Source organism: Scyliorhinus canicula, chromosome 26 (genome assembly GCF_902713615.1).
Source record: "Scyliorhinus canicula chromosome 26, sScyCan1.1, whole genome shotgun sequence".
Taxonomy (NCBI): domain Eukaryota; kingdom Metazoa; phylum Chordata; class Chondrichthyes; order Carcharhiniformes; family Scyliorhinidae; genus Scyliorhinus; species Scyliorhinus canicula.
Window position 1 is genome coordinate 9315508 of NC_052171.1, and position 143373 is coordinate 9458880.

General features: G+C 52.2%; 4 protein-coding genes across 5 annotated transcripts; 1 reads left to right on the forward strand and 3 right to left on the reverse strand.

Annotated features, from left to right (window-relative positions):
- Positions 1 to 1243: 1243 nt before the first annotated feature.
- Positions 1244 to 10315, reverse strand: LOC119957501 (low molecular weight neuronal intermediate filament-like). Its single transcript, XM_038785613.1, has 4 exons — positions 9516 to 10315; positions 4734 to 5051; positions 2774 to 2898; positions 1244 to 1945 (listed from the first exon to the last, which is right to left on the reverse strand). Exons 1-4 carry the CDS (start codon positions 10206 to 10208, stop codon positions 1714 to 1716), a joined length of 1368 nt encoding a protein of 455 aa, XP_038641541.1. The 5' UTR covers positions 10209 to 10315; the 3' UTR covers positions 1244 to 1713.
- A 10582-nt stretch (positions 10316 to 20897) lies between these two features.
- Positions 20898 to 64197, reverse strand: LOC119957347 (serine/threonine-protein kinase 10-like). 2 transcript variants are annotated; one of them, XM_038785260.1, is made up of 20 exons: positions 63946 to 64197; positions 51561 to 51725; positions 50467 to 50515; positions 49843 to 49992; positions 46603 to 46675; positions 44521 to 44715; positions 42989 to 43070; positions 42712 to 42822; positions 39749 to 41722; positions 37881 to 38108; positions 37743 to 37769; positions 36118 to 36248; positions 33412 to 33535; positions 31456 to 31632; positions 29825 to 29954; positions 28181 to 28305; positions 25158 to 25343; positions 24242 to 24367; positions 23645 to 23758; positions 20898 to 22323 (listed from the first exon to the last, which is right to left on the reverse strand). In XM_038785260.1, exons 1-20 carry the CDS (start codon positions 64096 to 64098, stop codon positions 22189 to 22191), a joined length of 4455 nt encoding a protein of 1484 aa, XP_038641188.1. In that variant the 5' UTR covers positions 64099 to 64197; the 3' UTR covers positions 20898 to 22188. The 2 variants fall into 2 exon arrangements, with proteins under 2 accessions (XP_038641188.1, XP_038641189.1); XM_038785261.1 differs by lacking the exon at positions 63946 to 64197 and adding an exon at positions 54193 to 54376.
- Positions 64198 to 73008: 8811 nt separating this feature from the next.
- On the reverse strand, positions 73009 to 78833 carry fam136a (family with sequence similarity 136 member A). Its single transcript, XM_038785262.1, has 4 exons — positions 78615 to 78833; positions 76546 to 76686; positions 75611 to 75824; positions 73009 to 73616 (listed from the first exon to the last, which is right to left on the reverse strand). Exons 1-3 carry the CDS (start codon positions 78699 to 78701, stop codon positions 75618 to 75620), a joined length of 435 nt encoding a protein of 144 aa, XP_038641190.1. The 5' UTR covers positions 78702 to 78833; the 3' UTR covers positions 73009 to 73616; positions 75611 to 75617.
- A 56208-nt stretch (positions 78834 to 135041) lies between these two features.
- Positions 135042 to 142858, forward strand: LOC119957443 (prolactin-releasing peptide receptor-like). The gene is made up of 3 exons (XM_038785515.1): positions 135042 to 135107; positions 135998 to 136805; positions 141810 to 142858. Exons 2-3 carry the CDS (start codon positions 136381 to 136383, stop codon positions 142441 to 142443), a joined length of 1059 nt encoding a protein of 352 aa, XP_038641443.1. The 5' UTR covers positions 135042 to 135107; positions 135998 to 136380; the 3' UTR covers positions 142444 to 142858.
- Positions 142859 to 143373: the final 515 nt, after the last annotated feature.

Genomic DNA, 143373 nt, shown 5'->3' on the forward strand with positions numbered 1-143373 from the left:
CGTCGATGAGGGGGGGGGGGGGGTCGCATGGTCAGGGGAAGGATTGAGCTCTCTCTCACTACCGAGCTCCAACAGTCTCCCTCAACTCAGTGTACCAGTGGGGCAGCACGGTAGCACAGTGGTTAGCACAGTTGCTTCACAGATCCAGGGTCCCAGGTTCGATTCCCGGCTTGGGTCACTGTCTGTGCGGAGTCTGCACGTCCTCCCAGTGTCTGCGTGGGTTTCCTCCGGGTGCTCCGGTTTCCTCTCACAGTCCAAAGATGTGCAGGTTCGGTGGGGTTGGCCATGAACAATTGCCCCTTAGTGTCCAAAAAAGGTTAGGTGGGGTTACGGGGATAGGGTGGAGGTGTGGGCTGTAGGGTGCTCTTTCCAAGGGCCGGTGCAGACTCAATGGGCCTAATGGCCTCCTTCTGCACTGTAAATTCTATGATTCACACAGCAGCCATATCTGTGCCTTCCCTGAAGAACGGAGCCATCAGAATGCCAAGGTTGGAGCAGCCTTGAGTGATAACCCACTGCCCGTGAGGAGGTGAATATAGCAGATCTGTTTCCCCTCTGTCTCAGTCTGATTTGAATCTATGCGGCAACAGATAACAACCTATAAATTGCTTTGAGACGCCTTCGACATTGAAGGCATCTTACAATTGTGTTTGTACTAACCACAACCTTCAATGGGTCAATTAAGAGACCCATTCAGAGTCCCTCAAATGTCGGACAGCCTCTAGTTGCCTTTCCGTAATCGGCATTCCTCATAACGTCACCTTGCAAATACTGCCTGTGAGAAAATGAGAGCAAGAATTCTGTGGCAATTGCAAATAACTCTCAGTGTAAATTGTTACTCTGTGATGGGCCAAAATTAGAACACATCAGATTATTTTGTCACTGTCTGCGCGGAGTCTGCACGTTCTCTCCATGTGTGCGTGGGTTTCCTCCGGGTGCTCCGGTTTCCCCCCACAATCCAAAGATGTGCAGGTTAGGAGGATTGGCCGTGATCAATTGCCTTTAGTGTCCAAAATTGCCCTTAGTGTTGGGTGGGGTTACTGGGTTATGGGGGTAGGGTGCTCTTTCCAGGAGCCGGTGCAGACTCGATGGGCTGAATGGCCTCCTTCTGCACTGTAAATTCTATAACTCTATAACCATAATCTTTTAATAATAACTTCAATCCTGGCCCCGGGTCACTGTCCGTGTGGAGTTTGCACATTCTCCCCGTGTCTGCGAGGGTCTCGCCCCCACAACCCAAAGATGTGCAGGGGAGGCGGATTGGCCGTGCTAAATTCCCCCTTAATTGGGACAAAAAGAATTGGGTACTCCAAATTTATAAAAAAATAAAAAACTGACCATAAATTGCTGATTGTGTTGGACGTGTCATATCTGGGGTTTGATTCTCTGATTTCTTGCCGCGCGCTGTTCGCCAATGGTGGGATTCTATCTTCCCGCCACTTGTCAACGGGATTTTCTATTGGCGCTATCCCGCTGGGAAACCGGCAGGCGGGAATGCGCTGCCAACGGGAATAGAGGATCCCAACAGCTGAAGAATTCGGGCCCTGGTATTTCTAGGAGTTGTAATAATCCTGACTGACTCCTGGAAGCTGTGTAATGACCGTAAAATATCCTACAGTCTAGCTCTTAAGTTTTACTCTGTTTCTCAGTCCCTTGGTGGTGAGGGGGTTTGGAAATGGGAAGGAACAGCGGGGCAGATGATTTAAAAATGGATTAATTCTTCCTCTGCACTCTTTCTGGCTTCTCTCCCGAAGATATCCCGTTCCTTCTCGAGGCTGCTGTTTTCTCCGTGGCGTCCCCTCCTGTGCCTTTCTTGACGCCGGTAGCGGAGAAGGTCTTGGCCCCGGACACGATGGTCGAGGAGTAGGAATAGGCGGAGCTGAGGAATGCAGGGATATCGCGACCCCCAGTGCTCAGCCGAGTCTCCTCCCCCTCCAGTAGTTTCCTTTGATGGAAAATATCACATTTAGCATCCAAACCCGTACATTCGATACAAATGCTCTCTAATCTCTGTGCGTTTTCTGACTCTATTTCGTGACAAAATCTACTTTCGTATAAAACAAACACGCCAAATAAGAGCTGAGGTAGGCCACTCGGCCCCTCGAGCTGCTCTGCTATTCAATAAGATCACGGCTGATTTGTTTGCGTTGATTATTTAAAAAAAAATTTAGAGTACCCAATTCATTTTTTTCCAATTGAGGGGCAGTTTAGCGTGGCCAATTCACCCACCCTGCACATCTTTGGGTTGTGGTGGGGGGGGGGGGGGGGGGGGGCGAAACCCACGCAGACACGGGGAGAATGTGCAAACTCCGCACGGACAGTGACCCGGGGCCGGGATCGAACCCGGGTCCTCGGCGCCGTGAGGCAGCAGTGCTAACCCACTGCGCCACCGTGCCGCCCCCTTTTGTATTGATAATTGCTTGATATTAAACTTTATGCTTCGGAAGTTAACTGCCTTGGTCAATAAGCTTGTCGAGGGTGGCACGGCGGCGCAGTGGTTAGCACTGCTGCCTCACGGCGGCGAGGACCCGGGTTCGATCCCGGCCCCGGGTCACTGTCCGTGCGGAGTCTGCACAGTCTCCCCCGTGTCTGCGTGGGTCTCACCCCCCCCCCCCCCCCCCCCCCCACCACCACCACCCAAATATCTGCAGCGTATTTAGATTGGCCACCCCAAATTGCCCCTTAATTGGAAAAAATGGAATTGGCTACTTTCAATTTTCAATACGTTTAATAATCTCATCGAGATATCATTATTTGTAAAGCAGAGGTTAACCTGTAGGCAGCGATTTCGATGTCCAGGGCCATCTTGACATTCAGCAAGTCCTGGTACTCCCTCAGGTGGTGAGACATCTCATTCTTCGTTGATCCCAAGGTGTTTTCCAGCTGGCCGATGGTCTCCTGTGGAAGTTAAAGGTGGCACAGTCAAGGGCGGCTGCTTTGGACTTCCAATTGCCCACCTGATGATGCCCACCTGAATGCCAGCGCATCAGAGAGGGGAGAACCCCGGGCGCAGGTGGCGTCTTAGTTTTAGCGAAGAAATGGGTGAGGAGGGCCCTGAATTCATCGCGTCAATTCCCCGCGGCTGGGAATGTGTCTGAGGCAACGGACGATTATTGGGCCTTCCCTGACAAGCCGATTATGGAGGTACACCAGCGTGAAGGGACCCCCCGACTCGTTTGCCCTCTGTGCCAGCTGTGGAAGGCACTGTCATTCCCGAATGGGCCCCTGCACCCAGATCAGGCCACGCTCAATACAGAGCGCAGTCCATCGTCTCCTCACACAGACAGATGCCAATAATAGGGATGAGTGTTGGCCAGGAACATCGTGCTTCGTGTAGCTAGATGGGATTGTAGGGATAGGGCGGGAGGGTGTAGGGCGAGGTAGGGGGCTCTTTGGAGGGTTGACGCAGATTCGATAGGCCGAATGGCCTCCTGCACTGTAGAGATTCCCTGAACTATGAAGCCTCTTGGCTTGCCAACACGTGGATTACATTTCCCTTTCTGAATTCCGGTGGGATTGATTGCGAAATCCCTGTTTCGCTCATGAGGTGCAATTGGATTCCCCGAACAGGAAGAATCATCACTCGCATGGTCCCGTATTACCCCACAAACGTAGCGGCGGATTGACCTAGACGTTATCTTGATGGAATGGCGATCATTATCATTTGTAAGGATAGACTCAGGCTTTGTTGCCATGGCGACCGAGATCAAATAGCGGGACCAGGCTCACTCCATGCGCCCAGGGAACGTCACCTTGAGCGAGATCGAGGATTGTCAGAGTTTGCGTTGCCTCAGCTCAGCGAGGGGGGGGAGGCCGGGAAACCGGCTCCCATCCGCACGTGACACGAAAGGGGGCCTGAATTTCCTGTCCGTTGTGCGCCTGCAAAACGTGCCTCCCGGAACGCGATTCCTTTAACTGGCCGGCCAGCGTGAATGGGAAGGGTCCAGCATACGCGGGGAGAGGGCGGGGGTCGGGAAAAGGGGACGGCGTGGACCGGCGTTCCTGAGGGGGAGAGGCGGAACACACAGACCCCCCCCCCGCCCCCCGCGGAGTTGTCCCGGGGACCTGCAAAGCTGTTAAAAAGATACGCGGCGATGGGAAAAGCAACGCAAAGGTTGTCCAGGCGGCACCTTCAAAGGCAAACCTCAGTCCACAGACACCTTCTTAAATCTTTTATTTCAGCCCGGACGGTTCATCACCGCACGAGATCGAGGTTGAAGCTAAAATGTCAAGGCCGGATGGCCAATCGGGAAGGTTTAATTCCAGCCGAGACCTTTTATACCCCGTCCCAGCGATCGCGCCACCTGGACCTGGGCATTTCTTGAACTGAAAACACCGACAACCTGTGGCCAAATGGTGCTGCCCCGGTGCCACGTGGGACACGCAAGAGGCGGCAGCCCTGGGAGCAGAGAATGGGGGAAGGAGCTGTGGGCCGGGAGGGGGTTGGACAGAGATGGGAGGCAATTAAAGTAGGAATGCCAGAATTGTGAAAGGAAGGGCTGTTGATAAGAGTGGATGGGGTGATAGGAGAGCGGGGACCAAACGATCAAGGATAAAGCAATAAAAACTGGAAAATAGGGCTACTGGTCTGAATTGGTCGTGTCTACCTTAAACCGACAGGCCAGTTCGGACCAGTACACCTACTGGCCTTGTGTAACCAGTTCAGTCCAGTACTCTCACTTCCCAGTTTCCTTGTTTACCGTTTTCCCGATTGGATTTCCAAACGCGATTACCTGCAGGTTGTTGACCTCCCCCTGATGCCTGTCCTCCGTCTCCTGCAGTTGCTTCATCAGGGCTGCATTGGTGCCCTTGAAGGCCTCGATTTCGACGTCCCGCGCCTGCAATTGGCGGCGGTAGTCCACCATCTCCTCTCTGGCCGCCCGGGCCGCCCCGCTGCCGCCTGTCGCACTCCCGGCGAAGGCGGCAAACCTGGACTCATACCACTCGCCTGCCCTCTGCTGGTTCTGCGATGCGATGGCCTCGTACTGCGACCTGATCTCCTTGAGAGCCGAGGACAGGTCCGGCTTGCTCGCGTCTACCTCCACGGTCACCTTGGCCACGTCAGTGCGAGGAAAAGTAATGAATTGCATTCTTTGGTAAATAACTTTTGTAAAATACATTCTCCCCCCTCCACCAAACCCCATGAAGTACTTTTAGAAGTGTCGCCCCTGTTTTAATGTGGGAAATGCATCAGCCACTTTGCGCTGACATGTCAGAGTACCTTTAAGAAATCGGTGTTTATAAAATAGCTGTAGTGGGTGTACCTTTAAGTAATGGGTGTTTATCAGTGAGGTCAGAGTGTGGGTGGAGCTGGGCTGTCTGTCAGCTTTTTACTTTCGTTTTGGGCTGTTTGCTACAGGGCGGGCGTTGTTAGTTTTGTTTTGAGAGCTGGATAGCTGCAGTCACAGCCAGAAGGTGTATTAGTCTCTCTCTCTCTGCAATCTAAAGACTGTCTCCAGATCCTTTGGTGATTTAACAATAATACCTGTTTCTGTAGCGAAGTTAAACCTGATGTCTTTCTGTAAAATGGTTTCTTTTTTTTTAATGGATGTTGCAAGGAAAGATTAAGAGTTACTTAGAGAGTACTGTATTCTTTGGGGGATTTATTGGTGTTGATAGTTGTTAAGATGTTTACTGTGGGCTTATAAAGTGCGAACTGGTTTCATAAATAAACATTGTTTTAATTTAAAAGTACTGTAGGGGCGCAATTCTCCCCCCCCCCCCACACGCCGGGTGGGAGAATCTCGGGGGCGCCGGGCGAGTCCCGCCACGCCGCACCGGCACCCGCACGCGGTTCTCCCACCCCCCCAAAACGGCGCGCCGGGATTTACGGCAGGCCGCTCGGAAAATCGCCGCTTGCTGTTTGTAACGGGCGAGCGGCGATTCTCCGTCTCGGATGGGCCGAGCGGCCCAGCCCAATACGACGGGTTCACGCCGCCGCCAACCACACCTGGTCGCTGCCGGCGTGAACAGCGCGCGAACGCTGCGTGTGGGGCCTGTGGGGGGGGGGAGGATCGAGCACCGGGGGGGGCGCTCAAAAGGGATCTGGCCTGCGATCGATGCCCACCGATCGGCGGGCCGGCCTCTCTGAAGGATGCACTCCTTTCCTCCGCCGCCCCGCAAGATCAATCCTCCATTTCTTGCGGGGCGGCCGCGGGGAGGACGGCAACTGCGCATGCGCGGGTGACGTCATTTACGCGGCGCCATTTGGGGTTCTCTAAACCCTGGCCCATAACAGTGCCTACAAGCTCCAAAAACACCAATGTGGTAAAGACTGGATAACGTGAATTATGTCGATGTCGGGGTGAATGTTGGCCAAGACACAGAGGAGAATTCATTTGTTCTTCTACACAATAGTGCCACAAGATCTTTTACATCTGCATGAATAGTCAGCAGGGGCCTTGCGTCCTGTGCATCAGCAACACCTCAGTGTTGCAAGTGTGATGAATCTTGGGAATTGTTCGCTATTATGTTTTATATTTGGTTGTCATCATCTTATTAAACACCCTGGGTTCAAATACATGCAGGCAGTATGTCTGCTAAAGCTCCGGGTGCTCCCCACAGTCCAAAGATGTGCTTGTTGAGAGGATTGGCCGCGATAAATTGCCCCTTAGTGCCCGAAGACGTACGGGTTGGGAAATGGGGATGGGGGTGGACGGGGCTGTGAACATGTATAGAGTGCTCGTTCACGGGGTCGGTGCAGACTCGATGGGCCAAATGGCCTCCTTCTGTCCTGCAGGGAATCTATGATTTTGTAGCCCAGAGATCTTTCTCTGAAATACTTAATAACAGGCCGAGCACATAAATCAGGCAAAGTGTTCAAGTAAACCCATTTGTGGATAATTACCAGGCATTTTAATATTCATCTCCCTAAATACTGTAATGGTATTGGAATCAGTGAAAGGTGTGCCCCTAGCTAGTTAATGGCAAAGCTGTTATTCCTCATATTCAGCACGATTTGGCGGAGCAGGATGATTTTGGATTGGTAAAAAATATCGAGAAGGAAATGCGAATAATTGCAGATTTGGCCGAAGATAGACACACCAGCTGAACAAAGGCACATTGTTTGCTGACACTGCTCGACTGCCTTCATCAATCAGGGAGCTGGGTCAGAACCAGGGGATGGCAGAGCTACTGCATCGACCCTCGCTCAGTGCACAGAGCTCAGGGGGAACGGAGCAGCGATACATATCCCATCGCTTGGTGAATTAAATAAACACAAACTCCCATTTTACAGCTGGGGATCAGGTTAATGCTTGGCCAGTTGAGAGAGAGAGACACACACATACACAGGCAAACACGCATACACACACACATACACATACACAGGCAAACACGCATACACACACACACACATACACAGGGAAACACGCATACACACACATACACAGGGAAACACGCACACACACACAGACATATAAACACACACATATACATATACACAGGCAAACACGAACATACACATATATACACACACACATGCGCACATATACACAGGCACACACGCATACACACAGGCACACGCATACACACTGAAGCACATACGCATACACACACAGGCAAACACACATACACACATACATACACAGGCACACATGCATATACATATACACACGCAAACACACACACACATATACATAGACAAACACGCACACACACACATATACATAGACAAACACACACACACACACACAGGCACACATGCATACACATATACATATACATACACATATACACACACATGCACACATATACATAGACAAACACACACACACACAGGCAAACATGCATACATACACACACATATATATATATATATACAGGCACACATGCATACACACTCATATACACAGGCAAACACATATACACACACATATACCACGCACATGCACACCATACACACACACACACACACAGAAATACCCATACACAATATGCATACTGTATATGTGCACACTCTACCTATAAGCACATTATGTACATATACATATATATATAAAATGTACACATATTTAATAGAATTTATAATATGTACATAATATTCAATGTAATTTATAACTATATGTACATTATATATATGTATGTGTATATATATATAATCGTAGAAACCCTACAGTGCAGAAGGAGGCTATTGGACTGTCTGAAAGAGCCCCCTACCTAGGCCTACACCCCCCCACCCCCCAAAACACAGTAATCCCACCCAACCCGCACATCTTTGGACTGTGGGAGGAAGCCGGAGCACCCGGAGGAAACCCACGCACACACGGGGAGAACGTGCAGACTCCGCACAGGCAGCGTTGACTCCTATATTTCTGCTATTTGATATAAATATGCACATATTTTAAATTATATTATGCGTTATATATATTTGTACAGGATACGCACATGTACATTTGATATATATATGTACACATTGTATGTGCACAGATGTTCTGTATATATACATTACATACTTGCACTATATATGCACATTTATATGCACACATATCTTTTTGAATCATTCCTGGGATGTGCTCCACCTACCCTGCACATCTTTGGGTTGTGGGGGTGAGACCCACGCAGACACGGGGGAGAATGTGTAAACTCCACACGGACAGTGACCCGAGGTCGGGATTCGAGCCCGGGTCCTCAACGCCGTGAGGCAGCAGTGCTAACCACCGTGCCACACACCACCCAGGGCACAGTGAGCCCTATTTTCCCTGTGTGGTAGTTACCACTGATGTATTATACTGTATATATGGGTTTTATGGTAAGGCCCCTGTACTACAGGTACGGGGGTAGATCTCTGCCTGTTGGCTCCGCCCAGTAGGCGGAGTATAAATATGTGTGCTCGCCGTACAGCAGCCATTTCATCAGCTGCTGTAGGAGGCCACAGATCTCTGTGTAATAAAGCCTCGACTACATTCTACTCGTCTCGTCGGAATTGATAGTGCATCATCCTGTCGGCCAGACTGGGTAAGGATCACCTAGTTTGCATCGCTACATTAGTGGACCAGAAACCATAGATTATCATAGAGTTTACAGTGCAGAAGGAGGCCATTTGGCCCATCGAGTCTGCACCAGTTCTTGGAAAGAGCACCCTACCCAAGGTCAACACCTCCACCCTGTCCCCATAACCCAGTAACCCCACCCAACACTAAGGGCAATTTTGGACACTAAGGGCAATTTATCATGTCCAATCCACCTAACCTGCACATCTTTGGACTGTGGGAGGAAACCGGAGCACCCGGAGGAAACCCACGCAAACACGGGGAGATCGTGCAGACTCTGCACAGACAGTGACCCAAGCTGGAATCGAACCTGGGACCCTGGAGCTGTGAAGCAATTGTGCTATCCACAATGCTACCGTGCTGCCCCATACGGGTCTTATGACAATGGATTAATGGCCATCTCATCTTTTAACTTGATTGAGTTGAAATTTCACCGGATCTACCGGGGCGGGATTCGAAGCCGGGGGTGCCCAGAGCGTTACCCCCGGTTACCAGTCCAGTGATAATATATCACACGCGGTTTACCTGGGATGCTTGCAGAGCTGCCTCCAGTTCAGCCAACTCCGCCTGGTGAATCTTCTTCAGGAAGGTGATCTCGTCCAGCAGGGACTCGACCCGCCTCTCCTGCTGCAGCCTGGCCAGGTAGGCCCGGTCCGCCTGCTGCCTGTAGGTAAGCAGGTCGCTGTGGGCCTGCCGGCGCAGGGCCTCCTCTCGCTCCTGGGCCTGCCGCAGCTGGCTCAGGCAGTGTTGCAGCTGCTGGCAGTCCAGCTGCAGCCGCCGCTGGTCGTGGCCCAGGCCCTCCAGGCGCGCCCGGAGGTCGCGGATCTCCTGCTCGCGCAGCTGGCCCAGGCGGCAGGGCTCGGCCTGCTGGCGGCGCAGGAGCCTCACCTCGGCCTCCAGCGCCCGCTTCTGCTCCTCCTGCTGCCTCACCTTGTCGATGTAGCCCGCCAGGCGGTCGTTGAGTCCCTGCAGCTGCTCCTTCTCCGCGGTCCGGATGATCTTGAACTCGTTGTTGACGGCGCTGCACTGGGAGAGCTCGAAGCTGTCCCGGGAGGCGGAGGAGGAAGGGCAGCAGCCTCCCCTCACGGAGGAGGGTGGGGGGGCTCCTCTGGCAGCAGGGACCCTGCCCCCAGAGCCCCAGCGAGCCCCCCTGGCCTGTGGGGCATCCCCCAAGACCCTACGGAAAGAACTGTGATAATATTCAGCTGCAGAGCTCATTGTGACTGCGTCTTACTGCAATCGGTGCTGCTCTTCTGGCTGGTTTTATACTGCGATTGATGCTGTGACTGCGACTAGCTGCTGCCGACGTTGCTGCTGCTGCTGTTCTGCGGAGAACTGACAGCAAAGCCCCCCCCCCCACCCCTCCTCCCCCTTCTTCCTGATCCCACACCCCCAGGCCCCAAGTAGCCAATCTACAGACTTGAATCTGCAGCCTCCCCCCCCGCCCCTTGACAACCTTACAGATGTCAGACGGCAGCCTCGAGCCCCCTCCGCCATTTAACACGCCACGCATCCCCCCCCTCTCTACCCTTGACCCTTTTTTGAGAGCCTTGTTATTATTCTATCAATTTTCCTCTGAAGTATACTCAGCGACTTGGCCGCCGCAGCCTTCCATGGCAGGGACGGCGATCCCCACAGTATGGAGGGAGGCCATTCGGCCCTTCGAGTCTGCAACCCCCCCTCCCTCCGAAAGAGCCCCCCCCCCGCACTTTATCCCCGTAACCCCAACCCGACCCGCGCATCTTTTGGACTGTGGGAGGAAACCGGAGCACCCGGAGGAAACCCACGCAGACACGGGGGAGAACGTGCAGACTCCGCACACAGACAGTGACCCCGAGGCCAGAATCGAACCCGGGGCGCCGTGAGGCAGCAACGTTGACCACTGTGACGCCGTCACTCGCAGGGCAAGTTGGAGCCCTTCCTCGTACAATTCCACCGCTCTCTCCCACAGCTCCATCCCCTCGGCCCCTGAGACGTGCCGCAATATCCTTGAAATGTTCAATAAATGAGAATGCGCAATAAATATCCTCCGGGAGAACCCAAGTGTATTTATAAGGGAGTGCGTCCAGTGAAATAGAATGCTATTTCTAATAATCTCCTGCCTTAATTATCAAAGCAGTGGCCTGGTTGATAATCAGTGTAGAAAGGCTCTGGGAAATGAGGAGGAGTGGTAATGAATGACTGGGCGTTGAAGGGTTACCAAGACAGCAGCCTCCTAATGCGGCAAACTTGGCAGTTTAAACCCAAGAGGGGGTCCCTTCATTTCATTACAGCGAGCTGAAGCGTCAGTAACTATCAGTGGGCGTGTAATTGCGAACGTTATCGGAACAAAGCCCGGCTGGCGTTCTTCAATCTGGCTGCCCGTGTCTTTGGTGAGAAGCCGAGAATTGGAACTGGAAACACTGAGATAGATCAGAAGCTGATTTAAATACACACACACACGCCAGCCACCCCTGGCATTGCCCTGCTAGCTGGCGTTCCGGGATTGTGCCGTCTGGCCTTGTACGTGGCCTTCTATGACTCACTTTAAAAATAAATAAATTTAGAGTACCCAATTTTTTTCCAATTAAGGGGCAATTTAGCGTGGCCAATCCACCCAACCTGCACATCTTTGGGTCGTGGGGGTGAAACCCAAGCAAACACAGGGAGAATGTGCAAACTCCACACGGACAGTGACCTCAAGCCGGGATCGAACCCGGGACCTCGGCGCCGTGAGGCGGCAGTGCTAACCACTGCGCCACCGTGCCGCCCCCTGATCTATGATGCACTTGAGGTGTGACAAACTTGCGCCAACAGCCAAACCTGTTCTAGAAATATCGTTTGCTTTTAAGTGCGAGATTTCTATAAAAAGAAGGCACTGTTTCGTTCATAATAACTTATTGTCGCTCTAAATGAAGGGTATTTGATTAGAAACTGCAGAGATTATTTCGGGAGGTTGAGGAGTACAGGACGATGTGGGAAATGAAGGGTTAATATGATTCCCATGCGTTAGAAAGTGGGTTGCATTCATGGAATCTGGTTCCTTTGCTGTATTTTTCCGTAACTCTGAGCTTCCACGTCTTGCCTCTTTTTCCAGACGTGTTATGTTCAGGATGAAGTTACTGTAGCCGATAAACCCACATTTTTGTACTGCCCCACTGGATTCTTCGTCTATGCTATCAGGTCAGAGGCTGGGAATCCTGCGGAGAGTAACTCACCTCCTGACACTCCCCGAAAGCCTGTCCACCATCTACAAGGCACAAGTCAGGAGTGTGAGGGAATACTCTCCACTTGCCTGGATGAGTGCAGCTCCCAACAACACTCAAGAAGCTCCACACCATCCAGGACAAAGCAGCCCCGCTTGATCGGCACCCCATCCACAAATATTCACTCCCTCCCCCACCGACGCACAGTGGCAGCCGTGTGTACCATCTACAAGATGCACTGCAGCAACTCACCAAGGCTCCTTAGGCAGCACCTTCCAAACCCACGACCTCTACCATCTAGATAGAGAAATACAGCACAGAACAGGCCCTTCGGCCCACGATGTTGCGCCAAACTTTTGTCCTAGGTTAATCATAGAATTTTGGACAATTTTTCATGGCCAATCCACCCAACCTGCACATTTTTGGACTGTGGGAGGAAACCGGAGTACCCGGAGGAAACCCACGCAGTCACGGGGAGGATGTGCAGACTCCACACAGACAGTGACCCAAGTCGAAATCGAACTTGGGACCCTGGAGCTGTGAAGCAATTGTGCTATCCACAATGCTACCGTGCTGCCCTTAAGAAGTTAACCTACACTCCATTATTCTACCCTAATCCAAGTACCTATCCAATAGCCGCTTGAAGGTCCCTAACTTTTCCGACTCAACTACTACCACAGGCAGTGCATTCCATGCCCCCACTACTCTCTGGGTAAAGAACCTACCTCTGACATCCCTTCTATATCTTCCACCATTTATCTTAAATTTATGTCCCCTTGTAATGGTGTGTTCCACCCGGGGAAAAAGTCTCTGACTGTCTACTCTATCTATTCCCCTGAACATCTTATAAACCTCTATCAAGTCGCCCCTCATCCTTCTCCGTTCTAATGAGAAAAGGCCTAGCACCCTCAACCTTTCCTCGTATGACCTACTCTCCATTCCAGGCAACATCCTGGTAAATCTCCTTTGCACCTTTTCCAAAGCTTCCACATCCGTCCTAAAATGAGGTGACCAGAACTGCACACAGTACTCCAAATGTGGCCTGACCAAGGTTTTGTACAGCTGCATAATCACCTCACGGCTCTTAAATTCAATCCCTCTGCTAATGAACGCTAGCACACCATAGGCCTTCTTCACAGCTCTATCCACTTGAGTGGCAACTTTCAAAGAACTATGAACATAGACCCCAAGATCTCTCTGCTCCTCCACATTGCCAAGAACCCTACCATTAACCCTGTATTCCGCATTCAGATTTGTCCTTCCAAAATGGACAACCTCACACTTGTCAGGGTTAAACTCCATCTGCCATTTCTCAGCCCAGCTCTGCATTCTATCTATGTCTCTTTGAAGCCGATAACAGCCCTCCTCACTATCCACAACTCCACCAATCTTCGTATCATCTGCAAATTTACTGACCCACCCTTCAACTCCCTCATCCAAGTCGTTAATGAAAATCACAAACAGCAGAGGACCCAGAACTGATCCCTGCGGTACGCCACTGATAACTGGGCTCCAGGCTGAATATTTGCCATCCACCACCACTCTCTGTCTTCTATCGGTTAGCCAGTTTGTTATCCAACTGGCCAAATTTCCCACTATCCCATGCCTCCTTACTTTCTGCATAAGCCTACCATGGGGAACCTTATCAAATGCCTTACTAAAATCCATGTAAACTACATCCACTGCTTTACCTTCATCCACATGCTTGGTCACCTCCTCAAAGAATTCAATAAGACTTGTAAGGCAAGACCTACCCCTCACAAATCCGTGCTGACTATCCCTAATCAAGCAATGCCTTTCCAGATGCTCAGAAATCCTATCCCATACCACCTAGAAGGACAAGGGCAGCAGATACCTGGGAACCCCACCACCTGGAGGTTCCCCTCCAAGTCACTCACCGCCCCGACTTGGAAATATATCGGCCGTTCCTTCACTGTCGCCGTCATTAACGTATGAAAATATGTGAGAAAGAGAGTGACTGTGTTACCGAGCCCAGAGCAGGACAGTAACCTTTCATCAAAATTGGCGAGCTACGATTTGGGAGCGTGTCGTTCCCGACATCTCCGTCATTCCAACCCAAGGCTGTTTTAAAAAAAAGAAAAATCCCCTCTATTCCCTGATCTACCGTAGATTTCTGCCCGATCTCTCGGCTTCCACATCGGAGAACTGGGAGAAGCCAAGTCTGCTTTCCCACAATGATTAATGAGACATGTTCATTCAGCGTGAACCACAAGACCAGCAATTAATAAACCATCCCACCCCCACCCCCCCATTCTTTTAGCAACCAACATTCTTGAAAAAATAGATGTGCTTTGAAATTGATTAGGTATAATGAGGCGGCTAAAGGGTTTGTTTTTAATTCGGAGTATTTCTTTTACAATTAATGGCTACCCTGCTCATCTTTTGGGTTGTGTGGGGGGTGAGACCCACGCAGACACGGGGAGAATGTGCAAACTCCACACGGACAGTGTCCCAGGGCCGGGATCGAACCCGGGTCCTCGGCGCCGTGAGGCAGCAGTGCTAACCCACTGCGCCACCGTGCCGCCCAGAGGCGGCTGAAGGTTAAGGAACGTGGAGTCGGCAACACAGCCCGGGAATGACGAGCAGGTGGATGCAGGCGATCCCACCGTTATGAAGGAGGGAGAAGTGCAAGCAAGAGTGTGCCGCTTGTCAATTAGCAGGCAATGCTGCCACCTTGTGGCCATTCGCATTTTAGCATGCTTTCACACCTCACCCAAGGGGCAATCAGCACTGGGATTGGGGGACATTGGTAGGCGCGCCCCAGTCCCTGGAGTGAGAACCGAACCCACGACCTCGCGATTCGGAGGCAAGCATCCTGCATTGACAGACCAGAGAGGGAGAGAGAGAGACTCAATATCATCGATCACTGAGAGAGTGGGGAAGATATCTCCAAATGTGTCAAGGGGGAAAGAGTTACTCCCGGGTCTTTCAATTATCGCCACCCCTGGATTCGGGGTCACCTCCACACCCCATCACCTCGGACATCGCGGGATTTACGAACCCTCCCGCGCACTACTGCCCACACCTATCCTCCACCCCTGCAACGAACCTGCTCAACATTGCCACCGTCAAGTGGGCCCGGTGCACCACATTAAACCGGATGAGGCCGAGGACGCATCCGCCCTCCGCAAGGCCTCGGCCCACGTCCCGGCCCCCCTCACATCTCCTCCTCCCTTTCACGCTTAACATCCTCCCCCAGGGCGCCCTCCCTCCCCGCCAATTCTTTCCCAATGCCTGACGGCCTCCCCATCCCTATTTCGTCCTCCGACGGAAGCTGTCCCCCTGTAAACAAGGCCCTGAAGTTCTAAATCCCCGCCTGCTGCCACCCCGGGAGCCTCGCGCCCAGCCACGACTGGTTGTCGCATGCCCACGACGACACATCCTCGAACCCAAAATGCTGCCCATGCGGCCCCCGCACCCCTAACGCCGGCACCACCACCACCGGGCTGATGGGAGTTCCTGGCTGGCGAGAACGTCAAATGCGCCAACAGCAAAGCTTGTTCCCCATACACGACGCCGCCTCCACCCGCCCTCAGACCGACCCCTCCCCCACCATTTCCTCACCAGCGCAGTAATTTGCCGCCCAATAATAATTGATCAAATTCGCCAACGCCAGCACCCCCCTCTTGCCCCCATTCCTAAAGTCCCCCTTCCCCGCACATGCAAACTCCGAGTTCGTCCACATTAACTTTCCTGGAAAAAGACTTGGGGACAAACTGTGATGAACGGTATTAATAACTGCCGTAAACGGTAACTGACCTTTAATACCTTGCCCCTTTAAGAGGCTTGGAACCCTGGGGGGGACTCCGCCTCTGGCTACGCCCCCAGGAAACGGTATATAGGATAAGGCTCCATGTGGCGAGCACACTTCTCTCGGATGCTGTTCATTTGGGGCAGCACGGTAGCATGGTGGTTAGCATCAATGCTTCACAGCTCCAGGGTCCCAGGTTCGATTCCCGGCTGGGTCACTGTCTGTGTGGAGTCTGCACGTCCTCCCCGTGTGCGCGTGGGTTTCCTCCGGGTGCTCCGGTTTCCTCCCACAGTCCAAAGATGTGCGGGTTAGGTGGATTGGCCATGCTAAAATTGCCTGTAGTGTAAGGTTAATGGGGGGATTGTTGGGTTACGGGTATACGGGTTACGTGGGTTTAAGTGGGGTGATCATTGTTCGGCACAACATCGAGGGCCGAAGGGCCTGTTCTGTGCTGTACTGTTCTATGTTCTAGTTCTCTGTAGATTAAAGCCTTTTGATTACCGACCTCGCTCTCGCGTCGTAAATTGAGGGTGCCTCACAAACATAGGGAGGTTCTGAGACACGAACAGAAACCTGGGCAGCACCGTCATCTTCACTGTCTGCACCCGCCAGCCCCAGAGGCAACCCGCCTCTTAAACCCCACCTTCACCCCGCTGACAATCGGGCAGAGTTCAGTCCGTGCCCATCTCTGCCCCACCTGGATACTAAGGTGCCCGAAGCTCGCCCCCACCACCCTGAACGTTAACTCCCCTAACCTCCTTCTGCATACAGCGAAACTCTGTATTCAACACCGCTCCCCCCTAACCCACCCAATCCCTCTCCAATCGTTCTACGCCCTAAGCGTTGTGGTAAACCACAGTATTGCATTGTACATGCCTGGGCTTGTCCAGGCTGGCTTCGCCTGTGGCTCCTCCCCTCGGGCTCATGTACAAAGGTGGCTGGTCTCCGCCTCCAACCCAGTTCGGGACCAGAGGCAGGGGGCTTGCTGTTTAGTGTATTAAAGCCTCAGTTACATTCATCACTCGTCGTGTGCCTCCTCTGCATCCATCACCGCCACTATCTCTGCCTCCTCCTCCTCCGAGGGCATCATAATCGTGTTAATTGACCTCCGCACATTCGCCGACAGCTGCCTCCCGTTCACAAAACCCGTCTGATCCTCTCCGGTCACCCCCCTGGCACACGGTCCTCAATCCGCGATGCCAGCACCTTTGCCAAAGCTAGGCTTCGACATTCAGTAACGATATTGGCGGTACGACCCACACTGCTCCAGCCCTTATCCTTAATAATCAGGGAGATAGAAGCCTGCGAAAGGGAGATTCCCCCCTTTCTCTCACCTCATTATACTCCCTCACCAGCAATGGCCCCAGCTCCGCCCCCAAACCTCCCACAAAACTCTACTGGGATCCCGTCTGGCCCCAGGGGCCTACTCTTCCTGCACCACCCCCATGCCATCTACTACCTCCCACAGCCCAATCCAGGCCCTAAACCCCCCCCCCCCTTGGGACCTCCAACCCATTCGGGAACCGCTCCATCCCTTGTTTCCCCCCCCCCCCCCCCCCCCCGGGGCTCCGACTCATACAGCTTCCTATAAAAGGCCTCAAACACCCCATTCACCCCCCTCGGAGTCCACCACCACGTTACCCTCTTGTCTCTCACTCTACCAATCTCCCTCGCCGCTGCCTGCTTCCACAACTGATTGGCCAGCACCCTACTCGCCTTCTCCCCGTGCTCATAAACCTCCCCTCTGACCCACCGCCTTCCCCGTTAACTCAAACTCCACCTGGAGCCTCTGTCTCTCCTTCAGCAACTCCTCCTCCTGCGCCATCGAGTACCTCAAGATCCCGTTGTCCGGCATCGCCCTCTCCTCTCGCTCCACCCGCTCCCTGTGCACCTGAATCGAAATAAATTCCCCCCCCCCCCCCACCTAACTACAGCCCGGAGTGCCTCCCACAGCATGGCGACCGTGACCTCCCCCATATCGTTCACCTCCACGTAGGCCCGAATGGCAGCCCTCACCCGCTCACTTCTCCCCTCATCCACCAACAGCCCCAACTGCGGCCGTTGGGCCTCCCCCGTAAATCCACCCAGTGCGGCGCGTGGTCAGAAAGCCCGATCACCGAATACCCCCCAGTCTGCCATCCCCCCGTCAACAGACTCGGCTGTTGCTGGTAGAGATGAAAATGAATATAACGTGTCTGTCCTCCACTTGTACTGATCCAAAGTGTTGCATAATTGCATAACCCTGACATCAGGTCAATGTGCCTGTTACAATGCCACTTGTGTCCCGTTGACGCTAGGCATCCAGCTCCTTTGTAGCTGGGCGAATGTCTCTCATATCACTGTTGAGTCTAGGGCATTCCGCATTGCTATGAGGCCCGGATGGGCGTTCCAAAGTTGGATGAAATGGGCTACTGGGGGTTCCCTGCTCAACCAATACACTGATTGTGATGCTAGCCGGTACACGGAGCAAGGATACTACTTTTTCTTTAATGGTACAACGACCAATGTTTTGTCACCCCCATTTCCCCGCCAAATTGCTATCGGGACTCTAGTCCCCACCACAGTCCCCTGCCCCACTGAGTGGATACTGCACCGCGCGTCGGTCAGTCTCAGCCGAATTCTGCGAAGGTTGGAAGAAACCTCAGGTTCCAGCCCCCAACCGGGGCCACTCAGCCGGATGGGGAATTCTGAGCGCCTTGACACTGGGGGGTATGGGGGGTTCCTTGGCGGTCAACGATAGGAAGTATTTTATTTGCGGCCTTACCATCCTGGGAAACGAGACCTTAGGGGCCCTCGGGGCAATAACCAGGGAATTATCTCAACTGCGGTTGTTTGCCATGCAGAACCGGTATGCTCTTGACTATCTTCTGGCCCGTGAAGGTGGGGTATGCGCCATAGTGCAGGGTAAGTGTATCATGGGAGTTCAAGATTTAACCGCTAACATCACTACATTTATGGATCGCATAAGGGACCACCTGGACGGTATGCGGGACCCTGGCTCTTGGGGTAGCTGGGGATTCGGAGGTTGGAAGGCGGCTGCATCTTTGTGGGCCTGGCCGTCCTTAAATGCGTGATAGGTAAAATGCAGAATGCGGTGGAACAGATAGCCGCCGCCAGAGTCTTGACTGTTAGGATCCACGAGCATGCAGCGGCCGATGAGGTGTTGCAGTAGGATTTAGAAGTGCAGCAACAAGTTTTCTTAGTTGAGGGGCCATAACTACAGCTAGGAATGATGGGTTATCATGAAATGATAAAAGGAGGGAATGAGGAAGTGAACAAACGCAGGAGGTGGACCGCAGGACCCTGAGCGTACTGTGTTCACAGACAGAACAAAGGAAGAGCAGAGCATGGCTCGCGGGGGATGGGAACCTCGTGGTGAGCATGGTGAAAAGGATGCTGGGGTTACAATGCAAAGTGACCAATTAGGAGATAGGGCCAGGTCAGGAGGTGTATAGAATGACCAATGGGAAGCTTATATGTGAATCTTACTGTGATTTTGAATATATCAGCAGAAGTTTCTTTGTATACTTTCTCTTTACTCCTGGTGGCTACAGAAGACAATATGTGTGTCCTGTAGCTCTATGGATTGATGCAGCCTTGCAAGTTAGTTATTATTAAATGATATGATTCCTGCAAATCCATCTCAGATTTTATTGAATCTAGACTGACAGCAAATTAACCAGGAATCTACATGTCCAGGTCCGGAACCTTCCCTAACACCCGCCTCATTAAAGCCACATCATCCCAATTCAGGGCATAAACACTGAGCAGAACATTTAGCATCCCCTCCAATTTCCCGCTGGCCACCACATATCTACCCCGTGGATCGACCACAATGCTGCCCATCTCGAATGCCCCCTCCCCCACTTTCGTCTCCTCTTCAGCACCCTATGCGCCGATCCGCCTCGAGGGGCTGATCAAAGGCCCCTCCCCCATCAACTACTCCAGCACCCTCGCCACATCGTCGCCAGCCTCCGCTCCCTCGATGCCCTCGAGGTCCCCAGGTCCTGTCTCCTGGAGCCACTCTCCAGGTCCTCTGATTTCTCTCTCAGCCTCTTCCGGCTGTTGTCCAAAACCATCTCCAACGAGGCCGCCTGCTGCCCCCCCCCCCAGCCTGCTCCACCTTCTGAATCGTCAGGCCTCCAGCCTCTGCCCCACTCCATCGCAGCTCTGAGTGGCACCACCAGCTCAGCCAGGTCTCCCGAGGCCTCCTTCCTGCGCTGCTGTGTTGCTGCTTAAATACTGCGCCAGCTGCTCCGTCCACCGCTGGGCGGGCAACGCTACCCCCTTGCCCTCCGCCATCTTAACCTCTGACGCACCTCGAAAACTGTCTTGCTCCAGCTGCTCCCTCTTTCCCGTGGCACTTCCCGTCCTCTAATCCGTACACCAGTATCTCCTTCCCTGGGGCCTCACACACCTTTTGCCCCCAACAATCCCCCCAAACGGGTGGGCAAGGGCCAACAAAACCCACCTTGAGCGGGAGACGCAAAATGTGCCACCACTCGCTCCACGGCCGACACCGGAAGTCCCAAGGGGAAAGAATTATTGACCAACATAGCTGCAGTGAAAAGTACTGTAGTTTATTGAGGCCCAGTGTATGAAACTGCTTTAAGCCCAAAAGTACAGACAAAAAAAGTGAAGTGCGTTTTATTTTCATTTGTGGACACTAATTTTGAACAAAAGTGCTTCATCAGGAAGTCGATCGGAATCCACGGAACCCCACAGGGCAGAAGGAGGCCATTCGGCCCATCGAGTCTGCACCGACCCTCTGAAAGAGCTCCCTACCCAGACCCACTCCCCCCCCCCCCCCCCCCATTCCTGGAGCACCACCTAATGTTTTGGACACTAAGGGCAATTTAGCGCGGCCAATCCACCTAACCTGCACATCTTTGGACTGTGGGAGGAAACCGGAGCACCCGGAGGAAACCCACGCACACACACGGGGGAGAGAACGTGCAGACTCCGCACAGACAGTGACCCAGCGGGGGAATCGAACCCGGGACCCTGGCGCTGTGAGGAAGCAGTGCTAACCACTGTGCTACTGTGCCGCCCCATTGTTTGAGGAATGGTTGCTGTGCGGTGTTAGGCAGCGTGAGAATATGTCTTTGCACGAGGCTGAATTCTCACGTCCCAAGGGTTGCTGGGATTATTTTCCTCGTCACAACTTCTCGTCTGGGCGTCTTGGGGGGTTGCGAACACGCGCCTCAACTTTCAAACTCGCCAATTCCTTAAAACCTCCCCTTCCCCAGATGCCGTCTTTTGCAAGTTAAAACGGGAACGTTAACTCTGGCTCTTGAATTCCTAAAATTGATTGTGGGAAATGCTTGGAGGTGACACAGGGCGCTCAGGTTAGTCTGGTATCTTTGTCAGGGGGTTAGCAATGATAAATGCCCCCTCATTTTACCGCCGGCCCCGACTCATTGGTCCAGCTGGAGGTAAAGTTCCGGCCATTTGAGGGAGCGGTCAATCTTCCCTCGGCAGGCTGTTCAACTCTGGGTGGCATCGCGCTTTCCAGCGGGGTCAGGAGTACGGGTTCTGGTCGTGCTGCCCACCCCCGCCCCACCCCACCCGAGCTCCCTGCACTGATGCCACAGCGTTGCACGGGGGGAAGGGGTTGGGGAGAGAGATCCCGCTAAGGGTTCGACCCTTCCATCTTCCCCTGCCTCCTCCCCTTCCCCACCTAAAACAGCAGAGGGCCCTGCGATCAGGAGTTACAGCGATGAGTCGGTGTCTCACTGCGACACAACATAGCATTTTTAAAGAAAACATATTCTTCCTGGGAGACCAGCATTTGTTGCCCATCCCTAATTGCCCTCTAGGGGGCAGCTAAGAGTCAACCACCTGTGCTGCGGGGTCTGGAGTCACGTGTAGGCCCAGACCGGGTAAGGACGGCAGATTTCCTTCCCTCAAGGACATCAGTGAACCAGATGGGTTTTTACGACAATGGGTGATTTGCTTTAATGGTCATCATTACTGGGATTAGCGACAGTTCCCGATTTTGTTAAACTGAATTTAAATTGAACCCATGTTCCCAGAGCCTGGATTAGTAGGCCGCTGACGTTACCACTACGCCAACATCTCCCCTCAATGAATTCCACTCCCCCCCCCCATCTCACTTAGCCTCTGAACCTTGTTTAAATTCGCCGTCCGATGTTGGTTCTGGGCTCGAACGGGGGGGCTGCTCTCAGCAGGAATGTGTGTCTTCGGGTGGAGGGAGGTTGCTGGAGACCGGACGACCTGCCTACGATGGGAAGCTCGGCAGGGGGAAGAAGCGGGAGATTCTGTGCAGCGAGGACTTGGAGGTGTCCGGCTCGCTGCTCCGTCGGTACGGGACGTCCGGCTGCAGCCGCTTGCGAGAGAGTTCCTCCTCCAGGATCTGCGGAAACACAGGGAGCGGAACACGCCAGGAATCGGTCAGCACCTCCAAGAATCAACATCGGCCACGATCGGATCATGGCTGACAACACAAATATTGGATTTTACTCCCGTGAGCTCCCCGGTGGAACAGGAAGAGGGCGAGGGGAGATTTGGCCACGAGGTGGGAGGGGGGCTCCGGACGGAGTCGCGGGGGAGAGGCGGTCCCCAAAGGTGGAAAGATCAAAGACCAGAGAGGACACCGATCGAAGGTGATTGGCTACCAGAAGCTATCGAAGAATTTACAGTGCCATTCGGCCCATCACCGGCCCCTGGAAAGGGCACCCTGAGAGAAGCCCGACAGAAGAAACGGGGGGGGGGGGGGGGTGAGGAGAATGCTTTCACCCAGCGAGTGGTCAGGATTTGGAATGCGCTGCCTGAGAGAACAGCGGAGGAAGAGCCAAACGAGGCTTTTCAAAACGTATGGCTGTGATGGGCTGAATGGCTTTCTGTGCTGTAACCAGTCTTTGGGGGTTGCTGGAGGGTGAGTTCGCTCAGGGGGCAAATGAGGGCGGGAACTTTAGAGTTTAAACGCTGCTGGACGAGGAGCCAATGTAAATCAGCGATGGGCGGACGGGGCAGCGATGGGCGGACGGGCAGCGATGGGCGGACGGGCAGCGACCGGGCAGCGATGGGCGACGGGCAGCGATGGGCGGACGGGCAGGCGATGGGCGGACGGGCAAAGCGATGGGCGGACTGGGCAGCGATGGGCGGACGGCAGCGATGGGCGGCGGGGGCAGCGATGGGAGGACGGGCAGCGATGGGCGGACCAGCGATGGGGACGGGCAGATGGGCACGCAGCGATGGGCGGACGGGCAGCGATGGGCGGACGGGCAGTGATGGGCGGACGGGCAGTGATGGGGGACGGGCAGTGATGGGCACGCAGCGATGGGCGGACGGGCAGCGATGACGGCGTGGCGACGGGCAGCGATGGGCACGGGCAGCGATGGGCGCACGGGCAGCGATGGGCGGACGGGCAGTGATGGGCGGACGGGCAGCGATGGGCGGACGGGCAGACGGGCAGCGATGGGCGGACGGGCAGCGATGGGCGGACGGGCAGCGATGGGCGGACGGGCAGCGATGGGCGGACGGGCAGTGATGGGCGGACGGGCAGCGATGGGGGGCGGACGGGCAGACGGGCAGCGATGGGCGGACGGGCAGCGATGGGCGGACGGGATTCGGCGCGGGTTGCGATCCAGGCAGCAGAGTTGGGGATGAGCTGGGGGTTTACAGAGGGAGGATGGTGCGAGCCCCAAATCTCGGGGCCTCTGCGTGACACTCACCCGCTGCCGGGACACCAGTCGGCTGTTCCATTCTTCCAGCTCCATCGTGTGCTCCTCGTCGAGCGTCCTCAATTTCTCCTTCTCGCCAGTCACCAGCAGGTTCAACTTCTCGGTCTGGGAAAAGGGACAAAGGAACGTCACTCGCCTCGGCTGTCGGCCTGGTTCCCCCTCGGCGGCTCAACGCCACGCACGGTCTCCGAGGAGTGGGGGGGGGGGGGATTAGGGAGAACCGTCCATTCGCGATCCCCCTCCCTGGCTCACCTGGCGGCCCCCACTCCGCTGGGGTTTTCCAAATTCCCGTCAGCTCCCGAATCCCCGGGGAGGTTCAAACAAGAGCGGTGTGGGAACGGCAATCCTGCGGGAAAATCCCAGGCGGCCGAATGTTTTTGCTGGGACGGAGAGAGTTGCTGGCCAGGCCGGTGCCCATCACCCAGACCGGGGGGTGCCTCACCTTCTTTAACCGCTCTGCCGCTGTTACGGGATTAGGGCTGGGGACTGGGCCTAGGTAGGGTGCTACTTCAGAGGGCGACGGGCCGAATGGCCTCCCACTGCACTGTAGGCTTTCTACGGCTTCCCCGGCAAAGGACGAGGGATTACCTGGAGCTGTTGCAGTTCCGCCATGTTGCTGTCACACTGCCTCTGCAACTCCTTGAGCTGAGCGTCGTGTTTCTGCTGCTGCCGTTGCCTCGCCTCCTTCTGCCGAGTCTCTTCCTGGGCTAAAAACTGGGAAAAGAAAATAGCCCACCGGCATTACTCAGCGGGAGGAAGGGCGAGTTTACATTCAGTACGTGGAACTGAACAGGTTCGCCGTTCCGGCCTTCCGTTTCCCCGCTGGCCGACACTTCACAGGAACGTCAGGACCAGGAGCACGGGGAGGCCATTCTGCCCCTTCAGCCTGCTCCTCCAGTCAATGGCCGACCGGATTCCCCACTTTCCTTCCCGTCCACCCTCGTGGATCAGAAAAATGTCCAACTCGGGTCTTGAATATAATCCGTCACCCACAGCCCCTCCGAGAGAAGGAATTCCTCCTCACCTCCACCTACGACGGGAGGCTCCTCATTATGAAAATGCCTAGATTCTCTCACGAGGGAAAAACATCCATACGCCCTCTGAAACCCCCTCAGAGTCTGAAATATTTCAATAAGATCCCCTCTCATTGGTCTAAACTCCAATAAGTACAGGCCCAACCTCTCCTCATAAGACAGACGCCCTTCGTCCCAGGATCGGGCCTAGCGAGCCTGCTCTGAGCTGCTTCCAATCCCTCCTGAAGTAGGCCAATACTGTACACGGTCCTCCAGACGAATTCTCACCAATTCCCGATGCAGCCCCGACTTTTATACCTCCTCCCAATAAAGGTCAATATTCTATTTGCCTTCCTAATGCCTTGCTCTCCCTGAATGTTTGATTCGGGAATATTCGGGAACCATATCTGAGGCCGTGTTTCGCGCACTGGTTGTCACTCTGTGTTCAGGTTGCAAAGGGGAGGGGAGGCAAACGTTTGATGAGGGCTGACCTGTTTGATCAGCTCCCTCTGCTCCACCGAGGCCAGGGCCTTGATCTTCAGGCTCTGCTTGAAGATGTTGAGGCGGGTCTTGCTGTCGTTGCGCTGCGCCTTGGGCACTCGGGCCCTCTCCTGCGCCTGTTGGCTCCTCACGTCCTCCAGGAGGCAGCCGTGGTGGTGGGTCATTCGCTCCGTCTCCTACAAGAGGGAGGCAACTCGTAACTCCGACGGAATCCGTCAGGGAGGACAAATGGTTATACAGGCCCAGGGCAGCACAGTGGCTCAGTGGTTAGCACTGCTGCCTCACGGCGCCGAGGACCCAGGTCTAATCTCGGCTCTGGATCACTGTCCGTGTGGAGTTTGCACACTCTCCCCGTGTCTGTGTGGGTCTCGTCCCCCACAACCCAAAGATGTGCAGGGTAGGCGGATTGGCTACGCTAAATTGCCCCTTAAGAAAAAGTTTAGCCAGGCGCAGGAGCAGACAGACAGACAAGGAGATCCTCCTTCACCCTCCCCCGCCCCCTGGGCACTGGGTGGCTGTACCAATACGCATCGCCTGTAGAACAACAAATAGCGATCACCATCGGACCTGAACAATGAGACAGTGAGAGTGAGGTGGTGACAGGTTGTGGCGATTGGGTTAGTGGGCAGGAGGTGAATGTTTCCTCCGTAGTACCTGTCCGGTGAGAGAGGATCTCACTCTTACGCTGGGCAGATGGGCAGGAATTCAGATTTGTGTATGTGCAATACCCTGTGGTTCTGGAGACCTGTGCAGGTAGTCAGCAACAGAAACTCCCCAATCCCGACAACCAGACTGTGCACAAACCTTTGCAAGTTTTTAATTTGCTTCTTTTGATACAACGTACACGCTAATTAGGCAACGTTCCCTCTGTCTCTGAGGCACAGGCAGGCAGAAACATATACACAAACATACAAAACAACACAGACATAGATGCACAAAAGAACACACATAAACACCACACCAAAAACACACACACATACACAAACAAAAACAGACACACGCACTCATAAACACGCACACACACAAACATGCAAACATGCACATACACAAATGCACACGCACATGAAAAATACACATGCATACATGCACACATACATACGCAGACATGCACACACAACCGCACACTCACACAAACATACACACACACAAACATACATACGCACACACATACACACAACTGAAATGCACAAACATACACACACACAGAAACACACATACACAGAAAGAGACACGCATACACACAAACTCACACACACTTCACACACAGAAACAGACAACTCACACACACACAAACATACATACACACGCACACTTACACACTCACAAACACACGCACACACATACATACGCATACATAAACACAGGCGCACACATACACAGAACGCCAGACACAAAGATGTCTGACGCAAAGAAAATCAAACATATTGCGGGTGCTGGGAATCAAACAAGGAAAGGCGGAGAAAGGATTTTGGGATTGAAACTTTCCTGCTCTTTCGCCTATCACAGACCTTCCCTCTTGTGCTTCCCCGTTCTCTGCCCCTGTGATTGCTTCAATCCCGCCAAATCCCGTCTCCAAATTCTCCGTCCTTGCTGGCGGGACGGACTCGAATCGGAGACTCCCGGTCTCCACCTCTCTCTCGACACATGCTGCTGAATATTCCCAGCACTTCCTCCTTTTACTCACCCAGAGGCACAGCAGGATACGGAGGTGAATGTAGGAATTTCAGATCTATTGTATTATAGGTACTTGGCACATTAAGGGTTAAAGGCCTGGGTTGGTGTGCGTTTGACTGCTGCAGCCACGTTTTCAAAAGAAATCCGAGTTTGAAAAGGTTGGGAGCCGGGGGTGCAATTAAAGCATCATAAAAAGTTTGGGCTAATGGAAGTTTGTTCGGATTAAGGGGATTCCCTGTGGAGTCGCATAGAGTGCCATTCAGCCCATCGAGTCTGCACCGACCCATTTAAGCCCTCACTTCCACCTTATCCCCCTAACCCAATAACCCCTCCTATCCTTTTTGGTCACTAAGGGCAAATTATCATGGCCAATCCACCTAACCTGCACATCTTTGCACTGTGAGAAACCAGAGCACCCGGAGGAAACCCACGCAGACACGGGGAGAACGTGCAGACTCCGCACAGACAGTGACCCGAGCCGGGAATCGAACCTGGGACCCTGGTGCTGTGACGCCACAGTGCTATCCACTTGTGCCACCGTGCTGCCCATTAGATTTAATGGAGTTAATTACATTTCAGCTCTGTAGGATGATGTCGTTGCTGGGTGGCGCCAAGGCATCAGGCATTTTGCAGAAAGCAGAAAGAAAGTGAGCTGAATGAAGCGGTGTCCTGAAGTGAAGCAGTTTTGAGCTCATTGCAGGTCAGTTAAAAGAGATGAACAGTCTTTAAAGCAGCGCAGACTTGTCTGAGGACAGGGAGTGGAGCAGAAACGAGTTAAGAAGCATCTTCTGAAGACACACAGCCAGAGTTTCTGCATGGGTCTGACAGGAGTCTGATCTTATCTTTACAGCACTGTCAAAAGATTGCTCTTTCTCAAAGAACATCGCTGTGAAGCAAGTGTGCCGTTGGTAGTTAGAGTGAATTGAGAGCGGAGATGGTATTTCTTCTGTTGTTTGAGTGGGAATAAAGATAGCAGTTAAGGGTGTTGTACTGATTAGCACTGTGATAATTGTAAGCTATTTTCTCGCGTGATGTTAAGGATATTTTAATACAGCGTCAGTAATAAGTTAATTTTAATATACCGTATCCCTATTTCTCCGTGAGATCAATCCTGGATCGAGAACTCCTTCCCTCACAGTCTTACAAAATTAAAATAAAACATAATCTGTCCAGTATCATAGCCGCTAATGGGGGTGTGTTCTGGGATTGTAATGATACACACATTCACACATATACACGCAGACGTGGAGAGATAGGAGCGTGTGCAGAGACACAAACAAAAACACGGGCACTGTCTCGGACACACGCACGGTTGAGTGTGGAGTTGACAGGCACTCACCTTCTCGTGTCGCTTCATCAGTAGCTGCCTTTGCAGGGAGCACTGCTCCTTCACCTGCTGCTTGAACAGGTGATATTTCTCCTGTAGGTGCCGCTGCTCCACTTCCCAGACCGCCGATTCACGGTCTAACATAGAGACACAGAGGAGGAGGAGGAGGAGGAGGGGGGGGGAGAGTCATGATACAAGATGAACAGACAATTAAATAAGCGCCCCCGCCAGAGGTCAGCATATCGCGTCGCAGAGCGTCTTCGGACGGGGATCTAACAGCACCCAATTCATTTTTTCCAATTTAGCGTGGCCAATCCACCTACCCTGCACATCTTTGGGCTGTGGGGGCGAAACACACGCAGACACGGGGGAGAATGTGCAAACTCCACACGGACAGTGACCCAGGGCAGGGATCGAACCTGGGACCTCGGCGCCGTGAGGCAGCAGTGCTAACCCACCGCGCCGCCGTACCGCCCGAACCCGCGCCAGCGTTAAGGGAAGGTGGAATCAGGTCCCAGATAAGCAACGTCTGAATTTTAAAATTCTGATTCCCCTTTTCATGGCCCTCCCTGTCTCTGTACCCTCCTCCAGCCGCCCCCCCCCCCCCCCCCACAACCCTCCGCGATCTCTACGCGCCTCCAATTCCTGCATCTTAGGCAGCCCCCTGATTTGAATCCGCCATTGGCGGCAATGCCTTCACCTGCCTGGGGACCCAATGTCTGGAATTTCCTCCGTAAACATCTCCACCCTCTCTCTCTCTCTCTCCGCCCTCTCTCTCTCCACCTCTCTCTCTCCTGCCCTCTCTCTCTCTCCGCCCTCTCTCTCTCTCTCTCCCTCTCTCTCTCTCCAGCCCCTCTCTCTCTCTCTCCACCCTCTCCTCTCTCTCTCTCCGCCCTCTCTCCCTCTCTCCGCCCTCTCTCTCTCTCCTTTCTCTTCCTTTCCTCCTCCCCCGCCCTCTCCATCTCTCCTCCTCCTACTCTCTCTCCGCCCTCTCTATCCGCCCTCTCTCTCTCTCTCCGCCCTCTCTCTCTCTCTCCACCCTCTCTCTCTCTCTCCCGCCCTCTCTCTCTCTCTCTCCGCCCTCTCTCTCCTCTCTCTCTCTCTCCGCCCTCTCTCTCTCTCCGCCCTCTCTCTCTCTCTGCCCTCTCTCTCTCCGCCCTCTCTCTCTCCCCTCCCGCCCTCTCTCCTCCCCCTCTCTCTCTCTCCGCCCTCTCTCTCTCCGCCCTCTCTCTCTCGCTCCGCCCTCTCTCTCTCTCTCTCGCCACCCTCTCTCTCTCTCCGCCCTCTCTCTCTCTCTCTCTCTCCGCCCTCTCTCTCTCTCTCTCCGCCCTCTCTCTCTCTCTCTCTCTGCGCCCTCTCTCTCTCTCTCTCTCTCCGCCCTCTCTCTCTCTCTCTCTCCGCCCTCTCTCTCTCTCCGCCCCCTCATTAAAATGCTCCTTCCACCTCGACCAAGCGTTTCGGCCACCTGATCCTCCCATGTGGCCTGCCATTTTAAGTTTTGCTTTCTAACGCTTTTGCGAGGCACCTTGGAATGTTTTAGTGCATTAAAGGTGCCAATTAGGCAGAATATTGGTTGCGGGATTGCAACAGGAGCATTTGATGATTAATGTGGATTGATACGGGAGCGGGCTACCTTTTCCCATCGTGGGTTCTCACCTCTCTTGAGCTGATTCCCTTTGACCAGCCGCTCCGAATCCACAGACGATAGCTTTGTCTTCCTCTCCTGAACAATCTTCTGCAGCTCCTCGTTCAACTCCTGTTGTTGCCGCTGGATAAAGTCTTGTTCCTCGATAATAAAGAAAGGCCTGGCATTTATATCGTGCCCAGCGCGACCTCAGGATGTCGCCAAAACCCGCTCCACGGTAAATCAGGTCCATTTTGGGTTTTTTTTCCCCCCTTCGGGGGTGCGTTCCCGAGGTTGGGAAGGCAAATGGCCCGTTGGCTTTTATTGCGAAGGGATTTGAGGAAGCTAAGGAAGAATATACTTGTCTTGGAGGTGGTGCAGGGAAGGTTCTCTAAGTTGATCCCTGGGATGAGTGGGGTCATCTCTATGATGAGACGCTCAGGTAGGCACAGTGGCTAGCACTGTGGCTTCACAGCGCCAGGGTCCCAGGTTCGATTCCGGCTTGGGTCACTGTCTGTGCGGACACGTTCTCCCTCGTGCCTGTGCGGGTTTCCTCCGGGTGCTCCGGTTTCCTCCCACAGGTCCCACGAAAGACGTGCTTGTTAGGGTGAATTGGACATTCTGAATTCTCCCTCTGTGTACCCGAACAGGCGCCGGAGTTTGGCGACTAGGGGCTTTTCACAGTAACTTCATTGCAGAGTTAATGTAAGCCTACTTGTGACAGTAATAAAGATTATTATTAAACTGAGTCAATTCTTGCTGAATGAGAGGCGATCTCATTGAAGGGGGTTTGTAAAAGGTGGACATTGAGAGACTGCTTCCCCCTGCTCGAGGAATCTAGGAACACGGGGTCACAGTCTCAAGTTAAGGGGGACACGATCATTTAGGAACCGAGATGAAGAGAAATTTCTTCACTTGGAGGGTGGTGACTCTTCAGACATCTCTACCTGGTTGAATATGTTTAAAGCTGTGGGACAGAAGGTGTTCTGATCCCTCAAGGAATCATGGGAGCTGTCAGGAAAATGGCGTCCAACACCAAGATCAGCCAAATCGATTGCAATATAGCAAAATAGTAACACAAAAATCCCACGGAGCTCAGCATCAGAGGGTTGACAATCCTACTCTCGAAGAACACTAGCTGCAAAAACTGGAGATCTCTACCACCGTCACCAATAGTTGTTCACCTGGTGGTTGGTGCAGGGCAGGCTAAACCGCCCGGAAACAGCCGACACTATTTAACCTCCATTCGGTCGCACAAAATAGGCTCGCCAACTGGAGGCCGGGCCCGATTAAAAACCGAGCCCTCGGCCTGAATCGAACAGGGGCAGGGAAAAGTGATTTGTTTTGAATCACTCGCGCATTCAAAGTATCAGCTTGCATCATTGACTTTGTCTATATAGGTGATTGTGGAACCCAGCTCTTCATTCCCTTGATGAAGGAGCTACGCTCCAATAGCTAGTGATTCCAAACAAACCTGTTGAACTTTAACCTGGTGTTGTAAGACGTCTTACTTCATGGACGGGGAGAGATTCATTTGTAAAATAGTTAATGACGTGGGCGATTTGTTCATGGGAGGTGGGCGTCGCTGGCTTTGCCAGCATTTATTGTCCAGCTCCGAGGGCATTTAACAGTCAGCCACAGTGTCATATAGAGAGGCTCTTACTTGCTTTTTGTCCTTCAACATTTGCCGCTGTTTTGCAAAGACTTTCGCTTGCTGTGCCTTCAGGCGTTTTGCCTCATCGCGTAGTCGGATGGAGTAGTCGTGCTCCAGTCGCTCGATGATCTGCCTGTGGCCGCGTTCCAAGCTCTCGATCTCCTGGTCGTAATATTGCTTCTTGTTCTAGTCGGACGGAAAGGACACAGGCAATGATGCGGAGGCTGCTTGATCGGGGACCGTGCCCTAACAGTCCTCCTCCTGTGCCAACATCTCCTCCTGTCTCGACCCTTGCCAGTGCTGAGTCAGGATGGAGGATGGAGACCCCATGCAGTCTCCAGCCAGTGTGACTGGGTATCAGCACACCCATCCTCGCTGACTCCAGCTCAGAGATCAGCTAAACAGTCACTGAAGCTGCAATTTTCAATTTATTATCCTTCACCTCCCTCTCTATCTTGACAAGATCCTCTGGTAAAGCTTCCTCTGCACTGTCCCCCATCAAACACTCTCAGGACAGGTACAGCACGGGGTTAGATACAGAGTAAAGCTCCCTCTACACTGTCCCCATCAAACACTCCCAGGACAGGTACAGCACGGGGTTAGATACAGAGTAAAGCTCCCTCTACACTGTTCCCATCAAACACTCCCAGGACAGGTACAGCACGGGGTTAGATACAGAGTAAAGCTCCCTCTACACTGTCCCCATCAAACACTCCCAGGACAGGTACAGCATGGGGTTAGATACAGAGTAAAGCTCCCTCTACACTGTCCCCATCAAACACTCCCAGGACAGGTACAGCACGGGGTTAGATACAGAGTAAAGCTCCCTCTACACTGTCCCCATCAAACACTCCCAGGACAGGTACAGCACGGGGTTAGATACAGAGTAACGCTCCCTCTACACTGTCCCCCATCAAACACTCCCAGGACAGGTACAGCACAGGGTTAGATACAGAGTAAAGCTCCATCTACACTGTCCCCATCAAACACTCCCAGGACAGGTACAGCACGGGGTTAGATACAGAATACAGTTCCCTCTACACTGTCCCCATCAAACACTCCCAGGACAGGTACAGCACAGGATTAGATACTGAGTAAAGCTCCTGTGGTAAACCACTGTTACACCTGTATTAGGTGATGTAAGGTAGAACCTGTAATACAGGTTCGCCGGTAGCCCCTGCCTGCTGGCTCCGCCCAGTAGGAGGAGTATAAATATGCGTGTCATCTATTCAGCAGCCATTTGGCCAGCTGCTGTGGGAGGCCACACATGGGGGCAGCAGGGTAGCATGGTGGTTAGCATAAATGATTCACAGCTCCAGGGTCCCAGGTTCAATTCCCGGCTGGGTCACTGTCTGTGTGGAGTCTGCACGTCCTCCCCCTGTGTGCGTGGGTTTCCTCCGGGTGCTCCGGTTTCCTCCCACAGTCCAAAGATGTGCGGGTTAGGTGGATTGGCCATGCTAAATTGCCCGTAGTGTCCTAATAAAAGTAAGGGGGTTGTTGGGTTACGGGTATAGGGTGGATACGTGGGTTTGTGTAGGGTGATCATGGCTCGGCACAACATTGAGGGCCGAAGGGCCTGTTCTGTGCTGTACTGTTCTATGTTCTATCTCACTGCAATAAAGCCACATTTATATCCAACCTTAGTCTTTGTACAATTGATCGTGCAGCAGCTCCCTCTACACTATCTAAATAATCTTGGAAACGTGACCCCAACTCCTGCTGTGTGTCCCGTTGTCCCATTTCAGACATGAATGACCTCTGGGCCAAGTGGAAATGACTTTGGCATTCCGTGTGGGATCAAGGGTGGTTTCCTGACCAGAGGGATCTGGATTTGGATGTGGAACTGCACCATTGTTGCCGATCATCGTCCACACTCACCTTGACCGGGCGTGTTCCCGTATTGCTCCCCCCCCCCCCCCCCCCCCCCCCCCCCCCCGACCCCGAGCCGATTCGCCCCCTGCTCACCATCATTTCTTGCTCAATTTGCCGGATCATTTGCTCCCGCTGCTGCTGCAGCTTCAGGTCGAGCTGAGTCTGCAATCGCTGCTCCTCCCTCTGCCGGAGTCGAAGTTCCCGCAGCTCCTGGCGCCTGTTGGGAATCATTCGGAATCACTCAGGGCTCTCTTGGACGGTTACACGTCACAATACCCGGCCTGCGTTTGGGGAATGGGGGAGAGTGGGGGAACAGTCGCACCTCCAGATCATTAAATCCACGCTCATGGTACAAAGGGGCAGAAATTCCTTGGAGTTCACAACTTCCTCGGGGTACACACCTCCAACAATCTGTCCTGGTCCACTCACGTCGACGCTATCACCAAGAAAGCACAACAGTGCCTATACTTCCTCAGGAAACTAAGGAAATTCGGCATGTCCACATTAACCCTTACCAACTTTTACAGATGCACCATAGAAAGCATCCTATCGGGCTGCATCACAGCCTGGTATGGCAACAGCTCGGCCCAGGACCGCAAGAAACATCAGAGAGTCGTGAATACCACCCAGTCCATCACACGAACCCGCCTCCCATCCATTGACTCCATCTACACCTCCTGCTGCCTGGGGAAAGCGGGCAGCATAATCAAAGACCCCTCCCACCCGGCTTACTCACTCTTCCAACTTCTTCCATCGGGCAGGAGATACAAAAGTCTGAGAACATGCACGAACAGACTCAAAAACAGCTTCTTCCCCGCTGTCACCAGACTCCTAAACGACCCTCTTATGGACTGGCCTGATTAACACTACACCCTGTCTGCTTCATCCGATGCCAATGTTATGTAGTTACATTGTAAACCTTGTGGTGCCCTATTATGTATTTTCATTTATTCCCTTTTCATTTCACGGATTTAATGATCTGTTGAGCTGCTCGCAGAAAAATACTTTTCATTGTACCTCGGTACACGTGACATCCAATAAACAAAATGCAAAAAGGCCATTCAGCCCCTCAAACCCTCTGTCAAATGGATCCCAAACCAGATGGTGAAACTAGACTGTGGCTGGTTTACAGGATCGGATCCTATTTCTCGGCCTCCACACAGCAACACCCAGTGCCCACTTCTGTGACGCAGTACAATGAAGTGGGGGCAAATAATCAAATTAACAAGTTAAATTAAACAGGTAGCTACCTAAAGGGACACTGTAGGATAAGAGAAAATCTGACCAGAAACTTATCTGACCCACATTAAAATGTTTTGGGGCTGATGGAATATTCTCTCATTATACTCTCTTTAGTAACCAGCGGGAAAGAAACACTCGTTAGCCAATGGAGAAAGGCAAATTAAACCAATCAATCGGCCTTCAAAGGACCCAGTAACTAAAATAAGATTTAAAGGAACACTACCGGTCACATGATAGTCTCTCTTTATATGTACTCTCAATACTTTGGTTAACAGTGGCCATCATGTGTGTATCTTAACAATATACTTAAGGTACAATTGATATCCTGTGCCTTTCTATTAGATCTCACCCGACGTGTACCTAATCTCCCTTCCCTCCACATCCCTTTGTCTCCTTAACAAAACAAAATGTATGGTTCGGGTCTTGCAAGCTCCAAATGTGCGGTTGCTTTTTGTTGGCAGAGGTGGGTGGAGTGTTCAGGATTTCCCAGTACTCCTTGCGTCAAGTCTCGCTTCGCTATGAGCTCTAATTTTAAGTTGTTTTCCCCTGAACCCGGTCGGTTATCGTTCCCTGACACCAGGAGCCATCAAGTACTTCACCAAGTAGCCATACCAGCCGAGACAGTGGGCGATGGCGGACGACTAGTTTGTGAGAAGCTGATTTGTCTTCGTACAGGACAGAGCCATAAGACCATAAGACATAGGAGCAGAATTAGGCCATTCGGCCCATCGAGTCTGCTCCGCCATTCAATCATGGCTGATATTTTCTCATCCCCATTCTCCTGCCTTCTCCCCATAACCCCTGACCCCCTTATTGATCAAGAACCTATCTATCTCTGACTTAAAGGCACTCAGTGATTTGGCCTCCACAGCCTTCTGCGGCAAAGAGTTCCACAGATTCACCACCCTCTGGCTGAAAAAAATCTGTTTTAAAGGATCGTCCCTTCAGAGGCTGTTCCCTCGGATTCTAGTTTTTCCTACAAGTGGAAACATCCTCTCCACGCCCACTCTATCCAGGCCTCGCAGTATCCTGTAAGTTTCAATAAGATCCCACCTCATCCGTCTAAACTTCAACGAGTACAGTCTCAGAGTCCTCAACCGTTCCTCATACGACAAGTTCTTCATTCCAGGGATCATTCTTGTGAACCTCCTCTGGACCCTTTCCAAGGCCAGCACATCCTTCCTTAGATACGGGGCCCAAAACTACTCACAATGCTCCAAATGGGGTCTGACCAGAGCCTTATACGGCCTCAGAAGTACATCCCTGATCTTGTATTCTAGCCCTCTCGACATGAATGCTAACATTGCATTTGCCTTCTTAACTACCGACTGAACCTGCACCTTAACCTTAAGAGATTTGTAAACAAGGACTCCCAAGTCCCTTTGTGCTTCCGATTTCCGAAGCATCTTCCCATTTAGAAAATAGTTTGTGCCTCTGAGGGGCTGAATGGCCGCCCCTGGGTGCTGACGGGTGGAAGACGGGTTGGTGTTGGGTGGGGCGGGGAAGGTTACCCATCTAGTCGAGAGGAAAGGGACACAGCGCGGACTATGGCCTCACCTGGCCGAGCGCATGTCTTGGTCCTTCTTATTGTCCTCGCTGACCACTTTGGAGGTTGTGACGCTCACCTCCACTCCATCCACCACAAACTTCCGGGTTTTCTTCAACGTCTTTCTCAGGGTGGGTCTATCCTGGAACACAGGCCAGCATTTTTATAAACCTAATGAGGTGCCAATTTCCCTTCTGTAATCGTGGCAATTTGTTACAGGGGTTCATTCGTGACTTTCCCACTCTGATGGGCGACAGCTCCTCGCCCTACTAAGGGCTACTTTTATAAAGTTATTTTTTCACGTGGCGTGGCGTGGTCGGCCAACATTTATTGCCCTCGAGAAGGTGGTGGTGAGCCGCCTTCTTGCACTCCGAGTGGTGTAGGTACACCCACAGTGCTGTTAGGGAGGGAGTTCCAGGATGTTGCCCCAGCGACAGTGAAGGAACGGCCGATATATTTCCAAGTCGGGGCGGTGAGTGACTTGGAGGGGAACCTCCAGGTGGTGGGGTTCCCAGGTATCTGCTACTCTAGATGGTCGAGGTCACGGGTTTGGAAGGGCTGGTACAATATTGGGATCACAATTTTTATTCATGTATCTTTAATGTAACATACGTCCAGGTTGTCTTTACTGAGGGACAGAGTGGGAGAAGAATGAAATCTGAGTCTGTGGAGAGTTGAGGAGTTTGGATTGATGGGGAGTGGGGGGTGGGGGGGGGGGGGGTGGGGTGGGGGAGTGGAGAGTTTGGAGAGTGGGGAGTGGGGGGGTGGGGAGTGGGGGAGTGGGGGGTGGGGGAGTGGAGAGTGGAGAGTTTGGAGAGTTGGAGAGTGGGGGGTAGGGAGTGGGGAGGTGGGGGAGTGGAGAGTGGGGGGGGTGGAGAGTTTGGAGAGTGGGGAGTGTGGGGGGGGTGGGGAGTGGGGGGGTGGGGAGTTTGGGGAGTGGGGAGGTGGGGGAGTGGAGAGTTTGGAGAGTTGGAGAGTGGGGGTTGGGGAGTGGGGGGTTGGAGAGTGGGGGGGTGGGGAGTGGGGAGTTTGGGGAGTGGGGGGGAGGGGAGTGGGGGGTGGGGAGTGGGGGTGGGGAGTTTGGGGAGTGGGGGGGTGGGGGGAGTGGAGAGTTTGGAGAGTGGGGGGTGGGGAGTTTGGGGAGTGGGGGGTGGGGGAGTGGAGAGTTTGGAGAGTTGGAGAGTGGGGGGGTGGGGAGTGGGGGTGGGGATTGGAGAGTTTGAGAGTGGGGGGGGTGGGGAGTGGGGGGGTGGGGGAGTGGGGGTGGGGATTGGAGAGTTTGAGAGTGGGGGGGGTGGGGAGTGGGGGGGTGGGGAGTGGGGGGTGGGGAGTTTGGGGAGTGGGGAGGTGGGGGAGTGGGAATTTGGGGAGTTTGGCGAGATGGGGAGTAAAGATTCCCTGTTTGAGGTTTCTTTATTGCCGCACTTGAAGACACCGTTGCTGTGGGTGAACAAACCCTCTTTAACTATTAAAACTGATCTGCCAGTCTGATGGAGCACTGGGTCAGTGTCAGCTTCAACCTGACACACGAGACATCAGCAAGGTTGAAGTCACCCATGGCGGGCGCTCTATAAAAACCAGTGCCGTGCGGGAGATTGAAACCTTCAAAGAATTCAGAGGGAAAAGGAATACTCACTTCTTCATCAAAATCTTCAAACTGCCTCTGGAAGGTAGGAGAAACAGACAGGCAATGAGATTGATTCAAAGATAGCCCAAGCAATGAGAATTGCAAGGTGGCAGAAGTAAAGCGAAGAACCTCGTTGAAATGAGTTACCTTTTTATAAAACGCATCGCTGCAAGGGGTCAATCTATTTGACCCAAGTTCTTCCGTACTATATAGTTTGGAAACTCTCCTTTCCCCGGTGTCACTCTCCAGTGGGCGTACAATGAGAGCACGATTTCCAGTAGAAAGATGTTGTGCCTCTCCCTCCAAATTGGGCAGGCCATTTGCTTCCAATCTTTCAGTTTCCATGGAAACGGCAGCTTCGGGAGGCTTAATAAACTGAAAGCAGAGGACTGTTTTTGTTGTTGCATGTTTTCCTCCCTGCAACGCGCTTTAGCTCCCTCGGTCGAACCCACACCCTCACCCCAACCCAACATCCAGCCTTAATGAGGGGAAACTGGTTTCTTAAAACCTTGCTGTGGAAGTCACCACTGTTGTATATATCACATACGAGGTGTAATACGGTAAGGCTCCTGTACTACAGGTACAGGGGTAGATCCCTGCCTGCTGGCTCCGCCCAGTAGGCGGAGTATAAATGTGGGTGCACACCGAGCTGCAGCCATTTCGGTGTGAGGCTACGCATCTCTGTGTAATAAAGCCTCCATTACTCTCTACTCTCGTCTCATCGTAATTGATAGTGCATCACTTGCTCCCATTGAAAACCCCTCCTGCCTCATCGATGGAACAAGCGGAAAGGGGCAGGGTTTATCGTTTGGGCTTTCGTCAAGGCTCAAATGATCAGAGGGATGGGAGGAAGAAAGAAAGAAGGAAAGACAGTAAGGTGGACAGAAAGAAAGACAGAACGGAAGGAAGACAGAAAGAAGGGAAGCGAAGGAAAAAGAGAAAGAAGGAAAGAACGGAAGAAAGAAAGAGAGAAAGAGAGAGAGAAAGAGAGGAAGAAAGAAAGAGGGAGAGAGAAAAAAGAGAGACAGAGAGAAAGAGAGAGGGAAGGGAAGAGAGAGAAAGAAAAAGAGAGCGAGAGAGAGTGAAAGAAAGAGATAAAGAGAGAGAGAGAAAGAAAGAGAAAGAGAGTGAAAGAAAAGAAAGAGATGAAGAGAGAGAGAAAGAAAGAGAGAGAGAGAGAAAGAAAAGAAAGAGAGAAAGAAAGAGAGAAAGAAAGGAAGGAAACAAAGAAAGAAAGAAACAGAGAAAGCGAGAGTGAGAAAGAGAAAGAGAAAGAAAGAAAATGACAGAGAAGGAAAGAGAGAGAAAAAAAAGAGAGAAAGAGAGAAAGAAAGAGAGAAAGAGAGAGAAAGAAAGAAAGAACGAAAGAAAGAACAAAAGAAAGAAAGAAGAAAGAGTAAGAATGAAAGGAAGAAAGAAAAAAAGGAGAGAAAGGAAGTCAAAAAAACAGACAGTAGGACTGAAAGAAAGGGAAAGGAGAACAAAAGGAAAGACAGATGGACTAAAAGAAAGAGAGAAAGTGTAGTGACTTGTGATGTCAGAAACACAGCCGCCAATTTGTGCACAGCAAGATCCCACAGACAGCAAGGTGTTCGCGAGCAGAGAAATCGGTGATGCCGATTGAAGGATGACCATCGGCAGTGCCCCCGAACTGAACCCACCCGCGCTCTTCTTCAAAATGATCCCATGGAATCTTCTACATTCCCTTGCGGGGGCAGATGGGGCTTCGGGGGGAAGTCTCGTCCAAAGGATGGTACCTCTGACAGTGCGGCCCTCCCTCAGTACAGCAGTGGGTGAGTCAGCCTACATTTTCATGCTCAAGCCCTGGGGTGGGTCTTGCACCTCGTGACTCGGAGACATTAGCCAGTGAAAGAGTTAGAAACAGAGATTTGCGCAACGGGTCATGGCTTTGATTCAGTTAGAATGCAGGGAGGGCTAGAACGTGGAAAAGGGAAAGTTTACAGCTGAGGACGGACATGAGAAACACCCGACTCCCGTTACTTTGCAAACCCTACCTCCGTCTGAGGACCTGGACGTTCCTGGTCATGTGCATCTTCAACAGGCGAGGGCTCGTTGTCCTCTGTCTGTCCTGTTAGCCCCTGCTTCTCCTGCTCGCCTAGGTTGACAGGTGCGACCCCTTCCTCCACCTGACTGCTCGCACGCTCTTCTTCCTGTACTCCCTCGGCAGATTCTTCTGAAGGCTTCGGCCCTTCATCGGGACCTTTGACCTCTTGGGCGGAACCACCTGCGCTGAGGGGGCCTGCACCTTTCAGAAGGTGCGGGGTGATTTCTTGGCCGGGCCCTCCCGAGTCGTGCCCCCCCCATTCCCTTCCACCAGCTACGACCAGGTCGATCAGTTCGTTGATGACACAGGTTGCTACGGCAACATCCTCACTCCATCCGGGCCCACCTTCCGTGGCTTCGGTGAGACGGTCAAGTACCTGGTCTGCGCTCGCCCTGCTGGCGGCTTGGGTATCGCCCACGTGTGCGGCAGCTCGTGGCGCCAGGGTCGCCTCACGCCCGGGCGATTCAGGTTCTTTCGTCACGGCAGGGTCCTCATGTCCGCGTGCGACCGTGACCTTCTCGATTGAAGCCTCCATCAGCTCAGGAACATCTATCAAATTGCTTTCTGCCTCTTCGCGCGGAAGAGACTCCATTGAGCCTTCATCGCTGAGCATCCCTTCTGAAGCTCGTGCTCCAGCAATGTTGTCCGGCTGCTCTGACAGGGGGTTGGGCATTTTGCCGTCCTCCCAATCAGATTCCCCTTCCTTTGCCTCTTCCTCTTGACCAGTCGCTGTCTCCGCGCGCACAGGCGACAACAGCTCAGAGTTTCCTCCAGTCCGTCTAATACTCTCAGAACTCTGTGGTGCATCTTCCTGATGTCGGCAATTATCTTCAGTCGACCGAGCGGGGGAAATCGAGCTCTCTCCCTCGGCATCCAGATTGTTGACTTTGAAATCTCGGATAACTTCTGTTTTCCGGGCATCTGTAAAGCTTCCACATTCTAGCTCACAAGTGGTTTGCTCCAACTCCACAGTTTCAGCTTTCCAAGGTCCAAGGGAACAAATGCTGGTCTCTTCCTGTGTCGACTCCATGTTAATATTGTTAAGTATTTCAGCAGTATTTACTGATGCACTGTCCTCTGGAGCGGCCATCTTTATTTCTGCCGTTGCTGGATCCTCCGACATTTCGGTCCAAGGTTTATCCAAGATTCTGGACTCCTCGCTCTCTGTTTTTCCCAATGACGGTGCAGGTATCTCTGTCTCTGCGGGATCCTCTCCTCCGGACGGCGGTGGGCCCATGGATTCGCTCCTCGAGTCCCCGTTCCTCTGTCCTGACGCTGCCTCGGCCTGTTCCCTGTTGTCTTCAACTCCCGAGTCCGACCCCCCTTCCAAAGCGGTTCCCAATTCTTTCTCGTTCACAGGCTCAGGCGCCTCGATGGGTTCGTCACACCGTTGTTCCGCCTCGCTTTGGATGGCACCACCGTTCTCCGCTTGCAATTCTGTCGACCCTTGCGGACCGATCAGGGGCTCGTTGCCTTGATTAACACTGGCCACGAGGTTAGGGGTTTCCAAATGCGCCGCCTCGCCAATTTGCACGGTCTGCTCCTCGTGTTCCTGTCTTTCAGCTGCGCCCATAACCGCGTGCACCTCCTCGTTACCAGCCGAGAACTCCACTAATTCACCACTGCCCTCATCGGGAGTGCTGAAGGCTGAGATGCCGTCGTCCGCTGTCAGCCCCTCGTTTTCCAACATTCCACACGCGCCCATAACCGCGTGCGCCTCCTCGCTATCGGCCGGGAACTCCATCAAATCTCCGGTGCTGGCTCTGTCGTCAACCGTGCAGCTCAGGATTGGGTTAACGGCTCGGCCTTCATGAACAGGCCCATCGGTTACTGACTCTTCCTCCCGTGTGGCCTCGGTGACACCCATCAGCTGTTCCTCCTCCGCGTTGAGTCCACTACTTGAGCACGGCTGGTATGTCGGGGCCTAGCAGGGGGAAGATAACAGCGCATGACTTGGAGTGGAACTGAAATTGCGGAAAAAGTACCGCAAGTCCATCAGAAAATTAAATATAATAATAATCTTTATTGTCACAAGTAGGCTCACATTAACACTGCAGTGAAGTTACCGTGAAAAGCCCCTAGTCGCCACATTCCGGCGCCTGTTTGGGTACACGGAGGGAGAATTCAGAATGTCCAATTCACCTAACAGCACGTCTTTCGGGACTTGTGGGAGGAACCGAGGAAACCCACGCTGCGAGAGCGTGCAGACTCCACACAGTGAGCTGAAACCGGGAATCGAACCTGGAGCTGCGAAGCCACAGTGCTAACCACTGTGCCGCCCGTGCCTGATTGGTGGACACTGCTTATTGGAACCTTATTTCGCCAGGCAGCACGGCTTCTGATTGGCTGGCTTTCGACCTAAGCTTTCTGTTTTCATGAGGAGAGAGTTGAAAAAAGAAACAATTAAATTCACTGCACGAGGCGTGAATCGAAGGGAACTCAGCACTACGATCGTTGGGTGGTGATTCGCGTTGTGATTGCGTTTTGCACCCGGAGGAAACCCACGCAGGCACGGGGAGAAGGTGCAAACTCCACTCAGCCAAGGCCGGAATCGAACCTGGGACCCTACATTGGAGGGAGAACAGTAAAGGCTCAGCTGATTGGCCCCTGGGGTGAAAGTATTCACTGACATTTCAAAGGAAGGGCGGTGACCTCAGTGAACAGGATTCTGAAGGGTGTTTGATGGGGTATAAAGACTGAGAGATTGTTTTCGCTAGTGGATGCGGATGGTCCTTTGTTGGGAATATTTGAGTCTGAGGGGAGTTTTGTGGTCTCTCTGGCAATCCAGTGACAATGGAGTTGAGGCAGGGGATCGGGAACGATCGGATTCAATGGGCTAGCAGGCCCGATGGGCCAAACGGCCTCGCCCTGCTCCTATTTCTTACGCCGTGCTCCCTCTACCAAATGCAGTACCTCCATTTCGTCCTCCTTGCCTTCTTCGATCTCCTCCATCACCTCGGCCTTGGCTTCAGCAATCAGCTCTCTGATTGGCTTGTTGCTGGCCACCGCAGTAACGAATGGGTGCTGAGGGCAAGGAGCAAGTGTTAGTCGGACAAAAAAAAAAACGTCCCGTGCCCGTGATGAGGAAATGAACGGCTTGTGCCGTCTGCCAATCTCAGCAAGCTACACGACCCATGGGCTGTCTTTATCAGAGGGTTCAGCCCAGAGGAAACGGGAATGAAATGTTCACCTGGAGAAGCTGCTTTACGCACCATCGACCGTCCACGTTTTTGTCCAAAGCTTTGCGGAGGAAATCTTTGAAATCTGGTGACCTGCGAATTCAATAGTCGAGGTGCTTGTTATCGGGAAGACTGAAGCATTTGTTTCACATCCTCCCTCCCCGCTCCCAACTCTGTTCCCTCGCTGTCGACTCCGTCTCTCCCCCCGGCCAACAGTCTGGGATTAAGAAAGTCCGTTTGCAACCTTGGCGCCATGTTTGACCCCGAGGTGGCCACCTGACTCATGCTCGCGCCACCACGAAGACCAGCCCACTACCACCTCTGTCCTATCGCTCGACTCCGCCCTGTTTAGACAATCGTAGAATCCCTACAGTCCCATTCGGCCCATCGAGTCTGCAATGACCCTCTGAAAGAGCACCCTGCCTAGGCCCACTTCCCCCACAGCCGCACCTAACCTGCACATCCCCGGACACTGAGGGTCACTTTAGCACGGCCAATCTACCTAACCTGCGCGCCTTTGGACTGGGGGAGGAAACCGGAGCGCCCGGAGGAAACCCACGCAGGCACGGGGAGAACGTGCAGACTCCGCACGGACAGTGACCCAAGCCGGGAATCGAACCCGGGTCCCTGCCGCTGTGAAGCAGCAGTGCTAACCACTGCGCCACCCTGACCTCAGCTTACCTGCTGCTGAAACCCTCGTTCCTGCCTTCGCCGTTCGGGACCTGTCCACTCCGACACACTGCTGACTGGTTCCCCCACATTGTACCCTCTGTAAACGTGAGCTGACCCAAATCTCCATTGCCCCGTGTCTTAACCCGCGCTGAATCCCGCATTCCCCCTCTCACCCCCAGTGCTCACCGACCGGCACCGGCTTCCAGCCGAGCAACGCCTCGATTTTAAAATTCTCACTCTCAAATCCCTGTGATCTCCTCCAACCCTCCTCTGCGCTCCTCCAATCCCAGCCTCCTTACGCCTGCCCGATCTTTATCGCTTCACCATTGGTGGCTGTGCCTTCAGCCGCCTGGAGCCCCAAGCTCTGGAATCTCTCCCCCCCCCCCCCCAATCACTCCACCCTCCCTATCTCACTTTCGCCCTCCAGACGTTCTTTTAAACCCACCTCTTCGACTAAGCTTTTGGTCGCCTGACCTAATATGGCTCGGTGCAATGTTATTGCTCCTGTGGGGCATCACATGTTGGCAGTTAACTGTCAGCCGCCATCAACTGGTGCATTCTCCCTGGCATCTGTAGAACGGTGCTGGAGAAATGTAACTCGTGCTTGCCACTGATTGATTCAGATAAAAAGTGAGGGATTGCCGTCGAAGTGAATCGCTCTCGCCCCTTCCCCGCCAAGTCCAAATTACCCGCCTCACTCGCCAAAAGAATCTTTCGCGTTTTCACAAATGGATAACAGTTAATTAAATAAAATGGCTGCTCGCCCCTTTTCAGCCTGGGAGGAACCAAGAGTCCTGCCTTCCCACAGCCCAGCGCCTCATGGTTACAAAGGAAGGAAGGAAGGAGAGGTCAATTGGAGCTGGTTGAGTACCATCGGGAAGGGTGGGATAGAGTTGGAGGGGGCGCCTTTGTGATCTTCAGCAGGACCCTCATGGGGTTGAGCTCATGGTGAGGAGGCTCCATCTCGGCGAGCTCAATTAGCGTGATTCCAAGGGACCAGACGTCGGCCTTGTGGTCGTAGGGCGCATCCTTTGACGTTTCGCAGCGGACAACCTCCGGGGCCATCCTGCAAGACAGGAAGACAGGTTGAGAGGACAAAGTGCTGCTGACGTTCAGAAAGACCAGCCGGCTCAATCCCATACTTGGCGCAAAGTTCTTCGTTGCTGCCCCTGAATTGTAAACCAGAGCAGGCCACGGCATCGCAAACTAAATAAAACCCACAAATAAACAGAAAATCCCAATCCTGATTTAGGTTTTAGACATATAGATCATAGAATTTACAGTGCAGAAGGAGGCCATTCAGCCCATCGAGTCTGCACCGGCTCTTGGAAAGAGCACCCTACCCAAGGTCAACACCTACACCAGGGGTGGGCAAACTACGGCCCGCAGGCCGCATGCGGCCCGCCAAAGGTATTTCTGCGGCCAACCAAGTCATTAAAAAAAAAAAAAAAAAAATTTTGTTTTAAAAAATTTTTTTTTTCTTTTTTTTAATTTTTTTTTTAAGGTTAATGGGGGGGGGGGGCTGTTGGGTTACTTACTGGTATAGGGTGGATACGTTGACTTGAGTAGGGTGATCATTGCTCGGCACAACGTCAAGGGCCGAAGGGCCTGTTCTGTGCTGTACTGTTCTATGTTCTATATGAGGCGCCCAGAATCATAACCGGGTGAAGGAATTATTTTACTTAATATACTATGCGGCCCTTTGTGAATTGTGAATTTCTGAATGTGGCCCTTGCACGGAAAAGTTTGCCCACCCCTGACCTACACCCTATCCCCATAACCCAGTAACCCCACCCAACACACTAAGGGCAATTTATCATGGCCAATCCACCTACCCCGCACATCTTTGGACTGTGGGAGGAAACCGGAGCACCCGGAGGAAACCCACGCAGACAACGTGCAGACTCCGCACAGACAGTGACCCAGCGGGGAATCGAACCTGGGACCCTGGCGCTGTGAACCCACAGTGCTATCTACTTGTGCTACCGTGCTTCCCAAAGCAAGCCCCATAATTGTGGAATAATAAATATTAGCAGGGCCCCCAGCCTAAAACATTTGCAGGCGAGTCAGTACCTTTGTACTCTTAGCGTTTCTTTATAGACAAAATTTCTTTCACCCACGGAATCAAACCTCCCCATTCTGGGGGAAAAAAACCTATATAAAACTGCCTAATTTTAAAATAGGCCGAGGATTATTCATACAAATTTGAGTTCAACTGAAAAAGAGACACTTTTGTCGAAGCTTTTCGCCGTGCACCCATCAGGACAATCCGCAAGAATTGTGAGGGGAACAACATTCATATTGTGTGAGAAGAGAGTGCTGATTGGTTGGCGAGTGGTCTCTGAGAGGTTGCCAGGGAGAATGCACCGGTTGATGGTGATTGACAGTTAACTGCCAAGCATTGTTTGAAATTTAAAACAGGCAGCTCGACTCTGATTGGCCAAGTCATTGCCCTGACAACCAGTGAGTGGCTGCCATTTATGTTGTTCAGCTGAAACAGACGCAATGTGCTTATGTGCTCTTTCTGTCTGCAAAGAACATTGCCCAAATTCTGCCAAGAGTCTGGCCTCGTGACTTGCTTATAGCCATGGACTCAGAAAGTCTAATTGGGAACAGCTTTTTTCCTGAGTTGAAAAGGCATGTTTTAATCCGATCGGCTCAACATTATTCGAGATTTAAAGACTCGGAGCTGGGCAGCCAATAGCTCCCTGTTGCTTTCTCCATGGTGACACCTTGGCCAATCGGAGTCATCTCGCCAACCAATCAGCAACTTTTTCTCTTGTAGCGTAAATCGCGGCGATTGTTTGAAATTTGACATTCCTGTGTTTGTCCTGATGAGTGCACGGTAAAAAGCTTCTGCAGGATGTCTCCCTTTGCAGCGCCACGGGGAAAATGTTTGACAGACCAGAAGAAAGTTTGACGACATGCTTTCTAGAAAAGGAGAGACGCCTACCAATATGGTGTCCCGATAAACGATGCTCTTCGTTGAATGGTGTGTGTGTTTTTTGCAGAGACTCCGAAATCAGCTGAAAGAGAGGAAGACATGGTTTAATAGCACTTATAAACCATGTCATTTGTGATTAACAACAGACCTTTTCCTGGGAAGGAGTTACTGACTGAATATTAAATGCTTTTGTCTTCATTTCTACTCTAGACAACCAGATTCGGGCTGCATCTGATGCATCCTTGACCACACGGGTACCAAGGCTGAAGAGGAAACCCAGTTCCACCTCTGCAACATCACCCCTAACATTGGGGATGCACAAGAGACTGGACTTAGAGGGGGGGGGTAGCTCGGAGGGTTGTGAGGGCAGGAGGAGAATCCAGAGGGAGGAAGGGAGCAGAAGAGTTAACGTTTCCACTCTGTATGATTCTTCCTCAGAGCTAAAGAGAGAGGGAGAAAAGTGATGGGTCTTATACCGTTGAAGAGAGGGGGGATGGAGCAAATAGAAGGTCGGGGATAGGGACGAGCTCAGGGGAGGTTTGACAAAAGACACCATGGGCGCAAGACAGAGGCAGTGGGGGGGTGTGGTGAATCATAATAGCATCATTCACACTGTTATCGCACATGTTGTACCATGCCTCTGTAAGCTCGGCACACGGGCAGTTGCGCGGCTCTGCCCCTAGGGGGAGGTGTACTGGGAATGTACGGAAGTTTGTACTGGGCTCCACCCTTGGCTCCGCCCATGACTCTCCCCCCCCCCTCACTGGTTGTATAAAGCTCGTCAGTCAGAGCCTGCCTGCCAGTTCATCTAGAGTTCATCTCGTCACAGGCAGGCTCTGTTGTAAGATGATTAAAACCACTTTTCACTTCTAACCACGTGTCGCGTGAATTGACGGCCTCATCAGGGGGCAGCAGGGTGGTGCAGTGGTTAGCACAGCTGCCTCACAGCGCCGAGGACCCGGGTTCGAACCCGGCCCCGGGTCACTGTCCGGGTGGAGTTTGCACATTCTCCCCCGTGTCTGCGTGAGTCTCACACCCACAACCCAAAAAAGATGCGCAGGGTAGATGAATTGGCCACCTAAATTGCCCCTTATTTGGAAAGAAAAGAATTGGGTACTCTAAATTTATTTTTAAAAAGACAGAGGCAAAGGTACTGGCAGTGTTAAAGACTAAAGTAGGTGTTGATAGTGGCGTCGAGATCAGTTAGCAGACTGTGTTAACGGCAGAGTAAGGAAGTTTTCAATGAGGGTTTCAGCAGCAAATGAGTTGAAGTTAAGAAGGGATATGAATGGTAGAAATATAGTAACTCAGCCAAAGAGACCGTACGGAGGCAACAGTACAAACTATGTTTGTCTTTGGGAAGAAAAATTGAAATTGAAAATGGCTTATTGTCACAAGTAGGCTTCAATGAAGTTACTGTGAAAAGCCCCTTGTCGCCACATTCCGGCGCCTGCCCGGGGAGGCTGGTACGGGAAGAGATAAGAAGTGATGTTTTAACTGATAACTGAGTTACTCTGAGTGAGTACAATGAAAGGAGATAGATGTTTCTGCGCAGTTAGAACATGTGGACATAACGGCGATAGCTTGCAAGGGTGTCATGCAACCCTGGAGCCCGCCAGAACTGTGTGCTGCCTTCTAACAATATTCGGCAATCACTCAGGTCAGTGACGTCCAACAGATCGGCCTTTTCAGATCGACCGAATGCATCTTCTCAGCTCGGGACTCAATCCTTTCTGTCCCCACGAACACAATCCATGGCCTCCTCGTCCTACTTGTCACTTGCTGGGGTGGTGGTGGTGGTGGTGGTGGTGGGGGGGTGGGGCTATTGTCAGAGGCTGGCTGGGACCTGTATCTGGCTGTGAGTTGGGGCGAGTGTCAGTGAATGCTGCCTCCGCGGTGACCCCAGTAGAGCCGCCCGGGGCAACGGGGCATTTACCCCCCCCAGCTACCTCTGTATCCTCCTGCGGAAGCCAATCCCCAGCCTGGCACCCTTTGATTGAAGAAGTTTCTCCCAACATTCCAACATCGAGCTTGGAGCGTCAATCGTTTGCCAATTCTATTGATTAATCGTGTACCTTGAGGGGCGGCACAGTGGCGCAGTGGTTAGCACTGCTGTCTCACGGCGCCGAGGTCCCGGGTTCGATTCCGGCTCTGGGTCACTGTCTGTGTGGAGTTTGCACATTCTCCCGTGTCTGCGTGTTTCACCCCCACAACCCAAAGATGTGCAGGGTAGGCGGATTGGCCACGCTAAATTGCCCCTTAATTGGAAAAAATGAATTGGGTACTCTAAATTTATTTTTTTTAAATCGTGTACCTTGAGCACATATGAAGAGAGACCGCTGGGACTCTGGGTTGGTAGGTAGGAGGTGGAGCTATGTGCTGCTGCGTTCTGTGAATAAACCAACTTCGGAAAAAGATCTATGTCGACTTCCATACTCGACTACCTGACGTGGCTCCATTTAACATGGAGATGGGAGTTCAACCTAGATAAATGTGAAGTGATTCATTTTGGAAGGTCAAATTTGAATGCTGAACACAGGATTCTTGGAAGTGTGGAGGAACAGAGGGATCTTGGGGTCCACGTACATAGATCCTTCAAAGTTGCCACCCAGGTTGATAGGGTTGTTAAGAAGGCTTATGGTGTGTTGGCTTTCATTAACAGGGGGATTGAGTTTAAGAGCCGCGAGGTTTTGCTGCAGCTTTATAAAACCCGTTAGACCACACTTGGAATATTGTGTCCAGTTCTGGTTGCCTCATTATAGGAAGGATGTAGATGCTTTGCAGAGGGTACAGAGGAGATTTACCAGGATGCTGCCTGGACTGGAGGGCAGGTCTTATGAAGAAAGGTTGAGGGAGCTAGGGCTTTTCTCACTGGAGCGAAGAAGGAAGAGCGGTGACTTGATAGAGGTGTACAAGGTGATGAGAGGCATGGATAGAGTGGATAGCCAGAGACTTTTCCCCAGGGCGGGAATGGCTGACACTGGGGGACATAATTTTAAGGTGATTGGAGGAAGGTATAGGGGAGATGTCAGAGGTAGGTTCTTTACACAGAGAGTGGTGGGTGTGTGGAATGCATTGCCAGCAGAGGTGATGGAGTCAGAGACTTAACTTGAACTTAATCAACTGTATTAAGAGATGGCAACTGGCTGGGAAGGGCAAATGGTGGTGAATGTACTATTGGGATTGGCTTTAATCCTTTTGTTTCACTGTCTTACTCTCCTGTCCCGAGCCCTCGCTCCTCTCTCTTACCTAGTTTAATGTCTCCGTCCAGGGTCAGGAGTATATTTCCAGCCTTCAGGTCGCGATGGATGATCTTGTTACTGTGGAGGTAGTGGAGAGCTTCGAGCATCTGCCTGCAAACAACACGAATCTGGGGCTCCACCAACCCTCTCTCCAGCTCTGCGACAGAAGCAAACCGAGGTGAGACCCATTGGTTCTGGCCTTTGTGTCTCTCCCCCACCCACTCCCCCCCCCTCCCCCTCACCTCCCCCCCAACCCCACCCCACAGGTTTAATGGAACACGTGTGCATGTGTTTGTGCTGGGTTTTGTGTCTGAGAGTGTATTTGTTTTTGTGGGATGTGTTTTTGTGCGTGCGTGTTTGTCTGTGTATGTCTGTTCTGTGTACGTTTTTGTGTGTTTGCGTGTTCTGTGTATGTGCTTATGTGCGTTTGTGTGTATGTGTTTGTATGTGTATGCTTTTGTGTGTTTTTAAAATAAATTTAGAGTACCCAATTATTTTTTGTGTGGGGGAGTGCAGTTACCAAGCGCCCACAGTCTGTGGAACTGTTTCCCAGGAATAGAGGGGGGGAAATGTGAGGGGGGAGAGGGGGATTGCGGACTCCATCAATTCGGCAGACTGCAACACCACTTACCCAACATTATAGCATCGACCGCACCGCCAGGGCAGAACTCAATGAGAATCTGTAAGGGGAAACGAGACAGCTTTAAGATCTGGGACTGTTCAATGACGCATTGGAAACCTCGAACCAAGTTGGCGAGCCCATTGTCCCGTGGGGGTGGGGGGGAATGTGAAACAGGTCGCACTGACGCACTTAAGTGGAGGTCCAATGCAAGATTGGGTGAATAGAAGAGAGAGAGTTGGGGGGGGGGGGGGGGGGGGGGGGGGGGAGAGACAATTAGAGGGCGGGGGTGTTTGTGTGGGGTTTAAATACCAACGCTGAGCAGTCAGGCTGAATGGCCTGTGCCTTTGTGTGTTGTAGATTCTGTCGAATTCCATCTGGCGTTTATTCCACCGATTTGCCATCTTGATCCGCCAGAGTTAATGATTCTTGCACAAGACCCTGCCTTAATGCCGATCCAGCGCACGTGCGATGGAGACAGACAGAGAGAGAGAGAGGCGTCAGACATCTCCACTGGAAGTTAGATAGATAACTGAAAGGGAGAATTGATGGGGTTTCAGGGCGGGGAAAGCTGGGGAGCTCAGGATAAGGAGCTAGCATAGGCGTGAAGGAGCGAATGGCCCCTTGCTTGCGCTGTGCGGTTCTAGGTTAGAAACGAAGGATGATAAAATTGAGTATTCAAATAGTTACTAATCAGAACACAATGGGAACGATTAAAGACAGAATGGACGAGTGTTTGGGTATTGATGTACCATCGATTGCACGCGAGGCGAGTGATTTACCAAAGTCTGGCTTTAATTAACTAGAACACAGCTCTGCGATCGTCTACAGTGGAAAGGGACGATCGTCAGGCGTTTGAGCATTTATACCTCGTTAATAGAGGCGTGGTTAACTCAGCCTCTCGGCCAATCGGTCGAGAGGCACATGACCGACCAGGGCCAATGGTAAGCCGACGTTCTGGCCCAATGGCAGACGAGTATGCAGATCATATCATCACAGGTATTTCATTCACTTATAACACCCTCTTGGGATATTGAAACTCCCCCATTTTGGGAAGTTGAGGACATTTTTTTTTATTCCCCCCCCCCCCCCCCTTCCTGACTCACCCACAGGCTGTTTCCATAGTAGAAAGCATCGAGGAGTTTTACAATGTTGGGGTGATCGCACGAGGCCAGGATCTCAACTTCCACCATGTAATCCTCCAGCTCCTCCGCATCCAGTGGCCCGATCACCTTGGCAGCCGCCACGTCCCCGGTGTCCCGGTTCTGCGCCTTCGAAAGGGGACAACAAACCATTAGTCAGGCCCGGGGCACATTCGCAACGGGGCACAAGGCCACAACACTTCTCACGTGGGCGTGACCACCCTTTCTGGTCTCGCACCACCGTTTAACATCACAGCTTCCTTGTCAAAAGCAACATGTCAATTTTGTGGTCAGCTGTACCCAGCCCTGGAGGATAAAATTACAGATTTCCGCCACCCTCAATCTTGGCTTTGTAAATGGCTAATTTTAAGATTTTTGCGGCCTATTAGAAGGTGACCAGCTCTTGTTCCCAGCGTGTTTTATTTCCCTCAAGCCCCCCCATTCAATTTCCGTTTGAAATCATTCATCGCCTTGGCTTCCACCACCCTCGTGGCCAGCGGGTTCCCGTTCATTTCCACTCGCTGGGTAAAATCTTCTTCCTCACAATACCCCTCACCTCCCCGTATCTCTCAACCAAAACCTTAAATCTATGTCCCCCACCTTGCCCAACTCCTGTACCAATAATTAACAGGAACAGAGTCCCGACCTTATCTAAACCTGTCACCATCTTGTCCACCTCGTTCAAATCTCCTCCTCACCCTCCTTCGCTCCGATGACAACTTCTCCAACTTCACCTTGGAGCTCAAATCCCCCACATCCCCGGACCCATTCTGGTAAATCTCTCTCCGCACCCTCTCACATCCCTTCCTAAAGTGTGGCGACGAGGACTGGACGCAATACTCCAGTTGGGGCCCAAAAGCTGTCAATAGCTCGTTGGTGTTGGGTCACCATCACCAACCGTCTGTCCTGGGCCACTCACGTTGATGCAACAGTCAAGAACGCCCAACAACGTCTCGACTTCCTACGGAAGCTAAAGAAATTTGGCATGTCTGCATCGACTCTCACAAACTTCTACAGATGTGCCATAGAGAGCATCCTATCCGGCTGCATCACAGCCTGGTATGGCAACTGCTCGGCCCAAGATCACAACAAACTGCAGAGTGTGGTGAACTCAGCCTAACGCATCACACAAGCTGGTAACCCCCACATTGATTCTGTCCACATCTCCCGCTGCCTCAGGAAGGCAGACAGCATTATCAGAGACCCCTCCCACACAGACATTGCCTTCTTCCAGACCCTTCCATCAGGCAGAAGGTACAGAAGTCTGAAGATCCGCACATCCAGACATAGGAACAGCTTCTTCCCCACAGCTAGAAGACTCCTCAACGACTCCCCCTCGGACTGATCTGTTCCCTGTAAGAACACTATTCACGACGCCCTATGCTGCTCTTGCTCACGTATTTGCTTTGTTTGGCCCCTTGTTCCGCACTGTAACCAATCACTGTTTGTCGATGTACCATTTGTCAATGTTCTCCGTCGATTATTCTTTTGTCTACTATGTACGTTCCCCTGGCCGCAGAAAAATACGTTTCACTGTACTTCGGTACATGCGACGATATATCAAATCAATCAAAAAAAAATCAATCAATCAGAGCTTTCTAAGAGGTCCTATCCTAACCTCCCTATTTTGGTACTCAGATTCCTGAAACCCAAAATCGGGGTTAGCTTTGCTAACTAATCTCTCAATAAGTCCTACTCCCTACAAAGCTGATATCTATTATAGTTTCGAAGAGTAAGAGGCGACTTGATCTAAACCTTTAAGATCCCAAGCGGGTATTGACAGGGTGGATGTGGAGGGGACGTCTCCTCTGGTGTGAGAATCTAGAACTAGAGGTCTAGTTCTTTAAAACTAGATGAGGCAAGAATCTTTCCTCTCAGTCATGAGCCTCTGGAACTCTCTGCCTGAAAAGAGCAGAATCTTTGGATATTTTTAAGAACATAAGAACTAGGAGCAGGAGTAGGCCATCTGGCCCCTCGAGCCTGCTCCGCCATTCAATGAGATCATGGCTGATCTTTTGTGGACTCAGCTCCACTTTCCGGCCCGAACACCATAACCCTTAATCCCTTTATTCTTCAAAAAACTATCTATCTTTATCTTAAAAATTTTTTATGAAGGAGCCTCAACTGCTTCACTGGGCAAGGAATTCCATAGATTCACAACCCTTTGGGTGAAGAAGTTCCTCCTAAACTCAGTCCTAAATCTACTTCCCCTTATTTTGAGGCTATGCCCCCTAGTTCTGCTGTCACCCGCCAGTGGAAACAACCTGCCCGCATCTATCCTATCTATTCCCTTCATAATTTTATATGTTTCTATAAGATTCCCCCTCATCCTTCTAAATTCCAACGAGTGCAGTCCCAGTCGACTCAACCTCTCCTCGTAATCCAACCCCTTCAGCTCTGGGATTAACCTAGTGAATCTCCTCTGCACACCCTCCAGCGCCAGTACGTCCTTTCTCAGGTAAGGAGACCAAAACTGAACACAATACTCCAGGTGTGGCCTCACTAACACCGCATACAGTTGCAGCATAACCTCCCTAGTCTTAAACTCCATCCCTCTAGCAATGAAGGACAAAACTCCATTTGCTTTCTTAATCACCTGTTACACCTGTAAACCAAGGCAAAGGTGGATAGATTCTTGGTGAGCAAGGGGGTGTAAGGTTATTGGGGATGGGCCCGGCTGCAGGTTTGAGGTTAAGCCGTGATCTTATTAAATGGCGGGGCAGGCCGAGGGGCCAAATGGCCTGCTCCTGGTTCGTGTGCGCAAAGATGAGCATGAACCTCCGACCTTTGCCCCCGGGCACACTTCAGAATCATGCCATTAAATATATACTGTCTCTCTGCCGTTGACAGGATTGAGGGGGACAGATGATTCCTTTGCTCCCGGGTAGGCTTTGCGTGACTGTTTGCCGGTTTTTCCGCAGGGAAAGTTGTCAAGAGCCCTTTTGACTCTGGCGAACTGCGGGTCCCACATTCCCCGCTTGCTGTCGGCAGCACAGGAAGCTGTCGGGGAGTTGACACAACATGGAGGCTTTTGGGCCTAGGCCTGTGCCTTGGTTGCCAAGGAGACTCGCCTACAACCGCCACTGTCGAGAGAATGATGACCAAACAGGAAACAATCGCAACCAGGTGGAGACGGGCCAGAACAATAGATTAATCACTTTTTCCACACATTTTTCTTCCTGGCATTTGTTTTTATAGTTGAGGGGGGGGGGGATGGGGTGGAATTGGGGGCATTAGGCTCGACAGTCGATTCCTGTGTCAGGGTTCCAGGCAGGGAGGCAGAAACACGCAACAAGTATTGATCGCCAAGTGACCCTGGGTGTCAAGGCATGTGCAAAGCTAACGACAGCGGGTCAGTTAGCTTGGCGGCTACAATTGCAAAGGGCTCTCAGAGCGACAGGAATGGATAATACACGAGTGGGGAGCCAACCGGCTGACCGAGGCGAGCAGGCCAGGGGAGAGAGCAAACCCCCCCCCATGTCCAAATCGTTCCCTTCGCAAATAAGTTCTTATTCTGTGATTTCCTGATCGGATTTCTGTCACTTGGTGCACTGCATCTCGGCTCCGACAGAGCTGTGCCTGTCAGGAGCGCCGGGAACTGACTGCAGCCCAGACACTGGTTTCGACAGAAGCTGCAAATCACTCGGAAGTGGTTGTGGTTTGAGCTCTCTCTCTCTCTCTCTCTGCCAACGCTCGGTCTGAACGAGAGGAAGCCTCTCCGCGTTCGAAAGATAATGTCGGCTGCTGCTCCTCTCCCCGTCCCATCTCAAACCTGGAACCCTGAGATCATTGCTGGTCCGATTGTGGCTCCACATATTCCCATCCGCCCCCAGGAAAAAAATCCACCTTAACTCAGCCTTGAATATATGCAATGACCCAGATTTCACTGTTCTCTGGGGGAGGGGAAATTTCACAGACGAACAACCCTAAAGTGCCGAATTAGGCCATTCGGCCCATCGAGTCTGCTCCGCCATTCAACCGTGGCTGATATTTTTCTCATCCCCATTCTCCTGCCTTCTCCCCATAACCCCTGATCCCCTAATTAATCAAGAACCTATCTATCTCGGTCTTAAAGACACTCAGTGATTTGGCCTCCACAACCTTCTGCGGCAAAGAGTTCCACAGATTCACCACCCTCTGGCTGAAGAAATTCCTCCTCATCTCTGTTTTAAAGGATCGTCCCTTCAATCTGAGATGGTGTCCTCTGGTTCTAGTTTCTCCTACAAGTGGAAACATCCTCTCCACGTCCACTCTATCCAAGCCTCTCATATCCTATAAGTTCGTCCAGGCCTCTAGGTGACTAAGCCAGTAGACTAACATTGTAGCTAGTTTAGCTGAGTGGGCTAGACAACTAGTTTGCGATGCAGAACAAGGCCAGCAGCGCGGGTTCAATTCCTGTACCAGCTGAGATTTCTGAATTCTCCCTCTGCATACCCGAACAGGTGCCAGAATGTGGCGACTAGGGGCTTATCACAGCAACTTATCATTGCAGCGTTAATATAAGCCTACTAGTGACAATGAAGTTTATTTATTTATAATTCTCCCTATACTTTCCAATGGATTTGCCACACACAGCAATAAACCATTGGCGTATAAAGACACTCGATGCTCTCTACCCCCCCCCCCCCCCACAAACCCGTCATTCGAAGCTCAGAGCGCAATCGCCAACGCGAACAGCAATGGTGACAATGGGCACCCCTGCCTTGTCTCTCTATACAGCCTAAAATACCCCCAATTTGTCTAATTTATTCTCACACTCGCCATGGGCCATGGGGGGGGGAGGGGTACAATAGCCGTACCCAAGCAACAAACTTTGGCCCAAACCCAAACTTAGGCACAGATTTAAGGTTTTGGTTAAGATGCGGAAGGGCTGTTGGGGGGAGGTGGAGGCCAGGGTATGGGAATACTGCAAAGGGGGAATGGAATGACTGGACTGACCTGCACAGAGCTGGCATGGAGCCGATATACAGAACGGCTTCCTTCCGTGCCTGGGATGGTTTAGCACAGTGGGCTAAACAGCTGGCTTGTAATGCAGAACAAGGCCAGCAGCAGCGGGTTCAATTCCTGTCGCAGCCTCCCCAAACAGGTGCCGGAATGTGGTGACTAGGGGCTTTTCACAGTAACTTAATTTGAAGCTGCTGTGTTTTTCTCTTACGTCGACGTCTATCGATCTATTTGCTGGCGTTTCTCAGCTGGGATCTCATGTCCGAGATATTGGAGTCTTCTTTTCTAGCTGTCAGTTTTGGAGAGCTCTTTTTTGCTGTGACTATTTCAAGACCCTCTGCATTGCTCGTCCGTTGTGTATATGGAACTTTTTGCGTCCGTTTTTACCCACGTTTCAAAGGCTTCTATTTTCTCCCGCAGATCTTTACTTATTGTCCAGGTTTCTGAGGCGAACGGGGAAGTGGATAGAATGTGGTAAATATGAAGTTTTTTCCCTTTGCTAGAAGCTGCTCTTGCTGGTTTAGCTCAGTCGGCTGGACAGCTAGTCCATGATGCAGAGCAAAGACAGCAGCGTGGGTTCAATTCCCGTTCCGGCTGAGGTTATTCGTGAAGGCCCGGCCTTCCTCAACCTCGCCCCTCGCCTGAGGTGTGGTGATCCTTGGGTTAAATCACCACCAGTCCGCTCTCCCTTGTCAAAGGGGAAAGCAGCCCATGGTCATCTGGTACCATGGCCACTTTACTTTACAAGCTCAAGTTTTCTTATTGTTAACCCTATTGACCTTCGCTAAATTTCTTCTGACTATTCTGCCCTTCCAATCTTGACCATATTCTGTTGTTGGCCTAAAGAAACAAACGGTTTGACACTAACCACTGCCAATTGTCACTCTGGTTTATCCTGATGTTTCCCTCCAATACGCCATTGTTTTTGGCCATCCATGGTTGTAAGTCACTCTCCCTGGATATTAATGTGTGAACAATCCTCCGCCTGCTTCTGCAGGCCAAGTTTGCAAAGTAGGTGATGCACCATCAATAGGCTTTCCCCAGCCTGGGGTGTTGGAGACGTAACGAGCTCCGGGTCCATATCCAATGCTGCTCTGTGTCGAGCAGTGACGTAGGGAGCCAGGCCCCACTCTGATCTTAGAGTCATAGAATCCCTACTGTGCAGAAGGAGACCATTCGGCCCGTCGAGTCTGTGCCGACCCTCCAAAAGAGCACCCGACCTAGGCCCACTCCCCTACCCTATCCCCATCACGACAGCTAAACTTTGGACACTACGGGCAATTTATCATGGCCAATCCACCTAACCTGTGCATCTTTGGACTGTGGGAGGAAACCGGAGCACCCGGAGGAAACCCCAGGCACACACGGGGAGAACGTGCAGACTCCGCACAGATAGTGACCCAAGTTGAGACTTGAACCTGGGTCCCTGGAGCTGTGAGGCAGCAGTGCTAACCATGTTATTAACCCATTAACCCATGTCCCGAGCGCATTGGCCGAATCTTCTGGATTACTGACCCCAGTGACCTTTCAACTATGCCACCAATATTCTCTAGTTGCCTGTGCTCAAAGACAATCGATACACATCACAAGTTCTCATCACCGTAACAACGTAATCAACGCCACATTAACAAACCGTAACAATGTCATTGACAACAGAGCGTTGAGTGTGCGGCCACTTTGCCTACGGATCACCACCGTTCTGCGACACACGTTCCCCGTTGGCTTCAGACGCAGAGGTAATCGTACACGGTGTTCCGAAGCGGTGAGCGGACCGTGATGGTCGCTGACCTCTCTGCTTCGCTCCCTGCCCTTGGAAAGGCGTTGAGGCAGCGAGCAGGCCGGGTCTCCTCGAGCAGAAAGCGGGGCAAGGGGGCAATCACGATGGAGAGTCCGCCCTGGGGTCTCGCCTCACGTCAAGGCCCAATCGAGAAGAGCTATGTCAGGTGCTACCCGAACCGCCCACCTGTGGAATCAGACATGTCGGCCTTTGAGTTTGACCATTCATATCCAAGCGCACGGTTTGATCAACGTGCTTGACGCCACCCATATCTGGAATCGCTGATGATTTTGACAAGGCTGTTCTTTTGAAGGGAGAATCGAAGAGGGGGTTTGAAATGCAAAACGGAGAGACATGCGTGAGGTTTGTTGCCAAACTGGCCTCTGTTTCTTCTGGCAATAGAAAGCTGGGGCCACGGAGCTGCTGGTTTAAAAATAAAAAACCCAACCATTCCCCCTCCCCACCCAATCTAGTTGAGTCTTAGCTGCCCTCCACTCAGGTGCACAGAACTGCATGCAGAGGGTCAAGGAGACGGTCCACCCTTTCAGGGCACTGTAAGGGTCCTTCCTGTGTACATCCTTTGTTCTCACTTATTTGTGGTCCGTGGATCCATAATCGGCTGTTCCTTTAAGTAGAAGACTCAAAGTTGAATCAGCCAGCTGGGCAAGACACTATGTAGGAGTCGTATAATTCATAGAATCACGACAGTGCAGAAAGAGGCCATTCGGCCCATCGAGAGTGCACCGACCCTCCGAAAGGGCACCCTACCTAGGCCCACTCGCCTGCCCTATCCCTGTAACCCCACCGACCCTGCACCTCTTTGGAGCCACTGGAGGAAACCCCTGCAGACATGGGGAGAACATGCAAACTCCACACAGTGACCCAAGGCCGGAATTGAACTGGCGCTGAAAGGCAGCAGTGCTGACCACTGTGCCACCCTCAGGCTTTGTGTTTGGGCGAGTAGAAACCAGACTCTTTGGCACTGGGTGGATCTGGAGTCGGTCCGACTGGTTAACTGGCAACCGGTGCACTGGCCAGGGACCGTGTTCTGAGAGAACTGGGCGGAAGTGTTCAGACCTTGGAAGTGAAAGAAACGCTCTTTCTGCCTCCTGCTTGCTGAAGTGAAAGAACCACTCTAGTGCTCTGAAAGTAGCGAGTCGCGACACACTCGTTGCCGTGAACCTGAAATGACGCTCAGTCTGCAGCGGCACGGTAGCACAGTGGTTAGCGTTGTTGCTTCACAGCTCTAGGGCCCCAGGTTTCGATTCCCAACTTGGGTCACTGTCTGTGCGGAATCTGCACCTTCTCCCCGTGTCTGCGTGGGTTTCCTCCGGGTGCTCCGGTTTCGTCCCACAGCTCAAAGATGCGCAGGTTAGGTGGATTGGCCATGCTAAATTGCCCCTTAGTGACCAAAATGAAAAGGTTGGGTGGGGGGGTATTGGGTTACGGGGATAGGGTGGGGGGTGTGGGCTTAGGTAGGATGCTCTTTCCAAGGGCCGGTGCAGACCCGATGGGCCAAATGGCCTCCTTCTGCCCTGTAAATTCTATGATCCTAATGTGACAAGCTTGCCAGAGAAAACCATCTCAAGCCGAGAAGGATGAAGTACCAAAACGGACGCCTGAACTCCAGAAAGACATTAATTGGAAGTCATCCCAGTTATTTTTATTCATATTTTCTCACCCTTTCCGCCACCCATTCTCCTATCTGTTGCTTATCTGCGTGTGTAGAGTGGGGTGGTTAGAAAGGAGGGCTCGGAAGAGGGTAGTAGATAGTCAGTTGCTTTTTCTGCCCGTTTAATTATAATTCTGTGCATAACGAAAGGTTGCTTGTGTTTGGAAGTTACAAATCTGGTGACTGTAGTTCATTGGGCTCAGCCAAGGACGGCGGGCGTTTTAAATAAAATCTACTTTCACCTGTGCTGTGACCCTGGGTCAAGTGGGGCTGGAATTGACCCTGTTCTAGCCCAGGGCACCGTGACAGCATTATGGATGGGCTATACATGTCACCCCTGTGTTACGACGATGGAGAAAATAAAAACCATGGGATTATACACAGAAATATTGGACTTTACAAAGGCGAGTTTTATATTTTTAAATGGACACACACCCTGAAGATGTACAGTTAGCCACTGACCGGAACGGCCACAGGGTGTTTCTCTAAGGGAAGCTTTCAAGGCACTTTTAAAAGCACCTTACTCCCGTCTCCAGAACATAACAGCGACCACCAGCCTTCGGTCAAAAGGAACGCACAAGGCGGCACGGTAGCACAGTGGTTAGCACTGTTGCTTCACAGCGCCAGGGTGCTTGGGTTCGATTCCCGGCTTGGCTGACTGTCTGTGCGGAGTCTGCACGTTCTCCCTGTGTCTGCGTGGGTTTCCTCCAGTGTAGCCACCTGGGGTGGCCACTGCCCAACACAAAATGGAAGATTACAAAGAATGCTGGGAAAATGGACATGTTGCAAAAGCAAGCAGCTTGCAGAAGCGCTTGTGTATTCTGACCGCTGCAGAAACCAGACGGCACTGTGAAAGAAAACAAGTTAGCATACTAATGAGGCGATGCCCGGTGATTCCCAGGTACAATGGAAACTAGTTAACTCAAATCGCTACAGTGAATAGAAGGCTAGACTTCTCGGCGCCAAGAAAAGTCCAAAACAATAAGCCCCAAGAACCGCCCAGCGATCGAGGGACTGCCCCGTTATTGGGGAAATTCAAATCAATCAATTGGGAAGAGACCCAATCGATTGCGAATGTATAGAGGGTCCGCCCAGGTGGGCGCGAGACCCTGGGAAAGGTATAAGACAGAGACCCCGACCCCAGCTCTCTCTCTCTGCCAGCCTCTCCTTGACCAGCTCTCTCAGCCGGCCCTCCCAACAAGAACACCTTTGTAGCAGCTCTCGAACTTGACCACGGAGAGGAGAGGCCTGGCCAACAGCAGCCGACAACAGGTAAGTGTCATACAACGCACGCTACGAGAGGAGACACTCCTGACCCCTTTAGTCCACACCGACTGGAAGCCTGCGGATCCAGGACAAAGCTAGAGGCCGTTGTTCCCTGATCCGGCAGTTCCCTTATTCCAGATAAGTATTAGCCTGTTAGTTGTAGGATTAGCCTAGTCTTGTAGTTTTATATGCACAATTAGTAGATAACTGTATAATAAACATGTCTTGTTTGAACTTACTAACTGGTGTATGGAGTTATTGGTCTGAACTTGAACTTGAAACTTGTGGCGGTATCTTAAAGATACCTGGTGACTCTAGAGCTAAGGAACGAAACAGAGCCAAATTGAGTGTAAAGCACACTCACCCAGAACGAGCAACACCAGGTGCTCCGGTTTCCTCCCACAAGTCCCGAAAGACGTGCTTGTTTGGACATTCTGAATTCTCCCTCCGTGTACCCGAACAGGCGCCGGGAGTGTGACGACAAGAGGATTTTCACAGTGACTTCATAGCACTGTTAATGTAAGCCTACTTGTGACACTAATAAAGATTACTGTTATTGTAAGAAGGGGGTTGATTGCTTGCCTCTCTGCGTCGGTCTGTCTGTGTCTGCCTGTCTGTCCTGTGAGAAAAGCAGCTGGAGTTTTCCCCCACTTGAAGGTGTGTCATACAGAAACCGAAGCAGGACCCCTGCAAAATTAGCCACTGTTTGCGGGGACATTTAAAATCCCCTCTCTCTCTCTCTCTGACTGTGGAAGTCAACCAGCCAGCAAAAAGGTTGTAGCTTAAATAAAGAACTTAAATAAAGGGTTTTTACGGCAATCGACAATGGCCAAACCATAGAACACCTGTACTAAAGTGGCTATTATTTGCCAGCAGAATCAATCCGTAATAGACTGCTCCGGGTAACTTTTAATTTATATTTACCTACTATTGAACCAAAGTCTTCCTTCTAATCCGGATATATGTTTTACACACACATTTTTAAAATGTCAACTTGCCCACTACGGTTAAAAGGTCCCCGCAATACGCGATATGTTTGATGTTCCTCTGCCAGTTTAATGGAGGCGTTATTTCTTTCTAATTGATAGCTAAACTCTTAAAATAGCAGACAGGAAAATGACGTGTGTTGTTGCCTTATTCAAATAAGTTTTTTAAAATTCTTGCACGGGGGGTGGGTGTCATTGGCTGGGCCATCATTTACTGCCCATCCCTTACTGCCCCTTCAAAGCCATTTCAGAGGGCATTTAAGAGTCAACCACATTGCTGTGGGGTCTGGAGTCACATGGAGGCCAGGCCGGGTAAGGACGGCAGATTTCCTTCCCTAAACATTAGTGAACCAGATGGGTTTTTACGACAATCAACAATGGCCATCGTTAGACTTTTAAATCCAGATTTTTTTTTAATTGAATTAAAATTTCACCATCTGCTGTGGCGGGATTTGAACCTGCATCTCTTGGGCCTCTGGATTACCTAATCCAGTGGCGATGCGAAAGGGTGGCACAGTGATCAGCACAGCTGCCTCACAGCATTAGGGACCCGGGCTCAATTCCGGCCTTGGGTGGGTCACTGTCTGTGCGGAGTCTGCACGTTCTCCCCCGTGTCCGCGTGGGTTTCCTCCGGGCGCTCCGGTTTCCTCCCACAAGTCCGAAGATGTGCGGGTTAGTCGGGTTGCCCATGATAAATTGCCCCTTGGTGTCCGGGGGTGTGCGGGTTAAGTGGGGTTCCAGGGTTGCAGGGATAGGGTGGGAGCCTGGTTAGAGTGCTCTTTCAGAGGGTCGGTACAGGCTCGATGGGCCGAATGACCTCCTTCTGCACTGTGGGGATTCTGTGACACCAACACGCCACGGCCTCCGCAATAGGAAACAAAATCCGCAACCAACAGCACCCGATCACAAATCTTTGTCGGCCGGGATTTGAAGGCGTTCGCAGGTGACACGTCTATCTGGTTCTCATATGGGGCCTCACGGTAGCATGGTGGTTAGCATCAATGCTTCACAGCTCCAGGGTCCCAGGTTCGATTCCCGGCTGGGTCACTGTCTGTGTGGAGTCTGCACGTCCTCCCTGTGTGTGCGTGGGTTTCCTCCGGGTGCTCCGGTTTCCTCCCACAGTCCAAAGATGTGCGGGTTAGGTGGATTGGCCATGCTAAATTGCCCGTAGTGTAAGGTTAATGGGGGGATTGTTGGGTTACGGGTATACGGGTTACGTGGGTTTGAGTAGGGTGATCATTGTTCGGCACAACATCGAGGGCCGAAGGGCCTGTTCTGTGCTGTACTGTTCTATGTTCTATAATAAGCGTTTACACCCCTCCATTAACAACACAGCACCTTCAAACGCAAAGTTCACTTTGCTCATCACAGGATGTGGGAGTCGCCGGCAATTGTTGTCCATCTTTGAGTGGCTTACAGGCCATCTTAGGTTGGAGGGGGGGGGGGGGGGGAGGGGAGCGTGGTTAAGAGACAACCACATTGCTGTTGTGGGGTGGGGGGGGGGGGGGGGATTTGGTCTCACATGTACGCCAGGCCGGGTAAGGACGGCAGATTTCCTTCCCTCAAAGACATCGGTGAACCAGGTGGGTTTTTAATGACAATCCGTTAGCGACGATCGCCATTGCTGGCTTTCTTTCCCCCCCCCCCCCCCCCCCATCAAATATCAATCATTTATTTCTGCCGTCGAACTTAAATTGCTCATACCTTGAGAACTTTGCCAAAGGCTCCATCTCCCAGTTCTCCAATCACCTTCCACACCTCTTCAGGATCCACACCCCGCTTCAGGCGCCGGTACTGTCGCGTCTTTTTCTTCTCGGGGCCGAGTTTAAAAAGCTTCATGAAGCTGAAGAAAGACATTCTGTGCCGAGATTCGAACGACAAGGGTTAAAAATTTAAAAAAAGGCTCGGCCAGTTCTTACAGCAGCGCAAACGTCGCTGGCAGGTGTCGCCTCCTTTTCATGCTGGGTGTAACTTTTACTCCATGTTGCAAAGGGGTCTCGGCAACCTCAGACGGCGCGTGTCCACGGCTGGGGGGGGGGAAACATGTTTGAAAAGCTGACAGAAAAGGCGAAAACTTATTACAGAGAAAAAAAATGCATGTCGCTCGGAGATGGCGGGGAAGTATCGTCACAACATCGCTGCCAAGGGTGGCTGTGGAGGTTTGAACCTTTGGCGTTTGCAGCGAGGTTCAAGGGCTGGCGGGTCTGTGGTCGGAAGAGTTCAACTCATTTGAACAGATATAGCATTGAAGCGTCTCGCTCCTCAGGCACCGTGCCAAAACCGTTCACCGTTTTGCAAACTGAATCTCTTCTCGTTCAGATCTGCGGCCCGGTTTTGAGATAGGAACAGGTGCGAGCGAAGTGATCCTGTCCCAAGAGCTATTTTAACCGACACCAGCGGGACTCCCCGAAAAGGGGGGGGTTTAAAATTCAGCAGGCGCGGCGTGATTTGGTGACGGCCCCTTAGTGGTTTGCTGCCTCAGTAAGTCGCTGTGCCTCAAAGTGCCAGGCATGAATGGCGAGGACACCTCACCAACGTATAAAGTGGGAGCGCACGGTTTGCTTAGCAAGGAGGGGGAAGCGGTCGGTGAATATTGAAGATGCCTCCAGTTCCATTTCCAGTTACCTCACCCAGTAGGGAGCAGGGTATTCCCAGATTAACTTGGCCCCGTCAAGTCTTGCAGTGGCTAATGTATGTCACGATTCTGATGATTGAAACGTCGCACACCTCTGCCCGTTTGGCTGTGGGTGCTCCGGGAGCTCTCAAAGGCTAGCGGTTAAAGGGAGCCCGAACTGGGCAGATTCAGCAGTGCTTAGGAAAGTGCACCTTGTGTCGTTTGATGATTGGGTTTTCTTTTATTATGTCAAGGGATATGATTTACCAAGACAGCCATGAGTTTTAAAACACATTTCTCCGTCATCTCTGCCACTGGATGGCACGCTGGCACAGTGGTTAGCTCTGCTGCCTCACAGCGTCAGGGTGCCGGGTTCAATTCCGACCTCGGGTCACTGTCTGTGTGTGTGGAGTCTGCACGTTCTCCCCCGTGTGTGCGTGGGTTTGCTCCGGGTGCTCCGGTTTCCTCCCACAGTCCAGAGATGTGCAGGTTTGGTGGATTGGCCGTGATAAATTGTCCCTTAGTGTCCAAAAGGGGTGGGGTTACGGGGAGAGGGCAGGGGAGTGGGCTGATGTAAGGGGGGGGGGGGCATGTGGCGCAGTGGTTAGCACTAGGACTGCAGCGCCGAGGACCTGGGTTCAAATCCCGGCCCTGGATCACTGTCCATATGGAGTTTGCACGTTCTTCCCGTGTCTGTGTGGGTTTCTTCCGGGTGCTCCGGTTTCCTCCCACAGTCCAAAGATGTGCAGGTTAGGTGGATTGGCCATGTTAAAATTGCTCCTTAGTGTCCAAAGATGTGCAGGGAGGGGGGGTTGGGGGGCTCTTTCAGAGGGTCGGTGCAGAATGGCCCCCTCCTGCACTGTAGGAATTCTGTGGTTCTAGCTCCCTCATGCGTGAATCACACTTATTGGCAACACTTTGGTAGATTGATCAAATATCTTTGTCCGTCTCGGTTTTTGCCGTGGGTAGCACTCTGGCTTTTAGGTCAGCAAGCAGCGAGTTCGCGGAACCAAAGTTGACACTGACAGCCCACGATGCTCGGAAGTGTAACATATTCACACGGATGGAGGACTGGCTAACACACAGGAAACAGATTCGGGATCAACGGGTCACGTTCAGGTTGGCAAACTGTAACTGGCGGGTGTGCCACGTGAGGTTGTCAAACTTTGGAAGGAATAATAATAATAATCTTTATGAGTGTCACAAGTAGGCTCACATTAACGCTGCAATGAAGTGACTGTGAAAATCCCCTCGTCGCCACATTCCGGCGCCTGTTCGGGTACATGGAGGGAGAATTCAGAATGTCCAATTCGCCTAAGGAAATAGCAGCAGGAGGAGGCCATTCAGCCCTTCCCCATTCATTATGATAATGGCTGATCATCAAGTTCAATACCCTGATCCTGCCTTCCCCCCATATCCCTCGATCCCTTTCGCCCCAAGAGCTCTCGAATTCCTTCGTGAAATTACACAACGTTTTTGCCTCAACTACTTTCTGTGGGAGTGAATTCCACAGATTCACCACTCTCTGGGTGAGGAAATTTCTCCTCACCTCAGTCCTAAAAGGTTTACCCGTTATCCTCAAACTCTGACCCCTCGTTCTGGACTCCCCCACCATCGGGAACATTCTTTCTGAATCTACCCTGTCCAATTCTGTCAGAATTTTATAAGTTTCTATGAGATCCCCTCTCACTCTTCTAAACTCCAATGAATATAATCCTCACCGACTTAGTCTCTCCTCATATGACAGTCCCGCCATCCCAGGAATCAGCCTGGTAAACCTTCGCTGCCCTCCCTCCATAGCAAGAACATCCTTCCTCAGATAGGGATACCAAAACTGCTCACAATACTCCAGGTGTGGCCTCACCTCCTTATTCATGGAGAGATATTCTTGTCGTAAACACCAGTCTGGTTCACTGATGTATTTTAGGTGGGGGGGGGGAAATCTACCGTCCTTACCCAGTCTGGCCTGCATGTGACTCCAGACCCCAGCAATGTGCGTGACTCTCACATGACCCCCTCAAGAGGAGTTAGGGGTGGGCAATAAATGCGGGCACATCCCACGAACAAATTTTTAAAACAATTTTACGTCCTCCCCACATCTGGGTCCTGAGGCTTGGGGGGAGGGGAAGAGAGAGAGAGAGAGAGAGAGAGAGAGAGAGAGAAAGAGACACAGAAAGACAGAGAGAGGGAGAGAGAGAGAGAGAGAGAACGAGAGACAGAAAGACAGAGAGCGAAAGAGACAGAAAGACAGAGAGAGAGAGAGAAAGAGAAACAGAAAGACAGAGGGAGGGAGAGAACGAGACAGAGAGAGAGAGAAAGAATAAGACAGAGAGGGAGGGAGATAGAGAAAACGAGAGACAGAAAGACACAGAGAGGGAGAGAGAGACAAAGAGAAACATAAAAACAGAGCGAGGGAGAGAGAGAACGAGACAGAAAGACAGAGAGATGGAGAGAGAGAAAGAGAAACAGAAAGACAGAGAGAGGGAGAGAGATAGAGAGAACGAGAGATAGAAAGACAGAGTGTGAGAGAGAGAAAGAGAGCGCCTGGGAGTTCTGCCCTCCTCCATTACACCAAAATCACTAACACCCCCCTTCCCGCTCCCGGGAACGTGGCCCCAGGACTTCGGCTGGGGGCACAGCGTTGCAGTACCGCTTCCGGCCACTGGAGCGCTGTTGCCTGGCGGGAGCTGTCGGCCATTCCCTCTCCAGTCAACGCTCGATTGAACGTAAAATGGCAGTGGGCTTGTTGGTCGGAGTTGGCGGTGGTGGGGGCGTGCACCCCACACGGGGGGGGGGGGGGAATCTACAACGAGGGGGCAGTTTCGAATTAAGAGATCTCCCATTTAAGCCCGAGACAAGGAGGAATTTCTTCTCCAGAGGGCGATTCACTTCCCTGGAGCAGTGGAATAGAGTCAAGGACGAGATGGACAATTTTCCATTTACAAGGGAGTGTAGGGTTATGGAGGGGGGGGGTCTGGCAGGAAAAGTGGAGACACGATTGGAAGAACAGGACCGTTCTCCTGGCCAATATTTACCCCGCGGTAAGAGGATATGGAGGCGCGAGAGAAAGCGACAGAGATTGACAAGGAAGATATCCGATATGCTTGGGAAGAAAAGATGAACAGGTGGGCTGCACGTGAGGAAAGGTGGCTGACCTAATCGAGCACTTTAAAATTCTGAAAGGCTTTGATGGGGAAAGAGTGTAACTGGAGGCCATCGATATAAGGTAGACACCGAGAAATCCGATAGGGAATTCAGAAGGAACGTCTTCACCCAGCGAACATGGAACTCACAACCACAGATTGAAGTGAGGAGTGTGGATGTGTCTATGGGAGAAATGGACAAACATATTCATACAATTTACAGTGCAGGAGGCCATTCAGCCCATCGAGTCTGCACCGGCCCTTGGAAAGACCACCCCACTTAAGCCTTCGGCCCACTCTGCCACCCTATCCCCGTAACCCCACTTAATACAAGGGGGAAGGTTTATAGTGATAGATTTAGATGCACTGCTGCCTCGCTGGACCGAGTCCCGGGATCAATCCCGGGTCACTGTCTGTGTGGGGTTTGCACGTTCTCCCCGTGTCTGCGTGGGTCTCACCCCCCCCCACAACCCAATGATGGGCAGGGTAGGTGGACTGGGCACGATACATTAAGCGGGGAAAAAAAGAATTGGGTATTCTAAATCTCTATTAAAAAGAGATTAAGATGGGAGGAGGCGAGTGGAGCATGAATTGGATAGGCCGAGTGGCCTGTTTCTGTGTGGTAAATCCTATGTAAACCACCAGAATTTAAAGAGATTATTGTGTCATTGGCACATTGCTGTCTGTGGGAACTTGGTGTGTGCTGCTGTGTTTCCTGCATCTCAGCACTGACTCGCTTCGAAAGAAGTTCATTACCTGCAAAGTGCGTTGAAATCTCTGGTGGTGGTGGAAAAGCACTTTATAAACGCAAGCCTTTCTTTCGTTACTCAAATATATTCAATAATGTTTCCAACTCTGACAATATCCCAGGCCGTGGGAGAGTTTGCCCCTTGTGGAACAGGAGCATAGTTCCTGTTGTTCAGCGAGGAATCAATGAGCTGGCTCAAGAGGTTCAAGAGCGGGGACGGAGGTAAATGCAGTCCACCACATTTCTGCCAGGCCGTCGAAGGAACCACACACTTCGAATCATAAAATATTACTCCAAGAGGCCATTCTGCCCATTTTGCGGCTGTGCTAGGTGGGGGGAAAGCACAATCCAATTTAGCCCCTGCAACTCTTCTCATCTCCGCCTGCCTTTGAAAGTTACCACGGCAATCTGCTTCCTCCACCATTTTAAATCTGCGACCTGGGTTCACTTGGCAGAAGCATCAGCCTCGCGCATGCCCGCTCTTCCGAAATTCTTCAAACATTCTGAAGACGCATGGTCCAGAACCACGGAATTGTTACGGCGCAGAGGCGGCAATTTGGTCCACCGTGACCGCACAGGTTCCTCAAACGAGCATCGTGACTTTGTGCCGTCCCCCCCCGTACATGGTTTCTATTCAAATAATCATCTAATGGCCTCTGCAACGCCACGCTGGCAGCTGCCTCCACCACACTCCCAGCCAGTGCATTCCAGGCCCCAAACCACTCGCTGTGCCAGAGCGTTCGTTCTCACTTCGTGTTCGTTTCTTTGGCAAATCGCTTCTAATCCCCGTCCTTCTCGTTCTCCATCCTTTTCCGGTCGAGAAGTTTCTCCCCGTCTACTCTGTCCAGCCCCCTCATGATTTTGAACAGGGCGGCCCGGTGGCACAGTGATTAGCACAGTTCCAGGGTCCCAGGTTCGATTCCCGGCCTGGGTCACTCTCTTACATTCTATCTGTGTCTGCGTGGGTTTCCTCCGGGTGCTCCGGTTTCCTCCCACAGTCCAAAGATGTGCAGGTTCGGTGGATTGGCCGTGATAAATTGCCCTCAGGGTCCAATAAAACGGTTAGATGGGGATAGATGAGATGGGGTGCTCTTTCCAAGGGCCGGTGAAGACTTGATGGGCCGAATGGCCTCCTTCTGCACTGTAAACTGTACATGATCTCTCCTCTTGGCCTTCTTCTCTCCAAGGAGCACCAATCATTGAATCTCGATTATGGCATCCCTCTGCACTTTGACCCTCTGAAAGAATACTTTCCCTTGGCCCGCTCCCTATCGCTGTAACTCTCTAACCCCACCCAAACATTGGATACTAAGGGGTCGTTTAGCACAGCCAATCCACCTAACCTGCACATCGTTGGGACTGTGGGAGGAAACCGGAGCACCCGGAGGACACCCACCCAAGCATGAGGAGAAAGTGCTCTCCCAGCTCCACAACCCTTGTACCATTCTCGTAAAACCCTTCTGAAAACTTGACATCCTTTTGAATAAAGGGTGCTCAGAATTGTACACAGCACTCCGGCACAGGCATAACCAGTCGGTAATGGTTTCAAACGGCTAACTCTTACTCGTGGCATGGTGACGAATGGAGGGTTTTAGGAATATTGGCGTCTATAATTTGGGGGCAATTTAAGGGTTAAAAGTCTGGGATTACAGTGCGTTTGACTGCAGTGGCCACGTTTTAAAAAAAAAAACAGATTTTGTTTTTTCAGGGACCTGGAGCTTTTAGGTGGCAAGTGACCAAAGGAATGTGGTTTTCAATCTGGGCTAATGCACTGCGGTTTGACTGGGAAAGTTAATGTACTTTCCGTCTGTAGAGTTGTTTTGCAGGTTGGGGACATGGTGGGTGGAGCCGAGGGAAGTTTGGAACAACTTTTGGAGAGGAGGTGAAGTCTGATCTGTCTGACGCAGAGTCCACAATTCTCTCCCAGTAGGATAGGGATGAAAGTGATAATATTTAAAGCAGAGCAGACTTGTCTGAGGACAAGAAGCTGCAACACGCCAGGTGAACCAGCTTTTTGAAGATAATCAGCCAGAGTCTGAAGGGGTTCCCAACATGAGCCAAATCTGTTTTATAAAGCAAGTATTGCTCTATGCCATGCTGATTTTAAGGTGGATTGAGAGCTGTATGTTTCTTCTCTTGTCGCTTAATGGGGAATTGGGTAGTAGCGTTTAAGGGGTAACTGTAAGCTGTTATTTTCGGGTGCGAAGTAAAAGAGTTTAAGATTGTATTCCTAATAAAGACCTGTTTTTAAAATACCAAATACCTATTTCTTCACTCAATCACTCCTGGAGTGAATCATTCTTTCCACACCATCTTACAAATAAACTAAAATATTGGTGTTTCAGTCCAGTATTCGCCGGGGATCGTGATAGCATCGACTGCAAAGAAATGTAAACTTCAAAGATTTGTAAACACGGACCCCCACCTCCCTCTGCTGTGGAAGCCCCCTCAAAATGGTACCATTTAGATTTATCTCCATGGCGCCGGAGGTGGGCTTCTGGCGACGAGGAGGTAGCCACCCTGCCTCCGAGCCCGGAGCCACGGGTTCGAGTCCCTCCCCTAGGAATTGACGGCTCAGTAGAATCTGTCCAAAAACAATTCGACTTTTGTTATGTGGAGGGGGTTGAGTTAAGATTGAAACCCCAGACAGGAATAGAAATAACAGTTCACCGGGCAAATTTGGCATAACGCTCCAGCTTTCGAACTGGAATCTTGGTGAAAAGAGACACGTCGCCGAAGTTTTCCATCTTGCACTCATCAGGGCAAATGGAAGAAAGCCAAATTTCAAACTATCGCAACAATTTACACCACGGGGGAAAAAGGGTGCTGGCCAAGCCAGATTTAATACCCACCCCGGAAGTCCTTCCAACATGTGCCAGCGGCAGGAGTGGTCCCCATGTGATCTACCATTCCAATCCAGGCAGGTGAAATATATGTTGCCACGGCAACACGGGCTCAGAGATAACTGTAATACGCCACCACATAGAACATACAGTGCAGAAAGAGGCCATTCGGCCTATCGAGTCTGCACCGACCCACATTAAGCCCTCACTTCCACCCTATCCCCGTAACCCAATAACCCCATCTAACCTTTTTGGACACTAAGGGCAATTTATCATGGCCAATCCACCAGTGCAGGTTAGCACGTCTGGACTGTGGGTGGAAACCGGAGCACCCGGAGGAAACCCACGCAGACACGGGGGAGAACGTGCAGACTCCGCACAGACCGTGACCCAAGCCCGGAATCGAAGCTGGGACCCTGGCGCTGTGAAGCCATAGTGCTAACCACTGTGCTACCGTGCCGCCCATTGAAGCACAGCTTCTTCGTTTTGTGTGAGAAGTGAAGTAACAGCTCTGACATTTTGACGAATGTACATTGAACGAGAAAAATTTGAAGTTATTTCTGCAACTAAAGGTGGCTTGATTTTGTTGGTGGTGTTGTAAATTTAAGTCCGAACCACTACTGCACAATCAGTCAGTGAAGACGGTGAACATCTGGGCTGTATCAGTCACAATATTCCCATTTAAGACGCAGATTATGAGAATTTAATTTATTGTTGTGAGGCTTGTTTGTGGAATGGCGGCCCAGGCTCGAGGGGCCGAATGTCCTGCTGTGCCTGGTTCATATGTTCATAACATGACTGCCATCATTTCTTGTTGTGAATGGAACTGCGCCCAGCATTGTTCATGGGCGAGTTGTCATGTTTAACACCCGAGACCAGTCCTTACTTTGTTTGCTGCTTGTAGAGTTGCTGCTGCTGCCAACTACGCCGAACTGTTCGATGGCCTAAATGTAAACTGTTCGTGCTTGAGCTTTGGGAAAGATAAATGTGAATGCTGGCAGTCTGTGGTGGGTGGTGGGGGGGGGGGAGGCTCAGTGTATCAAATGCAGACTCCGCACAGTGACCCAGCGGGGAATCGAACCTGGGACCTTGGTGCTGTGAAGCCACAGTGCTATCCACTGCTCCATCATTCTCTCCGGAGTTCAATAGTCCACACTTATCTGCGTTCATTTCAATTGTGTCCCCTTCAAATGAAAATGAAAATGGCTTATTGTCACGAGTAGGCTTCAATGAAGTTACTGTGAAAAGTCCCTAGTCGCCACATTCCGGCGCCTGTCCGGGGAGGCTGGTATTTCACCAGTCCATCATCCTCACTCGTACCATGGTTTCCACCCCTGTGCCTTTGGGAGCACGCAAACTGTGCGGGGGGGGGCACCCCACAGACCAACAAATCGAGAGCATGAAAAACGAACACCAGAAAATGATGAAAATCTTTCTTTAATTGGACACCCGCACACTTCACAAGTCAGACCAGCTCCAAGCTGAAGATGAACAGAAACGCAAAAAAAGGGCTTCACAACACATCATTCATGGTAACTTTTTCGAGACTTAATCCCGCTTGTATCTTTAATCACACTCCAGAAAACAAAGGGGCATTTTTAAAATCTGTATTTTCAGGGGAAATACATTCATCGGTGGGTTTCACAGCCGAGGTTCAGACACGACAAGGGAACAATTGCGATCCGCATCAGTGTGGAGCAGAGACAGACCTTCACCGCTCCTCACACACCCCACAGCTCGAAGGCGGAGCAAAAAAATAAAACCACAAACTGACAGTCTGATCCTGATCCACCATTTAAACGGCGAACATTGGAACTCTGGCAGAATCAAGAATATGACCGGGGCCGGCTCAATCCAATCTGTCCAAAAACGATTCAACATTCTTTTCCGTTTCGTTTGAGGTTGAGGAACGGTCCAAGGCAGAACCGGAAATAACAGCTCGCCGGGCAAATTCGGAACAACGTTGCGGTTTTCGAACTGGAATCTCGGGTGAAAAGAGACACGTCGCCGAAGTTTTCTATCTTGTACTCATCAGGGAAAATACAAGAATGTCAAATTTCAAACTCTCAACAATTTACTCCACGGGAGAAAAGGATGCCGATTGAAGTGGAAAAGTTCCCGCAACAAGGTTTTCTTTGTCAATAATATTCCCGCGTCACTCCCCAGGCTGTTTACAGTGTTACAAAGAGGGAAGTACCCCGGATCCACTCAACGTTGATCACCAAAACACAAATTGCAGGCTTGTCAACCACTAGCGGAAGCTGCGAGTAGAAACATCATTCTATCCAAGGGGTAGAAACATCACAGAGAGAGCGGGGGGAACACGGCGCCAATCCCACAGACAAGTGTAGGTCCAGCTTGTGATTGTGCGAGGGGAGCACTGGCGGGGAGGGGAGTTAGAAGCATTATCGCTTGCCCTCCCATTAAATATTTAGTGTTTGGCTCCTGTTGCCTGGTACAGGTACTTTAGTGCAGCCACCATTACAATCAATCGGATCAGAAGCAACGCCAAAGGCGCAAGTCTCAATCGAAGAGGAAAAGAAGATTCTTGAGCGTCTAACGGACAAATTTGTGACATGTCAACCCCCCCCCCCCTTCTCCCGCCACATCTATCACAGGCTGGTCTAAGCAAAGGGTGTCAAAAATACAGAGGAGAGGGGGCAACTCAAAGGAGTTCTTCACCGGAGTGACACTTTCTGTCCACTCCTGTACAGCCTCGCAGGAAGCTTGCTGTCAGAGCAGCTACAGGTTACGAGAAACACGTCTGCCATCCGCACTGTCACCGCATCACCTGCATCATGCTTCCTGTGCACACCACAGTCAACAGGCTTGTGAGAGACAAAGGTTAGAGGGGGTATCGGTGCGTTTTGTGCTCTGACTCAGTTATTCAGTCTGCTTGCTTTATCTTTGCCCCCTCAAACGTTGTCAGAACCGGGGGGGTGGGGGGGCATTTCCTCTAACAGTTTCTCCGCTGGAGCGGTCAGGTTTTTTGTCGAAAGAGGAAGCTCCTGATTCAAAAGACTGTCAGGCATTTGCGACAGCACCAGGGGACCTTTTACCACTGGGCTCGGGGAGTCTTGGAGCCGGTGAGCTCCTTTCGAAGCCCCACGTGCTCCTCGGGCTCGGATGGGGCGGTACGGTGATCAGCCTCACAACGCCAGGGTCCCGGGTTAGATTCCCAGCTTGGGTCACTGTCTGTGCGGACACGTTCTCCCCGTGTCTGCGTGGGTTTCCTCCGGGCGCTCCGGTTTCCTCCCACAAGTCCCGAAAGACGTGCTTGTTAGGGTGAATTGGACATTCTGAATTCTCCCTCTGTGTACCCGAACAGGCGCCGGAATGTGGCGACGAGGGGATTTTCACAGTAATTTCATTGCAGTGTTAATGTGAGCCGACTCACATTAATGTAAGGTGACGAGGTAGATGGTCTCAATATTCAGCACCCGATATCAATGGAGGGGGGGGGATCGGTACCTCGACAGAAAGCAGAACTTTGCCGCTTACCCGCCATGGACTGAAATGAACATTTCCCTGCGCACAGACATTGTTTAACAACAGAAAGGGGAGGGCTCGGATCGGAAGCACACCCGATTGGCGGGGTTGTCCTGCCTTAGCGTGGAAACGGAGCTCCAGGCTCTCCCGTAACAGCGAAGAGGAGCAGCCCGACAGCCGGGGAGTAAGACTCATCAACGGCGACGTGAATATCGCAGGGTTCGCCGGTCAGCTCGGTTACCCCAACGGGCGAAGTCAGAATCGGCCGGCAGCGTTAAATTCTCAGTGCGCTCGGAGTTACCTGGTGTCGGCCGGCGGTGGGGTGGGGGTGGGGGTTCTGCGTCGTGTGTGCGTTGCGGCCTCGGGGTCGGATGTCACTGTGGGTGGGCCGTGCTGGAAACCTCGCGTGGCGAGTGCGAGGAGGGCGGTGTGACGTGGGACGAGGGGGGGGGGGGGGGGAGATTTCGGTTCACCGTGATGCCCGGTTTCAGTGCGCCCGCTCTTCTTAAACAAAGCGGGATGGGGGAATTACCTGGCTTTCAACCCGAGGCAGGGCCTGATGTGGCTATGGAGGCTAGCGAGTCCTTTAGCGTCCGTGTCATGCTCGGTACCAGGCCAGCGTGGTCGTCCACGCACTTAGTGACGCACGACTCCATTTTTAGTCTGACGGCGGCCTCTTTGGCTCCGGAATCGAAGGCGTCCCTCCCTACGTCGTTGCAGTCCATCATGCAGCGTTGTAGCCGATTCTGTAATGACAAAACAAAAAGCGGAGTCTGAAAACGCGTAGCCCTGGCCTCAGTCTTTGTACTCAGGCATACCCAAGGGACGGACGCCGGATTCATTCGGGCACTGGCTGCCGTCAAACGCTTCCAAATCAGGTTAAAAACCCCTCTGCTCTACCTGGAGCTCAGAAAGATTCCTGCCCCGCGCCCCCCCCCCCCCCCCCCCAACCCGGGTAAACCGATTTTCATTTCCAAAGCCAGTCACTGTTGATCGAGACTGCAAACTGAAGGGTCGTTTCATTTGGAGGCCCTCGGACAGACGGAGCTGGATTGAGGCGGGCAAGCCCCATCTCATGCAGGGCCCTCGGGCGTCCAGCGGGTACAACACCTAGTCTGCAATCCCCAGTCCATCAAATCGCCACATGAAATAGGAGAAGGTGGCCACTGGAGGCTGCTCTGTCATCCAATGAGATCACGGCTGATCTATTTTGAGTTTAGAATTCCGCATTCCCCCGATAAACCGGAGCACCCCGAGGAAACCCTCTCAAACACGGGGGCGGGGAGAACGTGCAGACTCCGCACAGTGACCCAGCGGGGAATCGAATGGGACCCTGGCGCTGTGAAGCAACAGTGCTTGTGCTGGAGATGATGTCTTTAAGGAACCTGCTAAAATGACCCCAAACTCTTTCCCCCTCTTCCTGTCAACGCCAAATTGAAGGTCCGGTGATTGCAGGGTGTCCCTTACCTGAAACCTTTCGAGCTCCCCAGTGACGGCAGCTTGGGCCTTGGCCAAAGGCGCGTGGCAGCGCTCGATGCACTGGTGTACCTGCTCCATGGAGGCATGAGCATTCTCACAGCAATCCGCACTGCATCGGAACATCTTCCCCTGGAGAGGCAGGTTAAACACACAGCCATCAGAAGCACGAATCCCCAGCCAGCCGGAATGAAGACTTCACCTCTTCCCCCCCCCCCCCCCCCCCCCCACGTCCTAACGTTCCGATTCCAGTCATGGGTAACAAGTGCCAGGCGTGCGCCTGCATGCCATTCCACCACACGGGCCTTCACAGCCAGCTGAAACCCGCTGTGCAGCCACTTAACGCCCTTGACGTACCAAAGGAAAAGGGGTGGGTGCATAACCGTGGCTGGTTTGTGCCTTAACTCTTGTCTGTCTGCACTGGGTCACCACTGCGATGAGAGAGAGATCCTGGATTGCTTGTACCACGGACCAGGGATACGAGTTATTTTTCTACGTCCTGACCTTCGACCCTGCGAAGACAACAGGACGTTGGACTCGCATTTAACAGCGCTGCCAGTCAACCATCGCACCCAAGACCGAAGGCAGATTCCCCCTGCTCGGAAATGCTTCCGGGATTTAGACATGGAGTTGGAATGCCAGACGCGAGATTCTCGAATCAACCGCTCCAGTCACAGCAGGGGACCCCCTCACGGAGGACAATGATACGCTTCGGACACAACCTCCGAGCAACCCTGAAGTGGTTTCCTCCGGTTGTCTCCCACAGTCCAAAGATGTGCGGGTTAGGTGGATTGGCCGTGCTAAATTGCCCGTAGTGTCCTAAAAAGTAAGGTTTGGGGGGGGGGGGGGTTGTTGGGTTACGGGTATAGGGTGGATATGTGGGTTTGAGTAGGGTGATCATTGCTCGGCACAACATCGAGGGCCGAAGGGCCTGTTCTGTGCTGTTCTATGTTCTATTCCCCCCTCTCTCCTCCTCACCATCTATATCCCCCTCCCAATATCCCCCTCCCCCATACTATCCCCTTCCCCCCTCACTATCCTCCCCCCTCTCTACCCCTCCTCATAATCCTCCCCCTCACTATCCTCCCCCTCTCTCCTCCCCCTCACTATCCCCTCCCCCTCACTATCCCCCTCCCTCACTATCCCCTCCCCCTCACTATCCTCCCCCTCTCTCCTCCCCCTCACTATCCCCTCCCCCTCACTATCCCCCTCCCTCACTATCCCCTCCCCCTCACTATCCCCTCCCCCTCACTATCCCCCTCCCTCACTATCCTCCCCCTCACTATCCCTCCCTCCTCACTATCCTCTCCCCCTCACTATCCCTCCATCACTATCCTCCCCCTCACTATCCTCCCCCTCACTATCGTCCGCTCACTATCCCCCCACTATCCTCCCCCTCACTATCCCTCCCTCCCTCCCTATCCCTCCCCCTCCCCTCACTATCCCTCCCCCTCCCCTCCCTATCCCTCCCCCTCCCCTCCCTATCCCTCCCCCTCCCCTCCCTATCCCTCCCCCTCCCCTCACTATCCCTCCCCTCACTATCCCTCCCCCTCCCCTCACTATCCCTCCCCTCCCTATCCCTCCCCCTCCCCCTCCCCTCCCTATCCCTCCCCCTCCCCTCCCTATCCCTGTAACCCCCTCCCCTCCCTATCCCTGTAACCCCCTCCCCTCCCTATCCCTGTAACCCCCTCCCCTCCCTATCCCTCCCCCTCCCTATCCCTCCCCCTCCCCTCCCTATCCCTCCCCCTCCCTATCCCTCCCCTCCCCTCCCTATCCCTCCCCCTCCCCTCCCTATCCCTCCCCTCCCTATCCCTCCCCCTCCCCCTCCCTCCCTATCCCTCCCCCTCCCCTCCCTATCCCTCCCCCTCCCCTCCCTATCCCTCCCCCTCCCCTCCCTATCCCTCCCCCTCCCTATCCCTCCCCCTCCCTATCCCTCCCCCTCCCCTCCCTATCCCTCCCCCTCCCCTCCCTCCCCCTCCCCTCCCTATCCCTCCCCCTCCCCTCACTATCCCTCCCCCTCCTCTCACTATCCCTTCCCCCTCACTATCCCGCCCTCCCACCTGCATGTTCCGGATCTGCTCTCTCTCCAGTCCCTGCACCATCCCGTCCACCGCCCGCTGGAGCCGCCGCTGCTCCTCGGCCGCCATGTCAGGGTCTGTGTCACGGTCTGTGTCTCCCCCTGTGTCACGGTCTGTGTCACCCCCCGAGGGGTCCGCTCTGATCCACGCTGCCGGGCTCAGGAGGAGGAGGCACCGACCCCGCCCTCCCCCCGCAGCGACCCCTCTGCCCGGGAGGGCAAACAGCGACACCGCCCTCCACCTGTAGCGCCCCCTCTGCCCCGGAGGGCAAACAGCGATCCGCCCTCCCGCTGCAGCGACCCTTCTGCCCCGGAGGGCAAACAGCGATCCGCCCTCCCGCTGCAGCGACCCCTCTGCCCCGGAGGGCAAACAGCGACACAGCCCTCTCTCCGCAGCACCCCCTCTGCCCGGGAGGGCAAACAGCGATCCCAACCTCCCGCTGTACCGCCCCCTCTGTGCAGGAGGGCAAACAGCGACCTGCCCTCCCGCGGCAGCACCCCCTCTGCCATGGAGGGCAAACAGCCACAGCGCCCTCCCGCTGCAGCGCCCCCTCTGGCCCGGAGGGCAAACAATGTCACCGCCCTCCCGCTGCAGCAGCAACATTCCCAAATCCCCAGCAGGGAATCAGGAAAGAGAACCACCCCCCTGTGTCTGAACGAGATACATCTCTTGCAACAACTTCCCAGAATACAGGAACGCTGGGATACAAGTTACTGGAACTCTGGGATACAGGTTACTGGAACTCTGGGATACAGGTTACTGGAACTCTGGGATACAGGTTACTGGAACGCTGGGATACAGGTTACTGGAACTCTGGGATACAGGTCACTGGAACGCTGGGATACAGGTCACTGGAACGCTGGGATACAGGTTACTGGAACGCTGGGATACAGGTTACTGGAACGCTGGGATACAGGTTACTGGAACTCTGGGATACAGGTCACTGGAACGCTGGGATACAGGTCACTGGAACGCTGGGATACAGGTTACTGGAACGCTGGGATACAGGTTACTGGAAAGCTGGGATACAGGTTACTGGAACGCTGGGATACAGGTCACTGGAATGCTGGGATACAGGTCACTGGAACGCTGGGATACAGGTCACTGGAATGCTGGGATACAGGTTACTGGAATGCTGGGATACAGGTTACTGGAACGCTGGGATACAGGTTACTGGAACTCTGGGATACAGGTCACTGGAACGCTGGGATACAGGTTACTGGAACACTGGGATACAGGTCACTGGAACGCTGGGATACAGGTTACTGGAACGCTGGGATACAGGTTACTGGAACACTGGGATGCAGGTTCCCGTACCAGCCCCCCCGGACAGGCGACGGAATGTGGCGACTAGGGGCTTTTCACAGTAAATTAATTGAAGCTTACTCGTGACAATAAGCCATTTTCATTTTTTTCATTTCAGGTTACTGGAACACTGGGATACAGGTTACTGGAATGCTGGGATACAGGTCACTGGAACGCTGGGATACAGGTTACTGGAATGCTGGGATACAGGTTACTGGGCCGCTGGGATACAGGTTACTGGAACACTGGGATACAGGTTACTGGAACGCTGGGATACAGGTTACTGGAACGCTGGGATACAGGTTACTGGAACGCTGGGATACAGGTTACTGGAGCGCTGGGATACAGGTCACTGGAACACTGGGATACAGGTCACTGGAACGCTGGGATACAGGTCACTGGAACACTGGGATACAGGTTACTGGAACGCTGGGATACAGGTTACTGGAACGCTGGGATAAAGGTTACTGGAACACTGGGATACAGGTCACTGGAATGCTGGGATACAGGTCATTGGAACGCTGGGATACAGGTTACTGGAGCGCTGAGATACAGGTTACTGGAACGCTGGGATACAGGTTACTGGGCCACTGGGATACAGGTTACTGGAACACTGGGATACAGGTTACTGGAATGCTGGGATACAGGTTACTGGAACGCTGTGATACAGGTTACTGGGCCGCTGGGATACAGGTTACTGGAACACTGGGATACAGGTTACTGGAACGCTGGGATACAGGTCACTGGAACGCTGGGATACAGGTCACTGGAACGCTGGGATACAGGTTACTGGAGCGCTGGGATACAGGTTACTGGAACGCTGGGATACAGGTTACTGGAGCTCTGGGATACAGGTCTCTGGAACGCTGGGATACAGGTTACTGGAACGCTGGGATACAGGTCACTGGAACGCTGGGATACAGGTTACTGGAACGCTGGGATACAGGTCACTGGAGCGCTGGGATACAGGTTACTGGAACGCTGGGATACAGGTTACTGGAACTCTGGGATACAGGTTCCTGGAGCTCTGGGATACAGGTTACTGGAACGCTGGGATACAGGTCACTGGAACGCTGGGATACAGGTTACTGGAACTCTGGGATACAGGTTACTGGAGCGCTGGGATACAGGTTACTGGAACGCTGGGATACAGGTTACTGGAACGCTGGGATACAGGTCACTGGAACGCTGGGATACAGGTTACTGGAACGCTGGGATACAGGTCACTGGAACGCTGGGATACAGGTTACTGGAACGCTGGGATACAGGTTACTGGAGCGCTGGGATACAGGTTACTGGAGCGCTGGGATACAGGTTACTGGAACGCTGGGATACAGGTTACTGGAGCGCTGGGATACAGGTTACTGGAACGCTGGGATACAGGTTACTGGAACTCTGGGATACAGGTCTCTGGAACGCTGGGATACATGTTACTGGAACGCTGGGATACAGGTCACTGGAACTCTGGGATACAGATTACTAGAACGCTGGGATACAGGTTACTGGAACACTGGGATACAGGTTCCCGTACCAGCCCCCCCGGACAGGCGACGGAATGTGGCGACTAGGGGCTTTTCACAGTAAATTAATTGAAGCTTACTCGTGACAATAAGCCATTTTCATTTTTTTCATTTCAGGTTACTGGAACGCTGGGATACAGGTTACTGGAATGCTGGGATACAGGTCACTGGAACGCTGGGATACAGGTTACTGGAATGCTGGGATACAGGTTACTGGGCCGCTGGGATACAGGTTACTGGAACACTGGGATACAGGTTACTGGAACGCTGGGATACAGGTTACTGGAACGCTGGGATAAAGGTTACTGGAACACTGGGACACAGGTCACTGGAATGCTGGGATGCAGGTCACTGGAACACTGGGATACAGATCACTGGAATGCTGGGATACAGGTCACTGGAACGCTGGGATACAGGTCACTGGAACGCTGGGATACAGGTTACTGGGCCACTGGGATACAGGTTACTGGAACGCTGGGATACAGGTTACTGGAACGCTGGGATACAGGTTACTGGAATGCTGGGATACAGGTTACTGGAACGCTGTGATACAGGTTACTGGGCCGCTGGGATACAGGTTACTGGAACACTGGGATACAGGTTACTGGAACGCTGGGATACAGGTCACTGGAACGCTGGGATACAGATCACTGGAACGCTGGGATACAGGTTACTGGAGCGCTGGGATACAGGTTACTGGAATGCTGGGATACAGGTCACTGGAACGCTGGGATACAGGTTACTGGAATGCTGGGATACAGGTTACTGGGCCGCTGGGATACAGGTTACTGGAACACTGGGATACAGGTTACTGGAACGCTGGGATACAGGTTACTGGAACGCTGGGATACAGGTTACTGGAACGCTGGGATACTGGTTACTGGAACACTGGGATACAGGTCACTGGAACGCTGGGATACAGGTCACTGGAACACTGGGATACAGGTTACTGGAACGCTGGGATACAGGTTACTGGAACGCTGGGATAAAGGTTACTGGAACACTGGGACACAGGTCACTGGAATGCTGGGATACAGGTCACTGGAACACTGGGATACAGATCACTGGAATGCTGGGATACAGGTCACTGGAACGCTGGGATACAGGTCACTGGAACGCTGGGATACAGGTTACTGGAACACTGGGACACAGGTCAGTGGAATGCTGGGATACAGGTCACTGGAACACTGGGATACAGATCACTGGAATGCTGGGATACAGGTCACTGGAACGCTGGGATACAGGTCACTGGAACGCTGGGATACAGGTTACTGGGCCACTGGGATACAGGTTACTGGAACACTGGGATACAGGTTACTGGAATGCTGGGATACAGGTTACTGGAACGCTGTGATACAGGTTACTGGGCCGCTGGGATACAGGTTACTGGAACACTGGGATACAGGTTACTGGAACGCTGGGATACAGGTCACCGGAACGCTGGGATACAGGTCACTGGAACGCTGGGATACAGGTTACTGGAGCGCTGGGATACAGGTTACTGGAACGCTGGGATACAGGTTACTGGAGCTCTGGGATACAGGTCTCTGGAACGCTGGGATACAGGTTACTGGAACGCTGGGATACAGGTCACTGGAACACTGGGATACAGGTTACTGGAACGCTGGGATACAGGTCACTGGAGCGCTGGGATACAGGTTACTGGAACGCTGGGATACAGGTTACTGGAACTCTGGGATACAGGTTCCTGGAGCTCTGGGATACAGGTAACTGGAACGCTGGGATACAGGTCACTGGAACGCTGGGATACAGGTTACTGGAACGCTGGGATACAGGTTACTGGAGCGCTGGGATACAGGTTACTGGAACGCTGGGATACAGATTACTGGAACGCTGGGATACAGGTCACTGGAACGCTGGGATACAGGTTACTGGAACGCTGGGATACAGGTCACTGGAACGCTGGGATACAGGTTACTGGAACGCTGGGATACAGGTTACTGGAGCGCTGGGATACAGGTTACTGGAACGCTGGGATACAGGTTACTGGAACGCTGGGATACAGGTTATTGGAGCGCTGGGATACAGGTTACTGGAACGCTGGGATACAGGTTACTGGAACGCTGGGATACAGGTCACTGGAACGCTGGGATACAGGTCACTGGAACGCTGGGATACAGGTTACTGGAGCGCTGGGATACAGGTTACTGGAACGCTGGGATACAGGTTACTGGAGCTCTGGGATACAGGTTACTGGAACGCTGGGATACAGGTCACTGGAACGCTGGGATACAGGTTACTGGAACGCTGGGAGACAGGTCACTGGAGCGCTGGGATACAGGTTACTGGAACGCTGGGATACAGGTTACTGGAACTCTGGGATACAGGTTCCTGGAGCTCTGGGATACAGGTTACTGGAACGCTGGGATACAGGTCACTGGAACGCTGGGATACAGGTTACTGGAACGCTGGGATACAGGTTACTGGAGCGCTGGGATACAGGTCACTGGAACGCTGGGATACAGGTTACTGGAACGCTGGGATACAGGTCACTGGAACGCTGGGATACAGGTTACTGGAACGCTGGGATACAGGTCACTGGAACGCTGGGATACAGGTTACTGGAACGCTGGGATACAGGTTACTGGAGCGCTGGGATACAGGTTACTGGAACGCTGGGATACAGGTTACTGGAACGCTGGGATACAGGTTACTGGAGCGCTGGGATACAGGTTACTGGAACACTGGGATACAGGTTACTGGAGCGCTGGGATACAGGTTACTGGAACGCTGGGATACAGGTTACTGGAACTCTGGGATACAGGTCTCTGGAACGCTGGGATACAGGTTACTGGAACGCTGGGATACAGGTCACTGGAACTCTGGGATACAGGTTACTAGAACGCTGGGATACAGGTTACTGGAACACTGGGATACAGGTTCCCGTACCAGCCCCCCCGGACAGGCGACGGAATGTGGCGACTAGGGGCTTTTCACAGTAAATTAATTGAAGCTTACTCGTGACAATAAGCCATTTTCATTTTTTTCATTTCAGGTTACTGGAACGCTGGGATACAGGTTACTGGAATGCTGGGATACAGGTCACTGGAACGCTGGGATACAGGTTACTGGAATGCTGGGATACAGGTTACTGGGCCGCTGGGATACAGGTTACTGGAACACTGGGATACAGGTTACTGGAACGCTGGGATACAGGTTACTGGAACGCTGGGATACAGGTTACTGGAACGCTGGGATACTGGTTACTGGAACACTGGGATACAGGTCACTGGAACGCTGGGATACAGGTCACTGGGATACAGGTTACTGGAACGCTGGGATACAGGTTACTGGAACGCTGGGATAAAGGTTACTGGAACACTGGGATACAGGTCACTGGAATGCTGGGATACAGGTCACTGGAACACTGGGATACAGATCACTGGAATGCTGGGATACAGGTCACTGGAACGCTGGGATACAGGTCACTGGAACGCTGGGATACAGGTTACTGGGCCACTGGGATACAGGTTACTGGAACACTGGGATACAGGTTACTGGAATGCTGGGATACAGGTCACTGGAACGCTGGGATACAGGTCACTGGAACACTGGGATACAGGTTACTGGAATGCTGGGATACAGGTTACTGGAACGCTGTGATACAGGTTACTGGGCCGCTGGGATACAGGTTACTGGAACACTGGGATACAGGTTACTGGAACGCTGGGATACAGGTCACTGGAACGCTGGGATACAGTTCACTGGAACGCTGGGATACAGGTTACTGGAGCGCTGGGATACAGGTTACTGGAACGCTGGGATACAGGTTACTGGAGCTCTGGGATACAGGTCTCTGGAACGCTGGGATACAGGTTACTGGAACGCTGGGATACAGGTCACTGGAACACTGGGATACAGGTTACTGGAACACTGGGATACAGGTTACTGGAGCGCTGGGATACAGGTTACTGGAACGCTGGGATACAGGTTACTGGAACTCTGGGATACAGGTTCCTGGAGCTCTGGGATACAGGTTACTGGAACGCTGGGATACAGGTCACTGGAACGCTGGGATACAGGTTACTGGAGCGCTGGGATACAGGTTACTGGAACGCTGGGATACAGGTTACTGGAACGCTGGGATACAGATTACTGGAAAGCTGGGATACAGGTCACTGGAACGCTGGGATACAGGTTACTGGAACGCTGGGATACAGGTCACTGGAACGCTGGGATACAGGTTACTGGAGCGCTGGGATACAGGTTACTGGAACGCTGGGATACAGGTTACTGGAACGCTGGGATACAGGTTACTGGAGCGCTGGGATACAGGTTACTGGAACGCTGGGATACAGGTTACTGGAACGCTGGGATACAGGTTACTGGAACGCTGGGATACAGGTTACTGGAGCGCTGGGATACAGGTTACTGGAACGCTGGGATTCAGGTTACTGGAACGCTGGGATACAGGTTACTGGAACGCTGGGATTCAGGTTACTGGAACGCTGGTATTCAGGTCACTGGAACGCTGGGATACAGGTTACTGGAACGCTGGGATACAGGTTACTGGAACGCTGGGATACAGGTTACTGGAACGCTGGGATACCGGTTACTGGAATGCTGGGATACAGGTCACTGGAACTCTGGGATACAGGTTACTGGAACGCTGGGATACAGGTCACTGGGACTCTGGGATACAGGTCAGTGGAACGCTGGGATACAGGTTACTGGAACGCTGGGATACAGGTTACTGGAACGCTGGGATACAGGTCACTGGAACGCTGGGCTACAGGTCACTGGAATGCTGGGATGCAGGTCACTGGAACGCTGGGATACAGGTTTCTGGAACGCTGGGATACAGGTCACTGGAACTCTGGGATACAGGTTACTGGAACGCTGGGATACAGGTCACTGGAACTCTGGGATACAGGTCACTGGAACGCTGGGATACAGGTCACTGGAACACTGGGATACAGGTTACTGGAATGCTGGGATACAGGTTACTGGAACGCTGGGATACAGGTTACTGGAGCGCTGGGATACAGGTTACTGGAAGCGCTGCGATACAGGTTACTGGAACGCTGGGATACAGGTCACTGGAACGCTGGGATACAGGTCACTGGAGCGCTGGGATACAGGTTACTGGAAAGCTGGGATACAGGTTACTGGAACGCTGGGATACAGGTTACTGGAGCGCTGGGATACAGGTTACTGGAACGCTGGGATACTGGTTACTGGAGCGCTGGGATACAGGTTACTGGAACGCTGGGATACAGGTTACTGGAACGCTGGGATACAGGTCACTGGAACTCTGGGATACAGGTCACTGGAATGCTGGGATACAGGTTACTGGAATGCTGGGATACAGGTTACTGGAACGCTGGGATACAGGTTACTGGAGCGCTGGGATACAGGTTACTGGAACGCTGGGATACAGGTTACTGGAACGCTGGGATACAGGTCACTGGAGCGCTGGGATACAGGTTACTGGAACGCTGGGATACAGGTTACTGGAACTCTGGGATACAGGTTCCTGGAGCTCTGGGATACAGGTTACTGGAACGCTGGGATACAGGTCACTGGAACGCTGGGATACAGGTTACTGGAACGCTGGGATACAGGTTACTGGAGCGCTGGGATACAGGTCACTGGAACGCTGGGATACAGGTTACTGGAACGCTGGGATACAGGTCACTGGAACGCTGGGATACAGGTTACTGGAACGCTGGGATACAGGTCACTGGAACGCTGGGATACAGGTTACTGGAACGCTGGGATACAGGTTACTGGAGCGCTGGGATACAGGTTACTGGAACGCTGGGATACAGGTTACTGGAACGCTGGGATACAGGTTACTGGAGCGCTGGGATACAGGTTACTGGAACACTGGGATACAGGTTACTGGAGCGCTGGGATACAGGTTACTGGAACGCTGGGATACAGGTTACTGGAACTCTGGGATACAGGTCTCTGGAACGCTGGGATACAGGTTACTGGAACGCTGGGATACAGGTCACTGGAACTCTGGGATACAGGTTACTAGAACGCTGGGATACAGGTTACTGGAACACTGGGATACAGGTTACTGGAACACTGGGATACAGGTTCCCGTACCAGCCCCCCCGGACAGGCGACGGAATGTGGCGACTAGGGGCTTTTCACAGTAAATTAATTGAAGCTTACTCGTGACAATAAGCCATTTTCATTTTTTTCATTTCAGGTTACTGGAACGCTGGGATACAGGTTACTGGAATGCTGGGATACAGGTCACTGGAGCGCTGGGATACAGGTCACTGGAACGCTGGGATACAGGTTACTGGAATGCTGGGATACAGGTTACTGGGCCGCTGGGATACAGGTTACTGGAACACTGGGATACAGGTTACTGGAACGCTGGGATACAGGTTACTGGAACGCTGGGATACTGGTTACTGGAACACTGGGATACAGGTCACTGGAACGCTGGGATACAGGTCACTGGAACACTGGGATACAGGTTACTGGAACGCTGGGATACAGGTTACTGGAACGCTGGGATAAAGGTTACTGGAACACTGGGATACAGGTCACTGGAATGCTGGGATACAGGTCACTGGAACACTGGGATACAGATCACTGGAATGCTGGGATACAGGTCACTGGAACGCTGGGATACAGGTCACTGGAACGCTGGGATACAGGTTACTGGGCCACTGGGATACAGGTTACTGGAACACTGGGATACAGGTTACTGGAATGCTGGGATACAGGTTACTGGAACGCTGTGATACAGGTTACTGGGCCGCTGGGATACAGGTTACTGGAACACTGGGATACAGGTTACTGGAACGCTGGGATACAGGTCACTGGAACGCTGGGATACAGTTCACTGGAACGCTGGGATACAGGTTACTGGAGCGCTGGGATACAGGTTACTGGAACGCTGGGATACAGGTTACTGGAGCTCTGGGATACAGGTCTCTGGAACGCTGGGATACAGGTTACTGGAACGCTGGGATACAGGTCACTGGAACACTGGGATACAGGTTACTGGAACACTGGGATACAGGTTACTGGAGCGCTGGGATACAGGTTACTGGAACGCTGGGATACAGGTTACTGGAACTCTGGGATACAGGTTCCTGGAGCTCTGGGATACAGGTTACTGGAACGCTGGGATACAGGTCACTGGAACGCTGGGATACAGGTTACTGGAGCGCTGGGATACAGGTTACTGGAACGCTGGGATACAGGTTACTGGAACGCTGGGATACAGATTACTGGAAAGCTGGGATACAGGTCACTGGAACGCTGGGATACAGGTTACTGGAACGCTGGGATACAGGTCACTGGAACGCTGGGATACAGGTTACTGGAGCGCTGGGATACAGGTTACTGGAACGCTGGGATACAGGTTACTGGAACGCTGGGATACAGGTTACTGGAGCGCTGGGATACAGGTTACTGGAACGCTGGGATACAGGTTACTGGAACGCTGGGATACAGGTTACTGGAGCGCTGGGATACAGGTTACTGGAACGCTGGGATTCAGGTTACTGGAACGCTGGGATACAGGTTACTGGAACGCTGGGATTCAGGTTACTGGAACGCTGGTATACAGGTCACTGGAACGCTGGGATACAGGTTACTGGAACGCTGGGATACAGGTTACTGGAACGCTGGGATACAGGTTACTGGAACGCTGGGATACCGGTTACTGGAATGCTGGGATACAGGTCACTGGAACTCTGGGATACAGGTTACTGGAACGCTGGGATACAGGTTACTGGAACGCTGGGATACAGGTTACTGGAATGCTGGGATACAGGTTACTGGAACGCTGGGATACAGGTTACTGGAACGCTGGGATACAGGTCACTGGGACTCTGGGATACAGGTCAGTGGAACGCTGGGATACAGGTTACTGGAACGCTGGGATACAGGTTACTGGAACGCTGGGATACAGGTCACTGGAACGCTGGGCTACAGGTCACTGGAATGCTGGGATGCAGGTCACTGGAACGCTGGGATACAGGTTTCTGGAACGCTGGGATACAGGTCACTGGAACTCTGGGATACAGGTTACTGGAACGCTGGGATACAGGTCACTGGAACTCTGGGATACAGGTCACTGGAACGCTGGGATACAGGTCCCTGGAACACTGGGATACAGGTTACTGGAATGCTGGGATACAGGTTACTGGAACGCTGGGATACAGGTTACTGGAGCGCTGGGATACAGGTTACTGGAAGCGCTGCGATACAGGTTACTGGAACGCTGGGATACAGGTCACTGGAACGCTGGGATACAGGTCACTGGAGCGCTGGGATACAGGTTACTGGAAAGCTGGGATACAGGTTACTGGAACGCTGGGATACAGGTTACTGGAGCGCTGGGATACAGGTTACTGGAACGCTGGGATACTGGTTACTGGAGCGCTGGGATACAGGTTACTGGAACGCTGGGATACAGGTTACTGGAACGCTGGGATACAGGTCACTGGAACTCTGGGATACAGGTCACTGGAATGCTGGGATACAGGTTACTGGAATGCTGGGATACAGGTTACTGGAACGCTGGGATACAGGTTACTGGAGCGCTGGGATACAGGTTACTGGAACGCTGGGATACAGGTTACTGGAGCTCTGGGATACAGGTTACTGGAACGCTGGGATACAGGTCACTGGAACGCTGGGATACAGGTTACTGGAACGCTGGGATACAGGTCACTGGAGCGCTGGGATACAGGTTACTGGAACGCTGGGATACAGGTTACTGGAACTCTGGGATACAGGTTCCTGGAGCTCTGGGATACAGGTTACTGGAACGCTGGGATACAGGTCACTGGAACGCTGGGATACAGGTTACTGGAACGCTGGGATACAGGTTACTGGAGCGCTGGGATACAGGTCACTGGAACGCTGGGATACAGGTTACTGGAACGCTGGGATACAGGTCACTGGAACGCTGGGATACAGGTTACTGGAACGCTGGGATACAGGTCACTGGAACGCTGGGATACAGGTTACTGGAACGCTGGGATACAGGTTACTGGAGCGCTGGGATACAGGTTACTGGAACGCTGGGATACAGGTTACTGGAACGCTGGGATACAGGTTACTGGAACGCTGGGATACAGGTTACTGGAACGCTGGGATACAGGTTACTGGAGCGCTGGGATACAGGTTACTGGAACGCTGGGATACAGGTTACTGGAACTCTGGGATACAGGTCTCTGGAACGCTGGGATACAGGTTACTGGAACGCTGGGATACAGGTCACTGGAACTCTGGGATACAGGTTACTAGAACGCTGGGATACAGGTTACTGGAACACTGGGATACAGGTTCCCGTACCAGCCCCCCCGGACAGGCGACGGAATGTGGCGACTAGGGGCTTTTCACAGTAAATTAATTGAAGCTTACTCGTGACAATAAGCCATTTTCATTTTTTTCATTTCAGGTTACTGGAACGCTGGGATACAGGTTACTGGAATGCTGGGATACAGGTCACTGGAACGCTGGGATACAGGTTACTGGAATGCTGGGATACAGGTTACTGGAGCGCTGGGATACAGGTTACTGGAACGCTGGGATACCGGTCACTGGAACACTGGGATACAGGTCACTGGAACGCTGGGATACAGGTCACTGGAACGCTGGGATACAGGTCACTGGAACGCTGGGATACAGGTTACTGGAACGCTGGGATACAGGTCACTGGAACGCTGGGATACAGGTTACTGGAATGCTGGGATACAGGTCACTGGAACGCTGGGATACAGGTTACTGGAATGCTGGGATACAGGTTACTGGGCCGCTGGGATACAGGTTACTGGAACACTGGGATACAGGTTACTGGAACGCTGGGATACAGGTTACTGGAACGCTGGGATACAGGTTACTGGAACGCTGGGATACTGGTTACTGGAACACTGGGATACAGGTCACTGGAACGCTGGGATACAGGTCACTGGAACACTGGGATACAGGTTACTGGAACGCTGGGATACAGGTTACTGGAACGCTGGGATAAAGGTTACTGGAACACTGGGATACAGGTCACTGGAATGCTGGGATACAGGTCACTGGAACACTGGGATACAGATCACTGGAATGCTGGGATACAGGTCACTGGAACGCTGGGATACAGGTCACTGGAACGCTGGGATACAGGTTACTGGGCCACTGGGATACAGGTTACTGGAACACTGGGATACAGGTTACTGGAATGCTGGGATACAGGTTACTGGAACGCTGTGATACAGGTTACTGGGCCGCTGGGATACAGGTTACTGGAACACTGGGATACAGGTTACTGGAACGCTGGGATACAGGTCACTGGAACGCTGGGATACAGTTCACTGGAACGCTGGGATACAGGTTACTGGAGCGCTGGGATACAGGTTACTGGAACGCTGGGATACAGGTTACTGGAGCTCTGGGATACAGGTCACTGGAACGCTGGGATACAGGTTACTGGAACGCTGGGATACAGGTCACTGGAACACTGGGATACAGGTTACTGGAACGCTGGGATACAGGTTATTGGAGCGCTGGGATACAGGTTACTGGAACGCTGGGATACAGGTTACTGGAACTCTGGGATACAAGTTCCTGGAGCTCTGGGATACAGGTTACTGGAACGCTGGGATACAGGTCACTGGAACGCTGGGATACAGGTTACTGGAGCGCTGGGATACAGGTTACTGGAACGCTGGGATACAGGTTACTGGAACGCTGGGATACAGATTACTGGAAAGCTGGGATACAGGTCACTGGAACGCTGGGATACAGGTTACTGGAACGCTGGGATACAGGTTACTGGAGCGCTGGGATACAGGTTACTGGAACGCTGGGATACAGGTTACTGGAACGCTGGGATACAGGTTACTGGAGCGCTGGGATACAGGTTACTGGAACGCTGGGATACAGGTTACTGGAACGCTGGGATACAGGTTACTGGAACGCTGGGATACAGGTCACTGGGACTCTGGGATACAGGTCAGTGGAACGCTGGGATACAGGTTACTGGAACGCTGGGATACAGGTTACTGGAACGCTGGGATACAGGTCACTGGAACGCTGGGCTACAGGTCACTGGAATGCTGGGATGCAGGTCACTGGAACGCTGGGATACAGGTTTCTGGAACGCTGGGATACAGGTCACTGGAACTCTGGGATACAGGTTACTGGAACGCTGGGATACAGGTCACTGGAACTCTGGGATACAGGTCACTGGAACGCTGGGATACAGGTCACTGGAACACTGGGATACAGGTCACTGGAACGCTGGGATACAGGTCACTGGAACACTGGGATACAGGTCACTGGAGCGCTGGGATACAGGTTACTGGAAAGCTGGGATACAGGTTACTGGAACGCTGGGATACAGGTTACTGGAGCGCTGGGATACAGGTTACTGGAACGCTGGGATACTGGTTACTGGAGCGCTGGGATACAGGTTACTGGAACGCTGGGATACAGGTTACTGGAACGCTGGGATACAGGTCACTGGAACTCTGGGATACAGGTCACTGGAATTCTGGGATACAGGTTACTGGAACGCTGGGATACAGGTTACTGGAACGCTGGGATACAGGTCACTGGAACGCTGGGATACAGGTCACTGGAACGCTGGGATACAGGTCACTGGAACTCTGGGATACAGGTTACTGGAACGCTGGGATACAGGTCACTGGAACACTGGGATACAGGTCACTGGAGCGCTGGGATACAGGGAGGCCATTTGGCCCATCGAGTCTGCACTGCCTCTCCAGAAGATATGAGGGATAAATGTGGAAATGGTGTTGACAGGCAGAGCTGCTGGGACCCAATGTGATGACAGAACTGTCTGGAGGGGCTGAATGGCCTCTCTGCCCCCCCCCCCCCATCTGCCTCGAGGAATTTACAATTCAGCAGGAATCTTGCTCCTCATCGGGTCTCGCTGTCCCCCCTGCGTTAGACATTGCCCTGTTTGCCTGCCAGTTACCCTCTACAGGCAGGAGAAAGTAACCCGGGGTACGGTACCTCGGAAAAGCACCTCACTCTCTCGTTCATGGAGTAACTCAACTACTGTAATACCACGGCCGTCCACCAGATGGCTTGCCAACCTTTGTTTGCATTGTACAATGCTTAAAGACCCACAGATTAAATCTGCTTCCCCCTGCTCTTCACATTGCCCTAAACATGTTTAATTTCCTCATGTACGGAAGCTTTGACCGAATCTCTCTCCACAACCCCCCCCCCCCCCCACTTTCCGACAGTGCACTCCACACCATTCAACCCGCCATTAGAAAATAAATTCTCCTCCACTCTCCTCGGTTGGGGGCGCGTTGACTGAAATCAGTCCGGCGTGCCAACGTTATCCCTGGAGACGTTTGAGAAGGTTTCGGGAGCACTTGTGCAGGGAGCTCAGACGGTTAGAACCAGGTAGAGCAAGCAATTGGGGAGGGAAAAGGACCTGTCGGCTTTAACCGCCAGAGAATTGAAATGAAAAATGAAAATGAAAATGGCTTATTGTCACGAGTAGGCTTCAATGAAGTTACTGTGAAAAACCCCTAGTCGCCACATTCCGGCACCTGTTCGGGGAGGCTGGTACGGGAATCGAACCGTGCTGCTGGCCTGCTTGGTCTGCTTTAAAAGCCAGCGATTTAGCCCAGTGAGCTAAACCAGCGAGGTTGACGAATTTGTGTTATAATTGGGCCGTGTTCTCTATTCTGCCGTACCTGGATGGCTCGGGTGCTGAGAATAAAGAACACAAAACTTTGTTAGCAAACAAAACTATAAATTTCTTACATCGCTTTGAAAGAATTGTATATTTCAATAGCCAGCTGTCCTGCCGTCGATAAAATTAGTGCTCTTTCTCCAGCTTGAGCAGCGGTGGTCAAATCATGCGGCGGCCGTAGATAAATTTGAGAAGTTTGCAATTTGAATTAAAATTTCTAATCGACGTGGATCTTGAACGTGGTCCATCGAGTCGATTCTTCTTCGAGGGATCCGAACGCTGCGAAGCCTCCCAAAGCCGAATAGTCGGCACGAATGTTTCCTTTTTCTTGCTAATTCTTATCTACTCCATCTCGTCGGCTTTCTTGAAGTCAATAGCCTGGTACCATGTTATATTACCTTGGATCATATATGTTACTCATTTGCTTCTCACCAAGGTGATCTTTTACTCAATGTTGATTAACGCGCATAGTCTTCCGATTAAAGCAAATAATTTTTTTTTTTTTAAATAATTTTTATTCAAATTTTCACAAAAAAGAAAACAGTAACAGAAAATTCAAAGAACAAAAAGAACAAACCCCCCCCCATATATACAAAAGAGAAACAATAAATAAACGCCTGTCGTTAGCGAAGATTCAACCCAACACAAAAACAAAGAGACACCCCCCCAAGCCCCGGGTTGCTGCTGCTGACCTTTTGTTTTTACCGTTCTGCCAGGAGATCTAGGAATGGTTGCCATCTCCTGAAAAACCCCTGCACTAACCCCCCTTAGGGCAAATTTCACCCTCTCCAATTTAATAAACCCCGGCATATCGTTGACCCAGGCCTCCACGCTTGGGGGCCTCGCATCCTTCCATTGAAGAAGAATCCTCCGCCGGGCTACTAGGGACACAGAGACCAGAACACCGGCCTCTTTCGCCTCCTGTAAAGCAAATAATTTATTGAGTAACGTTAACAAATAGACATGCGAGTTCGTTCTCTCTCCAACACTTATACTAGATATTAAATAAACAGGATTGAATATGAATTAACTATGACTAAGGGTCGGTTTAGCTCAGTGCTAGACAGCTGGTTTGTAATGCAGAACAAGGCCAGCAGCGCGGGTTCAATTCCCGTACCCGCCTCCCCGAACAGGTGCCGGAATGTGGCGACTAGGGGCTTTTCACAGTGACTTCATACTTGTGACAATAAAAGATTATTATTATTATGAACAACACCTGCACTCGGAGCTACCTCTCTCTACCTCGGGTCACCACACACACGAAGAGGCGGGAACCCGGCTTGAGTCTGTCTTTTATACCCGTCCCTAGTGCTGCCATCTAGTGATTACTCAGCCGTCACGTCTACACATTACCCCCTTGTATACATACAGATATGCAGATCACTGCACCGGTAACTAAGATTCGATCACATTGCTGAAGTAAAAGGCTTCTCTAATAAACTATGCCATCTACTTTCTCAAGTGCAACTGCTCTCCATGCCTGATACTCTTCCAGCTCTCTCCTAGCTCGTCACGCCCAGAATCCCCAAAGTCACATGATATATATATATATATGACTGTTCTGTGGTCCCCTCTAGTGGTCAGCATTAACTTGTTGACCTCTTTACGGCCCAGTCAATGCACAGATCATTACAAATTGTACAGGGCTTTGACAAGGCCACGCCTGGAATACTGTGTGCCGTTTTGATCTCCGTATCGACGAAAGGGTATACTTGCATTGATGCCAGTGCAGGGCTGGCGTGATTGGTCCCTGAAATGAGAGGGTTGCCCCCCGTGATCAGAGTAAATTGGGCTTATGTTCTCTGACGTTGAGAAGAATGTGAGGCAATCCCATTGTTACAAGAAGGGTGTTTGGTCGTATTTATTGCCGCGGATATGAAGTTACCGCGAAAACAGTCGCTACGTTCCGGCGTCTGTTCGGGTAAGCTGGCACGGGGAATTGAACCCGTGCTGCTGGCCTTTTGTTCTGCCTCACAAACCAGCTGTCTAGCCCGCTGAGCTAAACCAGGCCACTGGTTGAGCGGTTGTTTCCATTGGTTGGGAAATGTAGAACACGGTGCGGGGGAGCCTCGGGTAAGGTGGGGGGGGGGGGGGCAATCATTTCGGACTGAGGTGAGGAGAAATGTCTTCATTCACGCTTGCGAATCGTTGAGTGTATTGAAGGCTGCAGGACAGATAGGTTTCTGATCTTAGGTCAGCCCCAGAACGTGGGGTTAGAAGTGCGAGGTCGGCAATGATCAGATTGAATGGTGGAGCAGGATGGAGGGCCAAATAAGACCAAAAGACATGGGAGCAGAATTAGGCCACTCGGCCTAACTACGATTCGATCACATTGCTGAAGTAAAAGGCTTCTCTAATAAACTATGCCATCTACTTTCTCAAGTACAACTGCTCTCTATGCCTGATACTCTTCCAGCTCTCTCCTAGATCGTCACGCCCAGAATCCCCAAAGTCACATGATATATATATATATGACTGTTCTGTGGTCCCCTCTAGTGGTCAGCATTAACTTGTTGACCTCTTTACGGCCCAGACTCGAATCGAGTCTGCTCCGCCATTCAATCATGGCTGGCATGTTTCTCATCCCCATTCTCCTGCCTTCTCCTCCTAACCCCTGACCCCCTTATTAATCACGAACCTATCTATCTCCGTCTTGAATACATAGAACATCGAAAAATACAGCACAGAACAGGCCCACGATGTTGTGCCGAACTTTTGTCCCAGGTTAAGAACAAATTAATCTACACCCCATCATTCTACTATAATCCAAAAAGTCTCTGACTGTCTATCTATTCCCCTGATCATCTTATAAACCTCTATCAGGTCGCCTCTCACTCAGTGATTTGGCCTCCACAGCCTTCTGCGGCAAAGAGTTCCACAGATTCACCACCCTCTGGCTGAAGAAATTCCTCCTCATCTCTGTTTTAAAGGATCGTCCCTTTAGTCTGGGATGGTGTCCTCTGGTTCTAGTTTTTACTACAAGTGGAAACATCCTCTCCACGTCCACTCCATCCAGGCCTCGCAGTATCCTGTAAGTTTCAATAAGATCCCCCCTCATCCTACTAAACTCCGACGAGTACAGACCCAGAGTCCTCAACCGTTCCTCATACGACAAGCTCTTCATTCCCGGGATCATTCTTGTGAACCTCCTCTGGACCCTTTCCAAGGCCTGCACATCCTTCCTTAGATACGGGGCCCAAAACTGCTCCCAATACTCCAAATGGGGTCTGACCAGAGCCTTCTACAGCCTCAGAAGTACATCCCCGTTCTTGTATCCTCGCCCTCTCGACATGAATGCTAACATTGCATTTGCCTTCCTCACTGCCGGCTGAATCTGCACCTTAGCCTTAATGGCTAACTCCTGCTCCTATCTCTTACGTCATGTCTTCTCGAGAGCCGGGAACGGCTGACTGCCTAACGCGGAAGGCTCGATGAGACCTGGCCCTGCGTTTTTCATCTGTCGGGCGCACAACGCGCGGCCGCTGGCTGTCAGCCCCAGGGGGACGTGATTTCACGCCGGCCGGCCAAACAACGTGAGCCGGGAAAAGGTGAGCGCTGGCTGGGGAGGGCGACAAGAGGGGGGGGGGGGGTGCGCTGACAAAAAAGGAGGGTGCTGGTTGGCGCTCGCATTGGGGTGCAAAAGGGTGGTGGGTGCACAGTCCCTGTCTCGGGGAAGCTGCAACAAAATAAATAGCGACGGGAAAACAACGCAGAGAGTGTCGAGGCGGCAGGTTCGAACGCCAATCTTCTTTCAGCCCGGGAAACGGCGGCGGGGGACAGGGAGCTGAAAGCCAGCGTGTGTTTCTGCCGGCAGCGCAGTGTTCAGTTGGCCCTCGCTCGCATCTCCTCGTTGACGGCCCCCGATATCGTTTCCAATTGAACTCCGCTCCGATCACTCGCTTCCCTCAAGCCCACGCGGTGACCAGCATCATTTCCTGAGCTTTGGAAAAATCAGAATTCTAATTGAGCCTTTCTTCTCGCACCCCCCCCCCCCTCCCCCCCCGCCCTATATATTTGTAAGAGCTACCAAAAGAACACATTACCCGGCAAATATTTCCATGGTTACAAATGGATTGTCGCTGTAAAGAGGCACACTATTTTGAGAGTCCCTTTGCTGGTCACTGATGTAGCAATGATTACAGCTATTATGTGGCAGCTTCAACCTGTCTGTCTTTGTGATACGCACCCGTTGCAGTGTGGTGGCAGGTTACAGTGAGACCAGAACGAGACCATCTAGGAACAGGAGTCTGTTCGGCCCTTCGATCCTTCTCCGCCATTCAACGGGATCGTGGCCGTTCCTCACGTTCCCCCTTTCCTGCCCTTTCCCCTTAACCCTTGATTCCCTCACCCCAAGATAGCCAAAGTCGTAGTGTTTACAAAGAACACAATGCTCTATGTTTAAGAACAAAGAACAGAGAAAGGTACAGCACAGGAACAGGCCCTTCGGCCCTCCAAGCCTGTGCCGACCATGCTGCCCGTCGAAACTAAAATCTTCTACACTTCCGGGGTCCGTATCCCTCCATTCCCATCCTATTCATGTATTTGTCAAGATGCCCCTTAAACGTCACTATCGTCCCTGCTTCCACCACCTCCTCCGGCAGCGAGTTCCAGGCACCCACTACCCTCTGTGTAAAAAACTTGCCTCGTACATTTCTAAACCTTGCCCCTCGCACCTTAAACCTATGCCCCCTATGACCCCTCTACCCTGGGAAAAAGCCTCTGACTATTGACTCTGTTTATGCCCCTCATAATTTTGTAGGCCTCTATCAGGTCGCCCCTCAACCTCCGTCGTTCCAGTGAGAACAAACCGAGTTTATTCAACCGCTCCTCATAGCTAATGCCCTCCATACCAGGCAACATCCTTCTGCACCCTCTCTAAAGCCTCCACGTCCTTCTGGTAGTGTGGCGACCAGAATTGAACACTATACTCCAAGTGTGGCCTAACTAATGTTCTATACAGCTGCAACATGACTTGCCAATTCTTATACTCAATGCCCCGGCCAATGAAGGCAAGCATGCCGTATGCCTTCTTGACTACCTTCTCCACCTGTGTTGCCCCTTTCAGTGACCTGTGGACCTGTACACCTAGATCTCTCTGACTGTCAATACTCTTGAGGGTTCTACGATTCGCTGTATATTCCCGCCTGTATTAGACCTTCCAAAATGCATTCCCTCACATTTGTCCGGATTAAACTCCATCTGCCATCTCTCCGCCCAAGTCTCCAAATGATCTAAATCCTGCTGTATCCTCTTGACAGTCCTCATCGTTATCCGCAATTCCACCAACCTTTGTGTTGTCCGCATACTTCAAACCAAAGCTAGTTCATTTTACACTATTTGAAATGGTTCGCACACTCTATTGAGTAACAGCTAACAAAATAATAGTATTGAATCTATGTTACAGTAATTAATTGTCTCTCGCTAATACAAACTATAGTCTCTCAACCTCACACTCTCCTTCATCAACTTCGCAAACAGCTTCTCCCAGAATGCTTAGAGACGCAGCCTACTCAGTGATGCCATCTAGTGTTGACATACATGAACATCATCTTGTTAGCCCTTTACTCGCCTTAGATTATACATATCATTACACCAGGTTCGATTCCCAGCCTGGGAAGAGTCATGTTGTAGACTCTGGCCCTGGGATAGCTCTGTGGACATGTATTTGAAGCATTTTGCACACACCCTTCGCCATTTCGTCACACACCCTTCGAGGAGTCTGCACGTTGTCCCCGTGTCTGCGTGGGTTTCCTCCGGGTGTTCCGGTTTCCTCCCACAAGTCCCGAAAGACGAGCAGGTTAGGTGGATTGTCCATGATCACTTGCCCCTCAGTGTCCAAACTGGTCAGGTGGGGTCATGGGGGGGGGGGGGGAAGGTCAGGGCATGGGCTCAGGTCAGAGGCATTTTCCAAGGGTCGGCGCAAACTCGACGGGCCGAATGGCCTCCTTCTGCACAGTAGATTCTATTCTAAGCACGTTCAATTCGAAAGGGAAATTGGACAATCCCTTGAAAAGGAAACCTAAATGTTAATTCAGGGAATATGGGAGGGGTGTGGGGGGGGGGGGGGGGGAGGGGTGGGGGGGGGGGGGGGAGGGGTGGGGGGCACCCAGACGAATTGCCGACATCTGTCAGAGAGCCGGCACAGGCAGAGCGGCCTTCTGGCGCGCGGAATCTCCCGACACTTGACCAAAGACTCGCCAATGCAGTCTAGGTATAGACGAGCGAGTCTCCAATTGAATCGACGAGCCCTGTTTGTTTTTGCTGTTACATTCGCCCTGGCTGTTCTGTTCTGTGCCTCAAAGCGCAAGAAACATTTGCGAGAAAATTGCTTTATTAATTTGTTTAATCTCTATTTTTGTGCTGCTCGTTTGTCTGTTATTATTTTTTCATCTCAAGTTGCCCACACAGTGATTAATAGTCCTGCGCTTCCAGCTCCAATAACATTAGCCCGTCTCCGACAGCTCTTACGACAGCCTCTCAGCTGAACAGAGGGGGACGGTGAGGCAGAGCAAACCATCGCAATTCGCCCTGCACATCTATTTTATGTCGAGTGTTATTTCGATTCCGCGGGCGGGATTCTCTAATAACGGGGCGATGATGTCCCCACGCTGGCCTGAAAGGCGGCGCCAACCCACTCCGGCGTCAACTGTCCCCGAAATTGAGGAATTCCCCTTTCCTAGGGGGCTAGGCCTACGTCGGAGTGGTCCCCCCCCCCAGCTCCAGCCTGCGTGGAACGGCCAGTAGGGGCTCGTGCATGCGCAGAACGGCCAGTGTAAGCCAGCGCATGCCCCGCTACTGCGTATTTCTGCGCATGCGCGGGGTTTTCCCTTCTCCGCGCCGGCCCCGCAGGCAATATGGCGGAGGCCTACAGAGGCCCGGCGCGGAGTAAAATCAGCCCCCGCGTGGAGCCAGCCCGCCCACCGATCGGGAGGCCCCAATCGTGGGCCAGGCCGCCGTGGGGCCTCCCCCCCCCCCCCCCCCCCCCCGGGGTTGGATCCCCCCCTCCAGGACAGCCCCCGCACACTCAACTTCCAGGTCCCGCCGTGTGGGACCTGAGTAATCCACGTCGGCGGGGCTCGGCCAAACCCGCCGGCCACTCGGCCCATCGGGGCACGGAGATCCACCGGCACCAGAGAATGGGGGAGCCAGCGTTGGGGAGGGGAAGCCCCACCCACGTGTTTTCAATTTCACCTGCGGTCTATCTTTCTCGTGAGTGCCGCTGCTCATTCTGGACTTGTACGCTAGCACGGTGGTTAGCACTGTTGCTTCACAGCGCCAGGGACCCGGGTTCGATTCCTGGCTTGGGTCACTGTCCCCGTGTCTGTGTGGGATTCCTCCGGGTGCTCCGGTTTCCTCCCACAAGTCCCCGAAAGATGTGCTTGTTGGGTGTATTGGACATTCTGAATTCTCCCTCTGTGTACCCGAACAGGCGCCGGAGTGTGGCCACTAGGGGATTTTCACAGTAACTTCATTGCAGCGTTAATGTCAGCCTACTTGTGACAATAAAGATGATTATTATTCTACGAGTCCCTCGGGAAGATCGAATTGCGTATCCCCCATGGGTCCCATTATAAAGAGAGAGGGCGGGATTCTCCAACAATAGGGCTATGTCCTCACAGCACTTAACTCCAGGGCGATTCTGCGACTTGCAGGGGGCTAGCAGGGCCCCGGAGTGCTCCTCGCAGCCCCGGCTGCCGATACGGGGCGCTGCACTTCCGGTCGGGGGTCCGCACATGGGCAGGATGGCGGTCTGCATCGGCCGCCGTGCAAGCCAGGCTGAACCCGCACCGCGGACCGGCAATAAAAAGATAGGCCCCCACTCCCAGATCGCACGCGCCCGTGGATCGGTGGCCCCTGATCAATAGCCTGGCCGTCTGTGCGCCCCTTCCCCCCCCCCCCAGTAAACGCCGCCCCTCCCACCAGGGCGGCCGCAGACAGAGTCGGCAGCCGCTGTTTTGTTACGCTCCTGACGTAGCATAAGCAGCTTCCTTGATGTGCACTCTGACAAAGGAAGGTTCAGACGTGGAGATCGCTTTAACACATTTATTAAACTGTTAACAATTCTCCTACTTGGATTCGACTCTCCTGTTAATCCTTCTATAGCTACTCAGGCTGACGAACCAGTCTGCTACAATCCACGTGGTGGGTGGGATGTGTTTCAAATCAACCCTGAGACACTGAGTGTCTCCACTGGAAAGAGGAAGATTGTGTGTGCTGTGTCCTTTATATATGGGTCGGTGTAATGCCCCCCTGTGGTAGTGTCACCTCTGTGTGTATCGTGAATGCCCATTGGTCGTGTCCTATCTTACTGACCTATTGGTTGAGTGTCTGTGTGTCATGTCTCTGGTGCTCCCTCTAGTGTCTAGCTAGTCTACATGTACTTACATTAACCCCTTGTGTATCGACAGTGATGCATATCACCACATCCCCCCTTTTTTCATGTTACATATTTTCTGTACAGTGTTAAAGAAAATTGAACAAAAACTGGTAGATAAATGATGCTATGTACAGGTTATGATGACTGTGATGACTATACAATTGTACACAAGACCAAATAATAGTTGCGACGACTTTGAGGATAAGACAATACAAAATAAAAGTTATGAGTCCAAAGTTCATGAATCTATAGGGTCTGGTATGGATGTCATTGTACTGAGCTGAGCAGTAACAGTGTCCCGCATTGGCAGAGTTGTACCATGTCGTACCAGTCGTAGTTCAAGTGGCGATGGGTTTGTCGTGCTTGTCGTCGACGCTGTTGCCTCTGGTACGCTTCTGGATGTTGTCTTTGACCACACTCTGTGGATAATACGAGTCCTTCACCCAGTTACTCGTGTCAGCGTGCGTTGTGGCATCTGCTGTTACCTTCAGTGTGCCGTCACGGAGCTCCCCGTCTGGAGCCCTTTCTGGTTCACCTGAATCTTCCGAGGTTTCTTGATGCTCCACGTCTGGAGTCAAAATGTTCAGGAATTCATTTGCTTGTTGAGAGGCTCGAGCGAATGAGGTTTGAAGTAACGTGGTGTCACCGGAGTCACCAGTAGTCTCACTGTGATTGTCGAGTGTCTCTGTACACACTAGCTGAGGTCTGTCACATTGCACATCTTGTATGGGAAGTGGGATGCTTGTCACTTGTCGCACATACAGTGGGTAGAGCCTCAATGTGTTCTTGTCGTTCACTGGAGCATGATAGACTGTCAGAGTCTTCTTGCTGTGCACTTGAGCATGGCAGACTGTCATAGTCTTTCTGTTGTTCACTGGAGCGTGGCAGACTTGCATCGCCTGCCGCTGGTTGCTCAGAGGAGGTTGCTAGACCCTCATGGTCTTGTTCATGCAAGGACTGCGCTTTGGAGTCTTGCGTTGCTTCCATCGTGGAGTCTGTCCACGAGCTCGCTGTGGAGGCTTGGACCCTTCATGGTGCGTGGACCGCTCTCTGTGTGGAGTCGGGGACTCGTCGCGGTGTGTGGACCACTCTCTGTGTGGAGTCGGGGACTCTTCACGGTGCGTGGACCACTCTCTGTGGGGCAGCAGGCCGCTCTCTGTGGGGCAGCAGGCTGCTCTCTGTGGGGCAGCAGGCCGCTCTCTGTGGGGCAGCAGGCCGCTCTCTGTGTGGCAGCAGGCCGCTCTCTGTGGGGCAGCAGGCCGCTCTCTGTGGGGCAGCAGGCCGCTCTCTGTGTGGCAGCAGGCCGCTCTCTGTGGGGCAGCAGGCCGCTCTCTGTGGGGCAGCAGGCCGCTCTCTGTGGGGCAGCAGGCCGCTCTCTGTGTGGCAGCAGGCCGCTCTCTGTGGGGCAGCAGGCCGCTCTCTGTGTGGCAGCAGGCCGCTCTCTGTGGGGCAGCAGGCCGCTCTCTGTGGGGCAGCAGGCCGCTCTCTGTGTGGCAGCAGGCCGCTCTCTGTGGGCTTGTACCGCTCTCTGTCTCTTAGCATCAGGCCACAGCATAATCCTGAACTCACGAGTCGGGATGTCAGATAGGCTGGGCTGAAGATTCCCCAATCCGAAGAACTCGTCGTCGTGGTCTTCAATGTACAACACGTCTAGTTGCGGTTTGGATTTGGTACTGGGGTAGCCACCTCCCAAGGTGAAATCTTCGTCTGAGTCGTTGTCTTCCAAGACCATATCATCACGTTTCGTGTCGGAGCTGGCATTGGGCGCGCGATGTCCAACGAAGAATTCAAGGTCTGAGTCATAGTCTTCAAGGACTGTATCATCTCTTTGGGCGGCGCTAACTGCTTGTTGCAGGGTTCTGCGGAGGTTACTTTCAGCTACTGGTCGAATTTCAGGCTTTGTGCTTTCGTTCCAGGTCAAAGAATCGGGTTTAACGGCTTTAAAACTTTTTTTTCCGCGTTTTGGGACTTTTCCCCTTTAAGTGGCCGTGGTCCGTTGCCTCTGATGTCACGAAGCGTGTGACGTAGTGCGTAGGAAGCGATTGCACATGCACGTATCGCTGTGCCTTTTCTTGGGGCCTTTTTCGCAATTGCGCATGCGCAGCCTCTCGCTTTTCCAAGATGGCTGCCAATCAAAACTGCAGATTTCTTCAATGGAAAGCCTACCTTTGCCTCGTGGTGAGTTTTGGCGCCTCTTTTACTGTTTTGTCTTGAATGTTCCTCGCAGAATTCTTGGAATTTGTCCAGGACTCCCTGGTAGTCGCTCTTGTTTTGCCCCATTGAGTATTTGAAGGTCTGGAAGATTTCAGCTGCTTCTGGACCCACAGTGTTAAGTGGAAGCTTTATTTTCTCTGCATCCGCCACGCCATCTAGGTCGGACGCTACCAGGTAGATCTCGAATCGCTGCCTGAATCAAAGCCAGTTTTCACTGAGATTCCCTTGGCACCTGAGCTTCTGTGGAACAGGAATCTTGAACATCATCTTGCCTGGGTGCCGTTGCTGGTTGTCACTGTTTGCTGAGTTGGATTGAAACAGGTCACTCCTGGGTACCATGTTTTGTTATGCTCTTGACGTAGCATAAGCTGCTTCCTTGATGTGCACTCTGACAAAGGAAGGTTCAGACTTGGAGATAGCCTTCACACATTTATTAAACTGTTTACGATTCTCTTACTTGGATTCGACTCTCCTGTTAATCTGCTGTAGCTACTCAGACTGACGAACCAGTCTGCTACAATCCACGTGGTGGGTGTGATGTGTTTCAATCAACCCTGTGTACTCACTGAGTGTCTCCACTGGAAAGAGGAAGATCATGTGTGCTGTGTCCTTTATATATGGGTTGGTGTAATGCCCCCCTGTGGTAGTGTCACCTCTGTGTGTATCGTGAATGCCCATTGGCCGTGTCCTATCTTACTGACCTATTGGTTGAATGTCTGTGTGTCACGCCTCTGGTGCTCCCTCTAGTGTCTAGCTAGTCTACGTGTACTTACATTAACCCCTTGTGCATTTACAGTGATGCATATCACCACAGCCGCCACTCTGAGCTCCCGACGGATGGAACCATGAGAGAACCACGCCATCAGGAACACGGCCAGCTACCGGCGGAGAATCGCCGCGGGGTGGGGGGGGCCGTGACGACCGCTCATGCCTGATTGGCGGCAATTCTCCGGGGACCGGGGAATCGCGGGAGTGGCGTCGGGCCCGATCTCGGGCCTGACGCCCATTCTCCGCCCGCGCGCCATGTGAACCCGGAGCAGGAGTAGGCCTCTCGGCCCCTCGAGCCTGCTCCGCCATTCGACCCGGCCCCCAGCCGATCTGAGCTTTGGTTTCAATTCCCGCTCAGGAACCCGAGATCCAGGGAAGGTGGCCTGCGCAACGCGGCCGTAAAACCCTCCGGCGCCCGCCAATGGGCAGGCGGCGAGAGTGGGAGAGATTCCCCGTGACGGGAAGCATGTCGGAGCCCCGGCCTTCGCTGGGCCCTGCTCCAGGCTGTGCAACACGCAGGCTGCTGTGTCGGTGTTGCCACGGCAACCCAGGCTCCCTGAGTGAATTATAACATGTGGGCCTCGCAGCGGGGGAAAGCTAAATCATTATATCGCACTTCACAGTTTCAAATTATTATTTTGGAACTGTCATCATGCTCCGTTTGAGTGGTATGGCTACATCGTAATTATAGCTAAGACCTTTGCTTCAGTGAACAGGTTTACAGACTGACCATAATTGATTCTTAAATAGCCGGGTGATTAATTGTTCTGAAGGTGCTTTGAGAAGCTAATTCGTCATGGTGGTCAATAGCTGAAAGAAAGACATTAATTTTAAACGTCAAGCCCAATTCGCACAGAACGTGAGTGAGTATCATTTGGCCTGGGCTCATGGGGTGATTTACGCTGGCTGAAATGGCGTAATCACGTCTTGCGTTGACCCACGCTCAGAAAAAACGAGCCCCCACATGAAACGGGCCCTGCTCGAGTCCCCGGGCATCTGATTGGCCCGATTTGCGCCTGAGCTATCAAGGGGGCCGCGCCATTTAAACGGTCCCCCATCGCTCACCCCACCTGCCACCCTTCACTTCCAAACCCCCTAACCCTTCCCCCAGCCCCCAGTCCACTGGCTGGCACCTCACACCCTCCCAACGTCTGACCTCCATGTTTGTTCCTCAGAACCCTCCAGCGCTCACCAGCACATCCCCTTGATATCCAGGCGCGTTGCCCACACGTACCACCTGAGACGAACCCCAGCCGACCCCTCTTGCGTACTGCTCATGCTTGATCATTGGCAATCCGCCCAACCTGCACGTCTTTGGACTGCGGGAGGAAACCGGAGCACCCGGAGGAAACCCACGCAGACAACGGGGAGGAGGTGCAGACTCCGCACAGACAGTGACCCAGCCGGGAATCGAACCTGGGACCCTGGATCTATGGAGGCAGCAGTGCTAGCCGCTGTGCATAATGCAATTGCCAAATCATGCTCTACCTGGCACATTGACACAAGGCCACGCCTCCTCCAGCCTCAATTTTTAGCCAGGCCGGTGGAGTTGAGGGGTAGGAGGGTAACCCCAGACATTAACCCTGTTCAGGCCTCAGGACGAATGGGGGTGGGGGGGGGGGTTAACATTTGGCGCGCACCCCCTCCCTCCTCCAGGCCTCCTTAGAAGGCCCAGCCCGGGCCTTGCAGGTGTCTTGGCCTGTCCACTAATTGCCTCTGCCCAACCCTCTGAGCCTCACCTCCCCTCCTCGCCGAGCCCCCGCCCTGCAGCCCCCTGAGGGGGAGCTTCCCCCCCGACAAGGGGGCGGCGGAGGGGGCGGGAGTCCCACTCCAGCTGGTCGGAGCGTTAAACGGGAATGTATTCCCCTCCTCGGACGGGAAACCCCACCATCCTCAAAACCTAGGCCCTTAAAATCTTGAAAGATTACTGACAGAATTATTTACAGAACTTACAGTACAGAAGGAGGCCATTTGGCCCATCGAATCTGCCGACCAGTAGGAAAGAGCCCCCTATTTAAGCCCACGCCTCCACCCCATCCCCGTCACCCAGCAACCCCACCTAACACGAAGGGCAATTTATCACGGCCAATCCGTCTAACCCGCACATCTTTGGACTGTGGGAGGAAACCGGAGCACCCGGAGGAAACCCACGCACACAGGGGGAGGACGTGCAGACTCCGCACAGACAGTGACCCGAGCCGGGAATCGAACCTTGGTCCCTGGAGCTGTGAAGCAACTGTGCTAACCGCTGTGCATCCTCGGAGCTCTCCTCCGAGGTGGTCTTATCGGATGCGGGGGGGGGGGGGGGGGGGCACCCCAGATGGGCTGTCGCCATGGGATTGAGGACCCGCGGGAGGATGGACATGTGGTCAGCGGGAGGGACGGTTCAGTCTGGAAGGCAACGACAACTCACGTCCAACTCAGGGTGGGGCCTGGTGGATGTTCGCCTCAGCGGCGTGCGCCGACCTTACCTTTGGTGACCGCTCTGTTTTCGGCCTTCCCCGTTACCTCCCGGCTCCGAGCCTCGAACGTCCTGAGGATTCTGATATCCGGCACCCCACTGCCAGTCTGGGTCCCTCTCCCGGCGATTGTGGGACAGCTTCTCCTGCAGAGAGGCCATCGTTAGCCGTACGTGTGGCTCACATTGGTGCGTGGAGGTGGTGGTGTAAAGGGAGGGTTGGGATGGAGGGAGGGGGTGAAGGGAGGATTCGGGTGAAGTGTGGGTTGGGGGACGAATGGAGATTTGGGCGGGGGCGCTGTTCACGAGCCTTAATTTGCGGTGTGATGCCCGTGGGGCCTCCTTACGCGGACCAATTAACAGGGCAGCACGTTGACACAGTGGTTAGCGCTGCTGCCTCACGGCGCCGAGGTCCCAGGTTCGATCCCGGCTCCGGGTCACTGTCCGTGTGGAGTTTGCACATTCTCCCCGTGTCTGCGTGGGTTTCGCCCCCACAACCCAAAGATGTGCGGGGTAGGTGGATTGGCCACGCTAAATTACCCTTAATTGGAAAAAAACGTATTTAAAAAAGTGGAACAACTAACATTGAATAAAGTTCCTACTCCCTCCGCACTTCAAATCCCTTCCGGAGAATCGGTGCTCGATGCGTATTATTGTCCATTTTACAATTCTCCAAATGTTGGATTCAGAATCGCTCGATTTTTTTTCTCTTGGAGATTTCTTTCAATTTGAGGCAACTTTGTTTCAAACAGTTCCTCAGGTAAATAAAGGTTTGCGGAGGCCCAGTCCTATCGTACAATAGGACAAAGGTTGCCCTTCTCTGGATGAACGGGACTGTGTAGACGTCAGTGCTTCCCCACAGCAATCCTTGTTAACAGCCCCCGGTGGGATTGACTGATTGTGTGAGCCAAACAAAAGGGGCTCCAGCTTTGGGGAATTACTGAGTGTGATGCAGATTCTCCTGCTAAAGGCTGGGGCCCCCCACGTTAACAACCCCCACCCCATTCCCACACAGGTAATTGATGATAAACACTTCGCACCCAGGGAATAGCCGAAAGAGTCAGCCTCGGCAGAAGAATGGCTCAACATCACGACTGGTTCAAATACAGGAACGGTGACTAAGGCTGGGGACTTTGTGCCTCTGTGTTGTTCATTTTCTCCTGTTTGGTGACGATTTTCAGCACCGCCAACAGTTGACTGAATTTGGAATGTAGCCTCAGTTCCTCGGGGACCTGTGCTGCTGATACAAGGCACTTCACCGTGATATCACGGAGATGTCAAATTATCCACCTGATCTCCGGCCAAGGGAGGAAGAATTGACTTCAGAATCTGGTCTTCACACACACTCACACAGACACACACTCACACGCGCGCACACTCACACGCGCGCACACTCACACAGACACACACTCACACGCGTGCACACTCACACAGACACACAATCACACAGACACACAATCACACAGACACACAATCACACAGACACACAATCACACGCACACACAATCACACACACACACTCACACACAACCACACGCACACACAATCACACAGACACACAATCACACGCACACACAATCACACACACACACTCACACACAACCACACGCACACACAATCACACAGACACACAATCACACGCACACACAATCACACAGACACACAATCACACGCACACACAATCACACAGACACACAATCACACGCACACACAATCACACACACACACTCACACACAACCACACGCACACACAATCACACAGACACACAATCACACGCACACACAATCACACGCACACACAATCACACGCACACACTCACACACAACCACACGCACACACAATCACACAGACACACAATCACACGCACACACACAGACACACAATCACACGCACACACAATCACACACACACACTCACACACAAGCACACACAATCACACACACACACAAGCACACACAATCACACAGACACACAATCACACGCAGACACACAATCACACACAATCACATGCACACACACCGACACACAATCAAACACACACAATCATACGTACACATTCGCACACATACACACACACTCGTTCACTCATACAAATTTCACACACACACACACACAACTCACTCACACACATGAACACTCACACCCAGACATTCATTCATACACTCAAACAAATGTGTACGCACACACACACTCATACACGTGTGTACATGCACACACCCACTCACACGCACACTCATTCACACACACACACACACACATGTACACATACACTCACACATTCATACACACGTGTATGCACACATACACACTCACTCACACATGTGTACATGCACACTGGCTCACACGCACAGACACTCATTCACACACACATACACACGTGTACACACACTAGCTGCATCCGGATTGTCCCACTTCCCACCGCCGGTGTCACGAGGTTGGGCGTGAACCTCATTTTTATACTTTTGCATTGATTCAAATGCTAATAGCAACCGGGTCAGTGTCCGTGTGGAGTTTGCACATTCTCCCCGTGTCTGCGTGGGTCTCACCCCCACAACCCATAAAGATGTGGAGGGTAGGTGGATTGGTCACGCTAAATTGCCCCTTAATTGGAAACAAATATATAATTGGGTACTCTAAATTTATAAAAGAAATATTTGATGGCTGTTTCAAAGAGTTAACGGGAATATTTTGTGTTTTATTTGAGCGTTAAGGTTCTTCAGAGCCTCCTGAAAATGCAACTTGGAGGAATGCACACATCTGGGGCAGGATTCTCCACCCCCCCCCCCCCCCCCCCCCGCGATTCGGCGGGGGTGGGAATTGCGCCGCGCCGGATGGCGGGCCCCCGCGGCGATTCTCCGGCCCGCAATGGACCGAAGACCCGCCGCTGACAGGCCTCTCCCGCCGGCGTGGATTAAACCACCTCCCTGACTGGCGGGATTGGCGGCGCGGGCGGGCTCTGGGGGGGGGCACGGGCGATCTGACCCCGGGGGTTGCCCCCACGGTGGTCTGGCCTGAGATCGGAACCCGCCGATTGGCGGGCGGGCCTGCGCCGTGGGGGCACTCTTTTCTTCCGCCTTCGCCATGGGCTTCACCATGGGGGGGTGGGGGAAGTGACCCCCTCCCCTGCGCATGCGCCGGGATGACGTCAACAGCCGCTGACGCTCCGGCGCATGTGCGGACTTACGCCGGCCGGCGGAGTTCTTTCGGCCCCGGCTGGCGTGGCGCCAAAGGCCATTCCCGCCAGCCGGCGGAGCGGGAACCACTCCGGCCCGGGCCCAGCCCCTCAATGTGAGGGCTTGGCCCCTAGGGGTGCAGAGACTTCCGCACCTTTGGGGAGGCCCGACGCTGGAGTGGTTCACTCCACCCCCACCCCGCCAGGTAGGGGAGAATCCCGGCCCTGAGTCTTGATAACCGTTCTCGTAAAGCACAGACGAGATGGATGAGGATAGTTTTTTTAAGAGAACTGAATTCGATAATCTGGCTCCACCATCACACAGGAAGGAAATGTGCAAAGATTGAAAGACGGAGACCCCCCCTCCCCTTTTGACTGTTGACTTTATTGAGAAGATTCCGGAAGGATTTTTTTTTTTGATATAATTTTTATTGAAAAATTTTGAATTTATACAACAATAACGCACCATAGTAAAATACCAAATATAACAATAATATTAGCAATCATAAACATTCGCCCAATTATTGAGTGGCGCGTCCTTTCAAAGACACATGGGATCCAGGATGGTGATGAAACCGATCGGTGAAGTGCACAGCAAGATCCCGCAGACCTGACAAACCTTCAACAGAAGCAAAGCCAGGATTTGGGAGGTCGGGGGCAGAGAGATATTGCTGAGCATGGCAAATACTGGTTAAAAGCAAAACAGAAGAGGTTACATCCAAGAGAGAGGAAAACGTGTGACGGTGGCTGTCATGATACGCACTCACGCACATAATGAGATACAGACAGGCAGTGACAGAAAGGGGCTGGTTTAGCTCACTGGGCTAAATCACTGGCTTTGAAAGCAGACCAAGGCAGGCCAGCAGCACGGTTCGATTCCCGTACCAGCCTCCCCGGACAGGCGCCGGAATGTGGCGACTAGGGGCTTTTCACAGTAACTTCATTGAAGCCTACTCGTGACAATAAGCGATTTTCATTTCATTTCATTTCATTTCAGTGACAGACACCCAGTACAGCCAATCAGCACACACGGGCAGAACACAACCAATCACCAGGCAGAACACTGGAAGGCGGTCTCCCACTATAAACCACAGGAGGCATCAACACTCTGCCTCTTTCTACTGGTGACAACTGTAGTGACAGTCAGGGTGTACATATCAGTTAGCACCTTCTACACGTGGCTCCGAGCTAGTCTGGTCTAGTTAGTTATAGTTAGCACACTTAGATTAGTAGAGTGTCAAACCCACAGCCAGCCGTGTGCACTGATTAACAGGTTCAATAAAGCATATTGAACCAACATCAAAGTTTAGAGTCTATTTTCAAGGACAACTGCATCCAATTGCAGTCTGTGTTAGCCAGGGTGAATAACACGACAGTGGATTCCAAATGCAAGATTCGGAGGAGAAAAAGAAGGAATTGGAATATCGACGCGGGAATGAAAAAGGCAAATGGAATCGGAGCGTTGATTGCCAAAGGATTGGAGTATATAAGTAGAGAAGTATTGTTGCAATTGTACAGTGTATTGGTGGGACCACACGAAATGAACTGAAATGAAAATCGCTTATTGTCACAAGGCGGCTTCAAATGAAGTTGCTGTGAAAAGCCCCTCGTCGGCACATTCCGGCGCCTGTTTGGGGAGGCTGGTACGGGAATTGAACCGTGCTGCTGGCCTGCCTTGGTCTGCTTTCAAAGCCAGCGATTTAGTCCTGTGCTAAACCAGCCCCTCAGTGGAATATTGTGTCCAGTTTTGGTCTCCCTATTTGAGGAAGGATGTGGTGGAATTGGAGGGAGTTCAGAGGAGGTTCACCAGATTGATTCCGGGGATGAACGGATTGATGTACGAGGAGAGATTAAACAGTTTGGCTTATACTCGCTGGAGTTCAGAAGGATGAGAGGGGATCTGATCGAGGTCTATAAAATACGAAGAGGGATTGATGAAGTAAACACAGACCAAATGGTTCCCCCTTGTGGGGCAATCTAGAACGAGAGATCACCGATATAGGTTGAGAGGTGGTAGATTGGGAACTGAGATGAGGAGGAACTACTTCTCGTAGAGGGCGGTGAAGTTGTGGAACTCGCTGCCCTGCAGTGCGGTGGAGTCTGAATCATTAAATAGTTTCAGGAAGGAGATGGGTATATTTCTGAGGGATATGGGGAATGGATATGGGGAAGAGGTAGTGAGGTGGATTTGACACCAGGAAGTGATCAGCCCTGATCTGATTGAATGGCGGAGCAGACTTGAGGGGCTGAATGGCCGACTTCTGCTCCTAATGCCTACATTCCCATATTCCTATGCTGAGGAATGGGATTTTCTCAGCTACTTGACAAACAGCGTTATATGAAATGGTCAATATGGCGTGGAAAGTATGAAAACATTTTGAAATGATCAAGGCGATGGAACATACACCAAATTAAAGCAAAAATAAAAGTTATTTTGGATTGGGATGAAAGAAGACGAGGGGGGAGTAATATTGACTAAGAATTAACTATAAGTTGGATGTAGGTGAAGGGACAACTCAGGAATTTTGGGAGGAATTCTCCGATCCCCCGCAGGGCCGCATGCACACATTCCATTACACATGCACACACACACTCCCTCACACATGCACACACTCCCTCACACATGCACACACTCCCTCACACACTCACACACACACACACTTGCACAATTACACACACACTCCCTCACATATGCACAACTCCATCACACATGCACACACACACTCCCTCACACACTCCATCACACATGCACACACACTCCCTCACACACTCCCTCATACATGCACACACACACTCCCTCACACACTCCCTCATACATGCACACACTCCATCACACACTCCCTCACACACTCCATCACACATGCACACACACACTCCCTCACACACTCCCTCATACATGCACACACTCCATCACACATGCACACACACTCCCTCACACACTCCATCACACATGCACACACACACTCCCTCACACACTCCCTCATACATGCACACACTCCATCACACATGCACACACACACTCCCTCACACATGCACACACTCCCTCACACACTCAGACACACACACACTTGCACACTTACACACACTCTCCCTCACATATGCACACACTCCCTCACATATGCACACACTCCCTCACACATGCACACACTCCCTCACACATGCACTCACACACACACACTCAGGCACACACACACTTGCTCACTTACACACACACACACCCTCACACACTCAGGCACACACACACACTTGCTCACTTACACACACACACTCCCTCACACATGCATACACTCCCTCACACATGCACACTCACACACTAACACACACTCCCTCATACATGCACACACTCCCTCACACGTGCACTCACACACACTCAGACACACACACTCGCACACTTACACACACATGCACACTCCCTCACACATGCACACATTCCCTCACACATGCACACATTCCCTCACACATGCACACATTCCCTCACACATGCACACACACACTAAGACACACACACACTTACACACACTCACTCAGATACATAGTCACACACACATGCACACTCAGACACACATTCACATGCACACACTCACTCATACACTCACTCACACACATGCAGATACACACACACACTCACTCACACTCACACACATGCAGATATACACACACACTCACTCACACTCACACACATGCAGATATACACACACACTCACTCACACTCACACACATGCAGATATACACACACACTCACTCACACTCACACACATGCAGAGACACACACACTCAATCACTCACACTCACACACATGCAGGTACACACACACTCACACACCAGGTGAGAGTATAACTCGGCTACATCAGCCTTCCAATGGCACGAGCCAGAAAGCAGTTTGGTAACAGAGGCTGATCTCCACCACAAGATGCTAGCCTTTTGAAACCGGCCTAGTCTGAGGCGGCTGCAACAGGAGAGGGCACAGGCGGCACCGATCGCTGAATATTCACCCAGCGGCACTCCAATGAGTTGCACCTGCAGAGAGAGAGAGAGAGAGAGACACCCAGCACGAATTTGGGGGGTCGAATGGCCTTCGGTGCTGTAACAATCCCATGATTCCAAGATAAGAACAAAGAAAGTTACAGCACAGGAACAGGCCCTTCGGCCCTCCCAGCCTGCGCCAATCCAGATCCTTTATCTAAACCTGTCGCCTATTTTCCAAGGATCTACTTCCCTCTGTTCCCGCCCGTTCATATATCTGTCCAGAATCTTAAATGATGCCATCGTGCCCGCCTCTACCACCTCCGCTGGCAAAGCGTTCCAGGCACCCACCACCCTCTGCGTAAAAAACCTTCCACGCACATCTCCCTTAAACTTTCCCCCTCTCACCTTGAAATCGTGACCCCTTGTAACTGACACCCCCACTCTTGGAAAAAGCTTGTTGCTATCCACCCTGTCCATACCTCTCATAATTTTGCAGACCTCAATCAGGTCTCCGCTCAACCTCCGTCTTTCCAGTGAAAACAATCCTAATCTTCTCAACCTTTCCTCATAGCTAGCACCCTCCATACCAGGCAACATCCTGGTGAACCTCCTCTGCACCCTCTCTAAAGCATCCACATCCTTCTGGTAATGTGGCGACCAGAACTGCACGCAGTATTCCAAATGTGGCCTAACCAAAGTCCTATACAACTGTAACATGACCTGCCGACTCTTGTATTCAATACCCCGTCCGATGAAGGAAAGCATGCTGTATGCCTTCTTGACCACTCTATCGACCTGCGTTGCCACCTTCAGGGTACAATGGACCTGAACTCCCAGATCTCTCTGCACATCAATTTTCCCCAGGACTCTACCATTGACCATATAGTCCGCTCTTGAGTTAGATCTTCCAAAATGCATCACCACGCATTTGCTTGGATTGAACTCCATCTGCCATTTCTCTGCCCAACTGGGGCAGCACGGTAGCATTATGGTTAGCACAATTGCTTCACAGCTCCAGGGTTCCAGGTTCGATTCCGGCTTGGGTCACTGTCTGTCCGGAGTCTGCACATCCTCCCCGTGTGTGCGTGGGTTTCCTCCGGGTGCTCCGGTTTCCTCCCACAGTCCAAAGATGTGCAGGTTAGGTGGATTGGTCATGCTAAATTGCCCTTCGTGTCAAGAATTGCCCTTAGTGTTGGGTGGGGTTACTGGGTTATGGGGATAGGGTGGAGGTGTTGACCTTGGGTAGGGTGCTCTTTCCAAGAGCCGGTGCAGACTCGATGGGCCGAATGGCCTCCTTCTGCACTGTAAATTCTATGAACTCTCCAATCTATCTATATTTTGCTGTATTCTCTGACAGTCCGCCTCGCCATCTGCAGCTCCACCAATCTTAGTATCGTCTGCAAATTTGGAAGGTTGGAGAGTGGCGATTCCGGGAGGGTCACGTGGTCGGATTCCCAGGCCTACCACAGGTAGGCCTCAGCCTTAACATTCTCATTCCATTCAACAAACGTCACTAATATTTGCCGCATCATCGCTTCAGATTCAGTATTATGTTTTCACGTTTGGTTCTCCTAAAAGTGCTGAATCATCTTGGCTCTTGGTTGAAGTGAAATGTCTGTTCCTTCGAGATAGATGCCTTTTCTCCCACAGGCGGCCCTTCAGAAAACCTGGCCTTGTGAATCACCCTGACTGAAATGTGATAGGTTTTCTGAAGGTCGGGATGCGGATTGTTCCATGCGGTTAAGAGTGCCTGCCCTGTGCCCTTCAGCTCCTTCTCCCCCCCCCCCCCTCCCCCCCCCCCCCCCCCCCCCTCCTTCTCGGGCTCTGGGAACATTTCGTCCTGTCTCGATTCAGGGCCTCTGACTAAGGACGGGCTTCCCCGACGCCACCATCTTCTCTTCTCTCTCTCTATCAGAAAGATCCCACCAACCTCATCCCCCGACCCGTGACGATTTCTTGATGGGCCGCAAACTCTCACCTCTTGGGCTGTTGGCGAAAAACAACCCGCTTGCCAGATACCTCGGGCTTGGCGTCTCGGTCAAGGGGGGGGAGGGGACAAACGGTCCGCGCCACCCCCCCCCCCCTGCTGCGCACCACCTCGCCGCATCCCGATTGCAGCAGCCAATGACGTCCGTGTCTTCCGTCGCGGTTGGGTCTCGGCCGAGCCCCGGTGGCCATTTTGTGACGCGTGCCGCCCCGGAGACCGGATTATCCGTTTCGCTGAGTGGGGGGGGGGGGGGGGAGGCAGTTTCCCGGACGGCTGCCCCACAATAGGAAACCCATTGACCAGCCGGCGAAACGGAGAACCCCGCCGACGTGCGGGACAGAGAAACCGGCCTGAGACGTCCCGGCGCCGTGGCACTGCCTTCAGTTCGGGTGTGGTTGGATTTTCGTGCGGGGGGGGGGGGGGGGGGTGGAATTGTAAGTCCGCAGTGAGACTCGAAGCCATGAGTCTTGAGAATGCCCAGAGGAAAGAGAATGGGGGGGGGGGGGGGGGGGGGGAAAGTCCGTGGAGGGGTTCAAACTGATTCACTACGTGGTTGATGAGCCATCAATTGCACGAGAGACGAGTTGCTTTACAAAAGTTAGGCCTTAATAAGCTAGAACTTAGCCCTGCGGTTGTCTACAATAAAATGGACGACCGCCGGGCGCTTCGACTATTTATAGCTTTGTAAGGAGGCGCGGTTAACTCAGCCTCTCGACCAATCGGAGAGCTGTCACATGACTGGTCTCAACCAATCGGTTGAGAGGCACATGACCGACCAGGGCCAATGGTAAGCCGGCGTTCTGCACCAATGGCAGACAGCTATGCAAATCATATCACAACAGCCTTTTGATATTCAACATCTGTGGGCTGGTGCACGGACAATTCCCCCCCCCCCCCCCCACCACCGAATAAATCGGTCGTGTCGGCGGATCGAAGCCGCAGGCTGACCCAGCGTTCAAATAAATAATCTTGAATCCTAATTTGAGGGAGAGGTTTATTGAACTGAGGGGAAATGAAGAGCTGCGGGCGAGGAATGCTCTTTGGCATTCACAGAGCGTGACGATGCTGGTCTCCCACGGTGCCCCACGTCGACAGTCCCCGTGGAGTTGGGATTGTCGGCCTGACAGAGGTTTCCTGATCTGGGGGGGGGGGGGGGCGGGAGGGCCACGTGGATGAATGTGCTGTCTTAAATAGGGAACTAAAGCGCTCGGCATCGATTGGCCTGCTCAGTGAATGACAACCACGATCGTAATGAATGCTGGAGCAGGCTCGAAGGGCCGAATGGCCTCCTCCTGCTCCTATCTTCTACGTCTCGATGTTATACTAGAGTATGAGAGCGAGGAGGTTATTATGAACCTCATACAAGACGCCAGTTAGACCTCGGCTGGAATATTGATCACAGTTCTGGGCGCCACACTACAGGAAGGATGTGAACACATTGGAGCGAGCGCAGAGGAGGTTCACAAGAACGGTTCAGGGATGAGAAACTCCGGTTGTGAGGGTAGATCGGAGAGGTTGGGAATGTTCTCCTGGGAGAGAAGGAGGCTGAGAGGGGGTTTTTTTCAAAGGTGTTCAAACTCATGGGGGGGCTGGACAGAGTAGACAGGGAGAAACTGTTCCTGCTGGGAAAAGGGATGGAGAACAAGGAGGGGGGGGGGCAACAGATTTACAGTGATTTGCAAAAGAAGCGAATGTGATGTGAGGAAACACATTTTCCACCCAGCAAGTGGTTTGGGGTCCGGAATGCACTGTCTGCAAGCGTGGTGGAGGCAGCTTCAATCGAGGCGTTCCGGAGGGAGTTGGATGATTATTGGAATAGAAACAATCTGCAGGGATACAGAGGAACAGCACTAAGTCACGCTGCTCGTTTGGAGGGCTAGTACAGACACAATGGGCCAACTGGCCTCCTTCCGCGCCAGTAACAATTCTGTTTCTCTGGTAAAGTTGCCACCTGATCTCGGATTCACTGATCCATTTCCGATCAGCCGCGATCATTGATTATTCCCAAAGGGAAATCTCGGTTTGCATTAGACTCACCAAGGCTCCTTCGGCAGCACCTTCCAAACCCACGGCCTCTACCATCTAGAAGGACAAGGGCAGCAGGTACCTGGGAACCCCACCACCTGGAGGTTCCCCTCCAAGTCGCTCACCGCCCCGACTTGGAAATATATCGGCCGTTCCTTCACTGTCGCTGGGGCAAAATCCTCCCTCCCTAACAGCATGGTGGGTGTACCTGCACCACACGGACTGCAGCGGCTCAAGAAGGTGACTCACCCATCACCTTCTCAAGGGGCAATTAGGGATGGGAAACTAATGCTGTGCCTAGAACCAGGGACGCCCACATCCCGTGGAAAAGAAACGAATTGTACCTCAGTGGCAAATTTCTGCTTTACTCCCCCTGCGTAGTTACCTCCTCCGATACTGATCCCACTTCCTTCTGAAAGCCTCAATTGAATCTTCCTCCACCCCACTCTCGGGCAACACATTCCAGAGCGTAGCCTCTCGCTGTGTGAAAAGGGTTCCCCTCACGTTGCCTCTGCTTCTGTAGCCAAGTGCTTCGAGGGCCAGAATTTTAGGCCCCGTCCCATTGACGGGATCTTTGGTCTGGTTCCCCCCCCCCCCCCGCCTAGAAACCAGTGGACATTTGAACCCACTCGCCCCGTGTTTTGGCCCCCCCTAAAATTCCGCGTCAACTTGTTGTCCCTCATCCCTCTGTCAACGGGAACTGTCCCTTCCCATGTGTCCCGCCCGGATCCCTCGTGACGTTGAACACCTCGATCGTACATTGTTTGTTAATCTTCTCTCCTCCCGGGATGTGAAGCCGGCCAACTCTCTTACACTCTTCTGGGATGTTGCTGCTCAGATCTCCCCCCTCCGTAACCCCCCACCCTTGCCGGAAGGTATGTTCTTCGGGGGGGGGGGTCACCATTTTGGTTACCCTGTTCACACTGACAAGTGGAAACCACCGGATCACCTGACTTGGTGGTGTTGGCCGAAGGACAAATATCGGTTGACAGTAACGCTTGTCCCTCTTCAAAATAGCAGCCCCGGGAACCTGGGAGGTCCACCTTCGAGCGCGGGAACGATCCCCCTTTTGACGTGAAGTGCCGTGATATTTCACGCTATATTCCGCGGCAGGGGGGCAGGCCTGGATGGTGCATGGTCCACCTTCGTGTCCAGCCGCCATTTTGAAAAGGTGCCCCAACGTCACGGGCCCCACCAATGAGGAAAGAAGATGGACCTCTTGAGAATGGAGATGAATTTCCAAGAACACCCTGAGGCTGGAAGGTGGGACCCCCTCCTCGACACTCGATATGGACGGTCCACCTCTAAGTGCTCTCCCGAACCCACTGCTGTGGTATTCCAGGATCCACGGTTACGCGGGGGGGGGGGGGTGCTCCATCTTGAGCTCTGGAGGCAATGTTCAGAGAAGCCCTGACATCGACATGCCACATTGCTCCGAACGTGTTTCACACTGGCCTGTTTCTCCCCCCCCCCCCCCCCCCCCCCCCCCCCCCCCCCCGCCCCGGCCCTGTGGGGAATCGGGATGTGGTGGGGGTGTAGTTGGGCTTTCACCTGCGTTCCATTAATGGGACGCCAATGAGGTTCTACGCCAGCCTTCCCGCCATGGCGGGAATCAGCAGACGATCCCACTGTAAGCCGTCATTGGCGTGAGACCGGTTTTCTGCCCCCCCCCCACCCCCCCAGGTTCAAATCAAACCACTGCAGATGTCAGAAGGGGCGGCACGGTGGCGCAGTGGGTTAGCACTGCTGCCTCACAGCGCCGAGGTCCCAGGTTCGATCCCGGCTCCGGGTCGCTGTCCGTGTGGAGTTCGCACATTCTCCCCGTGTTTGCGTGGGTTTCGCCCCCCCACAACCCATAAAGATGTGCAGGCTAGGTGGATTGGCCACGCAAAATTGCCCCTTAATTGGAAAAAAATTAATCGGGTACTCTAAATTTATTTTAAAAAAGAAGAGAAAAAAAAATTAGAAGTCAGAAGATGATCATGAAACTGGTCGACTGTCGTCGAAATCGATCTGGGTCACTAATGTCTTTTAGGGAAGGAAATCCGCCGTCTTTACCCCGTCGGGCCTACATGTGACTCCAGAGCCTTAGCAACGTGGTCGACGCTTAACTTCCCTCAGGGATGGACCCAGGCCCAGACAGCGACGCCCACGCCCCCTGAACAAAGTATTTTAAAAATCTACACCCCCAGGGACATTCTCACTCACTCAGACTGCTGAGCGAGAGAAAATCCCGCTCGTAGTCAAGGCGCGAGGGGGCGGGGGGGGGGGGGGGGGGGGGGGGGGGGGGGGGGGAGAGATTGAGAAAGGTGTAAACCATCTGAATGCCGAGTGTTGTTTGGAGAGAGCTGTCTGGGCGATGACTGATTCTGCACGTCTCCACCATCGTCCTTGTCACTCTAATTATGCCCAATGCGTGCGTCAGTCGGAATTACTGTCATTTCGGAAAACTAGGAGAGTACTTCAGCTTTTCACCAGTTTGCATAATTTTTTGTTAAATATTTGTCAGCTGCTTGCAAGGTGCTCCTTTGTGTGACCAGCGGTCATTATCCTCGGCGCTAATGGACGATGATTGTCAAGATTGTGCAGCCTGAGGATCTTTTAAAAGCTTCCTTTTTGTTTTTGGGTGGGGTGGGGGGGGGGGGGGGGGGGGGGGGGGGGGGGGTCAAAGTCTAAGAATCCTGGCTGCCAAAAATGCGGATAAAAGGTTTACTGAACGATTGGAGTGATTCAAGACCCGATTGCGCACACCGGCTCAGCTGGTCCTGTATTTGGAATTTCTCTGGGCCGATTTCCTCCGATCCATCCCCCCGCCCCCCCCCCCGCCAACTTTTCAGAGTTCATGCACGCCAACGTTAATATTACCACTGTCGACCCGTTTGATTTGTCTCTGCCGATCTTACCGTTATCCGTCCATTCAGCCAGGCTCCGCTCGAATCGAAGGCCGAAAATGTTGCCCAGTTTTCAATTTTACGGACTTGAGGACTGCTGGGTAAAGAGGCCTCCCGTCAAGGCCTCCTTTGGCTGCTCCTGTTCCTATTTTGTCTGTCTCGTTTGTTCTTGTCAGTTTCCTATCTCAATGTAACAATGCTCCGGCTATTCGGAGACTATTTCACACTGATGCAATAATCATATAATCTGTCTTGATTGCATTAAACCTCACGGTGGCACAGCGGTTAGCACTGCTGCCTCACAGCGCCAGGGACCTGGGTTCAATTCCGGCCTCGGGCGACTGTCTGTGTGTGGAGTCTGCACGTTCTCCCCGTGTCTGCGTGGCTTTCCTCCGGGTGCTTCGGTTTCCTCCCACAGTCCAAAGATGTGCAGGTTAGGTGGATTGGCCACACTAAATCGCCCCTTAATGTCCAAAGATGTACAGGTTACGTGGGTGGGCTATGCTAAATTGTCTCTGAGTGTCCAAAGATGTACAGGTTAGGTGGATTGGCCATGATCAATTGCCCCTTAATGTCTAAAGATGTACAGGTTAGGTGGATTGGCCGTGATCAATTGCCCCTTAATGTCTAAAGATGTACAGGTTAGGTGGATTGGCCGTGATCAATTGCCCCTTAATGTCTAAAGATGTACAGGTTAGGTGGATTGGCCGTGATCAATTGCCCCTTAATGTCTAAAGATGTACAGGTTAGGTGGATTGGCCGTGATCAATTGCCCCTTAATGTCCAAATGTGCAGGTTAGGTGCGGTTATGGGGAAAGGGCGGGGGAGTGGGTCTAGGTTGGCTGCTCTTTCAGAGGGTCGATGTAGACCCGATGGGCCGAATGGCCTCCTTCTGCACTGTCGGAATTCGATGGAACTTGACAAAATAGATAAATGAATAGATTGGGGCAAGGACATGAAGAGACCGAATGGTCTGGTGTGCAGCCTGTAATGGTTTTGCTGCAGATTCATCCATTCAGGTTCTCGGCAGCTTCGGGAATACCGCACTGGCAGCCTTTCCGGAGAAACCACGGAGGAGAGAGAGTCGGACCGTGTCCCTGTGCTTCCGGGAGTCAAACTGAGTTCCTTGGGGCCCTGGGATAGGATCCAATCAACACCGGTTACCGGGCAGAGTGCGGCCTTTTGGGCCAATTCACCAGCCAATCAATCAAACCGAGTCCCACCCCATCCCTCTCTCTGTTGCCGAGCAGTCTGAAGCTCCCGTTGGAACTAGCAGAGATTAGCAGAGTTCTCTCTTGTAACTTCTGAATTCCTCATTGTCTCTGCTGCCCGGCTTAAAGACACATGTCCATGAGTCGCCCATGGATCAAGAATGATAACGGCAAAATAAAAGCAAGGGGAACTGCCGGAATAAAGAGGGAGGACTCCGTTACATTAGATAAGGCGAGGCGATAGTGGAGGGGTCCTCCATCCTGGCAGCGATTGTTCTACCAGCCTGCTGGAACGCATTGCCTTACGTTCACCAATTGAGCGATGTGGGAGCGGTGTGGGTAAGAAAAACGCTGGGGGGGGGGGGGGGAGAGAGGAGAAGAGGGTGGAAAGGAGAAGAGGGCAAAGAAAAAGTAGCCATGATGTGGAGATGCCGCCGTTGGACTGGGGTGGGCACAGTAAGAAGTCTTACAACACCAGGTTAAAGTCCAACAGGTTTGTTTCAAACACTAGCTTTAGGAGTACTGCTCCTTCCTCAGGTGAACGCTGGGCTTGCGTAATCCTACCAACTGTCCTGGCTTGAGACAATTCACACCTCTTTAACCTGGGATTACCCCTCTCTCCGTATCTGTAAAGACTCAATTACGTGCAAGTGCTCGCATTCCAAGCATTGTCCGGCATCTCTGACTTTGTCTATATAAATGTTTCTGGAACATACCTCGCCATTCACCTGAGGAAGGAGCTGCGCTCCGAAAGCTCGTGTTTGAAACAAACATGTTGGATTTTAACCTGGTGTTGTCAGACTTCTTACTAAAGAAAAAGTAGGTCAAGGAAGCAGAAAACCAAGGCTGTGAGTCGATGGGCCGAATGGCCTCCTTTGGCCTGTAAATTCTGTGCACCCACTAATTGTGGCACTCTTGGACAATGATGTAAACCGGCATTTATCAATGGTGATTTTGCCTCGTGCTCGCTTTGAAACTGAGATCCTTGGGGCCCTGGGTTGGAAACAATCAACACCGGTTACCGGGCAGAGTGCGGCCTTTTGAGCCAATTCACCAGCCAATCAATCAAACCAAGTCCCACCCCCATCCCCATCCATATGGCTGGTTTAGCTCACTGGGCTAAGTCGCTGGCTTTTAAAGCAGACCAAGCAGGCCAGCAGCACGGTTCGATTCCCGTACCAGCCTCCCCGGACAGGCGCCGGAATGTGGCGACTAGGGGCTTTTCACAGTAACTTCATTGAAGCGATTTTCATTTCATATTAGTTGGGGTTACTGGGTTATGGGGATAGGGTGGAGGTGTTAACCTTGGGTAGGGTGCTCTATCCAGGAGCCGGTGCAGACTCGATGGGCCGAATGGCCTCCTTCTGCACTGTAAACGCTATGATCTGTATGCACAGCGGAGAATGCATTAGAAGGGATATGTAAAAAGCCTTTGATGCGTTTAAGTGCCATTAACTGAAGGCGAAAACTGTGACAAGTGGCTCTGAGTGTTAGATGTGCTGCAACCGATTTGAATGCGTTTAACCCTTTGAGATTAGCAATACATCAAAATGGGCCATAAATGATTTTCTATTCCCCCCCCCCCCACCGGATTCTCTGAAACTGTCATCCCCGAAGAGAGTTTCTTCATTCCCGTTATACCCTTTCGTGCCCCACCATTTCCAGGATTTTGTTTTCACGGGAAGGCAGGCACAAAGCACCTGTTTAAAATCCTTTCCATTTCCTTACACCCCATTTTAATGTCTCGTATCTCGGCGGCTGAAGTGACCCACATCTACCTCGACTAATCTCTTCCTTTTTTGCATACTTTTTTTGCACATCCGAAGATGGCTAGGTGGATTGGCCACGCTAAATTACCCCTTAGCGTCCAAACATGTGCAGGTTAGGTGGATTGGCCACGCTAAATTACCCCTTAGTGTCCAAACATGTGCAGGTTAGGTGGATTGGCCAGGCTAAATTACCCCTTAGTGTCCAAACATGTGCAGGTTAGGTGGATTGGCCATGCTAAATTACCCCTTAGTGTCCAAAGATTTGCAGGTTAGGTGGATTGGCCAGGCTAAATTGTCCTTTAGTGTCCAAAGATGTCCAGGTTAGGTGGATTGGCCAGGCTAAATTGCCCTTTAGTGTCCAAAGATTTGCAGGTTAGGTGGATTGGCCAGGCTAAATTGCCCCTTAGTATCCAAAGATGTGCAGGTTAGGTGGAGTAGCCATGCTAAATTGTCCCTTGGTGTCCAAAGATGTGCAGGTTAGGTGGATTGGCCATGCTAAATTGTCCCTTGATGTCCAAAGATGTGCAGGTTAGGTGGATTGGCCACTCTAAATTGCCCCTTAGTGCCCAGAGATATGGAGGTTAGGGTCCAGGGATAGGGTGAGGAGGGGACATGGGTAGTGCCTTTTCGAAGGGTCAGTGCAGGCTTGATGGGCCGAATGGCTTCTTTCTTTCCCTCTTTCTTCCTCTTTTTCTGTTTCTCTCCCTTTCTCTCTTTTTTTTCCCTCTCTTTTTCTCTCTCTCTCTCCACAGTATCTTTCATGACCAACCGTCAGATGATGGTTTGACGGCCGCTCCATCTCTTGCCCACAATCCCGGCCCTTCATGCCGACTCCTCTGAGTGGCCAGCGAGGATCTGGAGCCCCGACCTCTGGTTTGGGGGCTCCTGGGATAGAGCGTCGGGTGTTTAGCCCACCCCACCCCGGAAACCAGCCCCCGGTTTCAGAAACCCGGCCCGCGGCAGCATTGGGCCTGAAGCCTCGGGTCGCCATATCCCCGTGGTGCTGGGTCCCTCGCACAGGTCCGAGTGTTCCTTCCCTCCCTCCCCCTGCCGAACAAAGGTCGAGAGGAAGTTCAAACCCCTTGGCGCTCACAATTCCTGTTCTTTTGTCCGCTTTCTCCATCAGAGGCCCTTCGAGTAAATTGACGCTCTCCGTTCCCTGTTTCCGAAGCGCGGAATCTCCCAGCTTGAGCTGAGTGGAATCCGATCGGCAGGGTTTGTCAACGTTTGCAAGTGTTTCTTCAAGATTGCCACCCAACCTCGGACGTTCGATCTTGCGAAGAGTGCGAGTCGATAACACACAGCTCGCTGTGCACAGGAGCGAGGCTAGGCCCGAATGCAGAAAGCATTCTTTCTGAGGCTTGAGGGCACTGGCCTGCTACTGTGCCTTTTATTAATCAGATCCTGAGGGAAATCGATTCCAATTTTCAAAGCGGCACCAAGGTGGGCAGGTGACGGCAACTGAGCGGTGGGGGGGGAGGGTCAAAGGGCATTCACCAAGGCTGCAATTACAATGCGATATGTGAGGTGGATTTTATTGACTGAGAAAGCTAAGGCAACACTTGGATTAACACTTGATAGCGAGTTCCTCACCCCCCCGCCCCAATCCAGAGGAAACAGGGATGTTAAGAAGCACTTATAATAATAACATTTATTACTGTCACAAGTAGGCTCGCATTAACACTGCAATCAAGTTACTGTGAAACGCCCCTAGTCGCCACTCTCCGGTGCCTGTTCGGGTACACGGAGGGAGAACTCAGAATTCCCAGCTGGTACGGGAATTGAACCCTCGCCGCTGGCCTTGTTCTGCATCAAAAACCGGCTGTCTAGCCCACTGAGCTGTGTGATGTCAATCGTGGGATTAAATGATTGGCCTCCGGGGCAAACTCCACCCCCCCCCCCCCAAGTTCTCGTTTGACGTAGGAATCTTTGAGATCCCGCAAAAGGGGGCAGACGGAACATTGGTCGAACACCTCGTCCATGAGAAAACGTTAGAGAGAGAGAGCACAGCGTTGTGCTAACACAATGGATTCATCAGCAGGTCGGCGTGATGCACCCTGTTGATTGCGGAGTCAAAGCGATATATTTGATGAGTGAGGGGAGGAGAGGTGATAAAATGCAATGGAGAAAGCGTTGATGCATCTCCCCCACCCAGTGAACGAGTAACGGCAATTAGTGGAACTTAAATTCAATGACTAAAATCTGGAGTAGAAAGCTACTCTCAATGACGATATCCGTGAAACCAACATCAGTTGTCGTTAAAAACCCATCTGGTTCACTAACGCCCTTTAGGGAAGGCTGTGACCGGTGCCACATAAATGCAGGTTTTTTCTTACAATCACTGTATCAATTTCCCTAGTCCACGTCGAGTCGTTATAGCACAGAAGGATGCCATTCAGCCCACTGAGTCTATGCTGGCGCTCTGTAGCGCGAGATGAAGGAATGAGACTGCACACTTGTAAAATAAGTTGCTTTTCAAAGCCTGAGAGGCTCTCTGGAGGTACTTAAGAGTTACCTTAAATGGTCCTTAGACAGGAATGGACAACCCCACTCTACGCCAGGAGTCCTGAAAGTGTTAATGAGTGCTGAGCAAATTGAGTCACACTTCGATCGAGTCACACTGCATTGTTTTTCAGGTGGGGAAGGATCAGGAAGATTGCAATAAGAGCCATTACAACTCAGCCATGTTTCTGTGCATCTGCTCTACTGCACAGCCCCTCTGCCTGGGAACTTGCTGTCTAAAGCAACCAATCAATCGTGCGAGGCTGAAATAGTGACCTCGTATCTGAACGATTCTCAAGGTGCGCCGCACGCCTAGGTTTATCAGACACGCTCGCTCAATATTTGTCCGTTAACCTCATGTCCACTCTCATTTCCAGTTACGCCGCAGTATGAACAAATCAGTTGGGCCTCCAAGATACTGTGCTCACTGATAGGAAAGAGGGTATTAGTACGAGCGTGGACGTCCAGGGTCATCAAAAACCTGAAGGTAGCGCAGGAAACTGCCACACGGACGGTTCAGGCTGGTGAAGTGACAAGTGGACACTGGGGGAAAACCATTTCCCCCTCATGGATCACGCCTGTGGGGGTGATACTGACCCATCTAGCTCACTATCGAACAGCGGACAGTTATTGCACTGACCGGATGGATAAGGCGGAGATTTACGAGAGTTGGGGGGGGGGTTTGGAAAATGTGGGCGAGCCATTCAAAGGCCCGTTAACTTCAGCAAGTCCAGAATTCCTGCTGGTGGGTCAAGCCATATGAAGGCCCATATGCATAAAAAACGCAGGGAAAGGTCTATTCTCTTAAGGTTAACGTGCAGGTTCGGTCGGCAGTTAGGAAGGCAAATGCAATGTTAGCATTCACGTCGAGAGGGCTAGAATACAAGAGCGGGGATGTACTTATGAGGCTGTATAAGGCTCTGGTCAGACCCCATTTGGAGTATTGTGAGCATTTTGGGCCCCGTATCTAAGGAAGGATGGGCTGGCCTTGGAAAGGGTCCAGAGGAGGTTCACAAGAATGATCCCTGGAATGAAGAGGTTGTCGTATGAGGAACGGTTGAGGACTCTGGGTCTGTACTCGTTGGAGTTTAGAATTATGAGGGGGGATCTTATTGAAACTTACAGGATACTGTGAGGCCTGGATAGAATGGACGTGGAGAGGATGTTTCCACTTGATGGAAAAACTAGAACCAGAGGTCACAGCCTCAGATTAAAGGGACGATCCTTTAAAACAGAGATGAGGAGGAATTTCTTCAGCCAGAGGGTGGTGAATCTGTGGAACTCTTTGCCGCAGAAGGCTGTGGAGGCCAAATCACTGAGTGTCTTTAAGACAGAGATAGATAGGTTCTTGATTAATAAAGGGATCAGGGGTTATGGGGAGAAGGCAGGAGAATGGGGATGAGAAAAATATCAGCCATGATTGAATGGCGGAGCAGACTCGACAGGCCGAGTGGCCTAATTCTGCTCCTTATGGTCTTATTCCTCACTAAATATGCTTTTAACGGCGATTAATTACAGATCTCTGGCAATGAAGAATAACTTTGACAAGTTATGTTGGTATTTGCTATATTGCTGTTGTTTTCATTATAATGATAATATTGATTGAATAAAAATATTTTAAAAAAATTGTGGATACTCATTCCATCAACTTAGACTCGGTAAAGATTTAAAAAAGTCGAAACATTTATATACCCTTTGACCACTATTTTGTCCTCTCTTCCTTAACCCCATCTTTCTTTCCTGCTTTTTATTTTATTTTCTGAGCTGGAATTAAATGTCCAAATGCCACATTCTCAGGGCGGCACGGTGGCGCAGTGGTTAGCACGGCTGCCTCACGGCACCGCGGACCCGGGTTCGATCCCGGCCCCGGGTCACTGTCCGTGTGGAGTTTGCACATTCTCCCCCGTGTCAAAGAACAAAGAAAAAAGTAAAGTACAGCACAGGAACAGGCCCTTCGGCCTCCCAAGCCTGCGCCGACCATGCTGCCCGTCTAAACTAAAATCTACTACACTTTCGGGGTCCGTATCCCTCTATTCCCATCCTATTCATGTATTTGTCAAGATGCCCCTTAAACGTCACTATCGTCCCTGCTTCCACCACCTCCTCCGGCAGCGAGTTCCAGGCACCCACTACCCTCTGTGTAAAAAACTTGCCTCGTACATTTCCTCTAAACCTTGCCCCTCGTAACTTAAACCTATGCCCCCTAGTAATTGACCCCTCTACCCTGGGGAAAAGCCTCTGACTATCCACTCTGTCTATGCCCCTCATAATTTTGTAGACCTCTATCAGGTCGCCCCTCAACCTCCGTCGTTCCAGTGAGAACAAACAGAGTTTATTCAACCTCCCCTCATAGCTAATGCCCTCCATACCAGGCAACATCCTGGTAAATCTCTTCTGCACCCTCTCTAAAGCCTCCACGTCCTTCTGGTAGTGTGGCGACCAGAATTGAACACTATACTCCCAGTGTGGCCTAACTAATGTTCTATACAGCTGCATCATGACTTGCCAATTCTTATACTCAATGCCCCGGCCAATGAAGGCAAGCATGCCGTATGCCTTCTTGGCTACCTTCTCCACCTGTGTTGCCCCTTTCAGTGACCTGTGGACCTGTACACCTAGATTCTCTGACTTTCAATACTCTTGAGGGTTCTACCATTCACTGTATATTCCCTACCTGCATTAGACCTTCCAACATGCATTACCTCACATTTGTCCGGATTAAACTCCATCTGCCATCTCTCTGCCCAAGTCTCCAAATGATCTAAATCCTGCAGTATCCTCTGAAAGTCCTCATCGCTATCCACAATTCCACCAAGCTTTGTGTCATCTGCAAACTTTCTAATCAGACCAGTTACATTTGCCTCCAAATCATTTATATATACTACGAACAGCAAAGGTCCCAGCACTGATCCCTGCGGAACACCACTAGTCACAGCCCTCCAATTAGAAAAGCACCCTTCCATTGCTACTGTCTGCCTTCTATGACCTAACCAGTTCTGTATCCATCTTGCCAGCTCACCCCTGATCCCATGTGACTTCACCTTTTGTACCAGTCTGCCTTGTCAAAGGCCTTACTGAAGTCCATATAGACAACATCCACTGCCCTACCTGCATCAGTCATCTTTGTGACCTCTTCGAAAAACTCTATCAAGTTAGTGAGACACGACCTTCCCTTCACAAAACCATGTTGCCTCTCGCTAATACGTCCATTTGCTTCCAAATGGGGGTAGATCCTGTTTCGAAGAATTCTCTCCAGTAATTTCCCTACCACTCACATAAGGCTCATCGGCTTGTAGTTCCCTGGATTATCCTTGCTACCCTTCTTAAACAAAGGAACAAGATTGGCTATTCTCCAGTCCTCCGGGACATCACCTGAAGACAGTGAGGATCCAAAGATTTCTGTCAAAATGTCTGCCTGGGTCGCACCCCCACAAACCCAAAGATGTGCAGGGTAGGTGGATTGGCCGGGCTAAATTGTCCCTTAATTGGAAAATGGTTTAAAGATTGAAACATTCACACTTATGTTCTTTTTCTTCAATGGATTGTGGACATCACTGACAAGGCCGACATGGATTGTCCATCCTGAATTCTCCCAGAACTGTCTCTGCGATGTCCATTGATGGTTCCTCCCCTCCGCTTGGTTGAGGGGATGTACAGTTGCCTGTTCCGTATGCCTGACACATTCCTATCTGAAATGTTTATGAATTCACATCTAATCTCATGTGGATCTAATAATTGTTTGAGCTGTTGCCAGCGGAGAAATTGCTCTGCATAATTCCAAATCCACTGGGAGTGAGAATTTGACGAGCCGGCTGGCACTGTGGTCTAATCAGATTCCCGGGATAAATGAATATTTGCTTAATCACCCATGCGATGAAATGCCAGCCAGGGTTTCAAGTGTGTGGAATTTAATTAAACACTGCGATCCACAGATTAGGTAAATAAGTGTTAAGACATTAGCTTTCAATCTCCCACAATTAGTTTATCCCTTTTATCCTTGGTTGGCACATCAGAAAAACTGGTGCCAGGATTCCAGTGGGCAAGAGCTCGACGCCCAGTGATGCACCCTGGGTGATCATTGAGGGGTCATGGAGCTCGGCGTCCAGTGGTGCACCCTGGGTGATCATTGAGGGGTCATGGAGCTCGGCGTCCAGTGGTGCACCCTGGGTGATCATTGATGGGTCATGGAGCTCGGCGTCCAGTGATGCACCCTGGGTGATCATTGAGGGGTCATGGAGCTCGGCGTCCAGTGGTGCACCCTGAGTGATCATTGAGGGGTCATGGAGCTCGGCGTACAGTGATGCACCCTGGGTGATCATTGAGGGGTCATGGAGCTCGGCGTCCAGTGGTGCACCCTGAGTGATCATTGAGGGGTCATGGAGCTCGGCGTACAGTGATGCACCCTGGGTGATCATTGAGGGGTCATGGAGCTCGGCGTCCAGTGGTGCATTGTGGGTGATGTCTGAGGGGTCATGGAGCTCGGCGCTCAGTGGTGCACCCTGGGTGATCATTGAGGGGTCATGGAGCTTGGCGCTCAGTGGTGCACCCTGGGTGATGTCTGAGGGGGTCACTGAGCTCGGTGCCCAGTGGCGCACCCTGGTGGATGTTTCAGGGGCCACAGAGCTGGGTGCACAGTGGTGCACCCTGAGGTCGAGAGATTCTTGTTGGAAATCAAAGGTTATCGGGGAGACGGGAGGGGAGAGGGGGGGAGTGTAGATGGGGAATAGCCTCTTGGAAAAGGGGGCCGAATGGACTCCTCCTGCTCCTGTTTTTTAATGTTTATTCGTTTAAAGTTCTGCAAGTTAAACGGACTCGTGTCTGTAAATTCTATCTTATATGTGTGATGGGAAAACAGGCAGCCAGTGAGGCGATTACTTTTTTCTCCGTGCTCCGCATCAATATTCCCAATTACTTGCTGCCGGCTGTTCCGATAATGTATTGTACAGGCCGTGAGAACTTAAACACAGTAACACTTAGGACTGATGCGATGTCTGAGAGCTAACAAGGTGACCAACCCCCACCCCCCCCCCTGTTTAGTTGACGTTGCTATGCAGCTAGTGTTCGCCTGCAGAAAACATTACGGCATAATTCTCTCTTCTCCGGCTCGCGAATTCACACCTCTCCGGCTCATCCCCGTTCCCATGAGCCGAACGTAGATTATTCGATCGGGAAAGAATCACCAATTTACCACCAAGACATGCACGCCGGCATTTTCAAACCCTCCCTCATCCTTTCTCTTCAGAATATTTCCCCAGCGGCTTCAATTTTCCAATCGCCCTCTGCCCCCCCCCCCCACCCCAAATTTTACATCTGAATGGTCGTTCCGCCCATCCATACTGGCCCTTTGCCCCCTAGCCTGCACTGTTCATCATCCTCAACGCCCCTCCTCCCCCACTTCAGATTATTCAATGGAATCACCTTCCGCCTTCTTTCCAGGTTGAACGAAGGAAAATACAGCACAGGAACAGGCCCTTCGGCCCTCCCAGCCTGTACCGGCCATGATACCAACCTTTGTCAGAAACCCTCCGCACTTCCTTGTGCCGTATCCCTTGAAAGAGCAAAGAACGTTCCAGAATCCCGATGATTCTCTGAGTGAAAACATTTTCTCCTCGTTCCCCCCCCCCCCCCCCAGGTCTTTCCCCCCAGTGATTTCCAAACTGTGACCCACAGGGAACAATCCTCCCCTTGCGCCGATCTATCAAGATCTCTCATCCTCTCGAGGAAGCGTCACTCGATCGCCCCTTAATCCGTCCCAAGGAGAAGAGTCAGATTTTTCTCCTCCGAACTGAAGTCCTTCCCATCCCCGGGAAAGTCCTGGAAAAACCTCCTCTGTTCTCTCTCTCTCTCTCTCTCTCGCTCTCTCTCATAGATTTCATAGAATTTACAGTGCAGAAGGAGGCCATTTGGCCCATCGAGTCTGCACCAGCTCTTGGAAAGAGCACCCTACCCAAGATCAACACCTCCACCCTATCCCCATAACCCAGTAACCCCACCCAACACTAAGGGCAATTTTGGACACTAAGGGGCAATTTAGCACGGCCAATCCACCTAGCCTGCACATCTTTGGACTGTGGGAGGAAACCGGAGCACCCGGAGGAAACCCACGCACACACGGGGAGAACGTGCAGACTCCGCACAGACAGTGACCCAACGGGGAATCGAACCTGGGACCCTGGAGCTGTGAAGCAATTATCCACAATGCTACCGTGCTGCCCACCAAAGGCCGTTACATCTTTTCTGAAGCGAACGCCCAGAATTGTCCACAATACTCCAGCGTCGGCCTAACCAATGAGTTATTAATGACCTTTTATATATTTAATTTTTCTATTTATAAACCCAAGGATGACAATCCCACACACCGCTGCCTCACAGCGCCAGGGACCCGGGTTCAATTCTGGCCTCGGGCCGAATAGCCTCCTTCTGCACTGTAGGGATTCCGTGATTCTAAGCTGCCTTTTAAACCCCATTATCAACTTGCCCTGTCACCGTGAAGGATTTGTGTATGTGGACTGTCAGCGTTTTTCAAAATGACGACAGTTATGTTATCGTAGAATCCCAAAAGTGCAGAAGGAGGCCATTCGGCCCATCGAGTCTGCACCGACCCTCGAAAGAGCCCCCGACCTCACCCGCCCCCCCCCCCCTTCCCCCGCTCTATCCCCAAATAACCTGCACATCTTTGGACACTGAGGGACAATTTAGCACGGCCAATCCACCTAACCTGCACATCTTTGGACTGTGGGAGGAAACCGGAGCACCCGGAGGAAACCCACGCAGACACCGGGGGGGGGGGGGAGAACGTGCAAACTCCACGCACAGGCAGTCACCCGAGGCCGGAATCGAACCCAGGTCCCTGGCGCTGTGGGGCCCCCTAAAGCATGGCGGTGGTGGTAATGTCAGAGGGTTAGTAAATGCCGAGGTTCAGACTTTGGGCCTTTGAGTCTTGTGAAGGTGTGACCAGTCTGACGCATCTTGCGTCAGGGAGCAGTCCCTACTTTATTTTGTGTACCGAATACTCCCCAAAACCTTTGCCCCCCCCCCCCAACTTTTTGAGCGGGGATGGGGGGGCAATTAGAGGAAATAATCATTATTTTGGCGTAGAAGGAGGCCAATCAGCCCATTGTGACTGCGCCCCCTCGCCCTCCGTCCTTTCACGGGCGGGAAAGGGTCGGATTATCCCAGTCCAGGCTCTTTGTGCCCCTGAACGCCTTTAGCAGACGTCTCAAACTGAGGGAGAGCAACGCGAGCGGGAACAACGGGACGTACGGGCGCGAACCTTCGACGGGCAGAGACGGGCGAGGCAGCCAGACCCGCCTCGGGGTGGAGAGGATCGGGCTGCAGGAGCGGATTCCCTCAGTGGCAGGTGAGAATGTGCTAGCGAATGGGGTGGGTGCGGCGTGAGCGGGCGGGGAGGGAGGGGCAGCGGCTACGAGATGTGCTGTGACCAACAGGGGGGGCTAGTCACTGCCTATTTATTGCTGTCGAGAGGAGAGGAGTTCGCAAGCTTCAGAAAGCAGAGCTGAACGCAGGGTGACAGCTTTTGCAGCCCCAGAGAGAGAGAGAGGAGAGAGAGAGAGAGAGAGAGAGGAGAGAGAGAGAGGGAGCAGGAGCTCAGGCAAGTGATCTGCAAACGTTTCCCTTGGTAAGTCCCGGAATTTCAATGAAGTAAATTTATATGTACATCGGTAAATGTCTTCCTTCAATCCGAATTGCGAAGCACCCGCAGCTGTACAAATCCTTTCCCAGTGAGAAGGCGAATATGTAATTGTGTCAGCGTTTTGAAGACTGATTAAAAAACATGAAACGCACCTCCTCCCAAAATGTTGGCTCGAATTGAGAAGCTGATCTCTCTGCCGGCTGCAGAGTAGTTCGAAATTCGCCGACGATCGTCATCGGTGATTAAACCCCCCCCCCCCCCCCCCCCCCCCCCCCGCAACCTCGCACAAAAAGAAAATCCCATTCCGTCAACATTCGCGCCGTATATGAAATGAAAATGAAATGAAAATTGCTTATTGTCACGAGTAGGCTTCAATGAAGTTACTGTGAAAAGCCCCTAGTCGCCCCATTCCGGCGCCTGTTCGGGGAGGCTGTTACAAGTGCGGACGCCGCCTATCGATAATATATCTTTTCGAGCCAAGTTGTGCTATCTTGCTTCGATGAATATTAACGCTGCCTCCCACTGATTTGCAAGGGATTTTCTCATCTGCTCAAATTCAAAGTGATCGCCTGTCGAAAGTGTGTTGCTTCAACACCTGCGGCTGTGTGTCGAAATGTAATAAAGGCAAACGAAGTTTGAGGAATAGTTATGAAACAGGCTGGGTATAAATATTCAAGCGAGTCGATTGAAAGGGACATCCAGCTTCAGGTGAAAATTAATTTCCACCATCGAAATGAATTACAGGTCGCACAATGTTCAACCGGGTTTCAATGTGAGCTCCACATCCCCAGCGACTGATAATGCTCTCACCCTCCTCTTGTCAAATGTCCCTATTGCTTGAACTTTCAAAGGCTGTTTCTTATTTCTCCCTGCAGGCGTCTGAAAGGAACTGACTTTCGATTTTCTCATCGCATCCGAATAAAGGGAGGAGAGAGAGAGAGAGGGAGGGAACGAGAGAGGGAGAGAGAGTGCCCGCAAAGGAGCCATCATCCAGACGGGGAATGCGGGAAGGGGCCAGACAGCATCGGGAAAGTCTGGCAAAGTGAATTCATTTGACATCATTCCGATCGCAATTCCCAAACTGTGGGGTAATTGCAAAGACGGACAGTTGTTGCATCGGTTCAATTGAACAAGAAAAGATACAGGGTGGTCTGTCTTAAACGATCAAAATCCCATTCGCCAGAGAAAAAGCCAGGGCAGTAAAGGGGCGGGTGGTTCTACCGAAGCGCCCGGAGGTTAGAAGGGGGCGAGGAGGACAATGTTGTCCATTTCAACGGAGAGCTGGAGCTTGTATCCAACAAACGCCACCACCTACCAGGTCGCGCTGGTGGACAGTGCCAACAGCTCCTCGCAGTTCACCGGCGTCACCCTCATCCAGTCGTTCAAGCCCCTCATCATCCCCTGCTACGTGCTGCTGGTGTTCGTGGGCATCGTCGGCAACTACCTGCTCCTCTACGTCATCTGCAAGACCAAGAAGATGCACAACGTCACCAACTTCTTCATCGGCAACCTGGCCTTCTCCGACATGCTGATGTGTGCCACCTGTGTGCCCTTCACCCTGGCGTACGCCTTCCACCCGGGCGGCTGGATCTTCGGCACCTTCATGTGCTACTTTGTCTTCCTGATGCAGCCGGTGACGGTTTACGTGTCCGTCTTCACCCTCACCGCCATCGCCGTCGACAGGTAATCGAGGGTTCTCACGTATTTTGGGATTGCCTTCCGCAGGTTTCATCCGAATTAGGATCAGGAAGAGGGCCGCTCTGCCCCTCCAACCTGCTCCGTCACTCAATAAGATCAGTGCTGGTCCGATTGTAACCTCAACCCCACATTCCCGCCGACACCTGATAACCTTTCACCCTCGATAACCTTTCACCCCCATTAATCAAGAATCCAGCCAGCCCTGCCTTAAAAATAATCGAAGACTTTGCTTCCACTGCCCTTTGAGGGAGAAAGTTCCAGAGACTTTCGAATCTCTGAGAGGAAAACATTCTCCCCTCTCCGTTTTAAATGGACGACCTCCGACCTTTAAACGTTGACCCCCTAGTTCTAGATTCTCCCACAAGAGGAAACATCCCTTCCGTCAATACCCCTCTGGATCTTAACGGTTTCGATCAAGTCACCTCGTACTCTTCTAAACTCTAGTAGACACAAACCTTACGTCTCCATCCTTTCAGACATTCCTCATGTTGGTCGAGTAAAACCTTATCTGCGTTGCGTCCAACACATTTACATCTTTTCTTTAATAAGGAGACCAATACTGTACGCAATACTTCAGATGTGGTCTCACCACTGCACTGTACAACTGGAGCATAACTTCCCCTCACAATAAAACGGGCAGCACACGTGGCTAGCACTGTGGCTTCACAGCGCCAGGGTCCCAGGTTCGATTCCCGGCTTGGGTCACTGTCTGTGCGGAGTCTGCACGTTTTCCCCCGTGTCATAGATATCATAGAATTTACAGTGCAGAAGGAGGCCATTCGGCCCATCGAGTCTGCACCGGCTCTTGGAAAGAGCACCCTTCCCAAGGTCAACACCTCCACCTTATCCCCATAACCCAGTAACCCCACCCAACACTAAGGGCAATTTTGGACACTAAGGTCAATTTATCATGGCCAATCCACCTAACTTGCACATCTTTGGACTGTGGGAGGAAACCGGAGCTCCCGGAGGAAACCCCCGCCCACACGGGGAGGATGTGCAGACTCCACACAGACAGTGACCCAAGCCGGAATCGAACCTGGGACCCTGGAGCTGTGAAGCAATTGTGCTATCCACAAGGCTACTGTGCTGCCCAAATGTCAGCGTGGGTTTCCTCCGGGTGCTCCGGTTTCCTCCCACAGTCCAAAGACGTGCAGGTTAGGTGGATTGGCCGCGCTAAATTGCCCTTAGTGTCCAAAAAAGGTTTATGGGTTACGGGGTTAGGGTGGAAGTGAGGGCTTAAGTGTGCAGACTCCATGGGCCGAATGGCCTCCTTTTGCACTGTATGTTCTATGTTGAAAACGATAACGGCGGAGGCAAGACGATAACATTGGTGACCCTCACGGCGCCGAGGTCCCAGGTTCGATCCCGGCCCTGGATCACTGCCCGTGTGAAGTTTACACATTCTCCCCATGTCTGCGTGGATCTCACCCCCACAACTCAAAGATGTGCAGGGTAGGTGGATTGGCTACGGCTAAATTGCCCCTTAATTGGGAAAAATTGGATAGTCTAAATTTATTTTTAAACAGATAATATCGGTGACGTCCATCGTTGCAATCGCTGAAATCTCTGCTGAATCCCGAGGGATCGCTGCTAAATTTTCTGGAACAACTTGTTGCCTGGTAACTGTGTCCTGTTCGAGAGTGTAGTTCCAATGGCCAGCAACAGGGGTTGATCGTCATGCCCAATGTTAAGGGCGGACTTTTACAGACCCTCTCTGACTGGCAGGATTTCCTGCCAAAGGTCAATGCCCTCTGCCTGTAACCCTACCTTTGGACGCTAGGGGGCACTTTATCTCGGCCAATTCACCTAACCCGCACATCTTTGGACTTGTGGGAGGAAACCGGAGCGCCCGGAGCAAACCCACGCAGATCACAGGAGGGGAACGTGCAGACTTCGCACAGACAGTGACCCGAGGCCGGAATCGGACCCGCGCCCCTGGCGCTGTGAGGCAACAGTGCTAACCCCTGCGCCGCCGTGTTCACAAACCTTCGGTATGTTAACTAAATTTGATTCATTACTCAATATCAAACCGCGTATGACATACCACCTGCAGGTTGAAGGACATATGTTTGGACGATATTAGCCGGGGCAGACGGAAGAAATTCCTGAGTTTTCTGATATGAGCTGACGTACTTATCCCAGTCCATGCGGAAGTTAAAATCGTCCATTAAAATGGCTGTCGCTTGTGCAACCTCTGCATTTATACAATCTGCCATTTCCCAGCTCTCTGCAACTACAGCTCCCTCAAGAGGCTGGAGGTTTACACTGCAGTTGTGGGGGGGGGGGGGGGGGGGGGGGGGGGGGGGGGGAGGGGGGGGGGGTTGTGGTGTGGGTGGGGACTTAAAATTAATTAAGCGGTGGGCTGGGAGGTCTGTTGCCTATCCACTTCCACTGGAATTCTACCAGCAGGGGGAATATGTGTTGGGAGGTCAATTGAATCGCCCTTCAGAGGCTGAATGGGCCTCCCCTGCTGCTGCTAATATTTTACCAGTGGTAGGTTCCTCCCAGCCCCCCCACCCCCCTCAGGCCCCAATCGTGGCCCACCCACCCCGGCCTTCCCCACCCCTCCCCCCCCCCCGTGGCCTGCCTCACTGGTCGTTTACAGTCCGCACTCCACAGGCGTGAGTCAGTCACAGCGCTGCACCCGGTAGCATTGCCCGTGGGTGGGGAGTGTGTAGGTGACCGTCACGTTCACTTAGAGAGCGGGGCACCCGATCAAAATGGCGGCCCGATCTCGGCGGAGCCGGTCTCCTAGGCCGACGGGTTCTGCTCCCCACTGCTGAAAACGTTTCCAAGTGCGGTAGAAACTCCCCGAGGACAAGAGAAAATGACTGAATGTGGGTGAATACTTGTCTGGATTTCACTCGCTCATAATGACACGTGGAAACCTTTTTGGGGGAGAATCGCGCCCCCCCTTGGTGCTCCTCGTGAACTTGACGGGATTATGCTGCAGTCCCAGCAGCTGCCTCCGGGTGGCGGTGCTGGACCAACCGATCATTTGATTGGCTAGCAGCCCCCGGAGGAGGGGCATCCTCCCACATGGCGCTGGAAGCCATTACCTCGGCCACCGAACAGGCGCACGGCCCTTAAATCGAGTCAAGGCTTCAAGGCCTAGCGAAGGCCCTGACCTTTCAGCCAGTGGAGGCGGGCGGGGGGGGTTTTCTTCAGTCTTAAATCCTTTCCTGTTTCCTCATTCTTCCTGTCATATCCCAGCCGGGATCTACGGGGTGGGAATGATTATCTGTCCCGTGGTTCTTGCGGAGTGCAAGCTTCCTCGTTTCCCCCTCGAATGCGCCTTAAGTTTGACAACTGCTTGACAACGCAATCCACATTCAGAAAGATCATGATACTGGGTAGATTTTTGCCTTGGCCCTTGTTCCTGCTGCCTTCAGAATGTTAAATCGAGGGCGCACAATTGGGCTTTGAGTGGTTTGGCCCATTTTCTTTCATGTATTTCCCAGGCGAATGGCCTGCCTCTCAACTTCTTGTCATGGGTACAAAAACCCTTTGTGCGATAGCTTTTTTAGAAACAGGTTTCCAAGACTGACAGAAGCCAAATGTGTGAAAGATAAAGGGTGGTGTGTGAGAGCTCAGAGGAGGGGTAAGAACAGGAGAGAGGGGAGAGAGAGAGAGAGGGGGAGAAAGAGAGAAGGGGGGGGGGGGGGGAGAAAAAGTGAGGGAGAGAGAGGTGGGAGAGAGAGAGGGAGAGAGAGGGGGAGAAAGTGAGGGAGAGAGAGAGACGTGGGAGAGAGAGGTGCGTGTGTGAGAAAAAGAGGGAGGGAGAGTGGGGGGAGAGAGGGAGAGAGTGGGGGGGGAGAGGGAGAGAGGAGGGGAGGGAAAGAGAGAGGGAGGAGAGAGAGAGGGAGAGAAAGAGAGAGGGGGGGAGAAAGAGAGGGGGAGGGGTAGAGAAAGTGAGGGAGAGAGAGGGGAGGGGGGAGAAAGAGAGGGGGAGGGGGAGAGAAAATGAGGGAGAGAGAGAGGTGTGTGTATGAGAAAGAGAGAGGGAGAGAGAGAGGGGTGGGAGAGAGAGATGGGGAGAGAGAGGAGAGAGAGATGGGGGAGAGAGAGGGAGAGAGAGAGTGCGGAAATGAGAGAGAGAGAGAGAGAAAGGGGAGGGAGGGAGGAGGGTCAGTAGATTGATTCCAGAGACGAGGGGTTTGTCTTATGAGGAGAGATTGAACAGTTTAGGCCGATTCTCTCTCGCGTTTAGAAGAATGAGGGGAGATCAAATTGAGGTACACAAGATGATAAATGGTATGGATAAAGTAGACGTGGAGCGGATGCTTCCTCTTATGAAGAATTCCAGAACGAGATGTCATAATCTTAGGATAAGAGGTAGCAAATTTAAAACTGAGTTGAGGAGAAACTACTTCTCCCAAAGGGTTGTGAATGTGTGGAATTCGCTACCCCCAGAGTGAGGTGCATGCTGGGACAGTGAGTAAATTTAAGGAGTTCGACAGGTTTTTAATTGGTAATGGGTTGAAGGCCCATGGGGAATGGGCGGCACGGTAGCACAGTGGTTAGCACTGTCGCTTTGCAGAAAGACGTGCTTGTTAGGGTGAATTGGACATTCTGAATTCTCCCTCTGTGTACCCGAACAGGCGCCGGAGTGTGGCGACGAGGGGATTTTCACAGTCACTTCATTGCAGCGTTAATGTCAGCCTACTTGTGAAAATTAGGAGTGGTTAAAAAAAAATAGGCAGGCCAGGATGGGATCAGCCATGATCACATTGAGGGTGTTAGACTCGGGAGGCTGAATTGCCGACTCCTGCTCCTCGGTCACGTGTCCTAGGGAGGAGATGCTCTGGCTGATTTCGCAATCCAGCTCTTGGCCTGTAGGCAGCAGCTGAGGAACATCTCAGCCATGATAGAATGGCGGAGGAGACTCGATGGACTGAATGGCCTAATTCTGCTCCTATATGAACTTATGAAATAGGAAGAGTGTCTAGTTGATGACTCAATGTTCCCTCTCCCTTTTTCCAACAGGTATTATGCGACAGTTCACCCCCTGAAGAAACGGATCTCCATCGGGACCTGCATGTACATCTTGGCCGGGGTCTGGCTCATGTCCTGCGCTGTGGCAGCTCCTGCCCTCGCTCACACCTACCACGTCGAGTTCAAGGACCAAGGCCAGATCATCTGCGAGGAGTTCTGGATAGAGAAAGCCAAGGAGCACCTGGCCTACGCTTACACCACCCTCATCGTGACCTACATCCTGCCCCTGTCGGCCGTCTCCTTGTCCTACCTCCGTATCACCCTCAAGCTGAAGAACCGGGTGGTCCCCGGCAACGTCACCCACAGCCAGGAGAGGTGGGAGAAGGTGAAACGCAAGAAGATCTTCCGGCTCCTGGTGCTGGTGGTGGCCGCCTTCGGGGCCTGCTGGATGCCGCTGCACGTCTTCAACATCCTCCGGGACATCGACATCAACCTGATCAACAAGGACTACTTCAATCTCATCCAGCTGCTCTGCCACTTCCTGGCCATGACCTCGGCCTGCTGCAACCCGTTCCTCTACGCCTGGCTGCACGATCGCTTCAGGGCCGAGCTGAAGAAGATGTTCGCCTGCAAGAAGAAGGTCGTCCCCAGCAACAACTGCGTCGCCGTGAGCATCGTGCTGTGATTGCGCAGCCGGGCCCCGAATTGCCTCTCCGGGCGAACCAAATTCGTTGTGCCCCTGCGCGTCGCGAACACAGCCCGTGGAGATTGCATCAGGGTGCCCCAATGCTTGTTACATTGGTTCCTCCCATGATACGAGGTTGGGGCCCTCTGGGAGTGTTTTGATAGGTCCCCAGATCAGTTCAAGGGTCAGTGAACTCCCCCCCCCCCCCGTTGAGTCAGTCAGCTTGAGGGGGTGGGCCAGCCTACGTGCATCACAAAAAAGGGACAGAAACAAGCCCCAGTTAAGTTTAGGGAAGTTTTAAGTTTTTAAGGATGTCTGGAGGGGCAGTAGGTGGAGGGTCCTCGGGAACAGCAGTGTCCTGCTTGGCATGGCCACGGAGCAGAAAGCGCCGCTTGTGAGCTAGTGTTAGAACATAGAACATAGAGGGCGGCACGGTGGCACAGTGGTTAGCATTGCTGCCTACGGCGCTGAGGACCCGGGTTCGAATCCCGGCCCTGGGTCACTGTCTGTGAGGAGTTTGCACATTCTCCCCGTGTCTGCGTGGGTTTCACCCCCACAACCCAAAGATGTGCAGGGTAGGTGGATTGGCCACGCTAAATTGCCCCTTAATTGGAAAAAATGAATTGGATATTCTAAATTTATAAAAAAAAAAAAAAGAACATAGAACAGTACAGCACAGAACAGGCCCTTCGGCCCTCGATGTTGTGCCGAGCAATGATCACCCTACTCAAACCCACGTATCCACCCTATACCCATAACCCAACAACCCTCCCCCCTTAACCTTACTTTTAAGGACACTACGGGCAATTTAGCACGGCCAATCCACCTAACCCGCACATCTTTGGACTGTGGGAGGAAACCGGAGCACCCGGAGGAAACCCACGCAGACACGGGGAGGACGTGCAGACTACGCACAGACAGTGACCCAGC

What these genes read in the sequence shown, in the direction of transcription:
- LOC119957443 (XM_038785515.1), top strand. Translation starts at nt 136,381, where the DNA reads ATGTTGTCCATTTCAACGGAGAGCTGGAGCTTGTATCCAACAAACGCC. An exon ending in ACCGCCATCGCCGTCGACAG is followed by an intron (nt 136,806 to 141,809) that starts GTAATCGAGGGT and finishes TTTTTCCAACAG; the next exon opens with GTATTATGCGACAGTTCACC.
- LOC119957347 (XM_038785260.1), bottom strand. Translation starts at nt 64,098, where the DNA reads ATGTCTTTCTTCAGCTTCATGAAGCTTTTTAAACTCGGCCCCGAGAAG. An exon ending in TGTTGAAGGACAAAAAGCAA is followed by an intron (nt 29,955 to 31,455) that starts GTAAGAGCCTCT and finishes TTTATTATCGAG; the next exon opens with GAACAAGACTTTATCCAGCG. An exon ending in CGGAACTGCAACAGCTCCAG is followed by an intron (nt 23,759 to 24,241) that starts GTAATCCCTCGT and finishes CCCTTTTCCCAG; the next exon opens with ACCGAGAAGTTGAACCTGCT.
- LOC119957501 (XM_038785613.1), bottom strand. Translation starts at nt 10,208, where the DNA reads ATGAGCTCTGCAGCTGAATATTATCACAGTTCTTTCCGTAGGGTCTTG. An exon ending in CAGCTCTGCAAGCATCCCAG is followed by an intron (nt 5,052 to 9,515) that starts GTAAACCGCGTG and finishes GACGTGGCCAAG; the next exon opens with GTGACCGTGGAGGTAGACGC. An exon ending in GGGAGGTCAACAACCTGCAG is followed by an intron (nt 2,899 to 4,733) that starts GTAATCGCGTTT and finishes TAACTTCCACAG; the next exon opens with GAGACCATCGGCCAGCTGGA.
- fam136a (XM_038785262.1), bottom strand. Translation starts at nt 78,701, where the DNA reads ATGGCGGCCGAGGAGCAGCGGCGGCTCCAGCGGGCGGTGGACGGGATG. An exon ending in AGCAGATCCGGAACATGCAG is followed by an intron (nt 76,687 to 78,614) that starts GTGGGAGGGCGG and finishes CTGCCTCTCCAG; the next exon opens with GGGAAGATGTTCCGATGCAG. An exon ending in GGGAGCTCGAAAGGTTTCAG is followed by an intron (nt 75,825 to 76,545) that starts GTAAGGGACACC and finishes TTGTCATTACAG; the next exon opens with AATCGGCTACAACGCTGCAT.